At 43.4% G+C, this 142879-nt stretch overlaps 3 protein-coding genes across 7 annotated transcripts; 2 read left to right on the top strand and 1 right to left on the bottom strand.

Moving 5' to 3' along the window:
* The first annotated feature begins 44780 nt into the window (after positions 1-44780).
* Positions 44781-70097, top strand: egfl7 (EGF-like-domain, multiple 7). 5 transcript variants are annotated; one of them, XM_029709908.1, is made up of 9 exons: positions 44784-44979; positions 56811-57050; positions 58004-58129; positions 64631-64743; positions 64822-64917; positions 65188-65391; positions 68083-68159; positions 69172-69334; positions 69481-70097. In XM_029709908.1, the coding sequence occupies exons 2-9, from the start codon at positions 56971-56973 to the stop codon at positions 69498-69500; spliced, it is 879 nt and encodes a 292-aa protein (XP_029565768.1). In that variant the 5' UTR covers positions 44784-44979; positions 56811-56970; the 3' UTR covers positions 69501-70097. The 5 variants fall into 5 exon arrangements, with proteins under 5 accessions (XP_029565765.1, XP_029565768.1, XP_029565767.1 ...); XM_029709905.1 differs by having other exon boundaries at positions 44781-44979; positions 64631-64917; XM_029709907.1 differs by lacking the exon at positions 44784-44979 and adding an exon at positions 45775-46143 and having other exon boundaries at positions 64631-64917.
* A 3039-nt stretch (positions 70098-73136) lies between these two features.
* Positions 73137-100757, bottom strand: agpat2 (1-acylglycerol-3-phosphate O-acyltransferase 2 (lysophosphatidic acid acyltransferase, beta)). The gene is made up of 6 exons (XM_029709904.1): positions 100257-100757; positions 89213-89346; positions 77020-77195; positions 76577-76672; positions 75503-75575; positions 73137-75329 (listed from the first exon to the last, which is right to left on the bottom strand). The coding sequence occupies exons 1-6, from the start codon at positions 100430-100432 to the stop codon at positions 75163-75165; spliced, it is 822 nt and encodes a 273-aa protein (XP_029565764.1). The 5' UTR covers positions 100433-100757; the 3' UTR covers positions 73137-75162.
* Positions 100758-115071: 14314 nt separating this feature from the next.
* Positions 115072-138650, top strand: LOC115159845 (divergent protein kinase domain 1B). The gene is made up of 7 exons (XM_029709902.1): positions 115072-115788; positions 116254-116388; positions 119810-119917; positions 120012-120188; positions 136750-136976; positions 137207-137348; positions 137782-138650. Exons 1-7 carry the CDS (start codon positions 115720-115722, stop codon positions 138223-138225), a joined length of 1302 nt encoding a protein of 433 aa, XP_029565762.1. The 5' UTR covers positions 115072-115719; the 3' UTR covers positions 138226-138650.
* Positions 138651-142879: the final 4229 nt, after the last annotated feature.

The raw sequence follows: 142879 nt of genomic DNA, 5'->3' as shown, positions 1-142879 counted from the left end.
TGTAAGGCTGTTTTTCGTAATGCGGTGGGACAGTCAGATGTAATGAGGGCCATGGCCCCTGACGAAACACAGGCCTTCTTGCAGACAAAGATAAGACAGGAGAGAAATTGAGGGATTTGGGATTCCTTTGATAGAGCGAGAAGCTGTGAGACATGGAAAGTCTGAAAACTGAGAGGGCTCATCCCAACACGCGCTCCTTTCCCCGTCCCGGACCAATCTACTCTTGGCAGCATCTGCCTCTGTTATCCAAAGGGATCTGCACAAACACTCCAGCCAGATTGGAAAAATAAACAGACATTTATTTTATCTCTCTTAAGGACATCATTGAGTGACAGATTTTCAACAGGAGGAAAATAAGGTGGAACGATATTTGCCATCATCAGGGGAATGTTTATTTAGTGTTTTCAGTGTTTTTCTTTTATTCCCTTGACAGGGCAGACCAAGATGTTGTATTGCAAGTGGTGGAAAAAGTACCCAATTGTCATTCTTGAGTAAAAGTAAAGATACCGTAATAGAAAATGACTCAAGTAAAAGTCGCCCAGTAAAACACTACTTGAGTAAAAGTCCAAAAGTATTTGGGTTTAAATATACTTAAGTATTAAAAGTAAATGTAATTGCTAAAATATACTTGTATCAATTCCTTATATTAAGCAAAACAGATGACAAGAATATATATATATATTTCTTTTTTAATTTACAGATTTACGGATTCAGACATAGTTTACAAATTTGTGCTTTGTGAGTCCACCAGATCAGAGGAAGTAGGGATGACCAGGGATGTTCTCTGTTTTGTGAGTCCACCAGATCAGAGGAAGTAGGGATGACCAGGGATGTTCTCTGTTTTGTGAGTCCACCAGATCAGAGGAAGTAGGGATGACCAGGGATGTTCTCTGTTTTGTGAGTCCACCAGGTCAGAGGAAGTAGGGATGACCAGGGATGTTCTCTGTTTTGTGAGTCCACCAGATCAGAGGAAGTAGGGATGACCAGGGATGTTCTCTGTTTTGTGAGTCCACCAGATCAGAGGAAGTAGGGATGACCAGGGATGTTCTCTGTTTAGTGAGTCCACCAGATCAGAGGAAGTAGGGATGACCAGGGATGTTCTCTGTTTTGTGAGTCCACCAGATCAGAGGAAGTAGGGATGACCAGGGATGTTCTCTGTTTTGTGAGTCCACCAGATCAGAGGAAGTAGGGATGACCAGGGATGTTCTCTGTTTTGTGAGTCCACCAGGTCAGAGGAAGTAGGGATGACCAGGGATGTTCTCTGTTTTGTGAGTCCACCAGGTCAGAGGAAGTAGGGATGACCAGGGATGTTCTCTGTTTTGTGAGTCCACCAGATCAGAGGAAGTAGGGATGACCAGGGATGTTCTCTGTTTTGTGAGTCCACCAGGTCAGAGGAAGTAGGGATGACCAGGGATGTTCTCTGTTTTGTGAGTCCACCAGGTCAGAGGAAGTAGGGATGACCAGGGATGTTCTCTGTTTTGTGAGTCCACCAGATCAGAGGCAGTAGGGATGACCAGGGATGTTCTCTGTTTTGTGAGTCCACCAGATCAGAGGAAGTAGGGATGACCAGGGATGTTCTCTGTTTTGTGAGTCCACCAGATCAGAGGAAGTAGGGATGACCAGGGATGTTCTCTGTTTTGTGAGTCCACCAGATCAGAGGAAGTAGGGATGACCAGGGATGTTCTCTGTTTTGTGAGTCCACCAGATCAGAGGCAGTAGGGATGACCAGGGATGTTCTCTGTTTTGTGAGTCCACCAGATCAGAGGAAGTAGGGATGACCAGGGATGTTCTCTGTTTTGTGAGTCCACCAGATCAGAGGAAGTAGGGATGACCAGGGATGTTCTCTGTTTTGTGAGTCCACCAGATCAGAGGAAGTAGGGATGACCAGGGATGTTCTCTGTTTTGTGAGTCCACCAGATCAGAGGAAGTAGGGATGACCAGGGATGTTCTCTTGATAAGTGCGTGAAGGGGACCATTTTCTTGACCTGCTAAGTAAAAGTAAAAGTAAAAGTTGGCAAAAATATAAATAGTAAAGTAAAGTACAGATACCCCAAAAAACTACTTAAGTAGAACTTTAAAGTATTTCTAATTAAGTACTTTACACCACTGTGTATTTCTCTTTTATAATAGCCATAATAATCATGACAAAAGGCATTTGGCAAGTTGATTTTCAGTAAGTCAGATTCAGTGTTTCGACTTGGTCTGAACACCACAACATGTTTTACATTACATATGCCCTTTCACAATCTTATATTTTAATCCTAGTTCTTACTCTCATTTCCACTCCCATTTCAGTCTTAGCTCATTTCAGGTTGGATTATTGGCAATGGAGAAATCCATTTGTGTCACCAAAGCATGTGCCAAAACAACATCAAATAAGTTTGTAACAAAATAGATATCAACAAAGTCCGGGAGTCATTACATGAGCGTGATGGTGAATTTCCTCAGTCCAATGACAACACCCTGGACCGCAGTAAAACCCAGTCATCTTAATCCAGCTATACTTTTCTAGTCTCCCTCTCTTCCTCTCAGTGTTTGTGTTTCCACCTGTCTGTACCCCTGGGACCTCATGAATCTCATTTTACTCTTCACCCCTTCACGGTCCTCAGCTCTCTCTTTTGATAAATGTGTGTGTATATGTGTGTGTCTGTGCGTGGTTGTGTGTGTGTGCGTGCGTGTGTTAGGATAGACATGGCAGTAGTGCCCTCTGCTCAATCAGCTCATTTTCAGATGTTTGGTAATCTGACACTACACAGTGATTACACAGGGTCACACTGCTCTCTCCTCGTCTGCCCACGTGTTCTCGCATACCCCTAGAGCATCGAGCCAGCGGGGTGGTGGCACTGGAATCCTCATCTCTCCCAAGTGGACATTCTCTCTTTCTCCCCTGACCCATCTGTCTATCTCCTCATTTGAATTCCATGCTGTCACAGTTACCAGCCCTTTCAAGCTTAACATCCTTATCATTTATCGCCCTCCAGGTTCCCTTGGAGAGTTCATCAATGAGCTTGACGCCTTGATAAGTTCCTTTCCTGAGGATGGCTCACCTCTCACAGTTCTGGGTGACTTTAACCTCCCCACGTCTACCTTTGACTCATTCCTCTCTGCCTCCTTCTTTCCACTCCTCTCCTCTTTTGACCTCACCCTCTCACCTTCCCCCCCTACTCACAAGGCAGGCAATACGCTTGACCTCATCTTTACTAGATGCTGTTCTTCCACTAATCTCATTGCAACTCCCCTCCAAGTCTCCGACCACTACCTTGTATCCTTTTCCCTCTCGCTCTCATCCAACACTTCTCACTCTGCCCCTACTCGGATGGTATTGCGCCGTGCCAACCTTCGCTCTCTCTCTCCCGCTACTCTCTCCTCTTCCATCCTATCATCTCTTCCCTCTGCTCAAACCTATCTCCTGATTCTGCCTCCTCAACCCTCCTCTCCTCCCTTTCTGCATCCTTTGATTTTCTCTGTCCCCTATCCTCCAGGCCGGCTCGGTCCTCCCCTCCTGCTCCGTGGCTCGACGACTCACTGCGAGCTCACAGAACAGGGCTCCGGGCAGCCGAGCGGAAATGGAGGAAAACTCGCCTCCCTGCGGACCTGGCATCCTTTCACTCCCTCCTCTCTACATTTTCCTCTTCTGTCTCTGCTGCTAAAGCCACTTTCTACCACTCTAAATTCCAAGCATCTGCCTCTAACCCTAGGAAGCTCTTTGCTACCTTCTCCTCCCTCCTGAATCCTCCTCCCCCCCCTCCTCCCTCTCTGCGGATGACTTCGTCAACCATTTTGAAAAGAAGGTTGACGACATCCGATCCTCGTTTGCTAAGTCAAATGACACCGCTGGTCCTGCTCACACTGCCCTACCCTGTGCTTTGACCTCTTTCTCCCCTCTCTCTCCAGATGAAATCTCGCGTCTTGTGACGGCCGGCCGCCCAACAACCTGCCCACTTGACCCTATCCCCTCCTCTCTTCTCCAGACCATTTCCGGAGACCTTCTCCCCTACCTCACCTCGCTCATCAACTCATCCTTGACCGCTGGCTACGTCCCTTCAGTCTTCAAGAGAGCGAGAGTTGCACCCCTTCTGAAAAAAACCTACACTCGATCCCTCCGATGTCAACAACTACAGACCAGTATCCCTTCTTTCTTTTCTCTCCAAAACTCTTGAACGTGCCGTCCTTGGCCAGCTCTCCTGCTATCTCTCTCAGAATGACCTTCTTGATCCTAATCAGTCAGGTTTCAAGACTGGGCATTCAACTGAGACGGCTCTTCTCTGTGTCACAGAGGCTCTCCGCACTGCTAAAGCTAACTCTCTCTCCTCTGCTCTCATCTTTCTAGACCTATCTGCTGCCTTTGATACTGTGAACCATCAGATCCTCCTCTCCACCCTCTCCGAGCTGGGCATCTCCGGCGCGGCCCACGCTTGGATTGCGTCCTACCTGACAGGTCGCTCCTACCAGGTGGCGTGGCGAGAATCTGTCTCCGCACCACGTGCTCTCACCACTGGTGTCCCCCAGGGCTCTGTTCTAGGCCCTCTCCTATTCTCACTATACACCAAGTCACTTGGCTCTGTCATATCCTCACATGGTCTCTCCTATCATTGCTATGCAGACGACACACAATTAATCTTCTCCTTTCCCCCTTCTGATAACCAGGTGGCGAATCGCATCTCTGCATGTCTGGCAGACATATCAGTGTGGATGACGGATCACCACCTCAAGCTGAACCTCGGCAAGACGGAGCTGCTCTTCCTCCTGGGGAAGGACTGCCCGTTCCATGATCTCACCATCACGGTTGACAACTCCCTTGTGTCCTCCTCCCAGAGTGCTAAGAACCTTGGCGTGACCCTGGACAACACCCTGTCGTTCTCCACTAACATCAAGGCGGTGACCCGATCTAACTTAGTTAAGTTCTCCCACACATTGATATGACACTCCAAATTGAGTTCAGGTGCATCCAATTTCCTTTGATCATCTAACATCAAGGCGGTGACCCGATCCTGTAGGTTCATGCTCTACAACATTCGCAGAGTACGACCCTGCCTCACACAGGAAGCGGCGCAGGTCCTAATCCAGGCACTTGTCATCTCCCGTCTGGATTACTGCAACTCGCTGTTGGCTGGGCTCCCTGCCTGTGCCATTAAACCCCTACAACTCATCCAGAACGCCACAGCCCGTCTGGTGTTCAACCTTCCCAAGTTCTCTCACGTCACCCCGCTCCTCCGCTCTCTCCACTGGCTTCCAGTTGAAGCTCGCATCCTCTACAAGTACATGGTGCTTGCCTACGGAGCTGTGAGGGGAACGGCACCTCCGTACCTTCAGGCTCTGATCAGGCCCTACACCCAAACAAGGGCACTGCGTTCATCCACCTCTGGCCTGCTCGCCTCCCTACCTCTGAGGAAGCACAGTTCCCGCTCAGCCCAGTCAAAACTGTTCGCTGCTCTGGCACCCCAATGGTGGAACAAGCTCCCTCACGACGCCAGGACAGCGGAGTCAATCACCACCTTCCGGAGACACCTGAAACCCCACCTCTTTAAGGAATACCTGGGATAGGATAAAGTAATCCTTCTAACCCCCCCCCCCCTAAAAGATTTAGATGCACTATTGTAGTGGTTGTTCCACTGGATATCATAAGGTGAATGCACCAATTTGTAAGTCGCTCTGGATAAGAGCGTCTGCTAAATGACTTAAATGTAAAATGTACTACACAGTGATTACACAGGGTCAGATGTTAGAGTCTATATTTTTATTTTTACATTTGTATTTAACTAGGCAAGTCAGTTAAGAACAAATTCTTATTTACAATGACGGCCTACCCCGGCCAATGCTGGGCCAATTGTGCTCCGCCCTATGGGACTCCCAATCACGGCCGCGTGTCATACAGCCTGGATTCGAACCAGGGACTGTAGGATTAGGAACGTCTGAGATAATCCCACAAATTACAAACTGTTCCTCAGCTAATTACCCAATAAAGACTATCTGATGAGAACGTATCTCTGTATGATTCTTTTCTTGGAATAGGACATCAACAACCACCTCCATTTCTAATTAAATGTACAGTAATGATAAAATAAATAGTTTCACTCAGTATCAGATATACTGTACTGTATATACATGCCAGCAAAGCCACTACACAGCACAACACTAAGCAATACATTAATTGCACTATAACGGTGACAAACTGTGCCCACAAACTGTTAGGGCCTACATAAAGCTGTCCCAACAGCAGAGCTTTCTTTCAGCACCATGAAGTGAATCCTTACCATCACTACACCTTGCTATCAGCGGAGCCTTGTCAGTGAAACAGTTCATTCAGCCTCATTTACTGCCTTTTTAAAAAACATAGCTAATATGGCTGACTTGCTTAAAAATTTTTTGCTTTTACTGACAATTGAGATGAACAAACTATGGCATGAGGGGACGATGAGCAGATGAGATGCAATATGTAATTTTTATTAAGATATTAATGAGCGAGCTAAGACGGAAGTAGTCAATATAACTATTTGTTCAGCACTTTTGAAATGTACAGCGACAGAATTCAGAACATGGGCCATTCTTACAGTATTCTCCCTGTACACCAAGTCAGAACTGTAGGATAAATAAAAGGGGCATATAAGCAGACAATGAAAGCTCTTACAATATTCAATGATGACATTTCTTAAAAAAGGTTATAGGCTACATGTGCACCACCAAGTCAGAACAGTAGGCTAAGTTATGAAGGGGAAAGGGACCAAATTATTAGGGTGAGGCACATGGGCTACTAATACACAACATACACTTAGTATTACTTTCTTAGCTACAGTATACATATCTCCCTGGCATATTACATAATTTATGCAGCAGCATACAATACATTTTTGGACTCACCTTGTTGTGCTGTGCTCACGTGAACAGGAAGGTGGCGCGGTTTGGAATACACACCCTCTCCACTGAATAGCAGGCTACTGATTGCTTTGCAATGCTTGCAGTTAGCTACTGATTCCTTCCAAACCATTCATTGTTGAATTTGCAATTTCCAACTTCTTGTTTAATGATAATGTCTAATGGCCGATGATCACCGATATGTTTTATCTATAATTTATCTTCATATGACAAGGATTGAAAAGGATTTGCCAGTAGATTGTCGACTTGACTCATGAAGATGACTGCTAGCTAGCTAAGATTTTGAAAGTATGATGTTGACATGGGCATCAGTCCAATCAAAGCTACTGTAGATATGTGATTTTATCTGTGGCTGATGACCTTGAGCCTTCTTGGATGGGCACTTCTAATGTAAATCTATGGCAGCACCAAAGGGGCTTGAATTGTTTAGCTCTACCTATAGATTTTGCGGTGACGTAGTGTCCTCATGAATGACAAAACACTGAGCCAATAACGGCGCAACTAGAGAACATTAACAACCTCTACCCTCTGTATTTTCTGCTGGCTCCCTCAGAGAAAGCACTGAGCTAGGCTGAAACACCTGCAATTTGGAGCTGCCTTACTCAAGAAAGCAAAAAAGATTTTTTTATGCGTCTTTATTAACTCAATTATTTATTTTTTACATTGTTTGCAAACTGATATGTGACACATATTAATGTCAAAATAACATGCAAAACGGGCCCACCTGCCTTGAATGACGCGTTGCCACACTGTATACACTGCTGTATAGTAAGCCTGTAATCAGTGAAGTATGTGTGTAGTTTTACACAAGAGGATTCTCTCACTGGCTGGGCTGCAGAGTATAGTAACAAAATCCCCTAGTCTGACAAGCCTGGGCATCCTCTCAATGGTCTTCTAAATAGGAAACACAAACCAGGAAAGCAAAGTAACAATGGCTATCCACTGTGGACCTTGGAGTAGACTTTGATGTCTTTGGCAGATTGGAAATATTATGTCTATGGCAGTGTTTAATTAAATCTTGTGTTACCAGACACATTTTCATATCGTAGTAATAGGTCTACTATTGACAGACTGAGTTTTGATAATAAATCCTATAATGGTGGACAAGCAGCATATCTAGTATGAACAGGTATGAACGTATACAAAAACTGACTGAACAGTTGGAAAAGAGATCTAAGTCACTTTAATAGATGAGATGCTTGTGGTGGGTCCCAAGGCAAAAGGTTTGAGAATAAGTGTTCTGGAGAACATTGGATGAGTTCTGAACAGTGGTGGTAAGGGCTGTGAAATGGAACAGGGCACCTCTGAGGACAGGTCAGCAACTAATCTCAGTTTTAACAGAGGCCCCTGCCACTACAAAAGCCCACCTTCCCTCCCGGCTGACCCCAACTCCCCCTCTCTTCTCCTGGGTTAACCCAGCCTCCCACTCCCCACCACCCCACCCTGGCAGCCCAGGACCTTGGAGAATACACACAGGGCCAAAGCACATTCCTGTGAAGTCAAGAAAGAGGGAATCTGCTAAAAGAAGATGGAGTGAGAGTGAAGAGGAGCAAATCAATGTAGAATAAATAGGTGTTTCACTCCTTCAATCACTTTTCGCTTGTTGTTCTTGTAGATCCTCTCCCCGTTCATATACAGTACTGCCTCCCCTCTTGGTTGAATGTAAACATGTTTCAGAGGGGTTGGTGTTTGGCTGTGAATCTGGTTCTTAACAGGACTTGAATATCTCAGTATTTCCTCATTTAACTGTAATGACAACTCCCAGAAGGGGTTTCTCTATAAGTGGTGGGAGTACTGGGGCTGTGGACTAGCATTCTTCCCCACTTCTGCTCTCCATAACTCTCTCTCTCTCTTAAACAGTATGTCAGAGAATATTTAATCATCATGCCATGTTACAAAGGCCACCGGCTGTGCTGCTCTCAACAGTGAAACCTAAACTGTCACCAACGGTATGACAAGCAGGAGCTCCTTCCCACACGTTCTCAGCAGCACCACACTTACAGGTGTCTTAGAAATGTGATCCACCATTAAGACTCAGACTCAGGCCTGTACTGAGAGCATACCTCAGCTTGTGAACTAAAATGGATCAAAAGAAAAAGGAGGAGAGGGGACAACAGGTGATACTAAGTCCAACACTTAGCTACAACCTCCACCAGGATTCTCATCCTACCCCTACAATGCAGTTTAAGCCCTTTTATCAAAGTGCTCTGAAATTGCAAAGTAGGCACCATATAATGAGTTTACTGTGGTAATAGTTTACAGTAGGTAGACAGCGCCATATCTCTAGTCCTTACCCTTCAACACCAGCAGAGGGAGTTCAGTGCTTTTTCACAATCATGTCCATGGATGGAATACGCCACAAAATATGCTTCTGTACACACACACACACACAAACACACACACTCCATATCATCGTCAGAGCTATGAGATCATCAGAGCCATCTAATTGGCTCAGAGCCCAAATAAGTAATTTAATCAAATTCTCTGTCTTTCAGGCTTGTTCTCCCTCTTCCTCTCATGCCCTCTCTCTAGATTTCCCTGGAGAACATAGACACATAGACAGAAATGTTGGGGAAGAACTAAAAGGCCAAAAAGTCACCCAGCCTGGCTTAGTATCTCTGTCTCTCTTACCTCTCCCAGTCTTTCTCTTTGATCTCAAAAGACTGCTTTAGATCTCAAAAGGCCCATAACACATAGAGAATGCTGATTCACCCCACCTCACCCTTTCCGTACATCCATCCTCCATCTGCATGTTCAAGGGAAAAGATACACTGAACTCAGCTCAATAATAATATCTATAGCCATTGTACAATACTGTAAAAAAAATAATTCTTTCTTTATTTAACCAGGTAGGCTAGTTGAGAACAAGTTCTCATTTGCCACTGCCCTGGCCAAGATAAAGCATAGCAATTCGACACATACAACAACACAGAGTTACACATGGAAAAAAACAAAACATACAGTCAATAATACAGTAGAACAAAAGAAAACAAAAAGTCTATATACAGTGAGTTCAAATGAGGTAAGTTAAGGCAATAAATAGGCCATGGTGGCGAAGTAATTACAATATAGCAATTAAACACTGGAATGGTAGATGTGCAGAAGATATGGGCCTACTAGACTAAACAAAAACATAAAACGCAACATGCAACAATTTCAAATATTTTACTGAGTTACAGTTCATATAAGGAAATGATTCAACTGAAATACATTCATTTGGCCCTAATCTATGGATTTGACATGACTGGGAATACAGATATGTATCTGTACCTTAAAGAAAATAGTAGGGATTTGGATGAGGAAACCAGTCAGTATCTGGTGTGACCACCATTTGCCTCATGCAGTGCAACAGATCTCCTTGGCATAGAGTTGATCAGCTTGTTGATTGCGGCCTGTGGAATGCTGTCCCACTCCTCTTCAATGGCTGTGCGACGCTGCTGGATATTGGCGGGAACGGGAACACGCTGTCTAGGGTTGAATGGCGGGAACCCGGTTACCGAGATTTACCACCCAAAATCACTCCCTTTTCCGGGGATAAATAAGGTACTAGGGGGTAACTAGCCCACTGGAGTAACTGCTCCCCTCCCTGTAATTCCCATTAAGACCACAAGATGTCACTAAATTATTTTCCCAACACTTTCCCTGGCTGCCACTGCTCTTGCTTAACAAAAAATGTCCTCTGTGTCATCACAACTTTGGAGATATTTCAACAAAATAATTTTGTGGTAAATTGATCAAATGTTTTGAAATTTTGAAAACGTTGTAGATATATTTCAATGAAGTTAGATATATATATATATATATATATCTATATCGAGAGAGAGAGATTTTAAATATACAAGTAGACAAGTGGATTATTTATCTTAAGGCTTTCCTACTTGTATATTTAAAATATATAGAGAGATTTTAAATATACAAGTAGGAAAGCCTTAAAATAAATAATCCACTTGTCTAGACAGAAACATTTAGAACATTTTTGAGTAAAGTAGTAATATGTTACCCCTTTGCAGTTATGAATGTTTCTGTCATTTAGACAATGACTTGCCCAATTAGCACTAGTTTATGCTAACTTGCTAGCTAGCAACTTCACTAGCAGTAAATGCTTGCCAGCTAGCTAGTTAGCATAAGATGCTAGGAGTGCAAGCTAGCAACCTTCCTACGAGATCGTCTGAGGGAAAATACATTAGTAACTTAATTGCGGTGACTGATAGCTTTATAGTTAATGTTACATTTGTACTTTTAGTCAAAAGTTTGGACACACCTACTCATCCAAGGGTTTTTCTTTATTTTTACTATTTTCTACATAGTATAATAATTGTGAAGACATCAAAACTATAAAAAAAACACATATTGTATCATGTAGTATCCAAAAAAAAGTGTTAAACAGATCAAAATATATTTTATATTTGAGATTCTTCAAAGTAGCCACCCTTTGCCTTGATGACAGCTTTGCACACGCTTGACATTCTCTCAACCAGCTTCACCTGGAATGCTTTTCCAACAGTCTTGAAGGAGTTCCCACATATGCTGAGCACTTGTTCAATGCTTTTCCTTCAGTCTGCGGTCCAACGCATCCCAAACAATTTAAATTGGGTTACGGTTGGGTGATTGTGGAGGCCAGGTAATCTGATGCAGCACCATCACTCTCCTTCTTGTTCAAAAAGTCCTTACACAGCCTGGAGGTGTGTTGGAGAATGCCAAGAGTGTGCAAAGCTGTCATCAAGGCAAAGGGTGGCTACTTTGAAGAATCTCATATATAAAATATATTTTGATTTGTTTAATACTTATGGTTACTACATGAGTCCATGTGTTATTTCATAATTTTGATGTCTTCACTATTATTCTACAATATAGAAAATAGTAAAAATAAGAAAAACCCTGGAATGAGTAGGTGTGTCCAAACTTTTGACTGGTAATGTAGCTTTATTTGTGACTTATTTACAAATTAGAATGGTACAATAGCAGAGCACAAGAGAGATTCCACATCAGTGTTAAACTGAATTAATTAGTTAAATTATGAGTTATTGTTATTAAATGTTATGTTCCAGTGTTATTTAATGTTATTAGTTATATTCCATTCAAATATTATATGAATATGGGGGGGGGGGGGGGCAATTACCCCAGTACTTTAAAAAAAAAGCCCTTTTCTAAAAACCACATTTCATGAAATACTTAAACTGTAACCATTTATTTCCCTTTATAGTTTATTCATCTCAGCATGACCATTGTTCTTCGGGGGAGCTAGTCAACCCCGTTTACCCTAACTGTGAGAAACTGGTGAATTATAATAAATCATTTATATGAACAGCATGGTGTGAAATGGAACTGTTAAATGATATGCGATGTCTAAATCTGGCTTCTCTATGGCCTCTGCATGATGATTCATCAACGCTCAAGCTGGGGACAGACAGCCCCTCTTAGTATGGAGCATAGTTCACAGTGCATTATATTCCAATCATCTCATCATGGTAACTTTTTTTCTTGTTTGGTGCACCATAGCCTATGCTACAGTAATATAAAGACCGAATGCACGTCTAATTTACCGATCTCAATGTGGCTTCGGGGGTCACCTTATTTTTTCATTGTAAAGATTTATATATTTTGAATTACATCTAGAGTTGTAAAACAGCATATCACTGGAATATCGTTGCTTTATATCAGTGTACGTGCAAGCACTCCCTCGCAATCTCTCTCTCTCCATCAATTCTATTCAAATTGCATCCAAAATAGATAGATATACAGTGGTGGAAAAAGTACCCAATTTTCATACTTGAGTAAAAGTAAAGATACCTCAATAGAAAATGACTCAGGTAAAAGTGAAAGTCACCCAGTAAAATACTACTTGAGTAAATGTCAAAGTATTTGGTTTTCAATATACTTAAGTATCAAAAGTAAAACGGTACAACTATAAATCTTTTCAAATTCCTTATATTAAGCAAACCAGACGGCACCATTGTCTTAGATTTTTATATTTACCAATAGCCAGGGGCATGCTCCAACACCAGGCATCATTTACAAACAAAGCATGTGTTTAGTGAGTCCGCCAGACCAGAGGCAGTAGGGATGACCAGGGATGTTCTCTTGATAAGTGTGTGAATTAGAAAACATTTCTCTCCTGCTAACCATTCAAAATGTAACGAGTACCTTTGAGTGTCAGAGAAAATGTAGAAATGTAGTGAAGCAAAAGTTGTAAAAAATATAAATAGTAAAGTACAGAGACCCCAAAAAACTACTTAAGTGGTACTTTCAAGTATTTTTACTTCAGTACTTTACCCACTGTTGATATTTAGCCCTATATATATATATATATATATATATATATATATATATATATATATATATATATATATATATATATATATATATATATATATATATATATACACACACACACGTACGTACATACATACATACATACATACATACATACATACATACATACATACATACATACATACATACATACATACATACATACATACATACATACATACATACATACATACATATATAGATAGATAGATAGATGTCCTAGCCTACCTCTTTCATGTAATACATTCAATGGAATATTAACCTTATATTCAGCTAATTAATGATGGGTTATGCATAATAAGCTTCTAACTTATAGCCTCTGTCTCTTCTGCAATACGCACGCACCTGTGCTCCACTGGCCTCTCTCCTTAAAAAAGGCTCCTTAGCTCTTGGAGTCCCATGCAGGAAAAGCTAGACTAGAATAGCTTGCTGGACATTTTTTTGTTGTTGTTGCATTTTTTATACCAATAGACTATTTGAAGAGGGACGCAAGCTCTTGTTTGCTGAATGTTAAATACAACAGCCAATAGAACTCACGGGTAGTTTGAAAGAAGAGTGAACGCGCGATGGCGATAAGCTATAGCAGTTATTTATTCAGACCAGTTACCATTCAATGTTCGTGATCAGAAGTGAAAGCCTTCCTGCATCTAATTTTAGTCCTATATTATTCAAGGATGTCATTAGAATGATGAAGATGAGGACAATAAAACTTATTTCATTTAACTGTTGAAAGCGGACCGCACATCCACTCCACTGAATAGCAGGCTAGTGATTGCTTTGCAATGCTTGCAGTTAGCCACTGATTCATTCCAAACCACTCATAGTTGAATTTGTGATTTCCAATTTGTTGTGTAATGTTTATGTCCAATGGCCGATGAGCACCGAGTTCTCTTCATAAATTCTCTTCATATGACAATGATTGAAAAGGATTTGCCAGTAGATTGTTGACTTGATTCAACATCATGTCTGCTAGCTTGCTAGCTAAGATTTTGAAAGTATGATGTTGACATGATCAGTCCAATCAAACCTACTGTAGATATAAAGTGACTTGATGTCATTTTGTCTGTGGCTAATGACCTTGCCCCTTCTTGAATAGGCACTTATAATGTAACTCTATTGCAGCACCCAAGGGGCTTGAATTTTCTAGCTCTCCCCGTAAATGTTGCAGTGACATAGTGTCCCCATGAGTGACTGAACACTGAGCCAATCACGGCGCAACTAGAGAACATTACCAACCCCTACGCTCCGTATTTTTCACTGGCTGTCTCATTGTTTTTTTTTGCTAAACAGGTGGGGCTCTGCCCACTGGTATTGATAATGACCTATTGTTATTTTGCTTCTCTCCACAGGGGCTTTAGTCATTGGATTCCCAATCGGTCGGGTCCTCTCTCTCCACGCGGCTTACCGTGACACCCCATGTGGTCCGTTCACACACACAATGGGAACACAGACGTCCTAGAATTCAACAGGAAAGGGACAGAGTAGTGTGGGGGCGAGGCTTTGGCAGGACGTTGACAGAACCTTCACGGGGAGGAACAGGAAACTACCCCAGACGAGAGAGTGTAGAGGGGTTAGAGAGAGGGGGGGAGAGAGAGAGAGAAAGAGGGAGTGAGAGAAAAGAAAGAGATGGATAGACAGACAGACTAGACAATACATTACTTTATTTAGGGTGATGAGACAGCATGTCACAATATGGAAACGTTCTCCAAGCTGTCCCATTGTATCATAATTATTTACTGTATGTTAAAATGTAAAAATCCACCAATACACAAAGTGTATATTTACACCTCTAGTTAGAAAGTGACATATATACACATATACATATACACATATCCAACATCCTCCTCTTCCTTTCTCCTCTTCATCCCCAGTCTTCCTCTCTCAGGGGGTGAGAGCTACCCATGAAGAGAATTAAGATCACGAACAGGGGGTCAAGAGAAAATGGGGGTACCATTCTATTTTTTCAAATGAAGCTCAATGTGGTCGATGGAATTTGTCTACTACCAGCATTTCGATCGATTAAGAGGATTTTCCTTGTGTTATTCTTAGAAATCAAGTTGGTGCAAGCAAAAGTCACGTTTGACAGTAATAGCATGAGAAACTGACCTGAACCTGAACTTTGTGACAGGGGTCTTGCGTCCTGGGTTGTGGTTAAAAACATGGTTTATCTATTTGGCATGACAACCTTGAAATGCTTTAGGTTGGTCACAAAGCAAACAAGTTTTGAAACCACTACAATATTATTCTATAGCACTATACAGTTGTGGTTTTGGAGCCGCTACGAAAGCCTATATTTTAGCGCTCCAAAGAAAATGGATTCTGGCGATATCATTAAAAGCACTCTATTTTCCAGGAGAGCCCACCCCGGGGAGCAGAGAGTACAGTATATAGTGAGAGGGATCTATATGGCTGGTCTGACTGCTATAAAGCTCCGTTAGGGAGCTATAATGTTCAGGTTGGGTGGCAGCCAATCTTTTTTTAACATATCCCAGGTCTGGTTACAAGTTACACCACTGGAGAGAGAGAGAAGAGAGAGAGAGACACACACAAGGAGAGAGAGAGAGAAAGAGTGAGAGAGACAGAGAGAGAGAATGATAGAGTGAATGGGAAGGAGGCCAACATCAGACCAGTTTCAGGGTCCATTGGCTGGTATAGTTATTTTTATAAAAATAAATGTGTAAGAACACCCAGAGGTGTTTCTGTTTTACTGTATTACAGTAATGGCCATAAAACCATGTTCATGTGTTTCTGGAAGACAATAAATCAATTTTCAATCATAGAGGCCCGAAGTCAGGGTTTATAAGCCAATATCAGTTAATCATTCTTGCCATTAGTCAATCGGGCAGGATCTGAATAACGACCGTTATAAATTATCCTGCTAAAATGTGAGAAATTTATACTTAAACTTTTGACTGTAGAGTAAAGCAAAGCAAAAGGCAATGGGAAGGCTGTAAAACACATGGGATAAATCACTGATTTTATGGTGGCATGGACATAATGGAATAGCGGTTTAAATGTGGTTGATTTCCCTCTCTGACTGTGGTCATACATTTTGACCTGAAAACATCCCAGTGAACTAACAAGGAAGCACCATGTTGACTGTTGTCCATCTGAAGGTGACAGATGAGGCAAATAAAGGATGTTTTCTGTAGTTAAACACAGAGCACACACACACACGCACGCACGCACGCACGCACACACACACACACACACACACACACACCTGTTTGAACACTCAAAAGGACATTTCCTTTTCAAAGAGTATGTGCCCTTCACAGATAAAACAAACGTAACTAATGTATGTACCAGCCAGGTACCTTAAATGTCCTATTCCTGCCAATGACGTATTCTGGGACACAGAACAAAGTATACTGTGAAAACAGAGAAAGAAGATTGTACAGTAGCTTAAAGGATCATTTAACTGAAACAGCTAGTGTGAGACTATCTTTGTAGTGCTGAGCGATTAACCAACATTTAAGTTATTTGAACCAATGTCGGTTCAATTATTTGAATTCGGATTAGGTTTGTTTCTGTAGAGATAAATCAGATCGAGCCCAAACTGTGCAATGTAGTAGGGAGCTGTAGTTTCCAACAGGCCAATATTGTACATAGTTTAGCACAGAAAATGTAGTAATATACTACAATGACCATAATCCATTGCCCGCCTACTTGTCCGGTTTCTTTTACACTTGCTACATAAAAGAGACAGAAGAATGTATGTTCGAGAGGCATTGAGCAGTTGTTTCGCAAGGTATCGCAACCTGAAAATACATTATCTAAGTGATTGATAGTTGGTTTTCAGCAGTCATAAAAGTATGCCTTATTTACTTTGAAGAACAAAATTGTGATTTTGTCAGACAGCATAGGCTGAAGCTTTATAGAGTAGATTATGACTTGGAATGAAATAATAACGCCATCAAATAAAACAAATGTAATATACACAACTGAAATATTTTCTTAAAAGTAAAGTGAATAAATTATAGTTAATAAGTGATAAAGAGTAACGGGCAGTCACTAACATCATGGGACTTTTATTAATTATTATTCTGTGTCGTTACAGCATTCGACCCAAAAAAATGCAGTTAATGTAAAAAAAATAATCAAAACCGAAAAACTTTTCATTAATCAAACCCAAATGACCTCAAAAAGCACTCATTTCTCAGCTACTACTATGTTGGCAAGCATGACCGAATAAGATCCCCTGTGTTACCATGTAAGTGTGAGATCACCTCTGAGTAGAGGGGGTCTGTTATGGAGTCCTTACCATCTGGGAACCCCCACTGTGACAGGGGTCTTGGGAACAACCTGCCTGGGTTGAGAGGAGGAAGGATGAGGAGAGGACACACAAAATGAATGAATGAGCAGAAACAACAGGAGGAGAAGAGAAACAAACAAACACAGGGCTAGTCTTACAGCCACCTGCTCCACAGACCACTGACCCTACTCAGCCCCAGTAAACCTATAGCTATTAGTTGTAACTGCCAACTAACCCTAATCACCAAACCAGATCTTAAACCATTACAATCCACCAGTGCATAAAAGCCCCTTAGATATTCATTTAGAATCCTAAAAATGTAATTAGATCTACAAGGACATTTTATTGATCCGCCAGTATTTTCATTTAGAGATTCTGGTAAATTCTTTGATGTTTCCTACCAATTATTATTGGATTATTTACCATGGCAACCACTTGTTAGTATAAAAACAAAACTTATTTGTCAGTTCGGTTGGCTTTTGTGGAGATCAGACCGTTTTCATTTGCAGGGATATTTGTGAGTTTTGACCAAGTACTGGGCTTCTGTGTCTGTCATCACTCTTTGACCAGAGTGCAGTCCGGCATCCATTTACTCCAAGTAGCCTATCCACACAGAGAGCACCAGACTCCGTTTTATGGTCCTTTGAGCAGGATGATGGACATCGAGACTGAGGACAACCAGATCTCCCAAGGGTCCCATCCCAGAGGAGAAGACCGTCCACTATGGCAGATACAGCAGCCAAAAAGAATGGAGGACTACATAGTCAACCACCCACGCACTCTAACAACCGCTCCAAGTGGGCATGCCCACCGAGGTGAGGGCATTCTAACTGGTGAGCCCTCCCCCACAGGTCAGCTTCAGGCAAGCCACGCCCCCAAAGAAGAAGACCTTGAGGAGGATTTTGATGAAGAGGATCATCATCAACCTCAACAAAGCGAACTGTTGAGCCCAGGCCAGCCAGAACAAAAGGCGTTAAAAGCCCAGTCCCTCCAAGGAAGGGGGTGGCCAGCCCCCAGTCAACAAAGCAGTAATGGCGACAACAGTGATCACTCATATATTCAAGTTCATCTTAAGAAGATAGAACTGGAACACCAGTTAGCTAAAGAGATAGAGGCAGCACGGTTCAAGTCTGAAATAGAGAGACTCCAACTCACCATGGAGAGAAGATACCAGAAGATGCAGCTGGAGAGTAGAGAAAGATAATGGTGAGAGCAGCAACGCCTTCGCCAGGCCCAGAACGAGCTGAAGAAGGCGGAGCTGCGCCACTCCCTCCTAGGAATGGGTGAAGATTACTCCCCTCCCAGCTGCATCTTGCACAGTCACCGGACAAAGTGTGGCACCAAGCAGGAGCCAAAAACTCAAGACGCAATCGACCACCAGGCAGGATCACATGAAGGAAACTCCGGCTGGCAACAGACCAGCCACCCACTCCTACTAGAGCAACCTCCAGCAACGTCCCATGTATCCTGACATGACACCAACCAAGGACTTTCCTCAAGTCCAGGTGTCCACAACCATGGTCAAGTAAACCAGAGTTGCTGCTAGTCCCACGCCATTGGACTGATCCACCTCCATTGCTTAATCAGTCAACCCAGTTCTCAGCATCAATTGCTGGGCCACCATTGAGCATGCCAGCACCACGCCTGCTCTTATCCTACAAAGGTCACGGGGCGGCGCCACCACACAGGCCCAATCCACCCCGGCAGCCAACATCTGGGGTGCCTCTAGCACCTGTGACTTCAGGCCCAAACCTAATGGACCTAGTTGTAGCCTCCTCCTTTTGGGATCCTAAAGCCAAAACTCCCACACTTCAGCAGCGGTCGTGAGTGTGACTTTGTCCTACTGAGGAAGGCCCTGGACAGCCTGCTTGGCCCGCATCCTCATCTGACAAACATACCCTCGTAAAACTGATTATCCTACTGATCCTTGACTTCGGTGATGTCATTTACAAAATAGCCTCCAACACTCTACTCATCAAATTGGATGCAGTCTATCACAGTGCCATCTGTTTTGTCACCAAAGCCCCATATACTACCCACCACTGCGACCTGTATGCTCTCGCTGGCTGGCCCTCGCTACATATTTGTCACCAAACACACTGGCTCCAGGTCATCTATAAGTCTTTGGTAGGTAAAGCCCCGCCTTATCTCAGCTCACTGGTCACCATAGCAGCACCCACCCATAGCATGCGCTCCAGCAGGTATATTCCTCCTTTGGCCGCCTTTCCTTCCAGTTCTCTGCTGCCAATGACTGGAACGAATTGCAAAAATCACTGAAGCTGGAGACGCATATCTCCCTCACTAACTTTAAGCATCAGCTGTCAGAGCAGCTTACAGATTATTGCACCTGTACATAGCCCATCTGTAAATAGCCCATCGAACTACCTCATCCCCATATTGTATGTGTAATATATATATATATATATATTTTTTTTTTGCTCCTTTGCACCCCAGTATCTCTACTTGCACAATCATCTTCTGCACATCTATCACTCCAGTGTTTAATTGCTATACTGTAATTATTTTGCCACTATGGCCTATTTATTGCCTTACCTCCCTAATCTTACCTCATTTGCACACACTGTATATAGACTTTTCTATTGTGTTATTGACTGTACGTTTGTTTATTCCATATGTTGTTGTTTGTGTCGCACTGCTTTGCTTTATCTTGGCCAGCTCGCAGTTGTAAATGAGAACTTGTTCTCAACTGGCCTACCTGGTTAAATAAAGGTGAAATAAAATAAAAATGTAATTATTCAAAACAATACAATAGATATTTCATAAGGCCTTATTTTGAGGGCCTAGTTTTACCCTGATACGACGATGAGACAGCCTATTGAGAGGATGTCAGAGACTTGGCAGTGTGTTACCAGGACAACAACCTCTCTCCCTAAACGTGGGGAAGGGGCTTATTGTGGACTACAGGAAACGGAGGCCCGAACACGCCCCCAGTGACATTGATGGGTCCGTAGTGGAGCGGGTCGAGTGCTTCAAGTTCCTCGGTGTTCACATCACTAAAGACCTATCATGGTCCAAACACACCAACAGAGTAGTGAAAAGAGGGCACGACAATGTCTCTTCCCCCTCAGGAGGCTGAAAAGATTTGGCATGGGCCCTCAGATCCTTAAAAAGGTCTACAGCTGCACCATTGAGAGCATCTTGACTCGCTCTATCTTCGTTTGGTATGGTAATTGCTCGTTATCCGACCGCAAGGAGCTACAGAGGGTAGTGCATATGGCCCAGTACATCACTGGGGCTGAACTCCCAGCCATCCAGGACCTCTATACCAGGCAATGTCAGACGAAGGCCAAAAACTCCTGCCACCTAAGTCACAGACTGTTCTCTTTGCTACCACACGACAAGCAGTACCGGAGTGCCATGTCTGGGACCAAAAGGCACCTGAACAACTTCTACCCCCAAGCCATAAGACTGACATTTTATGTTGACCCCCTTTATTATTTATTTATCTTAATGTTATGTTATTTATATTTGAGTACCATAAGATGAATTAATCAATCAATCATTGCACATGCAAAAACACAGATATTGAAACAAACAACTTGAAAAATCAACCTGCAATAGAGCATGCTGGGAAATTATAATGATGGGCGTGGCTTTGGTTCAACTCTGGTTATTAACACAAACACCATGGTTCTTTTACACCACTTAGTGTTAATTTAACCATCACAAATGTTACACTGAAAAATCAACACTAGTAAACACTGGCCAATTTGCTGTGTACTATGAAAGGGACACATCTGGAGGCTACCATACATTTCAATAACCTTTTCAAATTCTGAATAACGGTAGATGCCCCGTCAATAACCCCCCACTTAACTCAAAGGTTCTTTATTGGGCAAGAGTTCTCCAAGGAACCTTAAGAGCTGAGAAAGAACAATTTAAGAACCTTGGAGTTAAGTGCATTTAAACTCCATGGTAACTCCATGGCAACACTGATTGTTATTCTTCTTGAAGCAGAGAAGACTGAAAAGAGTTATCACCTTCATGGCTTTGAGTTTTCACATCACACTCACTGAGACAGAAACTATGAGATAAGATTTCATTACTCAAACTTTAATGAAGATGGACTGACACCATAAGTTATCAGGGCGCCACCCTGCTACAAAGAGCACATTAGGAGTCTCGTCTGAGTTTGCATTGGGGGGGGCACACACACACTCATTCACACAAGTCATTGATTAGGCTGTTATCCGAACACTAGACTACAATGTCAGCAGGGATAACACAGACACACACACACTGCATTGATTTAGCTGTAAAAGAGACCCAGTGCAGCGCAATCTTCTTTGACAGTGTCACCCCAGACACACTAATGTTAAACCCCCCCTTCCTCCAACCCCTCCCCGCTCTGAATAGTTACCGTATGTTTACTACACCTGGACATCGTCGAGTTCCCACACACTCTGTGCCACCCAGTGGACTACACTAAACAGGGGCAGAGAGGGAAAGACCTGACACAGACAGACAGCTGGAGAATGGCTCCTCGCTGGGCACATACGTACGTCAATTCAATGTCTATTCCACATTGGTTCAATGTAATTTAATTGAAATGACGTAGAAAAAAAAACATTGATTCAACTAGGGTGGACCCCATTGCACTACTTACTGCGATGTGCCATGACAGCAGCATGGGGGAGGGGGGGCTGAGGTCGCTGACCTCCCACATCAGCAGTCTTTAAATCTTTACCCCCTCCATCAGTGAAGGAGTGGAACATACCTTTACATAGATTCTGCTGACTGAGGAATCTGAGTCGGGCTCTGGGGAAACACACTGCTCCAGCGCACATGCTGTATGTGGAAAAAAAGAGGGAACAGAAAGAAAGAAATAGGGGGTCAGTACTTCAGGACTCTCGTTCACTATGTGAGATGTGTTTTGGCCGTATACATTACAGCCTCCCAAACACTACAGATGGCCCCAATGACAGACGAGGAGAGGAGGCGTGAGGGAGAGGAGTGAGAGAGAGGAGTGAGGAAGAGGAGCAGTGAGGGGGAGAGGAGGAGTAGTGAGGGGGAGAGGAGTAGTGAGGGAAAAGAGGAGTGAAGGAGTGAGGGAGAGGAGGAGAGGTGACAAGAGTGGAGGAGCAGGTGGAGGCATGGTGGAGAGACGGAAACATTGCTGACAAACAACATGCAGCCTGCAGTCTGTGGAGTTAAGAAAGGAAACCCAAATCAGCAGGCTTGTTCTGCACCCCAATCCAGGCCCAGGGTGGTCAAGAATGAGGAATGGCTTTTGATTTACTTAAGTCCTTCTAGAAAATAAATGTCTTTGTACGGCTCCTGCAGTCTGTATAGTTTGTCCCCACTCTCTCTCTTTCTGTCTTGTTTCTCTCTCTCTTATCCCTCTATTATTTTCCTCAGTGCTCTACAGTATGCTTGTAGAGCGTTTGCCCCCCTACAGAAACCTCAGCACAAACTGGACACTATAAGTATATTATTTTCCAACATAACATTGTCATACCAGCAAAAATAGTTGACCATCCTGTTGTTCTCTCTCTCTCCCTCTCCTTGCCACCTTTCTTTCTATTCCACATCCCCAGTCTCAATCTACCCTTCATTCTCTCTCTCTCCATCTGTCCCTCTCTCTGCCTATCAGTGTTAGTGTGACTCATATATTATTGCAGTGTTAACGTAGGAAAGCACCTAAGCCCTGGGCCGGAAGGTCTGCTTCTGGAGATTGAGTCACTGCAGGCAAAATAGTCTTTCCTGTCTCCCACCCTATATATCTCCCGCTCTAATATAGACCTATAATTCATTACATCAACACCAGAGGCTTATAGTGCAGTTCACAATATACAACTCCCGCAAAAACAAGCCTCTGCATGTTGTTTGTGTCAACATTTCGGGTTGGAGACTTTTATCAAGACAGATATAGTTTATAGTCCCCAAAAACACTTAAATTACTAACTCATAAAGTGTAGATTAAAGCTCGTTGGCAACATTTATATTAGCTATACCGATATGCAGCTTTCCTGCCATTGAGCATCCACGCCTAATGAGGAACTGTAGCTTCCATGATGCTGAATGACAGCTCCTTCTGTCCAAGAACTTTCATTCTCGGGTGGAAGAAATAACACTAACTGTTCCACAAGAGAATATCACTGATGTGCATATTTTATTGGGTTGTTTGCAGATGATTTTGAATATTCTTCACATTTAAGTGAGTGTGACAAATTCAACAGTCAAGTGGAACAGCAGGTCTTTTTTTTAACCTTTATTTAACTAGGCAAATCAGTTAAGAATTTGTTCTTACTCTCAATGACAGCCTAAGGAACAGTGGGTTAAGTGCCTTGTTCTGGGGCAGAACGACAGATTTTTACCTTGTCAGCTCAGGGATTTGATCTTGCAACCTTTCGGTTACTAGACCAACACTCTAACCACTAGGCTACCTGCCTTATTTAAGGGTTAGGTGAGTGTCTGGCCCTTGACTGGCAGGGGGTTGGGAGGGGGGTGTAGGGGCATTTTAATGGGGTAGAGTCTGGCGTTTGAGAGTGTGTGTGTGTGTGCCTGTATGTTCGCTTTGGTTGCTGGGTGGGTGTGGTGGCCGGCTGCAGGGAGTCCAGTCTGCAGGGTCAAGATAAATGCAGAGAGAGGAGGGTGAGGAGGTGAGACAGGAAGTCCTCTAACATCACTTCCTGTCTTTGTTTCAACCACTCTATTTTCAAGGCTTGGAATGCAAATCCTGTTTAGAGGTGAATGAATTCAAAACAAGTTTATTAACCCCTACGTCGGGGGTGGAACAGGCTTCTGAGTGTCTCTGTGTGTGCGTGTGCATGCGAATGGTTTGGTACCACACCCTGTCTACATCCTGTACCAGCCCTTCTGTCCTTGTATCTCAGGCCAGGGCACTGAGGAATGCCAAGCCCCACAGTCCCACAGCACGCTAGTAGAAACACTCATTGACCCTAAAAGGAAGTGTGTGTTTGTGTGTGTGAACATCAAACATAAACAGTGATTTACAAAGTGACCATCGCCAGCCCAGGGCTAACGGACAGACAAACACTGCCATACTCTTTACTACGTTATGGAAGCCTACAAAGACAGTGTTTTCCTAAGACAACAACCACATCTCACTTTTAAACTACAGTGTGTTTTAACCCGTCTTACATTTTCATGGTGTTGGGCTGGTACTGCTGAGGAGAGAGGACCTCTCACACACACACTCACTTCTATCCTACGTGGTTAGGGGGTTTTAAGTGGAAGGGTTTGTCTCCTATGGGACGTCAGGGAGATACATGTCTCAGGCTGAGGCTCAACATCGACAGAGGACAGATTTAGGGTAATCCTCTGTTCCTTTCCAGAAAGACTCAATCACCCAAATGAGTCTAGGAAACTGCTGTCTGTCAGCAGTACAGGGATTTGGGATTTGAGGCAAACAAACCTTTTCCAACTTCTGTTCACACTGTGGGAAAATTTGTTTTTGTGTGAATACAATGTGAATTTGTGCAAGTTGCAGTGATGTTGTTCTATTTTAAGTGCATTGTACTATTTGAGCGTATTTGACAGCGCTTGGATGAATTATTTTCTATGTGCGTGTGTGTTTGAATGTGTGTGTTTGACTGATATAATAGGTGTTATGACCCATGACTTCTATAGGATTAATAGTCCCTTGGGTGAACAACCTCACATGGAAAACAGTGTGGATTTAACAATCGCTTGGCTGATGAGTTGTTGTTCTTACCTGTGGGGGTCAATCAGCCTTCCCTTGTTTAAACACCCTCCCACCCTCTGTTAACTACCCTCTCTCCTTCCCTCGCTTACCAACAGTGGTGGAAAAAGTACACAATTGTCATACATTACCAGTGCCAGGTTGTTGAAGTGTGTTTGTTGACAGCATGTCACTCACATATTATGGGCACATTAGGGCCAGGCTGCATGTCCTTGACATGTTTAAGAGAGCACCTCGCCCCATAATTGGACTGAGGATCACCAGGCTGGTCAGGGACACGGCCATGACAAAGAAGGCCATTTGTCAGGCTTGTTTTTCAAATCTTTTTGCTACTGTGTACATCTACTTTATCAATCCTCCTCACTGACTGACTCAAGGTCTTTTAGACTCTATGTGCTACATATGTAGGATCTTAATTTGCAGCAAAATAATCCTGCATAAAACAGGATTTTAACATTTAGTCCATAATGTTGCTTGATCTGTGGTTAGGCTATCAGCTGGCCAAAATTAGACTACATGAAAAGTGCAATACTGTTAATATAACTGTGTGTAAGTGTGGGTTTTCAGTGAATTTATGTAAATCACAAAGCTCATCTGCATTTTCTGCAAAGAAGGAAAATTCTCAGCAACAAAAAGTGATCAAATTAAGATCCTACATCTGTACTGTGTCAGATGGGCCTTTTCTTCTCATCCAGGGAAAGAAGCCATAGGGTACGTCTGAAATGGCACCCAATTTACTATATAGAGCACTACTTTTGACCAGGGCCTGCATTGGGCTCTGGTCAAATGCAGTGCACTATGGACCTTGGTCAAAAGTAGTACACTATATAGGGAACACAGTGTCATGTAAGATGCAGACGTGATCTGCCTCAGCATTAACCCTCTGTCTTTGGGATGATTGGCATTGGGGAAAGGTGTTTCAATTTATTATACAGTAAGACACATTTATGTTAATCGTTCCATATTTCAGAGATATGAGGTATCTGAGAGGCTCATCGCATGTCGTCTGTCAAAATCCAGGTGGACGAGAAAAAGAGAGGCTGGGAAAAGACGAGAGACTGGGAAAAGACAAGCGCTGACAGGACAACCGCTCGTAAGCTTGACAAACAAGACAAACTGGCATAGACAGACAGAGGATAAGTGTGGAAGATGGGCAACATCTGGAGGGGGTGTAGAAAAGCACAAGGACAGGACAGGTGAAACACATGTTGAATTTCTTACATGAGCTTTTTCTGAAGACAACTTTATTTTCAAGAATCAAATTTCTACTTAACTTTTTGCTTAAGGAGAAACATAAGAAATAGCTCAAGAAAATGTCCAAGAACCTTTTTGAGGAATATCAACTTGCTTAACTTTCTTCTTAAGTCTATAGCTAAGGAAAAAATGGCAGTTAAGTAGACATTTCTTCTTAAGAATGTTTTGTGAATCTGGGCCTGGAAGCTCCATTATATACACTTTAGTTTAGGCTCTGGCTTCAACGCTACACAAAGGTGCTATCTAGAACCTAAAAGGATTTGTCAGCTGCCCCTACAGGATGCCTTTGAAAAACCCTGTTTGGTTCCATGTAGAACCCTTTCCACAGAGGGTTCTAAAGGAATCCAAAAGGGTTCTATCTGGAAACAAAAAGGATTCTATGGGGACAGCCAAATAACCCGTTTGGCACGCTTTTTTCTAAGTGTGTAGCTGCTAACATTACAGTCTGAGTGAATTGTAAAGTTCTTACTCTCTAGTGGTGGAAACTACTGGACACCTCTATCTCCTTACATTAGTCCTGGTTTACCTACTGCCCAGCCTCTCCATTTAGCTGCCGCCAAACCTCCATCTATAAAACACAAAGTGATCTTATCAACTACCTATGTGGATTTGATCTCTAGCCTACACAGATACAGAACCCTTCTTGGCACCACCTGCCATTGATTCACAGCAGCTTTCTCTATTCTTACTGCCCCACCACACACAACAGTCTCTTATGAGTGGGTTAGGAAACCATGGGATACTCTTTCTAGAAATAGCATAACACAGCAGCAGAGTGGCATATATTATGGATGGCAAAACGCTACAAAAGTTGGCAGACCATGGGATATTAAATAGCCAACAAATACTGTACGTCTCTATATATCTTAATTCCTTGCTGGAATGCATCAGTGTTCCGTAAGAAATATTTATGCAAAAACTGTACATTAAATCACAGTTGATCTGAACTACAAGAGATCCTTTAGGACTATTTTGGTGTGAATGTCCACAGTTCACACTCACCAGCCTCCTGAAACAACTCTAGGGAATGTTTTGGATCAAATACAAGATGTTCCAAATGCTAGCCTGGAGAGAGAATTTGATTACTATGGTAAATAAGCCAATTACTGTCACGTGTTTGAGGGAGCAGAGTTTGGGTGGAATGTGTATAAACCGTTGACAGTTTCTGACGAGGATTGTTGGCAACAGCAACAAGGGGAAGAAATCTGAGCGGGACGGGAGGGAGGCCATAAAAAGGCATGTTTAAAAAATGTGCTCACATTGATATGCAGGACAAAATTAGTCAAGGCTATTCTCATTTATTTTTGTGAAGTCTATGCATTTTTACTGTAGGGGCCCAAGGCATGGATGGTAAAACCAATTGCGCAACATTGATACACTAGTGACAAACTTACCCACCCTACTACTCAACTAGATTACTAGTTTCCCTTACTTCCTCTCTCTGGTCTTCAGGAGAGGGTGAGATTAATAAAGGTTGGTACCTCTAAAAAGGCTATTCACACATCCAAAACTGGGAAATATATCAAAGCATGACTTTGCTTTAAAAAAAATGGTCAAATCCCCTAGGATTTGTTCACATTTTGTTGTATTACAAAGTGGAATTGAAATAGATTTAATTGTGATTTTATTTGTAATTGATCTACACAAAATACTCCATAATGTCAAAGTAAAACATTTGACACATTTTTACAAAATAAAACAAATTAAATAACATATATAATATAGTCATTGCATAATTATTTACCCACTTTGTTAAGGCAAGCCTAAATTAGTTAATGAGTCAAATTTGGCTTAACAAATCACATAAGTTACATGGACTTTATGTGAAATAATAGGGGTTAACATGATTTTTGAATGACTACCCCTTCCTCTGTACCCCATATGAGTGGCAGGTAGCCTCAAGTTTAGAGCGTTGGGCCAGTAATATAAAGGTCGTTGCTTTGAATACTGGAGTCGACAAGGTGAAAAATCTGTCGCTGTGCCCTTGAGCAAGGCACTTAACCCTAATTGCTCCAGAGGAGTTATACAATGATGACCATTGCCGTCACACATATAAGCACCTACTCCCATACATACATCTGTAAGGTCCCTCATTAAAGGTTTGAATTTCAAGTACAAAGAATAGGGAGGTTTTCAAAAGCCTCTTAAAGAAGGGCAGTGATGGGTAACAATAACACAGACATTGAATATCTCTATAAGTTAATTATTATGCTGTGGATGCTGTATTAAAATCACAGACATATCAAAGATACAGTCAGGCTTCTAAACTGCAGGACAGGAAGGAAACTGCTCAGGCATGTTACCATGAGGCCATTGATGATTTTAATACAGCTTTGGAGTTCAATGGCTGTGATGGGGAAAAACTGAGGATGGATCAACAACATTGCAGTGACTCCACAATAATGACCTAAATGACAGAGTGAAAAAACACGGCAAAGGAATACACTTTTTGGCTTAAATGCAAAGCCTTATGTTTGGGGAAAATTCAACACAACACATCACTGAGTAATTGCCTCCATATTGTCAAGCATAATGGTGGCTGCATCATGTTATGGACAATGTTGCCTTAGGCAGTGTGCGAATTTAGGTCTGCTGAACGCAAACTTGTGAAAACTTCCAGTGCGCATTTACTGTGAACACTGAGGCTGTACCCGCTTTAAGTTACAGCTTTAACCGTGGCTATGTAGGTTACTGTGGCTATTTGATCATAATTTAGCCCTACCAGAGTGGCCTACCATAAAAAAACAATGGAGAAAATGCATCCTATAACATTAACAAGCGCATCTACTCACGACCGCTCATGCTGTAAACATAGTCCAGTTCAAAGTAAATGGCACAGACCGATATATGGTAATGGTCTATTTGCATATAGACCTACTGCAGCTCTGATTGTTTATGTCGCACAGGTCTGCGTAGAGTACGGGCTGAGTAGTGCGTGTCAATGCAATGGAATCCTAATCCGATGCGTTCTACCTACAACAAAATATCTTGCATAGTTCGTGTTATTTCGGTATGTTGAATTGAATGTGGCTAATATTGCATTGATTTGATCAGTTGCCACAATAAACTGAAACGTTGATGGGGGAAACTCTTGAACAGTGGTTACCAAACTTTCCTGATTCAAGATCACTTTCTGAGTCCAAATGAAAGCTGAGATCTATTGCTCACCCAATTTTTTTTTACATGACTTAAAAACCGTAAGCATATGCAATATTAACCAATTAAAAACAGTACTGTAGAAATGAGGTTTGTGCAGTAAGCTATAGGCCCAATACATTATGACCGCATATTGGTTTTGCTTGAAATGCCCTGCCTATGCATTGTTGTTCGGGACATTTTTTTAAATTATATTTCAACATTTGAGGTTGGCTATATGATCACACCGGTAATAGAGCCGTTGTTATATTACTTGTGAGGCACAGCTGAGTGAGCATACATTTAAATAATCTTCTGTTAATTTCTTTTTTTTTACTGGGCTGATGGTGCCTGCAGACTGAGGTTCTGCCTCTCAACATCCATCCGCTCTCCCTTTCCTCCACTGACACTGATCAAAAAGGGACACAGTCTTCCAGCTGATGGGGAAACTCGAGTCGCACTGCATTATTGCTGCCTCATGCACAAATTCATGTTGTTATTCCTATGAACAGAGAAAGTTAAATATTCCTCGATATTAAAAAAGACCCAAGCCACTAATAATAACAACAATATAGATACACTTTCCTATTCATTCATTACTGCTGCATTGTTTGTTGTAGCGCTGAGTGGAAATAGGAAGAACGAGGCATTTTATGGTTTATAAAAGTGTTGACTACAAAGTGTTGACAGTGCTGAGTAAGAACTTTAGCTCTGCTGTATCCGTTGACAGTCTCTCTCTAGTGATGGTTTTAAACGTTGTGAAATATCACAGTATTAACTTCGCTGTAAGCTTTATTTTATGCCTGCTTCGTCACTTTAGACATGGTAGTCTGAGACATCCGATTGGTCAGCAGTAGGCCTATAGTGCACTTGATTTGCTCTCTGAGCCTGCCGGGAAGGCAGAGTTTTTACTTTCAGACACATGAAATGGTTCAAAATGGCAACAGTTTGCCTACCCGGCACGCAGGGCAGCTGAATTGGGTGCACCCACCACCAACAGCCCGAGACGAATACAAAAAAATTAGAACACAAGGCTTTATCTTGTTTGTTTTTTTACAGAAATGGTTGGCGTTCGACAAGGAATGCCTTGGTGACCACTACTCTAGAAAGTTGAGTGAAGTTCACATTTTTTTTATTTTATTTAACCTTTATTTAACTAGGCAAGTCAGTTCTTATCGTTATTTACAATGACGGCCTACCAAAAGTTAAAAGGCCTCCTGCGGGGACAGGGGCTGGGATTAAAAATATAATAAAAATAAAGGACAAAACACACATCACGACAAGAGAGACAACACAACACTACATAAAGAGAGACCTAAGACAACAACATAGCATGGAAGCAACACATGACAACACAGCATGGTAGCAACGCAACATGGCAGCAGCACAACATGGTAGCAGAACAACATGGTGGCAGAACAACATGGTGGCAGAACAACATGGTGGCAGAACAACTTGGTAGCAGCACAAAACATGGTACAAATATTATTGGGCACAGACAACAGCACAAAGAGCAAGAAGGTAAAGACAACAATACATCACGCGAAACAGCCACAACTGTCAGTAAGAGTGTCCATGATTGAGTCCTTGAATGAGAGATCAATATAAAACTGTCATGTTTGAGAGTTTTTTGCAGCTCATTCCAGTCGCTAGCTTCAGCGAACTGAAAAGAGGAGCGACCCAGGGATGTGTGTGCTTTGGGGACCTTTAACAGAATGTGACTGGCAGAACGGGTGTTGTATGTGGAGGATGAGGTCTAAGAGGGTTTTTATAAATAAGCATCAACCAGTGGGTCTTGCGACGGGTATACAGAGATGACCAGTTTACAGAGGAGTATATAGTGCAGTGATGTGTCACATAAGGAGCATTGGTGGCAAATCTGATGGCCAAATGGTAAAGAACATCTAGCCGCTCGAGAGCACCCGTACCTGCCGATCTATAAATTATATCTCCGTAATCTAACATGGGTAGGATGGTCATCTGAATCGGGGTTAGTTTGTCAGCTGGGGTGAAAGAGGAACGATTACGATAGAGGAAACCAAGTCTAGATTTAACCATAGCCTGCAGCTTTGATATATGCTGAGAGAAGGACAGTGTATCATCTAGCCATACTCCCAAGTACTTGTATGAGGTGACTACCTCAAGCTCTAAACCCTCAGAGGTAGTAATCACACAGTTGGGGAGAAGGGCATTCTTCTTACCAAACCACGTTACCTTTGATTTGGAGGTGTTCAGAACAAGGTTAAGGGCACTAAGAAAGCTTTGTTGTAGAGCATTTAACACAAACTCCAGGGAGGGGCAAGCTGAGTATAAGACTGTATCATCTGCATATAAATGGATGAGAGAGCTTCCTACTGCCTAATCTATGTTGTTGATGTAAATTGATTAGAGTGTGGGGCCTAGGATCGAGCCTTGGGGTACTCCCTTGGTGACAGGCAGTGGCTGAGACAGCCAGAGCGGTAGTTAGCAAACCAGGCCAAAGACCCCTCAGAAACAACAATACTCCTTAGCCTGCCCACAAGAACGGAATGGTCTACCGTACCAAAAGCTTGGCCAAGTCAATAAAAATAGCAGCACAACATTGGTTAGAATCAAGGGCAATGGTGACATCATTGAGGACCTTTAAGTTTGCAGTGACACATCCATAACCTGAGCGCAAACCAGATTCCATACCAGGGAGAATACTAGACATTAAAAAAGCCAGTCAGTTGATTATTGACAAGTTTTTCCAACACTTTTGATAAACAGGGCAAAATAGAAATTGTCATATAACAGTTAGGATGGGCTTGATCTCCCCCTTTAAATAAAAGGACACACCGTGGCTGCGTCTCCTCAGAGAGTTTAGACAGGTTAAAAAGGTCAGAAATAGGCTTGGCGATGATAGCGGCAACAACCTTAAAGAAGAAAGGGTCTAAATCCAGATGGTTTTTGGGGGTCAAGTTTAAGGAGCTCCTTTAGCACCTCGGACTCAGTGACCGCCTGCAGGGAGAAACTTTGTAGCGGGACAGGGGAAAAAGAGGGAGGACCATCGGGGCTCGTCGCATTAGAAGGGGTGGGAGATGAGGAAATGTTGGATGGGCAAGGAGGCATGGCTGAGTCAAATGAAGTGGTGATTAAAGAGCTCAGCCATGTGCTCCATGTCAGTAACAACCACATCATCAACATTAAGGAACATGGGCAGCTGTGAGGAGGAGGGTTTATTCTCTAGGTCTTAACCATTTTCCAGAACTTCTTGGGGTTAGACCCACAGAGAGAGAACTGCTCCTTAAAGTAACTAACTTTGGCCTTCCGGATAGATCACGGTCGAACCAGGGGCTGAACCTGTTTCTAATTCTCAGATCGGTGTGGAAGAACTTGACTGGCCTGCACAGAGCCCTGACCTTAACCCCATCGAACCCCTTTGGGATGAATTGGAATGCCGATTGCGAGCCAGGCCTAATCACTGCCCGGCCTCACTAATGCTCGTGGCTGAATGGAAACAAGTCCCCGCAGCAATGTTCCAACGTCTAGTGGAAAGCCTTCTCAGAAGAGTGGAGGCTTTTATAGCAGTAAAGGGGCGACAAACTCCATATTAATGCCCATGATTTTGGAATGAGATGTTTGACAAGCAGGTGTCCACATACTTTTGGTCATGTAGTAGCTGAGGGTAGAGTTTAAAACTGTTGTGTTGTGGTGAACAGTTGTGCTGATTGGATAGAAATGAGAAAAGATGGCACGAGACAAAGCAACCAGACGTAGTAGTGCCTGACTAATGTGATTCGCTTGGTGTATGACATGCTGACACTAGGCCTATGATTTGAGCCCCACTAAGGAGTAACCAATTACCTGTCATGTAAATCTGATGAACTGCCAACTTTGAGTGTGAAAATCCCCCCAAAAGTACACGGATAGGAAGCATCCGTAGTAGTACCCGTACTAAGAGCCAACTGTGTAACCCATAATGAGATCTGAGATCAGGCGCTATTGCGACGTTACCATAGGACCAACCATGAAAAGGCACTTGAGTAAAAGTGTTATTAAAACTGAGCACTACCCAAACCCTTGCAGGTGCCAGATGAACCTTGTACACTAGCAGTAAAGGAACCAGCGTGGTAAACCCATTCCTGGATATGATGTAGTCTGGGATCAGTTGTAAAGATGGCTGGATAGCCACCAGTGCTGGGTCGTTGGTCATAGGAGCCGTGAAAGGGGCCCGGGTGGAAGTGGTGGAGGAGCCACGGAGGCTTCATGGGAGCAAAGGAAGCAGGAAAAGCCTGGTCAGAGGAGCCCATAGCCTTGTATCTTGGAATTTCCCTTTCGCTGGTGAAGCCGAATCTAGAGCCTTTTCTTCCCTCTGGGGGAAACCTCTTCTCCCGCAAAGGGGATACCGTTGTCTAGGAGTTGCAGAGATAAGCCGAGTACATCCGTAGCCAGAAGAGAGGAGCTCGTGGCTACTAGATGAATTAAAAGTGACATGCCATTCAGACCAGCCTTCCTGATTGAACTTTTGTAAACTACATTTCTAACATGTATTGACTCAGGGGGTTGAATACCTAACTAATCAAGGGATATTAGTGCCTTCTTTTCATTAATCTCAAAAAAATTATTAGAATTGTTCTTCCACTTTAACATTACAGAGCATTTTGTGTAGATCATTGACAAAAAATTGCAATGAAATCCATTTTATCCCACTTTATAACACAAAATGGGAAGAAATCCAATGGGGGTGAATACTTATGATACCCACTGCATGGTTCATAAAGATTTCATCATTATTGCTTGTATGAAGTGAGATGGGATGATGACAGTAAAATGAAGAAAAAAGGGGTGTTGGTGAAAAGAGGGGTTTGAGGCCTTGGATGCAGGACGTCCTCTTTGGCTTGAATGAATGGAAATCATGTCATCACTGTGGTAGTGGTGGGGAGAGGTCTAGAGCACAGGGAGAGGGGGGTGAAGAGTATTTGTGTGTATTGGGGGGAGGGGGGGGGCCTCAGAGACTTTTCTTCTCTTCTTACTCATCCTCTCCTCTGTCTTATCTAAGCAACACGCAGTGTCATGACAAGGATTAGTATGCAGGATGTGTGGTTTTATAGCAGTGTGTATGCATCATTGTGTAGGGACAATAGGTGTGCATTTGCACATATCTGTACACACATACATATCTCAGTGTCTCCCTCACACATGCTCAGAAGCCTTACAGTACAAATCTCCACAGCATCCAGTCTCTCCATTCTAGTCTCCAGCATGTAGACAGACAGACCGAGACCAAGCAGCACATCATCATCTAGAAGTACTGTATCAAGTATCTGGAAGCGTCAGTAATGTTAAACTGAGCCCATTCTGCTGACTATGTTTGTGTCCTCAAATTCTTACATTACTGGTGAGGACAGCCCAACCGTCTTAGAGTTGGCCAGAGACTTTAAACACAGCACTGATCCACAACTAAGATAGAGAAGGGGAGAGAGAGCAAGAGGGGGGGTAGAGAGGGATTTTTTTTCTGTCAATGCTGTTTATCCATTCATGTTTTAAAGAGCAGGTAGATATCAATGGTGGATCTTAGTGCCTGCAGCCACAGAAGAGACAGGAACAGACCAGGGCCAAACTCTGTAAACACACTGGTGATGTCATTAATACTCAGACAGGGAGGGAGGTGTTCACTATAGTTCAGTAGCCAGGGAGAAATACCTGACGTCTCCCGTTGGAGAAAACACACACTGGTCACACACACACACACAGGCACAACCGGCGATTTCTACATAAACACACCCCAATCCTATTGTGAAGCCAGATAATAAACCAGTACCGGCATGTGGTGGGAACGCTCCAGACTTATTTGTTTGTCAGCAACAATAATATTTACTGTATTGTATGCCCTTCTTTACCCCACCACTCACACTCTCTCTCAGCCCTCATCAGGAAAGTTTGTTCATGTTTCTAACCCTCTTCAGACCATAGCATGGGCACAGTGACCCTTCTCTCGACTCTCTCCAGGGTCAGTGCCTTTTAGCCAAATCTGTCAGGTCCCCTTTGACGCACGTCCGCTTCCTGTACAAGTGAGATTTTTATTGTTCCAAGGGACCAGACTCCAGAATCTCACTACCACAGCCATTTCCTGCTTCCTCTTCGGCAGGAAGTGCTGCTTCGCTTCAGTTGTTTTTGTTGGTCTCAGCAATCGGCATACAAAACTTTGCTTGCGTCAGGCCAAGCCTTGATTTCAAAGAAAGAAAATAGTTCCTTGAAAAGAAACACACTCGCTTACACACTCGCATATTTTGTGTCTCACGGTCCTTGAACCTTTCCTGCCACTCACCCTTGGCAGAATGTCCTGAGTGTGTGTTGGTGTGTGTGGTCAACCGGGACCCCCAGCCATGGTGCTACAGCACATAAACTTCTTCGTTGTCGCAGTAAAAACAGTATGTGTGCAGGTACAATAGAGTCACATCGCTAGGCTACAACCCAAATCACTGGGCCCTTAACTAACCTCAGGAATAAAAAGATACCTCACTTTAGCAAGTTTGGTATTTTCGTTTAAAACGCATATGTTATTATATTTCTCTGGTAGTTTTGTAACGTATCTGTAGACCAATATCAAAATTTTACCAGCGAAAAGTTTAACCAAATGTTAACCTCTGAACAAATTTCATAACATCTTTAAAAGAAGCTTTGATGGAAAAATTTTGAATAAATTCAGCATACAGTGCCTTCAGAAAGTATTCATACCCCTTAACTTATTCTACATGTTGTTGTGCTACAGCCTGAATTCAAGTATATTTTTTTCTGTCACCCATTTTATTCTGTCACCCTAGGATGAAATACTTTCAGGGTAATTTTCAAATGTTGCATCCCAAGAATAAATCTCTTTTCTCCTGGATAACCCGGTATTTCTCTCCAAATCCGGAAGTGTTATTCAAAAGCATTATAAAGCATTTAATAGGCCTGTCTGGATTTGATTAGAGCTTTGATTGAAGATTCAAGTCTGATGCTACCTGAGCCTGATTAACCATATATTTAATAGATTTTATGAGCCCAAGAGCAAAAAAGCCCAAATGATTGTGCTGTTATGCAATACATATTTCATATAGGCTACTGCACATTACACATGACAGAAAAACATAAAAGCCCATAGATGTAGCTATATGCTCTCTTGGGTAAATACATGAAACTAGCTCCAGTAGGCTAATCCGTTTGACTATGGACTCTATTAATGTACTGTATTGTATTACACTGGATTATATGACTGGAATTACACACATCATTCAATCCATGATAAAGCAGGGAGAGAACATGCCATTCCGGTGCAGCACATACGGCCTATAAAGTTACAAGTATAGGTTAGCGATTTTGATTTGAATTTTGAAATATAATAGGGCCTATTTGAATAATTGGTAGGCTGATGCATATACAGTGCATTCGGAAAGTATTCTGGCATTTTGTTACATTACAGCCTTATTCTAAAATGTATTAAATTGTCATTTTTTTCTCATCAATCTACACACAAAAACCCATAGTGATGAAGCAAAAACAGATTTTTCTTTTTGCAAATTTACTACAAATAAAAAATATCATTTACATAAGTATTCAGACCCTTTACTCAGTACTTTGTTAAAGCGCCTTCGGCAGCGATTACAGCCTCGAGTCTTTTGGGTATGACGCTACAAGCTTGGTACAGGTGCATTGTCTTGGCTGTGTGCTTAGGGTCATTGTTCTGTTGGAAGGTGAACCTTCGCTCAAGTCTGAGGTCCTGAGCGCTATGGAGCAGGTTTTCAAGAATCTCGCAGTACTTTGCTCCGTTCATCTTTCCCTCGAGCCTGACTGGTCTCCCAGTCCCTGCGGCTGAATAACATCCCCACAGCATGATGCTGCCACCACCATGCTTCACTGTAGTGATGGTGCCAGGTTTCCTCCAGACATGACACTTGGCATTTAGGCCAAAGAGTTCCATCTCGGTTTTATCAGACCAGAGAATCCTGTTTCTCATAGTCAGTCCTTTAGGTGCCTTTTGGCAAACTCCAAGTGGGCTGTCATGTGCTTTACTGAGGAGTGGCTTCCGTCTGGCTGTTCCACCATAAAGGCCTGATTGGTAGAGTGTTGTCCTTCTCGAAGGTTCTCCCATCTCCACAGAAGAACTCTGGAGCTCTGCCAGAGTGACCATTGGTCACCTCCCTGACCAAGGCCCTTCTCACCCAATTGCTCAGTTTGGCCGTGGTTTTTAAGAATTATGGAGGCCACTGTGTTCTTGGGGACCTTCAATGCTGCAGAAATGTTTGGGTATTAATAATGATATATTTAATATAAGTAGACATGCACTCATTGACTGTAGCCCATATAAAGCACGCACAAGCCACCGGTGGCTGAAAACACAATCATCGCGGGATGAACTAGTGACAAATTTACGGCCAAGGCTGGTCCATTTAAAAATAATTCCTTCCTCCCTCCCTCGCCCCTCGCCCTGCAAGTGTATACTCGTCAGACTTCATGATACGTCATCAGAAGTGTCCACTTAATTTGAGGGCTGAGGGGATAGGGTGCGTCTTTTAAGTGTTTGGACTGCAGCCTCTGTCTTTATATAACTGTAGCATAAGCTATGCTGCAGCAAATGTAGGCCTATTTGTCACAATAAAACAAAAGGTTACCATGATGAGATGATAGGTCTACATGAATTCACACCATGCTGTTCATATAAATAATTTGTTATAATTTACCAGTTATTTATCCTGGGAAAAGGGAGTGGTTTTGGTTGGTAATTCCCAGTAAATCTTGGGAACCGTGTTCCCGCCTTTCAACCCTAATGTACACACAATATCCCATAATGACAAAGTGAAAACATGTTTCTAGAAATGTTTGTAAATGTATAGAAAATTAAATACAAAAATATAATTTACTCATTTACAAAAGTATTCACACCCTTGAGTCAACACTTTGTAGAAGCACCTTTGGCAGCGATTACAGCTGTGAGTCTTTCTGGTTAAGTCTCTAAAAGCTTTCCACACCTGGATATTGCAACACTTGCAAAACATTTCAAAAATCTTCAAGCTCTGTAAAATTGGTTGATCATTGTTAGATAACCATTTAAAGGGCTTGCCATAGATTTTCAAGTAGATTTAAGTCAAAACTATAACTTGGCCACTCAGGAACATTCAGCAACTCCAGTGTAGATTTGGCCTTGTGTTTTAGGTTATTTTCCTGCTGAAAAGATGAATTCATCTCCCAGTGTCTGGTGGAAACTCCCCAGTCCTTAACGATTACATGCATACACTTAACATGACGCAGCCACCACAATGCTTGAAATTATGGAGAGTGGTACTCAGTATGGTGTTGTATTGGATTTGCCCTAAACATAGCACTTGTATTCAGAACCAAAAGTGAATTGCTTTGCCACATTTTTTTCAGTATTACTTTAGTGCCATGTTGCAAACAGAATGCATGTTTTGGAATATTTGTATTCTGTACAGGCTTCCTTCTTTTCAATCTGTCATTTAGGTTAGGATTGTGGAGTAACTACAATGTTGTTGATCCATCCTCACTTTTCTCATATCACAGCCATTAAACTCTAAGTGTTTGAAAGTAACTATTGGCCTCATGGTGAAATCCCTGAGCGGTTTCCTTTCTCTCCGGCAACTGAGTTAGGAAGGATGCCTGTATCTTTGTAGTGACTGGGTGTATTGATACATCATCCAAAGTGTAATTAATAACTGCACCATGCTCAAATTGATATTCAATATCTGCTTTTTAGGTGCCATTTTTAGGTGCCCTTCTTTGCGAGGCATTGGATAGCCTCCATGGTCTTTGTGGTTGAATCTGTGTTTGAAATTCACTGCTCGATTGAGGGACCTTACAGATAATTGTAGGTATGGGGTACAGAGATGAGGCAGTCATTCAAAAAACATGTTAAACACTATTATTGCACACAGAGAGTCCAGCAAATGTTTACTTTTTAACTTATTTAGGATTGCCATAACAAATGGGTTGAATATTTAATTACTCAAGACCTTTCAGCTTTTCATTTTTAATACATTTGTCAACTTCTAAAAACATGTTTCCACTTTGACAAAATGGGTTATTGTATGTAGGCCAGTGACACAAAACCTCAATTTGATCCACTTTTAATTCAGGCTGTAAGACAATTATTTATTTTTTTTAAGTCAAGGAGTGTGAATACTTTCTGAAGGGACTGTAGATAGAGTAATTTTAATGCATGGGTTTTACAGTCCCGTCCATAGAGAGCAGTGGCAGTCGGTGCCGTTTAAGATTATGAGCACGGCCTTACTTTTATTACAGCATATTGGATGACTGTCATTCAAATTCCATTCACCCAGCTCAATGTAGCATCGATAGGTTTAGGCTACTACATGACACTAAAATTTTCCCTGAACCCATCATGTAGTTGCTACAACCTAGCCACAAATGAAAGTTTATAATGTAGGTGCACAGGACGAGAGACAAATTGAAGTAATCAAGGTGACAGACAGTGACACATTCAATAAGGCCTTTAGGGTGAAATCATTCATCCAGTTGCAAACGAGTTCCTATTGGAAAGATTCTGGTAGGTTTATCCCCGTTTTGTTCCATTTGCTTCCGTTTAAGAAACTATTCCAAGAGAATCAGCATAATGAATACACACCTGATTACCCGTACACACAGTTCACTTTCTTAGCAGCCACATACAAACAGCAATATTATTTTGCTCGTTGTATAATTCTCACATTTACACACTCTCCTCCTCTCACCTTTTCCCTTCGCTTGTGGACCTTTCCAAGCCAAACCTTTGTACCATATCCGCTACACACTGCTTACATCGTTGTCACCATATTAGCAAACGTCATAGTCAACATAGCTACTAGAACTAAAGTGTTAGTAAACCTGCCACAATCAAGCAGTAGTGTACAGCAAGCAGCTTAGCAGTTATACCGGCGGGTCCCAGTGGCAATAAATGAATACAACCGAAAGCTTACCTTGACTTGGAGGAGTTCCAGTGTTGGGTTAGCCTTAGCTAGCTAGCTAACATAAATAGCAATCCACTGTTTGAGCCGGGTGTTTGAGGAGGCCTAATTAGCTTGCTAAGTGAAAAGTGGAAAAAGTGGAAAAAAATTACAACCAAATATATCTAGCTCTTTCTGCTGGTGCTGCTGCTTCTCCTTAATTTTTGAAGAAATTAATTTGTACAACTATTGTCTTTCTCTCTCTTGGAGTCAACTACTCACCACATTTTATGCACTACAGTGCTAGCTATCTGTAATTTATGCTATCAGTACTAGATTACTTATCTTATACTTTGATTGGGTGGAGAACATGTAAGTTCATGCTGCAAGAGCTCTGATAGGTTGGAGGACGTCCTCCGGAAGTTGTCATAATTACTGTGTGAGGGGTTGAGAACCATGAGCGTCCTAGGTTTTGAATTGAAGTCAATGTACCCAGAGGAGGACAGAAGCTAGCTACCCCTGAGAGTGCTGTCGAGGCTATTGTAGACCTTCATTGCAAAACAGTGTGAATACACTGCATTTATATACTGCTTGCTCTCAAAGTGCAGGAAGTTTACAATCTGTGGCTTAGATTGAATTCAAAGTTGACACAAATGATAAACTAAGCAATGCATTGCAACAAACTACTACACATATGGAAGACTAACCCACAGGCAAGTACAATAGCGTACACATGGAGAGGAACCTAAAGGCACATACAGTACCAACCAATACTACTCGCAGTGCTGCCTTGGCTGCAGTCTTCTGGTCCGCAGTTGCTCCCTTCTTCTTAGCAGCCACCGCCTTGGCATCAGTCAACAAGTTCAACTTCAACTTGAGAGTGGAGCATGCTTTATAAACTTAGCAAAAAAAGAAACGTCCTCTCACTGTCAACTGCATTTATTTTCAGCAAACTTAACATGAGTAAATATGTGTATGAACATAACAAGATTCAACAACTGAGACATAAACTGAACAAGTTCCACAGACGTGACTAACAGAAATTGAATAATGTGTCCCTGAACAACGGGGTGTGGGGGGCAAAATCAAAAGTAACAGTCAGTATCTGGTGTGGCCACCAGCTGCATTAAGTACTGCAGTGCATCTCCTCCTCATGGACTGCACCAGATTTGCCACTTCTTGCTGTGAGATGTTACCCCACTCTTCCACCAAGGCACCTGCAAGTTCCCAGACATTTCTGGGAGAAATGGCCCTAGCCCTCACCATCTGATCCAACAGGTCCCAGACGTGCTCAATGGGATTGAGATAAGGGCTCTTCGCTGGCCATGACAGAACACTGACATTCCTGCCTTGCAGGAAATAACACACAGAACCAGCAGTATGGCTGGTGGCATGGTCATGCTGGAGGGTCATGTCAGGATGAGCCTGCAGGAAGGGTACCACATGAGGGAGGAGGATGTCTTCCCTGTAACGCACAGCGTTGAGATTGCCTGTAATGACAACAAGCTCAGTCCGATGATGCTGTGACACACCGCCCCAGACCATGACGGACCCTCCACCTCCAAATCGATCCCGCTCCAGAGTACATGCCTCGGTGTAATACTCATTCCTTCGACGATAAACGCGAATCCGACCACCACCCTTGGTGAGACAAAACCGCGACTCGTCAGTGAAGAGCACTTTTTGCCAGTCCTGTCTGGTCCAGCGACAATGGGTTTGCGCCCATAGGCGACGTTATTGCCGGTGATGTCTGGTGAGGACCTGCCTTACAACAGGCCTACAAGCCCTCAGTCCAGCCTCTCTCAGCCTATTGTGGACAATCTGAGCACTGATGGAGGGTGTTCCTGGTGTAACTCGGGCAGTTGTTTTTGCCATCCTGTACCTGTCCCACAGGTGTGATGTTCAGATGTACCGATCCTGTGCAGTCGTTGTTACACGTGGTCTGCCACTGCGAGGACAATCAGCTGTCCGTCCTGTCTCCCTGTAGCGCTATCTTAGGCGTCTCACAGTACGGACATTGCAATTTATTGCCCTGGCCACATCTGTAGTCCTCATGCCTCCTTGCAGCATGCCTAAGGCACGTTTACGCAGATGAGCAGGGACCCTGGGCATCTTTCTTTTGGTGTTTTTCAGAGTCAGTAGAAAGGCCTCTTTAGTGTCCTAAGTTTTCATAACTGTGACCTTAATTGCCTACCGTCTGTAAGCTGTTAGTGTCTTAACGACCGTTCCACAGGTGCATGTTTATTAATTGTTTATGGTTCATTGAACAAGCATGGGAAACAGTGTTTAAACCCTTTACAATAAAGATCTGTGAAGTTATTTGGATTTTACAAATTATCTTTGAAAGACAGGGTCCTGAAAAAGGGACGTTTCTTTTTTTGCTGAATTTATATTAATACCATCTAAATGAACCCCGTACACAATAGTGATGGTGGACAGCTCTAGATCTGAATGGTAGGAGTATGTATAAGCTTTGTTCCAGCCCAGCTCATACCTGATTACATATCATAGCCTATCGCTGTGATTTGTTATTTTTATTTAAGTCAGGTGTTAGAGCTGGACTGGAACAAGACCCTTCACACACTCCTGCTCCTCAGGACTTCCTGCAATGGCTGAAACAGACGAGAGCAGGAGAATAGTGTTCCAGGTTGAAACAGCTTACCTAGTTGAGAGGTGATAAGACTCAGACACACCCATTGGTTCTGGAATAGACAAGGTGCAAATAAGATTTGCAATTTGGCAACAATAACATGACAGTAAATCTACCTAAAAAACAAACGTGTGAATACCAATTAATGTAAAACTAACCATACCAGGTAGGACTAAATAAGGTTACATAACCTTGCTTACTAGCTATACTAATGATCTGCTGTTCTGAGGGTAACAACAAACAAATCAAAGTCTTCAAGCAGTAAAGTAAGCACACTGTTGACTCAAGAGAGGATGCTAATCAGTCAATCTCTGAAACCTCACAAAAAGCCAGACCAAAATAATACAGCTAGCTAGGGTAGCTAGAAGTCAAGTAGTTACTTGAAGTAGGCTAACCCACACCTCAGCCACAGACACAAACATTATAAAGAACGATACATTCACCTTCTTTAAGTTAGCTAGCTAGACTGTTGGTTTATAAAAGCCAAAGAAAGCTAAACCTGTTTTTATGAATTCCTCATTCATTTAAATGGCTGGACAAATAGATGGCTAATGTAACCATCTAGCCAGACTAATGTTGCTAACTAGCTAACCATAAGCTAACTAGCTAGATAACAGGTATTGTGTCAATTTAAAACTAGTCCAAGTCAGTTCACAGAATTGTCCCCATTTTTTTGGGGGGGGGGGGGGGGGTCAATTTATGAATTACTGAATGTAGCTAACATTAAATAGTTAATCCAGAGATTCTTACCTTTGCATCGATTCGGCAGTCTCGTCCAAATCATCTGGTCCTGGTGAGTGACGTGAATCTTGAGACAGGCATATGTAGTTCAGTATGATAGTCACATTAGCAGTTAATTAGCATTTCATTTTTGGGGAGGTTAAATACAGGCGAATATATTGATGAAAGTCACCTTGACCGAGAGAGATGTACACAGTTATCAAAACGTCACACCAGTGTAAGTCTACACAAAACACAGCCCTAATATGAAATGTTTCTAAAATCCCATATGGGAAAAATGTATGGTGGAAAAACGATTGGAAACATTTCTGTGTTTGACCACTGCGTTTTATGGGTATTATGACTCATACTGTGGTACTCTATTGTTGTTGGTTGCATTGGGCCTAGGCCTATGTTTTCACTCCATGTTCTCTGCAACCCTGAACAGGAAGTGTCTCTATTTACAGTAATAATGTATGCTGATTAAGCTTGCGCTGTAACGGTGTAATGTAATTCAATCTTTTGTGGGTTAAAATCTGAAGGCCTACAGTACAGTCCAGGGTTGGGATCAATTCAAATTGAAGGCAGTCAATTCAGGAAGTACTGAAATGCCAATGACTTCTCAATAAATTGAAAAGTATAAGCTATTTATTTGATTAGTTTTTCAATGTCTTTTTTTAATGTCAGTCACTTCCTAAGTGACTGCCTTTAATTCGAATTAACCCTGTCTCTGACACTAGTCAGAGCAAGACGCTTGTTCTTGTCCCCTTCAAACTCTGACCGTAGACTATAGGCCTAATAGGGGCAGAGAATGCTTTAAAAAGTAATTGACAAAGCGGTTTAAGCAGGATGGAGTGTTTGTGCAGTAGAACGCTTTTATCAGCGTGAAACACTCACAGGAATTCCGGTTTGGGATTGTCCATCCAATTCCTGCGTTCCACAGGAAGCTCTGGATAAAAAGCAACTGAAAAACGCCCAAAGGCATTTCATTTCTCTCCAGTCGGTTCACGGGGAGCATCTAAACATTAACCGTTGAGGTTTTATTCTAAGAAAAAACCGTGGGGACGAGCTAAAAATAAATTGCAACGATGGAAGAGTCCACTAAACTGGCTGTCAAGTGGTTGGAGTTGGTTCCCATGGCAGCATCTGCTCAGCGTGCGCGAGACGCAGCACCACATGACCCCATACTGAGGGGGTAAGAAGAGTTTTTTTCGTTTATCTTATCTCATCATTTGATTAACTTTTGGAGAGAAAAAAAACGTATTTACTATACTTATGTAAGATGTTTTAATTGTGTTGACTAAACAAAGGTGGCTATTAAGCCCTCTTTTTAAAAAGGACACTCAGTTTTATATTAGACATGCATAGCCTAACCTTACAACTCAAATATGACAAATCATTGCCACATCATTGGGACCCGTTTCGACCAAGCCACAGCCGACCACGACCAAGGGCGCGAAACGGAATAGCTTTATGATATGCTATGAGCATTTATGGGCCTGTCTAAATGGAAATGACCTTTTTGTCGTGGGTGTGGCACAATGGCGGGGTTGGAGGGCATTGTGCTAGTCAACTCATTGCAAAAATCTATATTTATTAATGTATGAGAATGTGGTATGCTACAACAACAATTAGCCTACATTTAACAATCTATTTAGAAAGGTGGCATATTTCAACAAAATGTATCACATTCGATGAGAAAATTCCCACCGGGCACTGGTTGAATCAACGTGATTCCACCAAATGAAATTATGTTGAACCAACCTGAATTAGACGTTGAATTGAGGTCTCTGCCCAGTTGGTTGTCATTTTCCCTGGTAGGCCTAGGCTATCAATAGCTCTGCTAGAAATGGACAACAAAAGTATGAATGTGGATGATGCTATTTTTAGGACCTGTTACAGGCTACAGCAGCCAAGTATTTTCAAAAGACGCCCAAACCATATTATCTTTCTCCAATGCAACTCCAGCTTCTTTCGCTCTTGGCCACGGTAGCGCTTGTAATAAATAGCCTACAAATAAATTCAAGTGAAATCTCTGTGTAGTAACGCGGGGAGTCCCCCGTCGCGGTTGCGAGATACCCAGCTGGCTCGAGCCGGAGGGGTGCTGCCGCGGGTACCCCCCACGCGCACTCTGACAGTTAGTAGGTTTGTAGGCTACTCACGGAGACGGAACCTGCATCTGGACTGACAGAGAGATATTACTACAAGGCTATAACACAAGACGACTCACAGGGAAACGCTCACTAGGCTTCTAACTAGCATAGCGAGTGGATTAGACCGAGGTTTTCCGTTTTGCTAGACATTTCACATTTTGGACAAGGGAACAGTGCGTTGCTACTTAGCTGCACATGGAACAGTTGTAAGTTCAAAAGTGAAAACCAATATCATTTAATTTCACTAAATTACAAGGAGCACATTGGAATTACTATATCAGACTTGTAAGTTGCACGTTTTCATTCAATTTCAGCCCATTACGCACATTAATTATATAGCCAATGCGTACGATCCGTTCACTTTTACTTTTGATATGACCATATCAATGATATAATTTCTATAGGCTAAGCTTGTTATACTTTGTGACTATTATTAATATCGGTAACTTTTGCATTATGTTGTAGGCTACTGAGAAGAAGTGTGTGTGTGTGCGTGTATGCGAGAGTGAGATAGAAAGAAGAGCAAGAGCATCTCTGGCTCAGAGGCAAGTTTGCGGTGTGTGATCTAATGATGAAAGTATTGTAAAACACTGCCGTCTGTTGGCCACTGTAAGAAATGTGTCGCATGTGCCAACTGATTAGTTAAATAATGATGCATTGACTGGACCAGTGTTGCCCTAGCACTTAACAGCTGATTCAAATAACCAACTTTGCTAGGGCAAAAAACAAAACGTGCACCCAGGGTAGACCGACTTTGGGAAACCCTGGACTAGACCAGGGCAATGAGGGCATGTTCCATCCATTGAGTGTTGGGATAGCTGTTGTTTACTTTGAATACCAAGCTCGTTAGCAGCAATAACAATATTTGAATATCTCAACTAGATCAATATTTACCTGAGTTCACAGCCTGGTCTCATAGACTAGATGTAACATAGTAAACGTATATCCTGGACACTGAAATTAGTAAAATATGTTAGATTGGTAAGGTTACATAAGACAGATGGTTACTTAAGGCAAAAACGAAAGTAGGGTGGTTGGTCACGGTGGATGGGTGGGCGTATAACACAAATGTCTAACCACCTAGAGGTTGCGAGTTCGAGTCTCATCACGGACAACTTTAGCATTTTAGCTAATTAGCACCTTTCCCTCTACTTAGCATGTTAGCTAACCATTCCCCAGTGGTGGAAAAAGTACCTAATTGTCATACTTGAGTAGAAGTAAAGATACCTTAACAGACAATGACTCAAGTGAAAGTCACCCAGTAAAATACTACTTGAGTAAAAGTCTAAAAGTATTTGATTTTAAATATACTTAAGTATCAAATGTAAAAGTATAAATCATTTCAAATTCCTTGTATTAGGCAAACCAGATGGCACAATTATTTTTTTATTGGATAGTCAGGGGCACACTCCAACACCAATGAGTCCGCCAAATCATCAGCAGTAGGGATGTTCTCTTGATAAGTACGTGAATTGCACCATTTTCCTGTCCTGTCATGCATTCCAAATCAAACTAGTACTTTTGGGTGTCAGGGTAAATGTATGGAGTAAAAAGTACATTATTTTCTTCAGGAATGTAGTGAAGTAAAAGTTGTCAAAAATGTCAATAGTAAAGTACAGATACCTCAAAAAACAACTTAAGTAGTACTTCAAAGTATTTTCACAACACTGCACTTCCCCTAACCCTAACTTTAACCCTTTTTAGCAAAGCCTACCCCTAACCTTATCCTTCTTAGCTAACCCTTCCCCTAACCTTAACCCTTTAACCTAACTCCTAAATCTAACCCTAACCCCTAGCCTAGATTACATTAGCCAACTAGCTAATGTTAGCTACCTAGCTAGATTCGTAACATATCAAACGTTTTGCAAATTCGTAACATATAATAGAAATTGTAATTCGGAACATTTCATACGAAATGGCCGATGGACAGCCACAAATTAATACAGACCACATGAAACGTAATATATCACATTAAATGGAGTGTCTTGAATTTACGTACAGAATAATACGAAATACTCTGAGTCCAGGTTGGAGTTCAGAGGATTTGAGCAATTAACCCATTTATCGGTCCAGGTGAAGCTGTTCAGTTTGTTTGGTTTGACCAGGTCTGATTTGAGTACCGTAATTTCCGGACTATTAAGCGCACCTGAATATAAGCCGCACCCACTGAATTTAAAAAATATATATTATTTTGAACATAAATAAGTCGCACATGTCTATAAGCCGCAGGTGCCTACCGGTACATTGAAACAAATGAACTTTACACAGGCTTTAACGAAACACGGCTTGTAACAAAAAATAAAAAAATAGCAGTAAGCTTTAGTTGTCTTTTTGCACTGAGTCAATTCCTCACGCTGCTGTTTCCAACGTCTTATCATCGACTCATTAAGACCAAGCTCCCGTGCAGCAGCTCTATTTCCTTTTCCAACAGCCAGATCAATCGCCTTCAACTTGAAAGCTGTATCATATGCATTTCTCCGTGTCTGACATGATGAGGGTGACAAAATGACTACCGTAATCAGAAAGATGGGAAGTTTGAGAGCGCTCGATTTAATCTAAACAGTAAACAAAAAAGTTGTTTGACCTTAACCCGTTCGGCAATTTCATTGGTCTAATGAAAGCTTCATGCCGCCAAAAAACTGAGCATGTCACAGAATGTGTTTTTTTGGAGAGAAAAAAATTGAAAGCGGGTAAAATCCATATATTAGCCGCGTCATTGTTTAAGCAGCGAGGTTCAAAGCCTGGGAAAAAAGTTGCGGCTTATAGTCCGGCATTTACGGTACTGTGTTCTCGGCTGGGGAGAGTTCTGGTTAGATCGTGCTACGTGTGAACTGAAGATGAACTCAGTGTGAACTGTGTGTGTTTTAGGGCTCCATGCGGTCAGGGAAGATGCACAGCATGTCTCAGGCAGAGTCAATGGCATTGGTTTATGATTCTGCCAGTGTCAAATCCCCACCTCATGCACTCTCACACATCCCCAGGGGTATGACATAATTCTCTTAGGTAATCCATTCAGGAAGATAGAGGTGTGTGCTCTTCATCTTACAACCCACACACTTTATCTGAACATGGAAATGGCAGTGACGTTTGACCTACCCTTATCCTGCCCACCCTTCCCATTTTTATATTTGAGTAATTTAGCAAACACTCTTATCCAGAGCAACTTACAGTAGTGAGTGCATACATTTTTCATTTATTTTCCCCTGTACTGAGAATTGAACCCACAACCCTGGTGTTTTTTGCATATCCCAACTCCGAGTGGGGTCATGGCCAGGGTCTGCCAATATCAACAGCAACCCTGGAGCAATTAGGGTTTAGAGCCTTGCTCAAGGGTACATGGACAGATTTTTCACCATGTCGGCTCGGTGATTCGAACTTGCAACCTTTCGGTTACTGGCCTAATGCTCTTAACCAGGGGTGGGCAACTCCAGTCCTCGAGGGCCTGATTGGTGTCACACTTTTTTTCCATCCCTAGCAAACACAGCTGATTAATCAAATTGCATTCTAAACTGAGGATCATGATTAGGTGATTATTGGAGTCAGGTGTGTTAGCTGGGGCTGGGGAAAAACTGTGACACAATCAGGCCCTCAAGGACTGGAACTGCCCACCCCTGCTCTAAACGCTAGGCTACCTGCCTTCCCCTACCATCCCCTCTCTCTTTCCACAGGGGAGGAACCCTCAGACACAGATGTGGTAGTCTCTTCCCCCACCCAACCCACCGTCCATAACCCCTCCTTGGGCCCGACCTTGGTAACCCCCGACAGGCACGTTGTGTTGTAAGCTGATCCTGTCTGAAGCCATTAGGGAGATATTCTCCATACAGGGATTCACAGAGCCTCACTCCTCAGACTTACACTTAGACAGATAGACAGCCCCCAGCCATCGTCTGTCTGTCTGTCTGTCTGTCTGTCTGTCTGTCTGTCTGTCTGTCTGTCTGTCTGTCTGTCTGTCTGTCTGTCTGTCTGTCTGTCTGTCTGTCTGTCTGTCTGTCTGTCTGTCTGTCTGTGTCAGTCAGCATGGACCTCTGCCTAGGTGGGGTCACCTGGGACACCGCAGAGAGAAGGGGGGGGGCACTGAGATATTGGAGTATGGGGTAAAGGGAAAAATGTTTTTATGGGTCTTTATTGCCTAAAAGTCTTTCCTATATGGTGCTTTATCACCTGTGGAGGTGAGTGTCATGTTGTCTGTTGTGCAGGGAGAGTGAACCCAGGCATTGGCTGCTTGGTTTAACATGTTTCTATTAGAGAGGATAATGTCTGTAGAAATAGATTGTATGAAACCAACAAGGTTGTGGATTCAATTACGTGTTGATATCATCCACCTATCAGCCAGAGGTTGTTACATGTACTATATTCCCTGTGGGAGTATGACTCCGACTATTGGCAGCAGTAGCCAGTCTCACAACCTTATATTTAACTACAATCTAATCATCGGCAACACAACTGCTGACTGTGATGTTCTCAAACCACACCAGGCACTTTGTCAAGCAGCATGGCTGTGATAGCTGCACACCTTAAGGTCTTCTTTGATACTTAAAATTTACACTTGATCTACTCTAAAGATAAGAGCAGACTGGAGCTATGCTGTACTGTACTATTGCTGTGGCGATTTGTGAATGAACCCAAGCTGAGTAAGGTTTGCGTGTTTGCTCTCTGGGCGTGGAGCCAATAGAGGATCAGAGAGACATGCTCGCTGTCAGCCAGGGCTTAGCGGCACCTCCAGCCTAACTCTGTCTAAGTCCCAAATGGCACCCTGTTACCTATATAGTGCACTACTTTTGACCAGGGCTCATAGGGCTCTGGTCAAAACTAAAGTATGGGTGACATTTGCAACGCAGACTAACTCTTTGTTCCCTGTCAGGCTAGCCCAAGGCTAAGAGCAACCCCCCAGGGTAACATTAGTGTTATGCTATTGGCTAGAACAAGAACCAAAGCCCTGGCCTATATAGGATCAACTCCAGGTCTGCTGATGAATCCCAAATGGCACCCTATTCCCTATATAGTGCACTACATTTGACTTGAGTCCTATGAGCCCTGGTCAAAAGTAGTGCACTATATAGGGAATAGGGTGCCATTTGGGATGTAGCCCAGGTTAACTGTAGTGCCATCTTGGAGGCTAAATCAAAATTCAGAGTCAGAGTACCCCCAGCTCTTCTGAAGGTTAACCAAACTCATGCTATAGTTCAATCTAACAGAGTGGAAAGGGAGCTAGGAAGAGATTATGGGACAGAGCTGGAGGTAGACCTATCTTCACTTTATGTTCTGAGAGACGGGCCAGTTCACCCTGGCCTCACACAGGATCTGTCTCTGTGTGTGTGTACATACATGCGCGTTATGTATATGCATGTGTGTGTGTGTCGCCTTGGTATGGGTATCTGTGTGTGTGTGTGGGTCAATAGACAATATAACAGAGCTATAATAATATCCAGGGTTTTAGGGCAGATCAGGGGTTCAGATAACACCACTAAACCAGCTGTACGGTCTCTCAGGGCCTCATCATCCAGACCACCCTGTTGGCGCCATGTCTGTCCCAAATGGCACCCTATTCTCTGCATAGTACACTACTATTGACCAGAACCCTATCTGCCCTGGTCAAAAGTAATGCACTATATAGGAAATAGGGTGGCATTTGGGGGACACCACATGATGCCACCTTTCTCCCTGGGGCCTGGCTGTGGTGGGGAGTGACGGGTTAACAGCCCTCTAGTGACAGGTCATCATCCAGGGACCGTAGGGGTGCAGTGTCGGAGGAGTCCACAGGATGTTGGTTAGCAGGGAACATTAACCCAGCAGAGAGAGCATGGTCAATGTTTACACCCGCACACACACACACACACACACACACACACACACACACAACCTACCGCTCCGAGCGCCCGACAAACAATCTAGCTCAGACACTCAGCATGAAGCACAAACATGGCTCAAAACATCTTTACAGTCGGTAGCAAACAGTGTTCTGAGCGGAGGGGGTATAGTAACCGCCAAAGTGCTAAATCTGGTTACTGCACCCCCTTACTGCTACCTGTTGTCTGAACTCATTCACTTTTACGACAGCCATGTTTAAAATCACCCACCAGGGAAGCACAATCAAATCTATTTTAAACAAAACTCATAAAATCGGGGGATCATTATATAAATAAATGGGTTGATTACATGAAGCTTTTCAAGATGAGGGGCTCTGCCGTTCATACAAAGAGCTGTGGTAGGGGAACTGGAGTCATGTAACAAATAAAACAGTACATAGCTATATATTATGAATATAGTGAAAATATGACCTGTGTGAATTAAGGTTAAATATTTTCCCGGTATTTTACAAATGTTTCGTCCCGAGAATAAATAACTTTTCTCCTGGGTAACCCGGTATTTCTCGCCAAAACCGGAAGTGTCATTCAAAAGCATTCTAAAGCATATAAATAAACCTATGTCTGGATTTGATTAGAGCTTTGATCGAAGATTCAGGCCTGATGCTACCTGAGCCTGATGAACCATATATTAAATACATTTTATGAGCATTTTATGACCCAAAAAAGCCCAAATGATTGTGCTGTTATCCAAAACATATGCTACTGCACATTACACATGACAGGAAAAACATAAAAGCCTATAGATGTAGTTAGCTATATGCGCTCTTGGGTAAATAAATTAAACTAGCTCCAGTAGCCTTATTTATTTGAGTGTGGACTATATTACTGTGTGGTGCAAATAAATTAATAAATAATAAGTACTGTATTGTATTTTTCTGGATTATATGACTGGAATTACACACATTGTTCAATCCATGATAAAGCAGGGAGAGAACATGCGATTCTGGTGCAGCACATACGGCCTAAAAAGTGTAGGCTAGCGAATTGGATTTTAGTTTTGAAATATAATGAGGCCTATTTGCATAATAAGTTTTGTTGTCCTTATCTTCATCATTTTAATGACATCCTTGAATAATATAGGACTAAAATTAGATGCAGGAAGGCTTTCACTTCTGATCACGAACATTGAATGGTTATGGGCCTGAATAAATAACTGCTACAGCCTACTGCCATCGCGCGTTCACTCTTCTTTCAAACTACCCATGAGTTCTATTGGTTGTTGTATTTAACATTCAACAAACAAGAGCTTGCGTCCCTCTTCGAATAGTCTATTGGTATAAAAAAATCACAAAAAAATTATGTCCAGCAAGCTATTCTAGTCTAGCTTTTCCTGCATGGGACTCCAAGAGCTAAGGAGCCTTTTTTAAGGAGAGAGATGAGATGATAGGTCTACATTAGAGGTCGACCGATTAATCGGAATGGCCGATTTAATTAGGGCCGATTTCAATTTTTCATAACCGTCGGTATTTCTGGACACCGATTTCCACCATTATTTAACTAGGCAAGTCAGTTAAGAATACATTCTTATTTTCAATGATGGCCTAGGAACGGTGGGTTAACTGCCTTGTTCAGGGGCAGAACGACAGATTTTTACCTTGTCAGCTCGGGGATTCAATCTTGCAACCTTACGGTTAACTAGTCCAACGCTCTAACCACCTGCTTTACTTTGCACTCCATGAGGAGCCTGCCTGTTACGCAAATGCAGTAAGAAGCCAAGGTAAGTTGCTAGCTAGCATTAAACTTATCTTATAAAAAACAATCAATCAATCATAATCACTAGTTAACTACACATGGTTGATGATATTACTAGTTTATCTAGCCTGTCCTGCGTTGCATATAATCGATGCGGTGCGCATTCGCGAAAAAGGACTGTCGTTGCTCCAACGTGTACCTAACCATAAACATCAATGTCTTTCTTAAAATCAATACACAAGTATATATTTTTAAACCTGCATATTTAGTTAATATTGCCTGCTAACATGAATTTCTTTTAACTAGGGAAAATGTGTCACCTCTTGAAACAGAGTCAGGGTATATGCAGCAGTTTGGGCCGCCTGGCTCGTTGCGAACTGTGTGAAGACTATTTCTTCCTAACAAAGACAGCCAACTTTGCCAAACGGGGGATGATTTAACAAAAGTGCATTTGCGAAAAAGCACAATCGTTGCACGACTGTACCTAACCATAAACATCAATGCCTTTCTTAAAATCAATACACAGAAGTATATATTTTTAAACCTGCATGTTTAGCTAAAAGAAATCCAGGTTAGCAGGCAATATTAACCAGGTGAAATTGTGTCACTTCTCTTGCGTTCATTGCACGCAGAGTCAGGGTATATGCAACAGTTTGGGCCGCCTGGCTCATTGCGAACTAATTCGCCAGAATTGTACGTAATTATGACATAACATTGAAGGTTGTGCAATGTAACAGGAATATTTAGACTTAGGGTTGCCACCCGTTAGATAAAATACGGAACGTTCCGTATTTCACTGAAAGAATAAAAGTTTTTTTTCGAGATGATAGTTTCCGGATTCGACCATATTAATGACCTAAGGCTCGTATTTCTGTGTGTTTATTATAATTAAGTCTATGATTTGATAGAGCAGGCTCGCACGCATTCATTCAAACAGCACTTTCGTGCGTTTTGCCAGCAGCTCTTCGCAATGCTTCAAGTATTGCGCTGTTTATGACTTCAAACCTATCGACTCCCGAGATTAGGCTGGTGTAACCAATGTGCGCGCTAATAGCGTTTCAAACGTCACTCGCTCTAAGACTTGGAGTAGTTGTTCCCCTTTCTCTGCATGGGTAACGCTGCTTCGAGGGTGGCTGTTGTCGATGTGTTCCTGGTTCGAGCCCAGGTAGGAGCGAGGAGAGGGACGGAAGCTATACTGTTACACTGGCAATACTAAAGTGCCTATAAGAACATCCAATAGTCAAAGGTATATGAAATACAAATCGTATCATGAGAAATAGTCCTATAATAACTACAACCTAAAACTTCTTACCTGGGAATATTGAAGACTCATGTTAAAAGGAACCACCAGCTTTCATATGTTCTCAAATTCTGAGCGAGGAACTTAAACGTTAGCTTTCTTACATGGCACATATTGCACTTTTACTTTCTTCTCCAACACTTTGTTTTTGCATTATTTAAACCAAATTGAACATGTTTCATTATTTATTTGAGGCTAAATTGATTTTGATGTATTATATTAAGTTAAAATAAGTGTTCATTCAGTATTGTTGTAATTGTCATTATTACAAATAATAAAAGAAAATCGGCCGATTTAATCGGTATCGGCTTTGTTTGGCCCTCCAATAATCGGTACCAGTATCGGCGTTGAAAAATCAGAATCGGTCGACCTCTAGTCTACATGCATTGTGAACTATGCTCCATACTGAGATGGGCTGTATATCCCCACCCTGAGCGTTGATGATTCATCATACAGAGGCCATAGAATAAGGCTGTAACCTAACAAAATGTGGAAAAAGTTAAGGAGTCTGAATACTTTCTGAAGGCACTGTATAATTTAACAATTCACTTTTCACGCCATGCTGTTCATATAAATAATTTATTATAATTTGCTGGTTTGTCATCGTTATTTATTCCGGGAAAAGGGAGTGGTTTTGGGTGGTAAATCTCAGTAACCGGTTTCCCGCCATTCAACCCTAGTGTAAATGTTGAACTAGTCATTTGCTGTCAAGTGAAATGAATGTCAGTGCTGGTAGGTTAATAACTGGCACATTTCTTATTATACAGAGCGAGTGGTACTGTTTCTCTGAGTCTCTGACTTTAACTCTCTCTCTCTTTCTGTGTGTCCACCTCTACCCCATTCCATTACAACATTTTAGGCCAGGATTCAATCCGATCGTCCCTTTTTGGCTATGCACCATTTAAAGGTGATGTTACTGCAGTCGCAGAGATGGCATTCAAATTAAATGCTGCAGATGTTGGCTCAATCAGAAATGTCAACCGCGCTACAACGTGGATCTTCCGGATTGAATCCTGGCCTTATTTTAGTAACAGAGCTACACTCTCCACTGCAGAGTCAACCTCGTCATAGTATTAAAACAGTATGTACATCATCTGTTTTAACTTAAAGTATTACATAACCCATTGCTCAAAGTCAATCAGTAAGTATGTAATTTGTCAGCGTGCTCAAGCCTACCTGCCCTTTAAAGCGAATTGATTATGACCAAGGTGTGGTAGATGGGGGTTGGAGACTGGGCTCTGACACTATTTAATGTCCTCTATTAGGACCATTCACAACAGCTCTTCGTCTAATGCTGTCAGGGTAGCTCTGGGTGAAGCTCTAGTGGAGAGTAGGCGTGTTAACCCCAGTGTCTTGGCTAAATTCACAATCTGGCCCTCATACCATCATGGCCACCTAATCATCCCCAGCTTCCAATTGGCTCATTCATCCCCCCTCCTCTCCTCTGTAACTATTCCCTAGGCCGTTCCTGTAAATAAGAATGTGTTCTCAGTCAATTTACCTGGTAAAATGAGGATTAAAAAAATGAAGAGGGGGAGGAGGAAGAGGGAAAGGGAGAGGAGGAGGGGGACGAGGAGGGTGGTTTGAGTGTTCTCACTGACACGACACAGCTGACAGTAAGACTAACTCTGACCAATGAATGCTGTCAATCTCAAGTGGCCCATATTCTGCTACAGAGATGTTTTCTGAAATGGTGTGGGAACTGCTATTTGGAGTGTTGTTAGGAGATGGATTCTGTTTGACTGTTTATAATTGGGGGTAACACTTAAGCTATGAGAGTGACGAAGTAAGCTAGTACTGTCTCTGATGTTAGAACTCAGTGATCTTCTTTCTATCACGGTTTCTCTAACAGGTTAGATGTTGATATGACTGACTGGGATTCAAACCCGGATCGTCTGCATCACAAGTGGAGTGGAAACGTCAAGTGGAAATGCATGAAAAGAGTGAACAGAAGTTACTCTTCACTTTCTGAAGCCTAACCTCTGTGTTTGTCCCTCTCTGTGTGTACCTACAGGTAGTTGACATCCTCCTCCTAGAAGTCTAAAACAAGGGGCTCTAACATCAGAGAGAGAGACACAGCCCTTCTCCCCTTCCCCTCATCCTCCTTTCTTCTCCCATTGGACAGAGAGAGAGCGAGGGAAAGAGCGAGTGAAAGTGAGAAAGAAGAGGGAGACATGTATCAAACACTCCTCCTCTCCTCCTCGCTCTTCATCCTCCATGTGACGGCCACTCCACAGTTCCACGGTCACCACGGGTAACAGCTCCCTCATTCCATTTCCTGTGTATGTTATTGGCCGTCACCCATTATTGGTCCCTGGGATGGCTCGGTTACATGGGCCTCTAGCTTCAGTTACACACCAACAATTTACGGAGTTAATTGGGGGCTATATATTTAGAATGGTTATTTGCTTCACTTGGCATTCTCACCCTGAGTAAATGTATACTGATTGTCCAGATAACATTTACGACGGTGACATGTTGTATTAGACATATGTCAACTCTAAGGAGATGCAGGTTCCTTGAGATCTCAGTTGATTTGGCCAGAGAAGAAAACAAACTACAACCCTTACAAAAGATCAAAGGGTGATGAAAGGTTAGAGGTGACTCTCAACTCAAGACAGCTTCAGTGGCGATAACATTGGCCAGTCAGCGTCAATTACATGTCAGTTAACTGCCACTGACAGAGACCTCGAGGTCACGTCATCAACTGAGGGTTAAAATACTTGACGGACTGATTAGTTCTCAGACTGGTTAATTAGACCACCACAGCAGGTTTTAAACCCAGTCTCAAACTGTCCCATGACACAGCACATTCTATATGTGAATGCTTCAGAGGTAATCGAGAGTAAGTGGTGTAATTTCACATTTTAAACCATTACAATTCCTGTCAGTAATTTCACTTCCAACATTAAGTAAATTGTTCATTTGACATCAAAGAATTATGATTATGTTAAATTTCATGACTTGGAGTGTAGCTAGCTGTTGTTAAACCTAACACAGTGACAGACTGATGGCAGCAGAGACAGTCCTAATTTAATATAATATATGCCATTTAGCAGATGCTTTTAACAGTCAAACATGCATTACTTTTTTATGTATGGGTGGTCCCAGGAATCGGACCCACAGTTCTCATATGTTCCAAAGAATACCTCACTAGCCTCTACCTGTGTGAGTGATCTCACCTGTGTGTTCCTACGTGTGTTGCAGGAGGAGGGTGTGTGGCAGAGATATTCATCACAGCAGTGTCATCACGACGACAGAGTCGTTCGTCCAGCCCGTTCACAAACCCTACATCACCCTGTGTCAGGGGCACCGCCTCTGTAGCACCTACAAGTAAGTGACACAGCCATGACTCTCCTGACCACTACTGTTGCTATCACTGTCAATATCTCTAATGCTATCAATGTCAATATCGCTATCGCTGCCAATATCTCTTGATATCTCTATCGTTGTCAATATCTCTATTGCTATCCCTGTCAATATCGCTGTCGATATCGCTATCACTGTCAATATCACTTTCACTATCGCTGTCAATATTTCTATCGCTGTCAATATCTCTATTGTTATCAATATCACTATCATTGTCTCTATCACTGTCAATATCACTATCATTGTCAATTTCTTTGTCGCAATCACCATCAATATCTCTATCACTGTCAATGTCGCGATCGCTGTCAATATCTCTATCGTTATCAATAACGCTATTCGTAGTCAATATCTCTCGCTATCACTGTTGATATTGCTGTCAATATTGCGATCACTGTCAATATCGCGATCACTGTCAATATCTCTATAACTGTCAATATTTATATCGCTGTCAATATCTCTATCACTGTCAATATTTATATCGCTGTCAATATCTCTATCGCTATCACTGTCAATATCGCTATCACTACCAATATCGCTATCAATATCTCTATCGCTATCACTGTCAATATTGCTATCACTGTAAATAATGCTATCGCTGTCAATATCTCTATCGCTATTACTGTCAATATCTCTATCGCTATCAGCATTGCTATCACTGTCCATATCGCAATCACTGTCAATATTGCTATCACTGTCAGTATCTGTCACTGTCAATATCTCTATCGCTATCACTGTCAAGATCGCTATCACAGTCAACATCTATATCGCTATCACAGTCAATATCTCTATCGCTGTCAATATCTATCGCTATAGCTGTCAGTATCTCTATCGCTGTCAGTATCTCTATCGCTGTCAATATCTCTATCGCTGTCGCTTTCAATATCTCTATCAATTTCACTGTCACTGTCAATATCGCTATCAATATTGCTACCACTGCAAACCCACTGGGCGCACACTGGTTGAATCAACGTTGTTTCTACATGAGCCTGAACCAACGTGAAATAGACATTAAACTGATGTCTGTGCCCAGTGGGAACATCCCACCTAATCTTATCATAATACCATGTACAGTAGAGGTGTGCCGAGTAGTCGGACAAAACGAGTATCGTAAAGGAATATGGGCAATTTTCTGGATACGATTATGATCCGAGTATTTCTTTAAATGATCCGTGATCGGGGGAAAAAAAGTTATTTTCAGGTGCCAGAAGGCATCTTTCTCATGTCAGTCAGTCACACCCCTAATAACAACTTGTTCTCAACTTGCCTACCTGGTTAAATAAAGGTGAAATAAAAAAATAAATAAAAGATGAGGTGCTACATAGGCAAACTAGCCAGTTGAATTATTTAGACTGTCTGTAAAGAGAAGGGCAGGCTATACGTTGATTCTGCTGCTCTAATTGGATAGAATGAAGCTCTATTTCTCAGTCCACTTGCTTCATAATTTCACCCAATCACTTTCACTTCTCTGTTTCGGTCTAATCAGTCATATTCCTGCTGCCCAATGTTCCCTCTAAGCTGCACACGTGCACGGCTGTGCACCTCCTCCAGGACTGCCGCCCAGAAGAAATTAGAGGTCGACCGATTATAATTTTTCAACACCGATGCCGATTATTGGAGGACCAAAAAAAGCCGATACGGATTAATCGGCCGATATTTATTTATTTATTTATTTATTTATTTATTTATTATTATTTTATATATTTGTAATAATGACAATTACAACAATACTGAATGAACAATGAACACTTATTTTAACTTAATATAATACATCAATAAAATCAATTTTGTCTCAAATAAATAATAAAACATGTTCAATTTGGTTTAAATAATGTAAAAACAAAGTGTTGGAGAAGAAAGTAAAAGTGCAATATGTGCCATGTAAGAAAGCTAACGTTTAAGTTCCTTGCTCAGAACATGAGAACATATGAAAGCTGGTGGTTCCTTTTAACATGAGTCTTCAATATTCCCAGGTAAGAAGTTTTAGGTTGTAGTTATTATAGGACTATTTCTCTCTATGCCATTTGTATTTCATATACCTTTGACTATTGGATGTTCTAATAGGTACTTTAGTATTGCCAGCCTAATCTCGGGAGTTGATAGGCTTGAAGTCATAAACAGCGCAATGCTTGAAGCATTGCGAAGAGCTGCTGGCAAACACAGGAAAGTGCTGTTTGAATGAATGCTTACGAGCCTGCCGCTGCCTACCACCGCTCAGTCAGACTGCTGTATCAAATCATAGACTTAATTATAATATAATAACACAGAAATACGAGCCTTAGGTCATTAATATGGTCAAATCCGGAAACTATCATTTCGAAAACAAAACGTTTATTCTTTCAATGAAATTCGGGAACCGTTCCGTATTTGATCTAACGGGTGGCATCCATAAGTCTAAATATTGCTGTAACATTGCACAACCTTCAATGTTATGTCATAATTATGTCAAATTAGTTCGCAACGAGCCAGGCTGCATATACCCTGACTCTGTTGCACAGAACGCAAGAGAAGTGACACAATTTCCCTAGTTAAAAGAAATTCATGTTAGCAGGCAATATTAACTAAATATGCAGGTTTAAAAATATATACTTATGTATTGAGTTCAAGAAAGGTGTTGATGTTTATGGTTAGGTACACATTGGTACAACGACAGAGCTTTTTTTTCGCAAATGCGCTTGTTAAATCACCCGTTTGGCGAAGTAGGCTGTGATTCAATGATAAATTAACAGGCACCGCATCGATTATATGCAACGCAGGACAAGTTAGATAAACTAGTAATATCATCAACCATGTGTAGTTAACTAGTGATTATGTTAAGATTGATTGTTTTTTTATAAGATCAATTTAATGCTAGCTAGCACCTTACCTTGGCTCCTTGCTGCACTTGCATAACAGGTAGTCAGCCTGCCACCCAGTCTCCTCGTGGAGTGCAATGTAATCGGCCATAATCGGTGACCAAAAATGCAGATTACCGATTGTTATGAAAACTTGAAATCGGACCTAATTAATCGGCCATTCCGATTAATCAGTCGACCTCTAGAAGAAATACCAGGCTGCGCAGAGATGCAAGAGATTGAACTTCATTGAGTTAGCCCAATTAGTTTGCACTATATAGATTGTTTTTTCTGTGATCGAATCAACGTTACATCATCCCCTTTTCAATGCAACAATCCAAACCAAATGTAACGTTGCAAGATTGAGTCTGTGATTTTTTTTTCGAAGGCAGAGCCAGAGCGCAACGAAGTAGAATTCTATTGGCTGGGTAGCCCACGAGCAGTCTTTCAATCACCTGAAAGTGAATGTGCTTTTCAGATCAGTTCAGATCAGAGTACAGAGCCGCGCGTGCGCACATTTGTTGATATTCTTTGCTAGTTAGCGAGTTATTAGCCGGGTTATAGATGCGTATAGGTCAGCAATGGGGAGTTACTGCTTCCCACAAGAGCACAATCTGTAGGCTACATTTCAAACTGTCTTTAAAAAGTCAGTCAGGTAAAAAGCTTATGTCTTAATTAAAGGGGCAGTGTTGTATTTTGAGACAGGCTTGAATATGCTAATAGGCAGAGGGGTTGCCTACATTGTCTAATTATCTGTATAGTAATAATAATAAATTGTATATCGTAAAGTGGTTTCTTGCATTATAGACAATACAATGCAATTTACAGTCACCTATTTGGCCCATGGTGTTACAGACCAAGTAAAAAATCATTAACTAATGTCAAGCCCTGCATAATATAAAAACGTTTTTAAAAGTCTCATGCAATGTAGGCCTGCATTGAACACCACAGGCTACTGTAAACTATATCATAGAAATCCAAAGCTATTTCCACGTGAAAATAGCTTATTGGCTACTGTCTAAAACTGTAAGGGTACAGCCTCACTGTTCACCTTAAACTCGCATTCAAGTTTCCGCTCACAAGAACAAAAATTTGCTCAGTGCCCCAAAAGAATTGAGGGAACATTGCTGCTGCCTCTTGTTAGCCTGCAACTATGATGAATCAAATGGCAAGGATGTTTGCTATCAATGTGCATAATATCTAAAAAGAAGGGAAAGTTTGGGAACAAAGATTCTGATTGATAGCAAACTGCCCGCTACAATTTGAGGACACAGAGCCCTCCACGGCTCCTCATCTGCAGCTTGTTTGGTCTGGAAACGTGCAGGGAGGGAGCTTATTTGCCAATATCTACTTAGGCATATTAAAACATTTCATTTTTTTCCCGATCACAAGTAACATCCGATCCGACTATCAACTGTCTATTTACAGATACGATTATGGCCATGTCAGCACAACCCCTAATACCACCACAAGGTCCATATATCACTGCCTAAACAGGACATCATTTATTAACAACACAAGCAGGGACCTTCATCCAGTCTGTTTCCAGCTGTACCATATTTAATATATGCCATTTAGCAGACTTAGTCATGCGACTAAGTCATGCGTGCATTTTTTTTTTTTTTTATGTATGTATGGGAATCGAACCCACCATCCTGGCATTGCAAGAGCCATGCTCTACCAACTGAGCTACAGAGGACCACATATTTAGCATTGTCTATACAGTCTGACCTCAGCCAACCTCATGCAATACATTCATCTCTGACACAGAAGATGTTAAGGTGAGTTTATACAATGTTCTACAATGTTTATTTGTTAGCAGGGCTACACTCTAAAGAAGTTAGACAGCTCCTGATAAGTTTTGACAGAGGAGTCTTATCCCTCCAGCACAAGACCGACCGCTGTCCTCACGACCGCTGTCCTCTCTGTTGTCTCACTTTCTCTGTTCATCTCTCTCTCTACCCCCCTGCCTCCATGTCTCTCTCGTGCTTTCCCTCTTTCTCTCCTCCTTTGTCTCTCTGGCTCACTCCCTCTTTCTCCCCCCCTCTCTCTTTGTCTCTCTGGCTCACTCCCTCTTTCTCCCCACTCTCTCTCTATGTCTCTCTGGCTCACTCCCTCTTTCTCCCCCCCCCTCTCTCTGTCTCTCTGGCTCACTCCCTCTTTCTCCCCCCCTCTCTCTTTGTCTCTCTGGCTCACTCCCTCTTTCTACTCCCTCTCTCTCTATGTCTCTCTGGCTCACTCCCTCTTTCTCCCCCCCCTCTCTCTTTGTCTCTCTGGCTCACTCCCTCTTTCTCCCCCCCCTCTCTCTTTGTCTCTCTGGCTCACTCCCTCTTTCTCCCCCCCCCTCTCTATGTCTCTCTGGCTCACTCCCTCTTTCTCCCCCCCCTCTCTCTTTGTCTCTCTGGCTCACTCCCTCTTTCCCCCCCCCTCTCTCTTTGTCTCTCTGGCTCACTCCCTCTTTCTCCCCACCTCTCTCTCTTTGTCTCTCTGGCTCACTCCCTCTTTCTCCCCCCCCCTCTCTCTCTTTGTCTCTCTGGCTCACTCCCTCTTTCTCCCCCCCCCCTCTCTCTCTTTGTCTCTCTGGCTCACTCCCTCTTTCTCCCCCCCCTCTGTCTCTATGTCTCTCTGGCTCACTCCCTCTTTCTCCCCACCCTCTGTCTCTATGTCTCTCTGGCTCACTCCCTCTTTCTCCCCCGCCTCTCTCTATGTCTCTCTGGCTCACTCCCTCTTTCTCCCCCGCCTCTCTCTATGTCTCTCTGGCTCACTCCCTCTTTCTCCCCCCTCTCTCTATGTCTCTCTGGCTCACTCCCTCTTTCTCCCCCCTCTCTCTATGTCTCTCTGGCTCACTCCCTCTTTCTCCCCCCTCTCTCTCTATGTCTCTCTGGCTCACTCCCTCTTTCCCCCCCTCTCTCTCTTTGTCTCTCTGGCTCACTCCCTCTTTCTCCCCCCTCTCTCTCTATGTCTCTCTTTCATATCATACTCATACACAGAAGTGGGTCATGGCGGTACATATTTTGGTGGAATATAAATATCAAGAAATTTGTGTAACTACGGGAAATGAACAGCCAGCCCACAGAGACCACTGCTGTGTTTATCTTGGACAACCTCTCCCTCTGTGCTTACGCACTCTTTCATTCTTTCCCTCCTTCATCTCTCTCTCTCTCTCTCTCCGCAGCAGACTGCTCCCAGCCGACAACTATAATTATAAACTTTTTTTCCCACCATGAGACTGATGTTATTGATTAATTTGTGAGACATCTTTCGTGAGGCTATTTTTCTCTTTCCTGCTCTCTTTCCCTCTTTCTCTCTCTCTCTCACTGAGGACAATGCCAGGAAACATTTCAGCAGATTTCAGTGAAACAGCAGAACCCAGAACTGGCTTGGTGTCAACCTCACCCCCTGCCATCCTTTCCACATCCTCACCCTCTTGTCACACACACTTGGTAACCATTGGTCCATGGTCCAGCCTAATATACCTGTGCATCCATGTCTGCTGACATGGAGAAAACTCTAGGAGCTCTGCACGCACACACTATTTCTCAGAATCATTACTGAAACCTATTTAAGTGTCTCTGTGTGGGCAGTAAAGACCTTGTCTGACCTAGCTGTAACGTTCTGTTGTGTGTTTCTCCAGGACAGTGTACAGGGTGGCGTACCGTCAGGTGACCAGAGCAGTGCCAGTCTCACACTCTTACCCAGAATGCTGCCCAGGTTGGCGACGACTCCACTCACACAACTGTAACCAAGGTAATAGGGGTTTACACTCTCCTAGCATCCCGTACCTGTGCATGTTCATTTTTTATTCTATTTCTCTCTGTCCTCCAGCGGTGTGTGGCCAGTCCTGTGTGAACGGAGGAACATGTTTAATACCCAACCACTGCGCCTGTCCTCTGGGATGGATGGGTCGCCACTGCCAAACAGGTACACACACACACACACAGTCTTGTACAGCTAACCTTGTGGATAGCTGTACAATTCAGTCCCATTCAAAATCCAATTTCCCCTAACCTGTACTCTTACCTTTATGTTAACCCAAAAACCTAACCTTAAACCTAACCCCAGCTCTAAACCCTAAATCTAACCCTAGCTCTTAACCCTAAAACTAACCCTAGCTCCTAACCCGAACCGTTAACGTAATTCTAACCCTAACAGTATCAGTGACACCCAGTCTCTCCTCCCTCTCTCTGTCAGATGTGGATGAGTGCCGTGAGCAGCAGCCCTGTTCTCATCAGTGTGTGAACATGGCAGGTAGCTACCACTGTGTGTGTAGAGAGGGCTACAGGCTGGCAGGAGACACACACTCCTGTGAGAACCTTCCTCCTCCTCCTCCTGCCTCTTCCACCCATCCCAGTCAAGAAGCAGCAAACGATCACATACCCCCCTCCAGTGATACAGGTACACCTCCACCATTTTCTTTATCTGCAGACATGATAATCAATCATGTGCGTGTGCTATGTATGTGTGTGTGTGCACGTACATGTGTGCTGTATGGGTGTGTGTGCTGTGTGTGTGTACGTACGTGTGTTTCAGCAAAGCCTCCAATGGGAGTGAAGAAGAGGACAGACAGGACCACAGCCAGGCTCTTGGTCCATTATTACTTTTGGTACGCGCTATGCCAAACTCTACTCGTACCGTGAGTAATAATGCACTGAGACTGGTACAGACTGCAAAGTGGACCGCATGCAGTCAGCAAGGTGTGGTGGTGTATGTTATGACCAGATGGACCACACTGATAACCAGTATAAACAAAGATTGATAGACCAACTGCAGTCAGCAACCAACAGTTTGTGGTCATGTACGGTATGACCCGGTGAACCATGCTGATAACCACTGTTTGAACATCAGCTAGCTGTTTGATGTAGACCAGGGATGGCCAGCTTTGATGGGGGTGGGGGCCACAAAAAAATCAGAACTCATCATGAGGGGCCGCAGTGGCTCGTGGGTCACATTCCATACCCACACATGCAGTCAGAGCCAGCCCTAGGCTTTTGGGGCCAGGGGCCCTAAGCTAAATGTTGTTGTACTATTCTAACTATCCACGGGTGGGGGGCAGTTGCCCATCCCTGATGTAGACCTTTCTTCCCCATCTTTAACATAGGAAAACTTCCTACCATTCCAAAACGTTCCTTTAGTATCCAGTGAAACATCCTCCTCTCCCACACTTTCACACACTCAAGCTATTCTCTAAACTGCTGCATATCACTGAAGAAAAGGGAAAAAACAGCTCCCATAGATGCGCTGTGTTTGGCGTAACTTAGCAACAGGCTAAAATAACCTCCCCTGTCTAGAAGTGGCTGGATGGAACCCAAAGAAATTCCCATTTCTCTCAGACTGTAGTACGATGAGCATACAGTACTGTACACACATAAAAAAGACTAATAATTTCCTCTACCTTATGTCTAGATAGAGATGAGATATACATGATAGATTGTCTTACACACTAAAATACACAGAGAGAGAAAAACAGCAGTAAAAAAACAGATATGATAGATTGTACTTGGTGTAGGTGACGCAGGGGGAATATGTGCAGGCTCAGTACAGTTCTGTTCTCGTGGCCAACAAAGTGCAAGGCCAGCAGGCTGCTGCAGCATTAACATCAGCAGCAGGATTTGTCTTGGTTAATGGCACTATTATATCTATGAACTGTTCATATCCAGGCTGAGGTATGATGTTGATGAAGATCACCAAGATAAACAAGGGAATAAATGCCCTGCTCAGACCTTAACAGCTCTCGTCTGAATCCCTCCATATTTTTTTCTTCCTTCTCAGTCTCTCTTTTCTTGCGCTCTCATTCCAGCTTCGTCAACTTTATCTGCTGGGGGTCGCCCCCCCACCTCCCTCCCACCCCCCTCCCTTTCGACTCTTGTCCCAATAGTCCACATCTGGGAGAGATTGAGCTGTTCTCAGCCTTAGCTCCGTGGCTGACCGGGGGGAGACGTGGGGTTTGTACCCAGCTCTGAGCCCATAGCTCTGGGGACCTGTCATGGTGAGCAGGGGGACACTCGGTGGCTGGTTGGACTCAGGCCAACTTAGCTCACCCCTCCTTGTCTTGTAACTGATACAGGACAACATGTTTAGCCATGATGGACTGTGTGTCTTATTAATAGTGCCCTCTCTTCCAGTTACATGGTGTGTGTGTCATTTCCCCATATCCTCGGCCCCTTTTGCAGTCTTAAGTTATAGATTTGTTACCGGCTTCACCCCTAGCACTGAATTCCCCAGCCAGCTTGTGGTTCTGTGGTTCTCTTCCCATTTGTTTCATAGCTGTGAGACTGAGGCCCCCTGTCTGCTTATGAATCACTCTGGAGCAGGATCGGAGTAAGATGCTGAAGTCATTATCTATCTCAAAGACATGTCACAAGTCTAAGCTTTAGATAGAATAGGAAGGATTAACCATCGCACTCTAAAAATTGTCAGACTCCAGCCACCGTGGTCATGGACTGTTCTCTCTGCTACCGCACGGCAAGAGGTACCGGAATGCCAAGTCTACGTCCAAAAGGCTTCTTAACAGCTTCTACCCCCAAGCCATAAGACTCCTGAACAGCTAATCAAAGGGCTACCCAGACCCCTCTTTTACGCTGCTGCTACTCTTTGTTTATAATCTATGCATAGTCACTTCAACTCTACCTACATGGACATATTACCTCGACAAACTGGTGCCCCCGCACACTGACTCTGTACTGGTACCCCCTGTATATAGCCTGGCTTGTTATTTACTGCTGCTGTTTAATTATTTGTTACTTTTATTTTTTTACCTAACCCTTTTTTTTCTTAAAACTTCTTAAAGCATTGTTGGTTAAGGGCTTGTAAGTAAGCATTTCACTGTAAGGTCTGTTGTATTCGGTGCATACAATTTGATTTGTCCCCAAATCTTTGTAAACTAACCCTACTGGGTCATATTCAGTAGGGTTCACTGTAGCAAAACGTTTTGCAGCAGAAAATTAAAATCTGTGTTCTTATTGAAGCAGGTCAGGTAGTACCTCGTAGTTTTCAAAAAGTTTTCTCCCAATACACAACACCATTGTGCAGATAGAGGGTGTCTTAAATACTGGTGATCCACAGTGTGATTGTGTGTGTTGTCTACAGGTGGAGGGTTTGGGCTGACTGAGAACGTCACAGAGGAGGTCCAGAGCCTGAAGAACAGAGTAGAGCTGCTGGAGCAGGTACGACTGCACCCCTGTTCTCTACCATCACAGCTTTGTTTTGGGGAATTTTCAGGACTTTCTGGGGAGTAAAAATGTATTCCCATTCAAAATTCTACTTTCCCTAACTCTAAACCTAACCTTAACCTCAAACCCTAAACCTAACCTTTCAGCCAAAAATAGCATTTTAACAAATTCAGGACATTTAAAAAAATATATATATTATTTTCCTACCTTGTCAGAACATTCTGGTGACTTGTCAGGAGATTGTGGTCCTGATAAAGTAGGAAAATGTGTACACACACATTCACACGGTCTCACAAACAGGTGTACATACCCTCTCCCTCCCTATCCTTGTAAAGTCCCCCTTAAACCCTTGCCAGTACCCCTCTAGCATCTCCCACCCACTCTGAGCCAGCACCAGGCACATACACGTTAGACTGTTACGCTGGTGTATTATCAAATACCACTCAAGATGTAATCATGAACTTTGTTAACCAACAGAGAACACACGCACTCACAAAACCCAGCATCCTTTGAAATGCCAGACTGTCCTAGTGACCTTTTAAACGTCTTTTTAGTTTTTCATTAGAAGTCATGTCGTTAATGCTCCGTGGATTACAGTAAAAGTAAATGAGGGGATGCAGGCAGCTGAAATGGGAGGATCCGTATAATATAGCAGTACTTTCACATTACAGCGACCGCTGTGATGGCAAGACGGATTGTGTAGGGATTTGTTGCCAATAAGGAAATAAATTAGTTTATTTCTCTGTATTGCTGTCATCCTCTCTGTTGTTGTGTTAGTCACATACACTAAACCCCCTCATCTTTTCTCCCTGCCACTGCCCTTCTTCTCTCCCTCTTTTATTTCTCTCCCTCTCCCCTCACTCTTCTCTCTCCTACCTCCCTCTTCCAAACCTCTCTCCCTCTTCCAAACCTCTCTCCTCTCTCTCTTGCCTCCCTCTTCCAAACCTCTCCTCTCTCCCCCATCTCTTTCCTTATCTCCTCTCTCCCTCCCTTTTCACCTCTCCAGAAGCTCCAGTTGGTCCTGGCCCCTTTCACCAGTCTGTTCCCCATGTCGCTGGACGAGGGCGTGTCTGAGAAAACCAGCTTCCTGTCCCACTCCTTCCAGCAGCTGGATCGCATCGACTCGCTCAGCGAACAGGTCGGCTTCCTCGAGGAACGCCTCGGAACCTGTGAGTGGATAAAGTCAAAGTTTAAAATATTTTTTTATTGTACTCTTGTTGGACAGGACAAAGTGGCCATATAAAGGCTTGAAGTGGATGTGAAGTGATTTGGTTGACTATGGATAGTAACATTGATTTGTCCTTTGTTGCTAAAGGTTCCTGCCAAGAGAATTAGAAACAACAGGACTGGGTCACCCTCACCAACCAGATATCTCCACACAAGTCTGAGTCCACAACACAATAGGAATGGAATGAATGCCCCAGCCCAGCGATATGGAGGAGGAATATTAGTAGAACATAGGCCTACTCAGTGTTTTGTGTATTCCTGTTCCTATACCAGCCCAAAGGCTAACTTGAACACTAGCTCTATGATGGGCAACCCTGTCATGTGCTATATGTCAGTGACACATACAACCCATTTAAGTGTCCCTTTCCTTCTCCCAACAGCATCATTTCATGTCATTGCTGTATTACGGAGACATAGAAGAGCATATAGCATCACCACCTGTGACGGTTATAGGGGCCTCATTCTCCCATTAGCACATTACCTGAGAGTCAAACTGCCAATTTCACTCTGAAGGATCTGGTTTCCATGTTTTAGGTTCACATCAGTCCACTGTCAGAGCCCCCATGGTGGGGTTCGCATGGACATCTGTATTTATGTATTTAAGTTAGAATTCCTTGTGCTTATTTCATAGAGCTACAATAGACAGTTTACTTTTTTTTTACCTTGTTTTGTAACTTTTTGTAATAAAATGTATTAAATCAAAAATGTCTGGTAGAGGATTTGTGTGTGCTCCACGTGGAAGAACAAGAGATCTCATTTGAACACATTACTAGTTGCCGATTTCAATTCTATGGAGAGTTAAGAAACAGTCATGCGGGGTCCAAATCCCATCTGCAAAGCCTGGGTCTCCACTGCTAGGAAACACACAGCAATAAAGCACTACAACAGCTCCTTAAGAAACAAAATGACATTTATTATTTTCCAAACAATTCATCAAACATGTTTAATCAATATTTCTGTGAAATCAAGAAACACATCATCGATATTAACCAGATACTACAATGGGCTTCTATGTTGTCGTGTGTGTACGTCTAGGCCACACAGACAGCTCAGCAGGATGTCGTAAGACAGACGCCTTGGCCAGCTCAATGGTTCATAGTCATCTAAAGCCAACAGATTACACTTTAATTGCTTTGGTGAAATTCATAGAATATTTTGATAAGATTTGTTCTTTTAAATATAACCACACAAACTCAACATGAAAAGTGCTTTATTCATATTTAGAATACTTTAAATCTTTCTCCAATATCTTAAATATCATTTTGTAAACAACAGCCAGATCAACCAACCAGGCTCCCAAAGTAGTGCTGCAGAGCCTGTTGAGTTAACATATGACGTTTTTAGCTGACACACTAGAAAGTTAAGCTACAAAACATCATGAAAATAATCAATAGGCTAACTATTGTCCATGGTCTAAAAATCAATGACAGTATACATTTGGTTGAAACCAATTTGGTAGCATCTTTGATGAAAATTCAAACCTCTAAGATTTTAAAAAAGACATTTTAAGATAACAAAAACCATGAAGGGCTTACTATTGTTAATATATACTTCTATTAACAAAAATGAATGTCAGATTTATTTGATGTATTCAGACCGACTGGCGTATGTATATTCCGTACAAGGTGGTACTGGCCTTCAAGAACATAAAGATGAGGAAAGCCCAAGCCTTGAGCTGATTTACTCCTCGGAACCAAGTAAGCCAAAAGCCCCAGCAGGTGCCGGTAAAGCTACTGTAGATAATCGACTATGAAGAGGCCTCGTATACAGGGTTATTACCAGACAAAGCATAGATGTTTTCACTTCTACAGCATGAGCGCCTCAACAGGGTTGGAGTTAATCAATTCCATTTTTCAATTCAGTCAATTCAGGAAGTAAACTGAAATTCTAATTTCCGGTAAAAAAAATTCTGAGAAGCACTGAGGATAATTGAAGTAGATGTTTTTTGGATTGACTGAATTTAAATTGATTGATCCTCAACACTGTTCCTCAGGAAGTTTGGGTGCACAACAAAGAAAAATGCTGGAGATAAAATTAAGTGTTCAATTACTTTACCTTAATTTTAAATAAAAACAATTAATCATTGACATTTCTTTGTGTCAGAAACAGACTGTATGCAAAACATAATTCCATTGAAATAAGTTATACTTAAAATTAAAAAGATTGAAAAATAAAGAGTTAAATGCAATAAGTAGTACACAAATAATCCTGAAATACATTCTCAGACCGGTGTTTTTGACAGGCAAAAAAGCGGCAAGCGACGTCATTTTAGCCAACTGTAATGTAAAGGCAGTGAATATTAAAAATGTCAAGATCTGGATACAATATAATAACAAGCTGCGTTGCCATACATTAAAAGTATTTGTCATTCCAGTTATGTCTATTAATTACAAAATATAAAACCTCTCACAAGTTTACAAACTTCACAATCCCAACTTTGATTATTACTACCTTGAATACAAGGCCAAAAACGTTCAGCCAATTCCTCGCTTCCTTTAAAAATAGACCACGCCTTTTCCCCACAGTCAGTTCTACATATCATACACCATCCATCGATAAAATCATCAAATTTAATATTCTCAGTTTTGGGTATCATAATTGGTCAGAAAACCACAGTATGTATTGATAGGAGATGTCTATGCGTGTATCCCTCCTCTTCCCCATTCCCCTATAATAGGAAAAGCACCGGTTCATCAAGTATAAAGCTAAGGTAACCACTGACAGCAGCCCTTCTATACTGAATATAAATGTAACATGCAAAGTGTTGGTCCAATGTGTCATGAACTGAAATAAAATATCCCAGAAATGTTCCATTGGCACAAAAAGCTTACGTCTTTCAAATTTTGAGCACAAATTTGTTTACATCCCTATTAGTGAGCATTTCTAAATTGTCAAGGTAATTTATCCACGTGACAGGTGTGGCATATCAAGAAGCTAATTAAACAGCATGATCATTACACAGGCACACCTTGTGCTGGGGACAATAAAAGGCCACTTTAAAATGTGCAGTTGTCACACAACACGATACCACAGATGTGTCAAGTTGAGGAAACGTGCAATTAGCATGCTGACTGCAGGAACGTCCAACAGAGCTCTTGCCAGAGAATTGAATGTTAATTTCTCTACCATAAGCCACCTCCAATGTCAATTTAGAGAATTTGGCAGTGCGTACAACTGGCTCACAACTGCAGACTATGTGTAACCACAACAGCTCAGGCCCTCCACATCCGGCTTCCTCACCTGTGGGATCGCAGGGGTGCTGAGGAGTATTTCTGTCTGTAATAAAGCCCTTTTGTGGGGAAAAACTGATTCTGACTGACTGGGCCTTGCGCCCAAGTGGGTGGGCCTATACCCTCCCAGGCCCAACCATGGCCGTGCCCCTGCCCAGTCATGTGAATGCCATAAATTAATTTCCTGATTTCCTTCTATGAACTGTAATTCAATAAAATCTTTAAAATAGTTGCATGTTGCACTTATATTTTAGTTCAGTATAGTTTCCATGTAACAATAAGGAACATTTGGCAAAGCAATGAATGCACAAGACGTAGCTAATAAATGTTACTGTGCTGTTAAGATGCAGCAATTGTTTTAGCATTTGATAATTTACTGGGAAAAATTATTGTACAACATATTAGGGTATATGTTACTTAACTATGGGGACTGCTATCATGATGGTTACCAAAATACAGGTTGGTGTTCAGTTTGAAGAGAATTTGATTCACATTTCACCTCTTCTGAGATGTGTTTTTGGGGTGTAGGTTGGGACAAGCAGGGTTTATTAGTGGTTAGTAAAAACTCAACATTAAAACAAAACTTAACCACATCAAACGAGATCAGATTTCAGATGTTAAGCCTCCTGATATCATCACGATACCGTCGTCTCCGCAGTGCAGCAAGGACTCCAGACTTTTCATTGGAAACCGTAAAACCGATCAATCACTAACAGATCACGGTGTTACATTTAAAACACTCCCCTCATTAGAACACTTTGTACTGTACCCGTGTTACATCTAGATCACTTCCCAATGTGTTACTTTTAAAGCACTAGCACACTTTTTCCAACAAAAAACAGAGTTCCTGTTGGACAAATTCAAGTAGGTCCCTCCCTGTTTCATTCAGTTTGCTCCATTTGCTTTGTTTGGCTCTTAAAACGGTTTCCGTTGCAGGATGTAATGAATACATCCTAGAACTCTTGCACTTTGGAGCAGTTTAGATTGAACAGTTGGACATTGCACTTCATAAAATCACCTTTTATACATCTTAAATAGGTTCTCCATGCACAAAGAACAGAACTTTAAGACATAAAAGTCACACAAAAAAATAAGACCATATGATGTAGATATAAATAAAGAGAAATATAGAACACAGCTGAAAAAAAACAACACTTTGCTCAATGTTACATGCATGTTATTTCTTAGGTGGATAGAAAATAAAAATGAAGAAAATCTGTGTAGTACACCAAAAAAGCACAACATTTGGAAACTGTTAAGTCCAGTAAAGTCCATGAAGTCACTGAGGATGGTTCTTGTCTTCGTTGTATCCCTTGTTGTTTGGCGTGGTACATTATATCATGGTACAGTATATCATTGAGCTATTGTGATAAGGTGGTTGAGAAGTCAGTGTGGTTGGTATGTATGTAAGCAAGTAACAATATAGAGTGGATTCCACTGAGACACATAAGGAACAAGTCCCTAAGTCAACTACTGTTGATCTCGTCTCGTTCCTGTTGCCCTCCACCTCCCCTCCAGACCTCCTGGTCCTCCAGAGCCCCTGTTCCCCCTCTTCTTCAGAGACAATAGACTGGAATGCAGAACAGGGGAGGATTCACTGGGATTGGGTGGGATGTGGTGTTGGGCAGGGGGAACTGTTGTGTGTGCATGTTAAAGCAGGGTGGTTGTGTGTTGTGTGTGTCTGAGAGCACATTAAGAAAAAAGATTAGGCAGCACCAGAAGAAGGTATAAATATCCACTGGTGACATTTACGAAAATCTAAAGTCAAGCCGGAGGAAGGGAGAGGGAAACAAGCGAAAGCACAACTACTGCCATAAAATCAGACAACCATAAAGCCACTTAAAAACAGATAAACAAAACAACAAATGGTGGACAACAGAGCTATCCAAAAGGAATGCATGATGAACCCACAACACATCCATACCGTTCTAACCTGCAGATCAAACAGAGCTGCTGCAGTGAGAGGTCAGGGCTGGAATGTACTGGCTGGGTCAGACCAGGAACCAAACTGGACCAGGCCAACATCAGAAAACAGAGAAGACTTCATGACGTAGACCCGGTGTGTGCGTTCTGTCCTGGTAGAGATGCACTCAAACATATTGGCACCCTTCCCTATGTCTTTTAAGATAAGTTGACATTTAAAAAACATTTGGTGTACACACATGTATTTGTTTGATTTACAACTGCACAGGACCAATACAATTTTTTTTCTTCTAAAATCGAGATTTTTCACTTCAAAGTTAAAAAAATTGCCTGGACTAAATTATTAAAAATTAAAATTTGGTTGGTTGGAAGCAATTATCTTGTTTACGGTGTCATTTCTCTCACCCGTGGTAAGTTGCAGGTGCCTTAAGGGTAAGACAGCCATTCAACCAGTTTTGAAAAGAGAAAACAGAACATTCTGCACCATTGTAAAGTGCGAGGGTGCCAATATATTTGACTTAATTTGTAAGTAGGTAGGTAGGGAGCTGGGACGATGTGGAGGGGAGAGAAGAGTTTGGTGTCTTGGACAGGAAAATGAGGAGGGAGGTTGTTCATCTTTAGTGGTGCAAGGAGGGCCCGTTGCTCTGGGTTACGGGGGCAGAGCCAGAGATGTCCAGGAAGACGGAGCGCATAAGGTCGTAGGACTTGTCGGAGAGGTCGGCCACGTCGTCTGACGTCATGCCCTTCGTCTCAATCTTCGGAAGGATCTTCAGTGTGATGGTCCCTTGTTAGAGCATAGCGTAAACATCAATATCATCATAAACATCACAACAACCCTCATCATCTTGTCTGCATGGACGCAAAAGACAACTTCTTTCTATAAATAATATCATGAGCCATTAATGTCAAGAGTAGCTGTGGATAACCCCTTTCAATATGAACTACAAACATCTGTACCCGAGTTGAACTGCTTTTCTTTCCGTAGGTAGAAGTTACTGTAGGAGGAGAACACGATGGGAATGATAGGAGCCTGGAACAGAGACAGAAGCAAGAAAGAAAGAGAGAGAAGCAAGAAATAGAATTACCGTGACAGTTCGTTCGACATTCAATTTAAGCCCAGGGTACCAAAATACCATTCTTTTTTCCAAGATCACAAACCAACAAGTATAATCTACTTTTTAAGGATGCTTCCCTCCCTCAGGCAAGACAAAGACAAACATGAACACACAAAGACATGCATGGCTGACTGGCCTACACAGACTGTCTGTACACATATCTATGGGCACGCACGCACATGCACCATCTCCTCCAGCCCTGCAGCGGCAGACCTAGAGATATCGTTAGCTCTGCATTGGAGCACAACAGTCATGTGTTAATGATATGGGAAACACAAATATACACCATTCTGCAGAGATCTACTATACGGATGAGTGTTTTGAGTTGACCCTTCTGTTGACCAGAGATTCCTCAGATATTTCTGTGTTAGTTAATATGGACCAGCAGGTCTTGGTTACTGTGTTCCATCTGTTTCTCAGATCTATCCACTGATACACATCTACACACAACCTTTGAGCATGCAGGCGCACAAGGCCTACTACATTGAATACAGGCTACACAGACAAACTACAATAAACACACACACACACTTCGACACCTCATAACCTGGAGTGAACCTGCGGTGTCTGTCTGGCTCTGTTTCATGTAACGTTCTTTACATTTATTCCATCCGTCTCCCTCCGTCTTTCACTCTCCCCAACACTCATCCTATATCGCCCTCCATCTATAAACTTTAGAAACCCTTTCCATTAGGCTCTCTCTCTCCCACTGTATTGCTCCCTCGGTCTTTGCTTCTCTCAGTCTCTCTTACTCTAGCTCTCTTTGTCTTCCATCTATGCCAAAAGGTAGTGAAAATGTCCTCTGCAATTCATGATGTTCAGTCAGTATCCATGCTCGGCTGTTAGGTCCCCCTTGTGAACACCGGAATAGAGGCATGCACGCACACACTCAAACACACACGGCCCTGTGGCTCACTTGCGCTTGCACTGCCAGGTGGAAGGCTCCCTTCTTGAAGGGCAGCAGGTCGCCCCTCTGGTTCCGCGTACCCTCCGGGAACACCCACAGACGGATCTACAGGGGGCAAAGGTTAGAGGTCAAAGGTGAGGCCTATGTGGAAGCATGGAAACAGTATTTAAATATCAGTGGTGGAGATGGGTCTAGACACTAAAGCAGAAATAAACAGAGAAAAACATCAAGTATTCAAACTTGGGTTAAGTTTCAGGATATACTGGCTTGGGAATAAAATGAATTTGTTGTTCAAAGTCTTATGATCTAACAGTATGTCACTCCCTGACATCATTACCAATCATACATTATTGGGCTTTCAGAATGGAGTTAGTCATTAGATTGGAAGGCTCCAGAGGACAGCACGAGTTTCCGAATGAATCCGGTCCAATAGGTTAGTCCTGTTGAATTACCTGGTCATCCAGCATGGTCTTGGCAGCGTCGGCCATGACACTTTTGGCGTCTCTTGTCTTCTTGCGGTTGATGAAGACGATGCCACCCAGCCAGCACACAATGCCCACAGTGCCAGCGTACACCAGCTCCTTCTTGGCAACCATGGTGCAGCGATCTGGGAGGACCTCCATTAGACCTGGGGAATGGAAAGGATCTGTTACAGGATCTGGTAGGATCTCCATTAGACCTGAGGGAGAACATGATCTTTGAAAGGATCTGTTAAATGGATAGGATCTAGCCTATTAGATCTGTCAGGCAGCCCAATATTTTTTCACTAATTAGTCTTCGGAACACTCAGATCAGCATTGAAAAAGAGCTGATGTGAAAATATATTTTTTCACTAATTGGTCTTTTGACCAATCAAAACACATCAAAATTGGGCTGCCTGTGTAAATGAAGCATTCAAGGACCTTTTAGATCTGATTGCTGGGATATTTCATCTGTATGAAATCTTCATGTGGGGTTGAATCTAAAACTTAAGAACCAACCATGCATGTAACTGAATTAACAGTTTTGCACAACGATTTAATTGACACCACTGAATGATTTGTAATGTGACTAATACCCTGACTACACGCGAGCGGTGCAAAATAAATGTAGAAATCTGTGTTATTCAATTATTGCACCCACACTGCTCGCAAGCATCTGCGTTGCCAAGGGCTAAAATATAAGTCCTTTCTATTTCTGACGCAGAACGCACTGCAAGTCCTGCCTCTCCCATCTCATTGGTTTATTGAAGCAGGTACCCACGTGCCATCTCATTGGTTATACCCACGTGGGTGATTGAAAGACGAACTGTGTTGCCGGTCGTCGTGGCAATACTATGAAAGTTTAGATGCCAATCACCATATAAGTTCAAAGAAGAAAAAGCCTGGAAGGAGGAGAGATGACTAGAAACGATTCGGTTGAACGTTTTATGTGTGGATTAATTGTTGGAGTCGAGGACCTTGTGCATTTCAGGTAAAATAACAACTCAATGTTTATATCCCAGGACAAATTAGCTGGCAACAGCAAGCTAGCTAAATAGGACAAATTAGCTAGCAAGTGCAAGCTAACTAGCTAAATTGCCATACATGTTTAATGCTTTTCGTCCTGTCCCCAAATTAAATGTAACTGGTTCAGAGTTTGTTTTGATATTTTAACCTGCGTGTCGTGATTGCGTTGTGTAGGGGGACAAAATAAATGTATGCACGATTGCGCACGTGCGCAGCCGGTTTGGGTTCCATGTTAGGCCTTTAATGCACAGTGGTCTGACTTAATCCACATTGACTTAATCCACATTGTTGTTTTACAGCCTGAATTAAAAATGTATAAAATATGTTTTAAATCTCACCCATCTACACACAATACCACATAATGAAAATGACAAAATACTTTTTTTCACATTTTTTGAAAATGAAATATAGAAATCTAACTTAGTTAAGTTCTCCCACACATTGATATGACACTCCAAATTGAGTTCAGGTGCATCCAATTTCCTTTGATCATCTAACATCAAGGCGGTGAGCCGATCCTGTAGGTTCATGCTCTACAACATTCGCAGAGTACGACCCTGCCTCACACAGGAAGCGGCGCAGGTCCTAATCCAGGCACTTGTCATCTCCCGTCTGGATTACTGCAACTCGCTGTTGGCTGGGCTCCCTGCCTGTGCCATTAAACCCCTACAACTCATCCAGAACGCCACAGCCCGTCTGGTGTTCAACCTTCCCAAGTTCTCTCACGTCACCCCGCTCCTCCGCTCTCTCCACTGGCTTCCAGTTGAAGCTCGCATCTGCTACAAGACCAAGGTGCTTGCCTACGGAGCTGTGAGGGGAACGGCACCTCCGTACCTTCAGGCTCTGATCAGGCCCTACACCCAAACAAGGGCACTGCGTTCATCCACCTCTGGCCTGCTCGCCGCCCAGTCAAAACTGTTCGCTGCTCTGGCACCCCAATGGTGGAACAAGCTCCCTCACGACACCAGGACAGCGGAGTCAATCACCACCTTCCGGAGACACCTGAAACCCCACCTCTTTAAGGAATACCTAGGATAGGATAAAGTAATCATTCTAACCCCCCCCCCCTTAAAAGATTTAGATGCACTATTGTAAAGTGGTTGTTCCACTGGATATCATAAGGTGAATGCACCAATTTGTAAGTCGCTCTGGATAAGAGCGTCTGCTAAATGACTTTAATGTAAATGTAATCCTTGAGAACCACTTGTGGCCAATTCAATTGCTTGGACATGAATTAGAAAGAAACATACCCATCTATATAAGGTCCCACAGTTGATTGTTTCTGCTCTGACATGCACTATACCATGAAGTGCAGGGAACTGTCCGCAGATCTACGAGATAGAATTGTAATGATGCATATCTGGAGAAGGGTATACACATTTCTAGAGCATTTTCAAAATGCAGATCTTAAAATCTGCATTTTAAACCATTTCACGTGCGTTTTATGTTAGAATTCAAGTGTTTTTTTGCTTCAGTGATCAGGGGCGCACAGCGAACGTTCTCCACCAAAAAAATGGTGAACTTTGATGTGTGAGTGCTGTCTGCCTGTTTGTGAATTCTCATCGGAGTGCAAAAGTGCAACTGAAGCACAAAATGTGTCTAATGCCAAGCAGCATTTTAGATCTGCGTTTACAAAATGCAGCAATATTTCTTATGCGTGAAAAAAAACTGAATTCTGCGTTAACGCGACCCCGGTAGAGTGTGCCTAGAGCTGGCCTTCAGACCAAACTGAGTAACCGGGCAAGAAGGACCTTGGTCAGGGAGGTGACCAAGAACCCAATGACAGAACTACAGAGCTGCTTGGCTGAGATGGGAGAACCTGCCAGAAGGACAACAGTCTCTACAGCACTTCACAAATCTGGACTTTATGGGAGAGTGGCCAGACAGAAGCCACTCCTGAGAAAAAGACACGACAGCACAAAAGATAAGGCAAAAAAGCCTGTGGTCTTATGAGACAAAAATGTAACTCTTTGGCCTGAATGCAAAGCACAATGTCTGGAGAAAACCATGAAGCGTGGTAGTGGCAGCATCATGCTATGTGGATGCTTTTCAGCAGCAGGGACTGGGAGACTGGTAAGGCCAGAGGCAATAATGAAGATCCAGCCAAATCATAGATGAGAACCTGTTCCATAGTGCAAACGACCTTAGACTGGGGCCAAGATTTGCATTCCAACAGGACAATGACCCCAAGCAACACAGCCAAAGCAATGCTGGAATGACTTCAGAACAAGAATGTGAAAGTCCTTGAGTTGCCCAGCCAAAGCCCAGACTTGAATCCCATTAAAAATCTGTGGAAAGACTTCAAGATTGCTAATCACCCCATATAACATAACAGAGCTTGACAAAATCTGCAAGGAAAAATGCGAGAAAATCCAGATGTGCAAAGATGATAGACATACCCAAGACGACTCAAAGCTGTAGTCGCTGCCGAAGGTGCTTCTGCAAAGCATTGACTCCGGGGTGTCGATACTTATGCAAATGAGATATTTCTGTATTCACTTTGTCATTATGGGATAGTGTGCAGATGGCTTAAATTATTTTTTTAATCCATTTGGAATTCAGGCTGTAATACAAAATGTGGAATCAAGGGGTATGAATACTTTCTGAAGTGGGTAAAACAGTATGTTAACATTAAAGTTACCAGTGTTCAATGACTATGGACATAGGGGCAGCAGTCTAAGGTGCAGAGTAGAGTACCGGTGGTAGCCAGCTAGTAACAGTGACTAAGTTCAGGGCAGGGTACTGGGCGGAGGCCGGCTAGTGGTGACTATTTAACAGTCTGATGGCCTGGAGATAGAAGCTGTTTTTCAGTCTCTCGGTCCCAGCTTTGATGCACCTGTACTGTCCACCTTCTGAATGGTAGCTGGTGAACAGGACGTGGTTCGAGTGGCTGAGGTCCTTGAGCTTCTTTGCCTTCCTGTGGCTGTAGATGTCCTGGAGGGCAGGCAGTGTGCCCCTGGTGATGTGTTAGGCTGACTGCACCACCCTCTGGAGAGCCCTGCTGTTGTTGGTAATCAGGCCTACCACTGTTGAGTCAGTGGTCTGATCATTCGACGTCAACCTTTAATGCACAGTGGTCTGATATTATTGTGAGGAAATTTCTGACCTTGAATGGTGTTCTCTCACCTATCTGGGATGAGCTTTGGCCTTTCGGCCATCTTAACTCACACTGGCCTTACGAAGGCACAGTTAATATGTCATCTATTTGCAGGGCTCTACAGTCGTGGCCAAAAGTTGAGAATGACACAAATATTATTTTTCACCAAGTCTGCTGCTTCAGTGTCTTTAGATATGTTTGTTAGATGTTACTATGGAATACTGAAGTATAATTACAAGCATTTCATAAGTGTCAAAGGCTTTTATTGACAATTACATGAAGTTGATGCAAAGAGTCAATATTTGCAGTGTTGACCCTTCTTTTTCAAGACCTCTGCAATCCACCCTGGCATGCTGTCAATTAACTTCTGGGCCACATCCTGACTGATGGCAGTCCATTCTTGCATAATCAATGCTTGGAGTTTGTCAGAATTTGTGGGGTTTTGTTTGTCCACCCACCTCTTGAGGATTGACCACAAGTTCTCAATGGGATTAAGGTCTGGGGAGTTTCCTGGCCATGGATCCAAAATATCGGATGTTTTGTTCCCCGAGCCACTTAGTTATCCCTTTTGCATTATGGCAAGGTGCTTCATCATGCTGGAAAAGGCATTGTTCATCACCACACTGTTCCTGGATGGTTGGGAGAAGTTGCTCTCAGAGGATGTGTTGGTACCATTCTTTATTCATGGCTGTGTTCTTAGGCAAAATTGTGAGTGAGCCCACTCCCCTGGCTGAGAAGCAACCCCACACATGAATGGTCTCAGGATGCTTTACTGTTGGCATGACACAGGACTGATGGTAGCACTCACCTTGTCTTCTCCGGACAAGCTTTTTTCCGGATGCACCAAACAATCGTAAAGGGGATTCAGAGGAAATTACTTTACCCCAGTCCTCAGCAGTCTAATCCCTGTACCTTTTGCAGAATATCAGTCTGTCCCTGATGTTTTTCCTGGAGAAAAAAAGTGGCTTCTTTGCTGCCCTTGACACCAGGCCGTCCTCCAAAAGTCTTCGCCTCACTATGCATGCAGATGCACCCACACCTGCCTGCTGCCATTCCTGAGCAAGCTCTGTACTGGTGGTGTCCCGATCCCGCAGCTGAAGCAACTTTAGGAGACGGTCCTGGCACTTGCTGGACTTTCTTGGGCGCCCTGAAGCCTTCTTCACAACAATTGAACCGCTCTCCTTGAAGTTCTTGATGATCCGATAAATGGTTGATTTAGGTGCAATCTTTCTGGCAGCAATATCCTTTCTTGTGAAGCCCTTTTTGTGCAAAGCAATGATGACGGCACATCTTTCCTTGCAGGTAACCATGGTTGGCAGAGGAAGAACAATGATTCCAAGCACCACCCTCCTTTTGAAGCTTGCAGTCTGTTATTTGAACTCAATCAGCATGACAGAGTGATTTCCAGCCTTGTCGTCAACACTCACACCTGTGTTAACGAGAGAAATCAGTGACATGTCAGCTGGTCCTTTTGTGGCAGGGCTGAAATGCAGTGGAAATGTTTCTTTTGGGGGGGGGATTCAGATCATTTGCATGGCAATTAATTGCAATTCATCTGCTCACTCTTCATAACATTCTGGAGTATATGCAAATTGACATCATACAAACTGAGGCAGCAGACTGAAAATTTAGATTGTCATTCAAAACTTTTGGCCACGACTGTACACTGACTTTTTTTTTTTAACAAGGAGCACGTGTGAGCTTAAGTTGAAAAATGTAGACAAAGAAATTAGGAGCACAATGAAACATTTGAAATATTAAAGGGTAGGTAGTAGGGCTGGGCAACATGAACAAAATGTTTGACATGTGACAGTATTTTATGTTTCTGAATAATAAAAGTTCTAAATATGCTTTACGAGTTGTTCATGACCCTAGGGTGGCAACACAAATGATCAATGGGGCTTTCTCCATTTATACTTTTCAATCTAACTCCAAACAAAAATAATATTCAGCATTTTCAATCAATTTCCACACATGATGTTGGCAAAAAAATATAAATTCCTAGTTAATTGGTGATCTGTTGTAAATATGATTATTCTAATTATATAGTTGGAATATCGTGGGCAGGACCAATGATTAAAGCAGGGAGGAATTATTGACAGGGTAGGAACCAAAGTGTTGGTCAGTGTTTCCAGGTGACCCTTACTTCATGTAGCTAGCTAGCCAGACAACATATTATTGCTTCGCCTATTTCTCTCTGATAAGATACCGTTGCACAAACATGCTGTAATGGGAATTTTAATGTTTGTGCTTTTCTTATAACTAAATTTCAGTGTTTTATTTATTCAGTGCGCTAGCACCAAGCCAAGGTAGAAAAATGTACACAACTCCCATAGCCTACTTCACAGAGAACATGTCGAAAAGTTAAAACAAAAAGGAAAACATACGAGGTACTACACAAAGAGAAAGCAGGCATAATTCTCTTACATTTTGAGCTCACGGCAAGAAAGCACCAGAGCCTGCCATACTAACGGGTTCCCACTAGATAACAGCTACAAAGTCATGAATAGCATGAGGTGTGGCTAACGTAAGCCAGCTGAGCTAGCTACCAAGCTAGCCTACGAACTATGTAGCCACAATAGATCCTCCATACGACTTTGAGAAATAGTGCATTGTGGGTAGTTTAGAAGTGATCCGGAAAAAAAGTTTACAAATATGTAATAACCCCAAAACATAACTATGTTTGTACTTATAGGTAACCAGATCGTGACTATAACTAAGTTACTACGTCTTTGACCACACCGTGTTACATTGGTGAGTAAAAACTCATGCTACCTACCCTTTAAAGCTAGAATGGTGCTCCTAAATCACAATTTCAGGTCGCACAGCAAAAATATTTAGGCACATAGTCGAGTAAAATGGTCACACTAGAGCCCTGTATTTGTTTGAGGTGGCTGATATAATCAGTAACGTTTTGCATTTGATTGGTCTGGAGTTTGGTACTGGGTCAAGTCGCCATGCCTTGTAGTGAGAGTTATAGGGCTGTCCCCGAAAAGAAAAAAAAAAAATCTTGGTCGACAGAGTCGTATGTTCCTTCGACTGGTCCAAAATTTTACTTGTATTTTTCGATATGTAGACACACCCTATGCATTTTAATTAAATCAACTATACTACTGAGCTTGTCTGATGCTTTAAGCAGACTTAATTATTTAAAATCAGACACAAAGGACTCAAGAGGGAGCCGTGTGGCTCAGTTGGTAGAGCATGGTGTTTGCAACGCTAGGGTTGTGGGTTCGATTCCCACAGGGGACCAGTACGGGGAAAAAAATGTATGAAATGTATGCATTCACTACTGTAAGTCGCTCTGGATAAAAGAGTCTGCTAAATAACTAAAATGTAAATGTAAATCAAGATAGCCTAACCAGAAGTAAAAAACCTGTTCCTGATCCACCTCCTCCAGCTGCTGCTGGCCTTCGCAGATTCTGTCATTAGGCTACTGAAGTGGCCGCTAATAGGCTACACCAGGGGTTGGCAACCTTTTCCATTTGGAATGGCAATTTTTCTTACCCAGGGATGCAAACTGGTGAGGGCCCAAAGGTGACACTTTTTTTGGCACTGAAACATTCAAACAAATCACAGGTTTTAACTAATTAAACAAATAATATGATCTAGATGATCAGTCTCTGTGTGTAACATAAAAAGTGGTTAATGTGAACCTAACTCACAGCAAAAAAATAAATAAAATGTAACGAAAGCAAATGTTATTTGTTGCCTACATTTTACGAACAATGACACTCAAGTCTTGACAACAACAAAAAAAACAATACACTAATATTGCAGTTAGCCATGACAGCCTTTATAATAGAATGTTTGTGACACCACACACACACATCTAAATATCACACTTGGGAAGAAAAAAAATCTTAAAAGCAGAAATAGAATGAAACAAACAGGCATTCCACTTTTGCTCTATTATAGTGGCCACTATAGACATCGATCAAGTGCACAAGGCTACATGTATGCAAAAATAACGTTCAGAGTACAAATGTAATAATCCCCCTGAAATCACAAAAAAGTGTTACTTTCAAGTTCAACACAACAAAAGCAATATCTTTGAGCTACACTGCAGGTTATTACATTGTACACTTTCTGCCTGTGGACATCTGCTCTACAATGTGCCAGCAGAGCATGATACCCTTTGTTGGCATAATTGATATCTTTTAGGCAGAGTACACACCTGGCATACCCCTTTTTATCCACTATATTGAAAGAAGGAAAGTGTGTGGTGTTTCTTTCACCTCTATTGGCATCCAGCATAAGCCAGGCCCAGGTCCACTTTATCCCTGAATCCACTTGTTTAACAAGCAACGCCTCATTTCACCTAATGTTCTCATTCTGAAAATTAACCACACACTGTAGAGGGAAAACATTAGTTCGTTAGCTAGTTAACATTTTAAGCAACTAACGCGTTAGCTAGTTAACAAGTAAGCAACTAACGCGTTAAAACTTGAGGAACGGCAAGTTGTATACCAGTTAACGTTAATACTATAGCAAATTGGTTAGGTTACTAACGTTAGCTCATCTGATATTGTAACGTTAGCTAGCTAGCTAGCTAGCTAGCTGTCGGACTTTATTAGCCAGCTAATTTTCACACAAACTGAATTACTTGATGTTGCTCAACATTTCTCTGGCTAGCTAACGGAGATTTCGGTCCAGCTTCTATAGCAAGATACTTAATGCTAACAATAGTTGTTCCACCACACTTTCTCCCTCACCTCAAACTTTCCAAATACCAGTTGTTTTTTCGGTTAAAGCTCATGAAGTACGCTTCATCACCCCGTCTCCTTGGTCAGACTTCTCGCCTACCTCTTCGTTATCGTTCGGCAAACTGCCTTTACACCCGACTGCTGTCTTTCCAGAGCGCTCGCTGATTCTGTAATTAGCAAAGTGGTTGTCTCTTCTCTTCAGTCGCGCGCTGCATTCTGTTATGTGAACGATTGGCTGAGCCTTGGATACAGACAGTATCGCTTACAAACGCGCAGCACTCGTTCGCTTACAAACGCGCAGCACTCGTTCGCTTACAAACGCGCAGCACTCGTTCGCTTACAAACGCGCAGCACTCGTTCGCTTACAAACGCGCAGCACTCGTTCGCTTACAGCCAGCAGTGATCCAAAGCCCCCCTCCCAAACGTTTCTCATCGGATCTACACAATGCACGTAGGTCACCAAATTTGGATTCAAAAACGGCAAATTTCACCGAAAAGATGATTAGTTTGCATCCCTGCTTACCATTTCTATCGATCTGTGTGCCAGTTATGATTTTCATGTGAACATTTGTGGAACAGTTTCATTTATTTTATAATAAAGTCTTTGTATCTCAAAATCATTGTCATGTGATTAATACAAATTCTATCTAAAAGTAACTTATTGCCTATATAAAGCCAACAAATAAAAACAATGCAGCCTACAGGTAGAAAATATCCTGATAAAAATAAATCACATTGGCTAGGCATGGCCTGTCTGCAAGGAACATGAAACATTGTATTAACTATCAAATTGGTCCAGCCACAAGCTTGCACTAACAAACGTGCACAGAATATTCTGGACCCTCAGAGTTTCCAGAGCCAGTGAGATCCATACAAACACAGCTGTAGGCTATTAGCGCAAGGGATAAGAAGTAAACAGGTACGCCTCTTATGACTTTCAACCAGATCAGGACTTTCTTTTCCCCTTTCACCCCGAGTGGTTATCGAAAGGGAGAGAGCTGGAAAGGTTAAAATTGGCTACATTGAGGAACAATTGTCATTCTCAATGGATGTAAAAACAGACTTTGTTTACTTGCCGTTTGATGTGAAGATGAAATTACTTTGAGAAGCGCTACAGCTCATTAGTGGTGGTGAGTCAAGACACTCAGAAATACTATCAGATCCCCAAATGGGCAGATATATAAACATACATTTGCACGCAGGCTAGGTAGCCTAGGCCTACTTCTGCGCATAATCAGGTGTGAGTCCTTACTCAACATTGAGAGGAGCGCTCTAAAACGAAACAACTCATAAATTGACAACTCGTAAATGGAATGAAATAAAACTTGTGTAGCCTAGGTTGTGTGCTCTGCAAACAACGTGTCCACTCCGAAAATGACAACTGTAAAAGACTAATAATAATAATAAATGTAATGCATTAACAGAAGTTCCGGTAACCAAACAAACATTGTAATTAGAAATTATGGGAATTAACGGTAACTGTACTACTGGTGAGCCAACCCTGTGGCCTACACAATGGATTAGTCCACTGAGACAGGTGTCAATCAAAAAAATTATTTGAACAACTGCCAGACTAAAACAATTCTCGGTCCAACAGCCTATCCACCAAACAGTGGAACCAGTGGACTAAATGGGGTGAGCCCTTGAGAGTTATCTGTAGCCAATATAATCAGTAGTCTATTGATCATTTGAGCGAGTCTGATCTGCATCATTGGCATGTGTCTGGCTGGTTGGTTGTTTTGGTGTCCTGTCAACCCAGTTGGCCCAACAAAGTGCTCTTTGAGGCCAGGAGCAGAGAGAGAAGCTAGATGCAAAAGGCCAGGATTGTTCATGAGGAGGGAAGCTAGGGACAGAAGGTCGGGGTTGTTCATGAGGAGGGAAGCTAGGGGCAGAAGGTCGGGGTTGTTCATGAGGAGGGAAGCTAGGGGCAGAAGGTCGGGGTTGTTCATGAGGAGGGAAGCTAGGGGCAGAAGGTCGGGGTTGTTCATGAGGAGGGAAGCTAGGAGAAGAAGGTCGGGGTTGTTCATGAGGAGGGAAGCTAGTCACAGAAGGCCGGGGTTGTTCATGGGGTGCGAAGCTAGGGTCAGAAGGTCGGGGTTGTTCATGAGGAGGGAAGCTAGGGACAGAAGGTCGGGGTTGTTCATGAGGAGGGAAGCTAGGGACAGAAGGTCGGGGTTGTTCATGAGGAGGGAAGCTAGGAACAGAAGGTCGGGGTTGTTCATGAGGATTGGGATCAGCAGGTGGAGCAGTAGGTCAGTATATGATCTATTATGGAAGGTTGGTATGGTAACTCCGACCCTAGATCAGCCTCCTGCGGTGTGTTCTCAGCTCTAATGAAGGACCTCTCTCCTTCACTGTCACACTCCTCTCCCTCCCCCTGTCAGACACAATCACCTCCTCTCTTTCTCCCTCCCACACACTCCCCCTCCCTTACATTCCTGCTGTCAGTCTCCTGGCTTGCAGCCAGCTCATATCACTCAGTCACCACCAAGATAGATACACACAGACTACAGCCAGTTGTTAAAGTGAACACCCCCCCCCACACGGAACACAACCTAGGCCCTATGAGAATCCAAGTGGGAGACATACTAAGAATTCCTCTCCTCTGCTCACTGACCAGCATAGTGGGAAAGAATGACTGACCAACTCTCTGAATAGACATTTCATTCAAAGACCTTTACAATGTAAACAAAATCTCCCATGAGGGGATACCAAAGATGATCAATTTTGATGTGAAAATGCATAACACATTCTGCATTCAATAACTAAATACAGCCAGTCAGCCTCAAGGCACTAATTAAAGCTAGTGCTGCACAATCCTCTGGTGCCAAGCATAATGCAGTTTATATTGATCCATGCCTTTCTCTAATGTTAAACATTTGTAACCACATTATTTACAAAATACACCATCTTAAAATAGTGCTGTTGATTGATTACATGCACCAGTCTAGCCCTAGAGTTAAGCTACACAGTCGCTGTTGGGTTTAGAATTAGACAGCCATGTCAGTGATCGGAGCTTGTGTGATGGTATACCAAATGACAGTTGTCAGTCTTCGCCCACTGAAACCATGCATATCAATCCCCACTAGCCTCCTCCCTCAGAATAGAGTGCTCTGTGACTGGCAGCACTCAAACCATTACTAGAAGATTCCCTTAGGAAGTGAGCTATGGAGGGTAAAGTTGAGTTAGTGAGAAGGGAGAAACCCAGTGTTTGCATTCAATACAAGAGGGAAGAGACTCAGAGAGATCAGGGAAATGCCTCGATCCTATTCAAAAGTGTGTGTGTGTGCACACGTAAGCTTGCATCTGTGTGTGTGTGTGTCGGTCCGTTCATTCGTCCGTGTGGGTCTCCTACCCAGTACGTCCAGTGAGCTCTGGTGGTTGGAGATGATGACGTAGGGTCCCTCTGTCTGCAGGTGTTCCAAGCCGCTCACGTCAAACCTCAGACCCAGGAAGTATTTCACGTGATGAACCAGAGCACGGATCACCCTGGAAATCAAGGAAGGAACAATAATCAATTCAATCTTTATTTGAAAACCATTTCAGTGTCAAACGGTGTGACTAGAAACAAAACATTAAAACGGCAGTGTTTCAGAGCATCAGTTCTGCTCAGTCCATGATCACCAGGTGAGCAGACTGACTACCTCCTAATCATAATGAGTAGGCTAGTTACACTACATATACACATTTTGTGTATGTATTTGAACACCCCTTGAAATTAGTGGATTTGACTATTTCAGCCACAACCGTTGCTGAATCGAGCACACAGCCAAGCAGTCTCCATAGGGAAACATTGGCAGTAGAATGGCCCGTTCTGAAGAGTTCAGTGACTTTCAACGTGGCACCGTCATAGGATGCCACCTATCGAACAAGTCAGTTTGTAAAAATGCCTGCATTGCTAGAGCTGCCCCGGTCAACTGTAAATGCTGTTATTGTGAAGTGGAAACATCTAGGAGCAACAACGGCTCAGCCGCAAAGTGGTAGGCCACACAAGCTCACAGAACAGGACCGCCGAGTGCACTCACTACAGACTGCCTCTGGAAGCATCGTCAGCACAAGAACGGTTCATTGGGAGCTTCATAATATGGATTTCCATGGCCAAACAGCCGTGGGCTGGAGTGGTGTAAAGCTCGCCGCCATTAGACTCTGGAGCAGTGGAAATGCGTTCTCTGGAGTAATGAATCACGCTTCACCATCTGCCAGTCCGGTGGACAAATCTGGGTTTGGCGAATGCCAGGAGAACGCCATCTGCCCAAATGCATAGTGCCAACTGTAGTTTGGTGGAGGAGGAATAATGGTCTGGGGCTGTTTTTCATGGTTTGGGCCCCTTTGTTCCAGTGAAGGGAAATCTTAATGCTACAGCATACGATGACATTCTAGACGATTCTGTGCTTCCAACTTTGTGGCAACAATTTGGGGAAGGCCCTTTCCTGTTTCAGCATGACAATGTCCCCATGCACAAAGCGAGGTCATTACAGAAACGGTTTGTTGAGATCGGTGTGGAAGAACTTGACTGGCCTGCACAGAGCCTTGACTTTAACCCCATCGAAAACCATTAGGATGAAGTGGAACGCCAACTGCAAGCCAGGCCTAATCGCCCAACATCAGTGCCCGACCTCACTAACACTCGTGGCTGAATGGAAGCAAGTCCCTGCAGCAATGTTCCAACATCTAGTGGAAAGCCTTCCCAGAAGAGTGGGGGCTGTTACAGCAGCAAAGGGGGGAGGGACAAACTCCATATTAATGCCAAAGATTTCAGAATGAGATGTTCGATGAGTAAGTGTTCACATACTTGTGCCATTTAGTGTATATTAAAAGTATAGTTCCTCACATTATGCTATTTGAAAAAACTATCCAACAATCTCCACATCGATAATCACCAATCCTCAGTGTGAAAGAGCAGTGGAAGTTATAGGTCTACTGCTGCATTGGCCTATGGACAATGAGTTCCATGTGCTCATTTCTTTAGCCGCCAATGGATCACGGTTATCAATGTGTCCATATGGCCGAACCTGGTGATCTCGCATTAGTTGACTTAAAAATCTGAATTAAATTGATATGATTAACCACGTGAAAATGATTTTGAGAAACGAAAACGTTATTATTGAAATGACACTGTTCGACGTAAATGCACATATGAAAATCATAACCGGCACACAGAACGGTAGAAAATGGTAGGATAAATTGTAAGCTTCCCCAAACTTGAAACTCACTCACTGCCCATGAAGTCTTTATGAAATCATTGCCTCCATAGTCAGAATCTGCCTATAGGCTACTTTGAAGCAAGGCATGCCTCATAATATGAAATAAAACATTCAGGTTTTAAACAATTAAGTATGCTTTTCGAAAAGCATACTTCCTCCAGCTCACATTGTAAAGTGGTGGGTGACGTACTGATAAAAGCACATGCTTTACTCCAGTAGCACCCAGCTGAGGAGTTGCAGGAGAAATCTCCCTCAAAATAGGCTCTGATTTGTATGCTGTGCGCATGTGATAGTTGTGATGGAGAAATAAGATACATGATGAGTAACGAAAATACACACAGGCCAATTTAATTCCACTAAATTAACCTTTAGACCAATAAGCATGATGATCAAATGTATTTATATTGAGTGGTATTTCCATCAATTAATAAAAAACATTATTTTGCAATGGTATTTTTTTCCCCCTAGTCATTTTGGCCAGCAACATTTTTATTTCAAATCGCTTTCTCATTTTATTACATTTTTCAGCCAAAAGCCGGTGATTGCCAGCTAATGGAAACCCTGACCATCACATACAACAGCATGGTTAGACTCCCCATCACATACAACAGCATGGTTAGACTCCCCATCACATACAACAAATCAAATCAAATTTATTTATATAGCCCTTCGTACATCAGCTGAAATCTCAAAGTGCTGTACAGAAACCCAGCCTAAAACCCCAAACAGCAAGCAATGCATGTGAAAGAAGCACGGTGGCTGGGAAAAACTCCCTAGGAAAAACTCCTGAGAAAGGCCAAAAACCTAGGAAGAAACCTAGAGAGGAACCAGGCTATGAGGGGTGGCCAGTCCTCTTCTGGCTGTGCCGGGTGGATATTATAACAGAACATGGTCAAGATGTTAAAATGTTCGTAAATGACCAGCATGGTCAAATAATAATAATCATAGTAATTGTCGAGGGTGCAACAAGCACGTCCGGTGAACAGGTCAGGGTTCCGTAGCCGCAGACAGAACAGTTGAAACTGGAGCAGCAGCATGGCCAGGTGGACTGGGGACAGCAAGGAGTCATCATGCCAGGTAGTCCTAGGGCTCAGGTCCTCCGAGAGAAAGAAAGAAAGAAAGAAAGAAAGAGAGAATTAGAGAGAGCATATTTACATTCACACAGGACACTGGATAAGACAAGAGAATACTCCAGATGTAACAGACTGACCCTAGCCCCCCGACACATAAACTACTGCAGCATAAATACTGGAGGCTGAGACAGGAGGGATCAGAAGACACTGTGGCCCCATCCGATGATACCCCCGGACATGGCCAAACAGGCAGGATATAACCCCACCCACTTTGCCAAAGCACAGCCCCCACACCACTAGAGGGATATCTACAACCACCAACTTACCGTCCGAAGACAAGGCCGAGTATAGCCCACAAAGATGTCCGCCACGGCACAACCCAAGGGGGGGGCGCCAACCCAGACAGGAAGACCACGTCAGTGGCTCAACCTACTCAAGTGACGCACCCCTCCCATGGACGGCATGGAAGAACACCAGTAAGTCAGTGACTCAGCCCCTGTAAAAGGGTTAGAGGCAGAGAATCCCAGTGGGAAGAGGGGAACCGACAAGGCAGAGACAGCAAGGGCGGTTCGTTGCTCCAGCCTTTCCGTTCACCTTCACACTCCTGGGCCAGACTATACTTAATCATAGGACCTACTGAAGAGATAAGTCTTCAGTAAAGACTTAAAGGTTGAGACTGAGTCTGCGTCTCTCACATGGGTAGGCAGACCATTCCATAAAAATGGAGCTCTATAGGAGAAAGCCCTACCTCCAGCCGTTTGCTTAGAAATTCTAGGGACAATTAGGAGGCCTGCGTCTTGTGACCGTAGCGTACGTGTAGGTATGTACGGCAGGACCAAATCGGAAAGATGGGTAGGAGCAAGCCCATGTAATGCTTTGTAGGTTAGCAGTAAAACCTTGAAATCAGCCCTTGCCTTAACAGGAAGTCAGTGTAGGGAAGCTAGCACTGGAGTAATATGATCAAATTTTTTGGTTCTAGTCAGGATTCTAGCAGCCGTATTTAGCACTAACTGAAGTTTGTTTAGTGCTTTATCCGGGTAGCCGGAAAGTAGAGCATTGCAGTAGTCGAGCCTAGAAGTAACAAAAGCATGGATTAATTTTTCTGCGTCATTTTTGGACAGAAAGTTTCTGATTTTTGCAATGTTACGTAGATGGAAAAAAGCTGTCCTTGAAGCAGTCTTGATATGTTCTTCAAAAGAGAGATCAGGGTCCAGAGTAACGCCGAGGTCCTTCACAGTTTTATTTGAGACGACTGTACAACCATCCAGATTAATTGTCAGATTCAACAGAAGATCTCTTTGTTTCTTGGGACCTAGGACAAGCATCTCTGTTTTGTCCGAGTTTAAAACTAGAAAATTTGCAGCCATCCACTTCCTTATGTCTGAAACACAGGCTTCTAGCGAGGGCAATTTTGGGGCTTCACCATGTTTCATTGAAATGTACAGCTGTGTGTCGTCCGCATAGCAGTGAAATTTAACATTATGTTTTCGAATGACATCCCCAAGAGGTAAAATATATAGTGAAAACAATAGTGGTCCTAGAACGGAACCTTGAGGAACACCGAAATTTACAATTGATTTGTCAGAGGACGAACCATTCACAGAGACAAACTGATATCTTTCCGACAGATAAGATCTAAACCAGGCCAGAACTTGTCCATGTAGACCAATTTGGGTTTCCAATCTCTCCAAAAGAATGTGGTGATCGATGGTATCAAAAGCGGCACTAAGATCTAGGAGCACGAGGACAGATGCAGAGCCTCGGTCTGAAGTCATTAAAAGGTCATTTACCACCTTCACAAGTGCAGTCTCAGTGCTATGATGGGGTCTAAAACCAGACTGAAGCGTTTCGTATACATTGTTTGTCTTCAGGAAGGCAGTGAGTTGCTGCGCAACAACTTTTTCTAAAATTTTTGAGAGGAATGGAAGATTCGATATAGGCCGATAGTTTTTTTATAATTTCTGGGTCAAGATTCGGCTTTTCAAGAGAGGCTTTATTACTGCCACTTTTAGTGAGCTTGGTACACATCCGGTGGATAGAGAGCCGTTTATTATGTTCAACATAGGAGGGCCAAGCACAGGAAGCAGCTCTTTCAGTAGTTTAGTTGGAATAGGGTCCAGTATGCAGCTTGAGGGTTTGGAGGCCATGATTATTTTCATCATTGTGTCAAGAGATATAGTACTAAAACACTTTAGTATCTCCCTTGAGCCAAGGTCCTGGCAGAGTTGTGCAGACTCTGGACAATGAAGCCCTGGAGGAATACCCAGATTTAAAGATGAGTCCGTAACTTGCTTTCTAATGATCATGATCTTTTCCTCAAAAAAGTTCATACATTTATTACTGCTGAAGTGAAAGCCATCCTCCATTTGCGAATGCTGCTTTTTAGTTAGCTTTGCGACAGTGTCAAAAAGAAATTTCGGATTGTTCTTATTTTCCTCAATTAAGTTGGAAAAATAGGATGATCGTGCAGCAGTGAGGGCTCTTCGATACTGCACGGTACTGTCTTTCCAAGCTAGTCGGAAGACTTCCAGTTTAGTGTGGCGCCATTTCCGTTCCAATTTTCTGGAAGCTTGCTTCAGAGCTCGTGTATTTTCTGTATACCAGGGAGCTAGTTTCTTATGACAGATGTTTTTAATTTTTAGGGGTGCAACTGCATCTAGGGTATTGCGCAAGGTTGAATTGAGTTCCTCGGTTAGGTGGTTAACTGATTCTTGTCCTCTGACGTCCTTGGGTAGGCAGAGGGAGTCTGGAAGGGCATCAAGGAATCTTTGGGTTGTCTGAGAATTTATAGCACGACTTTTAATCTTCCTTGGTTGGGGTCTGAGCAGATTATTTGTTGCAATTGTAAACGCAATAAAATGGTGGTCCGATAATCCAGGATTATGAGGAAAAACATTAAGATCCACAACATTTATTCCATGGGACAAAACTAGGTCCAGAGTATGACTGTGGCAGTGAGTAGGTCCAGAGACATGTTGGACAAAACCCACTGAGTCGATGATGGCTCCGAAAGCCTTTTGGAGTGGGTCTGTGGACTTTTCCATGTGAATGTTAAAGTCACCAAAAATTAGAATATTATCTGCTATGACTACAAGATCCGATAGGAATTCAGGGAACTCAGTAAGGAACACTGCATATGGCCCAGGAGGCCTGTAAACAGTAGCTATAAAAAGTGATTGAGTAGGCTGCATAGATTTCATGACTAGAAGCTCAAAAGACGAAAACGTCATTGTACAGCATGGTTAGACTCCCCATCACATACAACAGCATGGTTAGACTCCCCATCACATACAACAGAGCATGGTTAGACTCCCCATCACATACAACAGCATGGTTAGACTCCCCATCACATACAACAGCATGGTTAGACTCCCCATCACATACAACAGCATGGTTAGACTCCCCATCACATACAACAGCATGGTTAGACTCCCCATCACATACAACAGCATGGTTAGACTCGTCTGCTGTTCTTGTTCTTACAACCATAATAAGTGGAAAGAAATGGTTCTCTTAGAGTTGGGGTCAGTTATAAAATTATCCTTCCCTACATAACATATGAATAATGATAGCCTGTACTACACCATAGGCAATGGTATTTAATCATAAACACAATGTCTACTTTTACCCTAATACAATTTAGTTTCACACAAAGTAGACTGGCCTGAGATGTCTGTTTTTCTCATTACTGACTATGTATCTTAGTTTAAGGTAGGCTGAGGCTCTCTGTCAGGAAAGCAATAACAATCATGCTGAAGAGAGGAGGGCAAGGCAGCCATAGCATAAACTCCCAGATCTGTCCGGGACACAAGGCTAGCAGCGCATGCTCTAACAGATGGCCTTCATTACTGGAAGACTACAGCCTCTGTCCCTAAAGGATGAAGAAGTGTGTGGTTCTGTTTACTCCAGTCTAGCGTTCAACATACTGTCCACTTTACTCTCCACTGGCCCCTCCCTGTGTGGGTTTAGAATACGACCAACACCGCTCAAGACACAAGAATGAATGTGTAGAGTAGAGTGCAATGAGTGCATACTAGAGACTAGATCTGCATGTCAAAATATGATCTTTAAACCCGAATAAAAACACTATTTCCTCACTATCACAACGATAAAACCGTCCAATCTTGTGCAAAAGCATGCGTGATTGTGCAAGGCCTCTATCGACAGGCAAGCTGCTACTCTTATTAGACTACAGCAGTCGTAAAGAGGAAGAAAATTGCCTTAAATTCAGTTGCAGTCGCAATGTCAACAACTGACATATCACAACGGTGATCCTCTAATGATCGCGTTTAGGTTGTCAGCTTCCTCCTGAATGTCATTGCATGACTGCTCTCTAAAAGACTAATTTTAACCCTTGTTTTGAACAATTTCAAAACGAGCAAAGCCAACAGTATCTTCGACAAAAGTCTTTACTGTTTAAGTGTTTCACAAAGTGTTTTAATTAAATATTAATTGAGCAAGGTCAGGGTGACCTCAAATCTATCCCAATGTATTGTTCCAGTTTCAACAGATAAACGTGCCAAAGTTCCATTCTAAGCAGTCCGAGAGACAGTTGACATAACCCAGAGAAAAGAGTTGACAACACACTGCAATACACTACATAGCACATCCTGGTTCACTAGCACACTGACAGGTCTGTAGTACCGTTGACATCTATAAGCCATTCCCCTTGAGCAGTGTCTAAATCTCATCTGTTTCCATCCCAAAACTCTGTGACGATTCAGGTTGGAATCTTGCAGCAACATTCCTACAGGGATGTAGACAGTGCAATCCCTGTCCTGGCTGAGAATAAAATGACTCTACAAAAACAGTCTCTCATTCTAGACTAATTGCTAGAAATGCCTTTTGCCATGTGATAATGCTCAACACACCGGCACTAGTTTGGCAGGAAAACATGGCCAACCTATAGGCTTTCAAAGACACTAAGCATTGAGTGGGTGTTCGACCTGGGGCTGTAAACCAGGGTCATTCACACAGAGTGAACCCGGTTCAGGAGTCCCAGTTCCCACTAGCAATTTGAGGGTAGATGACCGTGACAGGCTGTGCCATCCTTCGTGTTGAATCAGTCAACTCTTTCTAATACGGCCTGCCCCCTCTCAGTCTGTGTCACTGTGTGTCTGGATCTCCATCTTCCACTTCTTCCCACACGCTCCCTCACACACTCAATCTCTCTGTCTCTCACACGCATGCAAACACACACACACACTTGTTGGCGACTGTGAAAAGGGTCCAGCTGCAAAAAAAACTTTGGGTTAAGAGAGAATACTGCCAGGTGCAACATGACACCACAGCCAATACTTCTGGTCTGCACACCTGGCTGTGAAACAGTTCTGTTATTCCAAGACCACTGAACCAAGTCAGTCTGCCAGTTGTGTGATCACTAACATAAAGGACAACAGGCAGCACAAGGCTGGGGAAGACATACATTGATTTCTAGGGGACCTTTCGGAAGAGAGAAGTTACAACCAGTCGGTTACATGACTCTGAATGGGAGGGACAATCTGACCCCTACTCCTCTCTTATTGTGTCCAACCGGCCATGTCCACTAGCCACAGTAAAATATGTCCCAATCCTCCTGGCCTGCAGACCAGTTGACTGACACAGTCCCTGTGCCCAAGAATGCAAAGGTAACCTGTCTAAATGACTATGGCCCCTTAACACTCACATCTGTAGCCATGAAATGTTTTGAAAAGCTGCTCATGGCTCACATCAACACCATCATTCTAGACCCACTCCAATTCACATACTGCCCCAACGGATCCACAGATTACGCAATCTCTATTGCACGCCACACTGCCCTTTCCCACTTAGATAAAAATAACACCTATGTGAGAATGCTGTTAATTTACTACAGCTCAGCGTTCAACACCGTAGTCCCCTCCAAGCTCATCACTAAGCTAAGGACCGTGGAACAGAACACCTCCCTCTACAACTGGATCCTGGTCTTCCTGACAGGACACCCCCAGGTGGTAAGGGTAGGCAACAACACATCCACCACGCTGACCCTCAACACGGGGGCTCCTCAGGGGTGCGTGCTTAATCCCCTCTTGTACTCCCTGTTCACCCACAACGGTGGTAGGCCTGATCACTGACAACGATGAGAGTCTATAGGGAGGAGGTCAGAGACCTGGCAGTGTGGTGCCAGGACAACAACCTCTCCCTCAATGTCAGCAAGACAAAGGAGCCGATCGTGGACTACATGAAATGGAGGGCCGAGTACGCCCTCATTCACATCGACGGGGCTGTAGTAGAGCGGTTTGAGAGCTTCACATTCCTCGTTGTCCACATCACTAAGGATCTATCATGGTCCAAACACACCAACGCATTCATGAAGAGGGCACGACAACGCCTCTTCACCCTTATGAGGCTGAAAAGATTTTGCATGGTCCCTCATATCGTCAAAAAGTTCTACAGCTACTTCAATGACAGCATGTTGACTGGCTGCATCTCCGCTTAGTATCACAACTGCATGGCATCCGACCACAAGGCTCTACAGAGGGTAGTGCGGACGAGCCAGGACATCCCTGAGCCAAGCTCCCTGCCATCCTGGACCTCTATACCAGGCAGTGTCAGAGAAAGGCCCTAGAAATTGACAGACTCCAGCCACCCTAGTCATACATTGCTGTCTCTGCTACTGTATGGCAAGCGGTACCAATGCTCCAAGTCTGGAGCCAACAGGATCCTAAACAGCTTCTACCCCCAAGCTATTAGACTGCTAAATAGTTAGTTAAGTAGTTAACCAAATAGCTACCCGACTATCTGCATAGACCCTTGTTCCACTTACACTGCTGCTACTGGTTACTGTCACTCTATTCCTAGTTATATGTACATACAGTATCTACCTCAAATACCTCGTACCACTGCACATCGATATAACACCTGGTACCCCTTGTAAGTTAACGTAACTCATTGAGTACTTTTACATGCACAGTAATAATTCGATATTAATAACCCCTTGAAATCTACGTGCACGCCCCGCGAAAATCTAATCTGCATAATAATAATAAAAATCCATCAGTTTAAGCTAGATAGGGCCGGACGATATGGCCAAAATATATCACGGTATTTAAAAGACACTTTTTGACAGTAACTGTATTTTAGGTTTTAGAATACAAATTCTCTTTAGGAGTAGTGCGTGACCCTTTGGTGGCAAAACATACATTCAAAGTGATTTCAATGGGTATTTCTCCATTCTGACTGCTATTCAATTCAACTTCATACATTTTTATTTGCATTTCCACACTGGCACGTAGGGCTGGACGATATTGAACCAAATGTTGCAATTGCGATTTACACCTTACAGATATGTAAAACTCAACAATTTCAAAGATTTTACTGAGTTACTTCATATAAGGATATAAGTCAATTGAAGACATTTGAGGAACTGATTTGACGAACTGAAATAAATGTGTAAAGATGTCTAAATGTCTGTTTTTGCTTTGTCATTATGGGGTATTGTTTGTAGATTTATGAGGGGGGGGAAAAACGATTTCATCTATTTTTGAATAAGGCTGTAATGTAAAAACATTTTGAAAAAGTCAAGGGGTCTGAATACATTCCGAATGCACTGTGTCCAATGACATTAAACCAACTGATAAAATAAAACATCATCTTGCCTTGGTCCTGTTTAGACTTGAGACACAAAAACGATGACAATGCATGGATTAAAGTGCCATTTTTTTGCAGTTGTTGGTTTACATCTGTGCAAAGAAAAAAAACACGCCTGTTGGATACATGTTTCGACCTGGCTTCCAGCCACGAAAATGTCGGGCCCTGAGGCCATGTCTGAATGCCATATGTAACGACAACGTTAGCAAGCTACCTAGCATTAGCCGCATGATACCGTACAGAAAGTCCACATCTGGCAATGCATTGGAGCTAGCTCGCTAGCCTTCTTACCAACCGCTGGATAGCCATCTCGCAGTCCGTTACAAAATGCAACAACGAATAGGTGAAAATATCTGCAAATAGCTTTTCTGAAAGTAGAAACAAATAGTGATGTTATGGTTGCATTATTTCAGTCTTTGGCAAGCTATCTAGCTACTGTAGCCATCTTCCATTCCCATGAGCAAACGTTAGCTAGCAATGCACGGCTCGCGTTGATGTACAACCTGGAACTTACCTCATGTTTTCGATGTCTCTGCCGCCGCTTTTCAGAATACTAAGCGGAATCGCAATCGCAGCCAAAATCATCATATAGGCCACGTAGAAACACTTTTTAAAATAAAAAACAAAAGTGCTGCTGGTCCATAGCAGGAGTGGGACCAGCAGCAGTAGGAACACCAAGAGCGCATCCATACTGATTCCTCCACTGATACTGCCAGCAAGAGTCTCTGATGGTGCTAGCTAGTGTTGTGCAAGCATTAGCAGCACTGTGTGGCACCGACTGACATTACAACTGCCAAAAGGCAACACACAACTTGTGCAACTTCGGTGGTGCACGACTCGTTCTCTAGATGAATATAACTCGTGGACCACACTGTTCAGTCAACGATTGTGAAAAGCAGCCTCATGTAGAGGTTCCGAAGGTAAATTGACATGGAATTCGATGTTTATTCTGTTTCCGGTTGCACCTTATATGGTTCCTCGGTCACCGCTCTCAGATCACATTCAGTGATGACAGCCCAGCCCAAAGCAAATACTGTAGTAACGGTTTCCAGAAGTAGGGAATGTAGAAGAGCAAGCTTTGTACTGTGACTAATCTTTTCTAGTAAATAAGTTGTAAAATATTTTTTTTAAATAACATTACGGTTTCAACAGAGGTAGCCTGCAGGCTGCAGTTATGCATCCAGCTAATGACTTAGGCTGCTGATCTCATTGAAAAATGCATTATGTTGCTGTTGATGCCTGGGGCCAAACTCAGGTCAAAAGTTGTGTTATTTGTCATCCTCTTAAAATCTTCATAAAATATGTGTTGGGCTGTGCAGCATCTTATTCTCTCTCTCTTTCTCTCTCGCTCTCTGCATGTGTGTGTAACTATTTAAAGGAAGAAATACAGTGCCAGTTTGGACATACCTACTCATTCCAGGGTTTTTCTTTATTTTTACTATTTTCTACATTGTAGAATAATTGCAAAGACATCAATGCTATGAAATAACACATATGGAATCATGTGGTAACCAAAAAAGTGTTAAACAAATCAAATAATATTTTATATTTGAGATTCTTCGAAGTTGCCACCCTTTGCCTTGATGACAGCTGTGCTGGTGTGCCTTGTTAAAAGTTAATTTGTGGAATTTCTTTCCTTCATAATGCGTTTGAGCCCATCAGTTGTGTTGTGACAAGGTAGGGGTGGTATACAAGTCCATATTATGGCAAGAACAGCTTAAATATGCAAAGAGAAACGACAGTCCATCATTTCTGTAAGACATGAAGGTCAGTCAATCCGGAAAATTTCAAGAACTGAAAGTTTCTTCAAGTGCAGTCGCAAAAAACATCAAGTGCTATGATGAAACTGGCTCTCATGAGGACCGCCACAGGAAAGGAAGACCCAGAGTTACCTCTGCTGCAGAGGATAAGATCATTAGAGTTATCAGCCTCAGAAATTGCAGCCCAAATAAAATGCTTCACAGAGTTCAAGTAACAGACACATCTCAACATCAAATGTTCAGAGGAGACTGTGTGAATCAGGCCTTCATGGTTGAATTGCTGCAAAGAAACCACTACTATAGGACACCAATAAGAAGAATGATCTGGCCTCCACAATCACCAGACCTCAACCCAATTGAGATGGTTTGGGATGAGTTGGACCGCAGAGTGAAAGAAAAAAGCAGCCAACAAGTGCTCACCATATGTGGAAACTCCTTCAAGACTGATGGAAAAGCATTCCAGGTGAAGCTGGTTCAGAGAATGTCAAGATTGTGCAAAGCTGTCATCAAGGCAAAGGGTGGATAAATACATTTTGATTTGTCTAGCACTTTTTTGGTTACTACATGATTCCGTATGTGTTATTTCATAGCATTGATGTCTTCACTATTATTCTACAATGTAGAAAATAGTAAAACATTAAGAAAAACGCTTGAATGAGTAGGTGTTTCCAAACTTTTGACTGGTACTGTATATACAATATCTTTGTTGTTCTGTCCTTTTAAACATGTCTGAAGTAGGATAATGTATTAAACATATGACACAGAAAACACAGACTTTGATTGGCATCTGAACCAGGATGACTCATGTTTGACTCACACACACCGTGGGACTGAGGATGCTCTGAAATACATGTTGGTGGACTCCCTGCCAGAAGTACTCAATACACTCAACGAGATGGATCTCATGGTTTGAGGTCTTCAAAAGAAAAAGCAGGAAGATGAGCGGAAAAGCCAAACATGTGTGTATGCAACAAAACCCTTTTCAGCTATGGTCCAAGTGTAACCAGATTTCAGCATTTCTGACAGTGAAGAGACATTTACACGTTTATCCCTCTTATAGATCAAGATGTTAAGGTGTCAATATGCCAGATTAAGACTCCAGATAAAACAGGATTAGTTGTGATAATCCAGGAGCGTAATCAGGCCCTGCCTGGTGCCTCAGGCTTTAGACCGTGTATCTTCTGTTTGTTAACTAGAGACGCTTTGGACCATGGCCAGATAATTAATCACTTAGTGACTGCAGTGATTCTTTCTATACAACTATTACTGTTCTAGTCAGTCAAAAGCTGTAACCCTGCAGCTTCAGGAGTAGACAAAACAGCATTGAAAAACACCATTGAATCATTATGATTGTCATTCACTGTCATTATTTACAAAGTCAACATTGTTTTATGTTTTTTATCAAATCAGTAGTTGCTGTAATCTGATTGTAAATAGTTGCAGTAATCTGATTGGAAGAAGCCTCAGAAAGTTATTGGATGATTTATATTTAGGGCTACTCCATCATAGAAAATAGTTTATATGTTTTGGACAAGAGCCCAAAGATTTCTGTAGAAAATTCGTGTTTTTTATTGCTTATGTATCAATACATGTTTTATTGTTCATGTTGAACTGAGTTGTTTTTTTCCCCAGCTTCTTCTCCTCATGTAAGATCATCAACCCGGTACCTAGCAGATAATTCTTATTGTGGAGTTGAGAATTCTCAGCCTTTACCCTATTTTTGTCAATCATTTAAGGTGCTCTGTCTCCACCTACTGGAGATCAGATGAACTGCAACCCATTTAAGTCCAGCTCAGTTACAAGAACGAAGTGTGACTCATTACACTGGTGTGACTCGAATAGCGTAAATCCTTTTTTGTCCCACTATGGATGTCTGTTTATTACAGTAATGTCTGTTTCCCTGAATAATCTACAGTTATCATTGGATCTTATTTTGTTTTTGTTTTACCTTTATTTAACTAGGCAAATCTGTTAAGAACACATTTTTATTTACAATGATGGCCTACCCCAGCCAAACTCCCCTAACCCGGACAACGCTGGGCCAATTGTGCGCCGCACTTATCACCCTCTCACTTCACAATAATCAAACCAGAGAGCAACTGTAGCCTACATGTATAGGAGTGTCACCTAATGCTGTCAGTATGCTCAAGGAAGCAGGAGGGTTGAAGTCAGGCGCAGGAGACACAAGTCCGTGAACACACGTTTAATAAATAATCCACACTTGCCAAAAACAGGTAGGGCAGGGCAAAGTAAAACAAATACCCATAAACCGCCCGAACACAGCGTAGGGACGCAGCCCAAAACCCACAGGCAGAGGGAAGAAACACCTGTTCCCCAGACGTACAGCCTGACGAAAATAATCACGCACAAAAACAAACCTACACAGAAAGACTAAATAACCCCCCCCCCCCCCCCCCCCCCACTAATGAACTAATACTAAACAGGTGCAAACCTAAACTAGACTTGACCAACAGAAAATAAACAGAGGATCGATGGCAGCTAGTAGGCCAGCGACGACGACCGCCGAACGCCGCCCGGGCGAGGAGGGGCGCCACCTTCCGTCGATGTTGTGACAAATGCCTGACATTTACATGACAGAGACTGTAGTGAAAGAGAAGGAAAGGGGATACCTAGCCAGTTGTAGAACTGAATGCATTCAACTAAAATGTGTCTTCCGCATTTAACCCAAACCCTCTGAATCAGAGAGATGTGGGGGCTGCCTTAATCAACATTCACGTGCAGGGGTCTGCCTTAATCAACGTCTTCGTCAGCTCAGGGATTTGATCAAATAACCTTTCGGTTACTGTACCAACGCACCTACCCGCCAGGCTACCTGAGAAATGGGCAGTATCTAGTAGCCTCTCAGGTATTACCATGTGTCACCCTAGAGATCCTTAGTCATACAACTATAGTAGCTAAGGGAACAATGTAACTACACTGCATTGTCACTTAAAATGTACTGTATCTGTGATCTAAATTGATAGTTGGGTCATTTTTTATTTAGCCTTTATTTAACTAGGCAAGTCAGTTAAGAACAAATTCTTATTTACAACGTACATAACTAAAACCAGTGAGTGAGTGAGTGGTGTTGTATTGTGCTTCTGTGTGTTTGACTTACAGGAGCCCTCGGACTGACAAGCCATCCTTCACCGATGTGACTCAGGTGTTTGGGCCTGTCAGAAAGAATGATGACTCGACCCTAGTTTGAAAATGATTTATTCACCAACCCTGCATCCTCTAGAATAGTAGTAGAAGTTAATTTACTTGCTTACATGCCTTCAGAATGAGGTTCTTATTCTCAACACCCCACTTTGCCTTCTTATTATCAAAACAGATAAATAGCTAAAATTTGAAAAAAGTCTGATTGAATTTTATGATTTTATAATTGAATTTTAAATATTTTTACTTTCAGTTTTGTTTAACTCAGTCCTTTTCATTGAGGGAGCAAAGTAAAAAAATATGATACATTTATTTGTTCATTACTTTTTGGGAAATTGTGGTAAAATGCATAATATCTGATCAAAAAACATAAAAATAATGATGAAACAGATAATTGAAGATCCTAATCTCAGTGATCCAAGAGGATATTTTGTGAAAAATGACAGTTAAAAAATGTTTGGTTAAATGAGAATGACCCATATCTTCTTTCACTGCCAGCCGTCATAGGGTATAAAAGCCCACAGCTGTCTGGCCCTAGTGTTTATTTACAGCGAGTGCATCAGGCTGTGGTGGTGCATGCAGTTAGACCCACAATGGAGCATTAGGACATATCTCAATTTTACATGAAGACAGTGGACCATGGGTCATTAGGACACATCTCAATTATACATGAAGACAGTGGGCCATTAGGACACATCTCAATTATTCATTAAGACAGTGGGCCATTAGGACACATCTCAATTATACATGAAGACAGTGGGCCATTAGGACACATCTCAATTATACATGAAGACAGTGTGCCATTATCACATCTCAATTATACATGAAGACAGTGGGCCATTAACCATTTGGACACATTTCAATTATAAATGAAGACAGTGGGGCATTGGCCATTTGGACACATCTCAATTTTACATGAAGACAGTCGGCCATGGGTTATTAGGACACATCTCAATTAACCTGTCTGGGCTAGGGGGCAGTATTTTCACGGACGGATGAAAAACGTACCCAATTTAAACAGGTTACTACTCTGGCCCAGAAACTAGAATATGCATATTATTAGTAGATTTGGATATAAAACACTCTGAAGTTTCTAAAACTGTTTGAATGGTGTCTGTGAGTATAACAGAACTCATATGGCAGGCAAAAACCTAAGAAAAATCCAAGCAGGAAGTGAAAAGTCTGAGAATTGTAGTTCTTCTTTCGATTCTCTATCGAAGCTACAGTGTCTGTGGGGTGACGTTGCACTTCCTAAGGCTTCCATTGGCTGTCTAAAGCCTTCAGAAATACCATGCTAATACACTACCAAGCAATGCAAAAAGATGTGGAATTAACCCCATAACAGGTGTGTGTCTTTTTGGATCAAGAATTGATCAAGAATAACAATAGGCTTGATCAAATCCTCTTCCCTATTACGGCATCATATAATACACAGTCATATGCAAATCCATAAATCTCCGTCAATAAAAACATTGAAAACCTTAACATGACTTCTTGCAATGTCATTATTTTCCTCACCATCCATCAATAGTTGAATTGTGTTCTTTTTCTTTGTACATGCACCGAGCTTCCAATTGGCTGGAGCCAAGCAACAGGCTAAATTAAAAAAATTAAAAACAACATTATTCTTAATGAGAAATATAATCTAATAAACAAATATTTGCATAATGAAAGACAAGAAAACTGTCTCCAACAATGTATTTAGCTATGTATAAAACTTTGATATTGTCAGTAAGGTCATTGAGACTAACAATAGACAATAGTTATTGTGGGAGGTTTAGGGATAAATATAGTGAAGGATCATGAATGTTAAAGATTTGTTCACAGTGGGTATTGTCTGTGTTGTGCAAAGTATTTTTATTCTCAGTCCACAGAATGGAAAACCTATCATTGAACCATGATAAGGGGAGTTACCAATGATATACACTATTCGTTTCTGGGAAATACATCCTGGTTTCTATCGCTACTTGCATATTTATTTTGACCCCATTCCTGAAAGCTCACCCTTCCAGGAACACATATGTTTGTTCCCCCACAATATACTGTATGTATCCATATTGCCCATGAGTTTCTAGGGGATAGACCATATGTTCTCAAGAGAAAATAGGCAAAATAATGAAAAAGAATCGAATCCACAATTACATAATATGCAATGAACTACTGACATTTTCATTTGTAAATCATTATTATAACCCAAATGAAACCTTTGATTTATAGAGCCCTGGGGTGAATGAAAAAAGTTGTATATGTATTAGGTTGTTAAAATCTTAGATGACATGTAAAAAACAACTTATCGCTGAACTAAATCAAAATATGTATTTGTATTATAACCTCTGAAGAACGTGTCTAGAACTCACAAGTATCATTAAAAATGTGTAAGAAATGACCCTCAACAATATGGAAATACTCTTGAACTACACCCCTATTCATAAACGTGTACAAATCTCAGGGGATGCTGATGGGGGTATAAAGACCAGCAGTAATTTAGCCTACATGTTGGGGATGAGTTCCAATAAATGGACGTATGTAAATGATAAATGATTCCCATTCCCTGCGGATATACATGCAGGGTTTTACAACATATTTGTGTATACCGACATCATATCCTATCAAAGGGTAGGAGACAGTTATGTGCCCCTCCTGAGAACAGTTCATATAGAGGGAAGGACTATGTACCTGTAAGCAAGAAATATATTGAAAACATTCTGGTTGAGCTTAAAACGGATCAGAACAAAAATATCGAATTTACTTATGGTAAAACGATTGTAAAACTGCACTTTAGACCCACCAAAACCTCTCTACATATCTAATATATTATTAGTATTATATATATTTTTTTTATAAACATAATACAAATAAATTACAATGGTTATGGAACACAACCAACATCTCGACCCTAACCGCTATGTCTCATACTATGTTGATCAAGTGGGTAATGGGTTACCCGGATATCACGGATCCCCGACCATGTACGGTTCGGGGATAGGAGGCATATTTCGTAACCTCTTTAGGAGGGTTTTACCGTTTATGAAGAGAGGCCTCAGCATAGCCAAACCACATTTAAAATCCGCGGCTAAAAATATTGTAAGTGAGGTTGTAGCAAATGCTCTGACCAGAAGGACTTCATCAGATGCCGAGCATCAAGAAGGGTCGGGGCTTATGCTGTTGTCTCGAAGGACTATATGTGTAAAAGCTCGGGCAATTTCAGGATGTTCGCTACCGGCAAATAGCATATCGTCCAAAACCAGCAGATTGTTTTTATGAGGAGTTAAAAGTTCATCATCAGACAGGGATGCGGGTATTCCTTCAACAAACTTGATTTCTATTTTCTTCAACAGCTCATCTGTCACAATCTTCTTCGTCAGATGATAAAGAAAAATCATTGTCGGAACCAAAACGCAGCGGGGTTATGTGCACTCATCTTCTTTTATTAAATTGGCAAAGAAGGAAAACCAAAATAAACACGTCCACAAAACACAATGACGAATAACAGGCCGGTAAGGCATTAAGGCTATACCTAGCACAATCTCCCACAAACTACCAACACAAACACATACCTATATATAGGACTCTCAATCAGAGGCAACTAGGAAACACCTGCCTCCAATTGAGAGTCCAACACCCAATGACCTAAACAAAGAAATACTAATACTAGAATGAACATAGAAATACAAAACATAACATAGCCCAAAAACCCGGAAATAATAAATCAAACACCCTTCTAAACAACCAACCACCCCGAACCACATAAAACAAATACCCCCTGCCAAGTCCTGACCAAACAATACAAATAACCCAAGATGTTACAACATCTTGGTGCCATGATGGATCGCGTTGTCCAGACCATGGACCGCTGGGAGAGACAGGAAGTCTCTCCAGTGCCTCGACCAGCACAACCGGGGTTACCTCCATCCGTTCCATCCGGAGAGAGTTCCAGTGGGATGCGCCTCTCCCTTCCCAGGGAGTATAATGGAAGGGCAGCACAGTGCCAAGGATTTTTGTTACAACTGGAGCTCTACCTGGCCACTGTGCTCCCAGCTCCCTCAGGAGGGGAGAGAGTGGCCACCCTCGTCTCCTGTCTCACAGGAAGAGCGCTGGAGTGGGCAAACGCCGTGTGGAGAGAAGAAGACACGGCCCCAGACCACTTCGAGGAGTTCACCCGTCGCTTCAGGGCCGTCTTCGACCATCCACCTGAGGGCAGAGCGGCGGGGGAGAGGCTCTTTCATTTGAGACAGGGGACGAGGAGCGGCCAGGACTTCGCCCTAGAATTCCGGACCTTGGCCGCCGGAGCAGGCTGGAACGACAGGGCTCTCATCGACCACTATCGATGCAGCCTACGAGAGGACGTCCGGCGTGAGCTGGCCTGCAGGGATGCCACCATTTCCTTCGACCAACTGGTGGATTTGTCCATCCGGTTGGATAACCTGCTGGTCACCCGTGGACGTCCAGAGGGGGCTCTGTCGGTTCCATCGTCCAGCACCCCGCTCCGGTGCCCATGGAGTTAGGAGGGGCTGCTCATAGGGAGACTGGAGGAGGAGCCATCACGTGCACTATCTGTGGCCACAGAGGACACACTGCCGGTAGGTGCCGTGTTGGTTCCTCTGGGAGTCGAGGCAACAGGCAGGGCACTCTGGTGTCACCCCAGGTGAGTTTGCACCACACTCATCCAGAGTCCTCTGTTGATCAACTGTTTGTTTCCCTGAGTTTTCCCCACATTCCCAGCATAAGGCGCTCGTCGATTCAGGTGCAGCTGTGAATTTTATCGACAGAGTATTAGCCATTAGGTTAGGGATCCCTATTTTTCCTATAGTTAGACCCTTCCCGGTACACGCTCTAGATAGTCAACCATTAGGGCCGGGCTAATCAAGGAGGCCACCATCTCCTTGGCCATGGTTATGCATAGGAATCATGAGGAGAGAATCAGTCCCTTTCTCATTGACTCTCCTACGTTTCCTGTGATACTAGGCCTTCCTTGGTTGGCTCTGCATAACCCCACTATTTCCTGGCAACAGAGGGCTCTCACAGGGTAGTCGCAAGAGTGCTCAGGGAGGTGTGAAGGGGTTTCCGTTGGTGCTACCACGGTGGAAAGTCCAGACCAGGTCTCCACCATGCACATCCCCCCAGAATATGCCGATTTGGCTCTCGCCTTCTGTAAAAAGAAGGCGACTACATTACCACCTCATCGACGGGGGGATTGTGCGATAAATCTCCTGGCAGACGCTGCGCTTCCCAGGAGTCACGTGTATCCCCTGTCGCAAGCGGAGACGGTGGCTATGGATACATATGTCTCTGAATCCCTACGTCAGGGGTACATTTGGCCCTCTACTTCACCCGCCTCCTCGAGTTTATTTTTTGTAAAGAAGAAGGATGGAGGTTTACACCCGTGCATTGACTATAGAGGTCTCAATCAAATCACGATGAGGTACAGTTACCCGCTACCTCTTATCGCCATGGTGATTGAGTCAATGCATGGGGCGCGCTTCTTCACGAAACTGGATCTCAGGAGTGCGTATAACCTGGTGCGTATCTGGGAGGGAGACGAGTGGAAGACAGCGTTCAGTACCATCACAGGGCATTATGAGTACCTCGTCATGCCGTACGGGTTGATGAATGCTCCATCAATTTTCCAATCCTTTGTAGACGAGATTTTCAGGGACCTGCACGGGCAGGGTGTAGTGGTGTATATCGATGACATTCTGATTTACTCCGCTACATGCGCCGAGCATGTGTCAATGGTGCGTAAGGTGCTTGGATGACTGTTGGACCATGACCTGTACGTTAAGGCTGAGAAATGCCTGTTCTTTCAGCAGGCTGTCTCCTTCCTAGGGAATTGCATTTCCACATCAGGGGTGGAGATGGAGAGTGACCACATTGCAGCCGTGCGCAATTGGCCGACTCCCACCACGGTAAAGGAGGTGCAGCGATTTTTAGGGTTTGCCAATTACTACCGGAGATTTATCCGGGGTTTTGGCCAGGTTGCTGCGCCCATTACCTCGCTGCTGAAGGGGGGTCCTGTAAGGTTGCGGTGGCCGGCTGAGGCGGACAGGGCTTTTGGGCAACTAAGAGCTCTCTTTACTTCGGCTCCCGTGCTGGCCCACCCGGATCCCTCTTTGGCATTCATAGTGGAGGTGGACGCGTCCGAGCCTGGGATAGGAGCCGTGCTCTCACAGCGCTCGGGCACGCCACCGAAACTCCGCCCCTGTGCTTTCTTCTCAAAGCCCGATTCCCACGGGGGGCCAGCACAGAAAAAAAAAAAAAAAAAATGTATGAAATTGTATGAAATGTATGCATTCACTACTGTAAGTCACTCTGGATAAGAGTGTCTGCTAAATGACTAAAAATGTAAATGTAAATGTAAATGAGACATTGGCTTGAGGGGGCTAAACAAACTTTTCTCATCTGGACTGACCACCGCAACCTGGAGTACATCCGGGAAGCGAGGAGACTGAATCCTCGTCAGGCAAGGTGGGCCATGTCCTTTACCCATTTTGTGTTTACCCTATCCTACAGACCAGGTTCCCAGAATAAGAAGGCAGACGCACTGTCCCGGCTGTATGACACAGAGGAGCGGCTCATGGATCAGACTCCCACACTCCGGGCCTCCTGCCTGGTAGCGCCGGTTGTGTGGGATCTGGATGCGGACATTGAGTAGGCGTTGCGTACAGAACCTGCTCCCCTCCAGTGTCCCGTTGGGCGTGTGTACGTTCCGTCTGCTGTCCATGACCAGTTGATCTCTTCGGCCCACACGTCTCCCTCCTCTGGTCATCCGGGGATCGGTTGGACGGTGCGCTGTCTGACTGGGAAGTACCGGTGGCCCACTTTGGCTAAGGACGTGAGGGTTTATGTCTCCTCCTGCTCGGTGTGTGGCCAGTGTAAGGCTCTGAGACACCTGCCCAGAGGGAAGTTACATCCCTTACCTGTTCCACAACGACCTTGGTCACATCTGTCAGTGGATTTCCTAACGGATCTTCCTCCCTCACAGGGAAATACTACGATCCTGGTCATTGTGGATTGTTTTTCTAAGTCCTGTCTTCTCCTCCCTCTGCCTGGTCTCCCTACGGCCCTACAGACTGCGGAGGCCCTGTTTACACACCTCTTCCAGCACTACGGGGTGCCTGAGGATATTGTGTCAGATCGGGGTCCCCAGTTCACATCAAGAGTTTGGAAGGCGTTCATGGAACGTCTGGGGGTCTCGATTAGCCTTACCTCAGGTTTTCACCCCGAGATTAACGGGCAGGTAGAGAGAGTTAACCAGGATGTGGGCAGGTTTCTGTGGTCCTATTGCCAGGACCGGCTGGGGGAGTGGGCAGCGTTTGTGCCCTGGGCCGAAATGGGACAGAACTCGCTTCGCCACTCCTCCACTAACCTCTCCCCCTTTCAGTACGTATTGGGGTACCAGCCGGTTCTGGCACCATGGCATCAGGCTCAGACCGAGACTCCTGTGGTGGACGACTGGTTTAGGAGCGCGGAGGAGACATGGGAGGCCACCCGTGTCCATCTCCAGCGAGGACCGTCACCGCAGTGAGACCCCAGTGTTCACACCGGGGGACCGGGTCTGGCTCTCGACCCATAACCTGCCCCTCCGCCTGCCCTGCCGGAAGCTGGGTCCGCGGTTTGTGGGGCCATTAAAGTCCTGAGGAGGGTGAACGAGGTATGTTATAGATTACAGCTTCCCTCTGATTATCGTATTAACCCCTCGTTCCATGTGTCTCTCCTTAGGCAGGTGGTGGCTGGTCCGCTCCAGGAATCTGAGGTGCGGGAGGTCACTCCGCCCCCTTTGGACGTCGAGGGGGCCCCGGCATACATTGTTTGGTGCCTCGTCCTCCGGGTCGTCCTCGAGGCCGGTGTCGGCGCGCTGCTGCACCAGAACAAGCAGTATGGCTGGTGGCATTGTCATACTGGAGGGTCATGTCAGGATGAGCCTGCAGGAAGGGTACATCGTTCATTCCATCCTGGATTTGAGGCGTCGGGTGGGGGACCTTCAGTACCTCGTGGAGTGGGAGGGGTACGGGCTGGAGGAGAGGTGCTGGGTTCCATTGCAGATGTTTTGGATCCTGAACTGCTGCAGGAGTTTCACCATCGCCGTCCGGATCGCCCAGCCTATTTTGGTGGTTCACAATATCGGCGGCACGGATGTGGAACATGAGTGTAGGAAGCCTGCCATGCCCAACCAGGTGCAGTCAGTGGAGGACCTGTACCCGGCCGAAGACTACAACCTTCTGTCCCGAGAGCCCACAGAGGAGGATCTTCAGTGGCTAAGGGCCAGCGATTATGGAGCAGGGGTTAGGGCCAAGCGTTTTACTATGTCACTGCTAAAAAGGGTCCTCAGATCACAGGGGTTGTTGTCTGTAAATTGGGGCACAGATAGCAAAGCGAAGGGCATCAAGGCATTCAAAATGGCGACAAGGATGGATGTGCAGGAGTCAGGGCTTTGAGTCACGGGGTCTGGGATCCTTGGTGCCTCACCAGATGGTTTTGTGGGCACCACAGCAGTGGTGGAGGTTAAGTGTCCTTATGGGGCAAGGGACCTTACCATTGAAGAGGCAATGAAGTCAAAGGATTTCTATATCAAGGAGGGAGGGTCTTACCGCCTCGTGAAGACCATCCTTACTAGCATCAGGTCCAAGGCCAGCTCCACATCATTGGAAGGGACACCTGCTTCTTTGTTGTGTGGACCACCAAAGCCTCCATCACCATCCCCAGACAGCGTGACGACCTCTGAGGCTCGACCTCTGAGGCTCCTCCTATCAGTACATGTTTTCAGGGAAGCCAATGGTCCAAAGATATTCCACATAGTTCATACACACACTAGGCTCCCAGAATAGGTTATATTACATACAAGTTTTGCTCATATCAGACAACTAAAGTAATGTAGTTAAATTTATCATGGGCACAGTGGCAATTTATATCTGTGATGTTCAAATTATTTCTTAGCCCCTGTCTTTTACTTGCTGAAGGTCCCAGTCATCCCGGCCTGTACCTGACATTGTTAAAAAACAAGTGAGCAATGAATAAAGATAATACACAAACAATAGGCTCGTAGAATAGGTTATGACATTCACGTTTTGGTCAAAGCAGCCAACTAAAGTAATGTAATTAATGTAAGTTCAATCACAAAGGCTGGTCTGAGTGCATATCTTCACAGTTTCATTCAGCAGTACAACACAAATCAAAGCAAATTGTATTTGTCACATGCTCCAAATACAACCTTACAGTGAAATGCTGGCTTACAAGCCCTTAACCAACAATGCTTTAAGAAGTTAAGACCTTTTTTTTTTAAAGTGTTCGGTAATTTAAAAAAAATAAAAGTAACAAATAATTAAACAGCAGCAGTAAATAACAAGCCAGGCTATATACAGGGGGTACCAGTACAGAGTCAGTGTGCGGGGGCACCAGTTTGTCGAGGTAATATGTCCATGTAGGTAGAGTTGAAGTGACTATGCATAGATTATAAACAAAGAGTAGCAGCAGCGTAAAAGAGGGGTCTGGGTAGCCCTTTGATTAGCTGTTCAGGAGTCTTATGGCTTGGGGGTAGAAGCTGTTAAGAAGCCTTTTGGACGTAGACTTGGCATTCCGGTACCTCTTGCCGTGCGGTAGCAGAGAGAACAGTCTATGACCACGGTGGCTGGAGTCTGACAATTTTTAGGGCCTTCCTCTGAAACCGCCTGATATAGAGGTCCTGGATGGCAGGAAGCTTGGCCCAAGTGATGTATCAGTGATGTTTCCAATGTATAGTCTATTACAGTGTATTGCATTGGGGGCTATGGAGGGTGGAGAATGAAGGGGGTGGAGTTTTGGAGGGGGTGGAGAATGAAGTGCTGCTGGATATGTACTACACAGTCCACCTCCAAAACTACAAATATTAGTAGAGACCCTACTGAGTATTTTCCACACCACTTTAGCTGAGACAGGTAGAACAAGTTTCTAAAAACATATATATTTTTTTCTCTTAAATTACTTATGGCCTTTTCTTGTTGGCACAATACAAGTGGCAATTGATAAAAATGCAATATCTTTTGAATGAGTTATCCACATTGCAATGTTTTGAAATACGGGCTTTTTTTTGAAAGGTTTCGTCATTTGTCCTGCTGGCAGAATACTGGTGGCTTGAGACCTGCAACTTGCCCTTTTAAAATAGCACTCTCACGAGTCACTGCAAAACTGGCTGTTAAAGGCGCTACATGGTCAATCTGGAGTCTGCATTGGCCGTGAAGCATTTATGGTGATATGGCCTCCGCAGAGGTCAGGTCAGGGCAGCGCTGAGCAGCGCTGTTGTGAAGGAAGTTGTCAAGGAAGTGAGTTTCTGTTTATACAGGACCTCCCGCCCTCACCTACCGTCAACCAATCATGTCAATGCGGAGCAATACGGAGTCCTCCCCATTGTTACAACATTTGAGAGGCGTACGGCGATGTGGTACAGAGCTCAATCTGGCCTCTGCGTTCCTCCTCCGGAAGCTCCGCGATTGCGTCACTCCATCCATTTAGTTGCTCCGACAAAAAAATTTGGTCAGGCATAAATTGGCTCTTGCTGTTACGAGAGTTCGTTCGTAGAGTTAGAAGGGGTAGAATAGTAGCGTAATCAATAATGTATTTTTTGAAACGGAGGAGTCGGACAGGATTTTTCAGTCAACATTAATAGCCTAACCGATGGCGCCTAGGCAACTGAAAACGTGCTCAGAATGTCAGTGTGCATGTTGTAAAGGGATTATAGCTACACTTTGTATTTTTCCCCAAGGACGGCTGAAAGCTTAGGATAGGCTATGATTCTCTGCAAAACGAATGCCGTTGTTTGTGTGTAAAATTGGATTATGAAACGATGCCCACTTTCTCGCTGACCTGGACTGTTTAGATTTTGTCTTTTATTTTCATAAAGGATCTTTGCTCCACATGCAAATCTCGAACGATAAATGCGCACAATACTGAATGCCATAGGGGTGAACAGGTGACGTCAGTTTAGTGTGCTCAGACTGGAGATGCTGGTCCCATGGATGTGACTCGACGGGAATACGGTTCAGTGATTTGCCGTTCCAGCCCGAGCGCGTACTAACGGAATCGCTTATGATGCCCAGAGGTTTACGGAGGCTCGTGCACCTGGTGCTGTTTTGCCCTATGTCGAAGGGGCTGCAGGTGGGACCACTAGCTGATATTTGGCTGCGTTTTTGTGCCCTATATGCCTTTCAGATCGTTACAAATAACAGTATTCTCTCTCTCTATTTGTCAATAAATTGCTAAACCATAGACTTCTAATTAGGTAATTACACAATAAACCATTGTATTGATTTTATTTTGTCTGCACAAAGTTGACACCAGGCTATTTGCCTTGTGGACACTGGGGTGCTATTGAATATCAATGTTAGAAAGATTTAAGTGATATACATCCGTGGGCCATGCTGATAGTTCTGTATTTCGCCTTGGATAAAAATGTCTTCCACAAGACCATATTATAATGATTGCTTAGATTTCTCAGTGTCTTTCTGGTCTAAAACCCCTCTCTTCCTCAGTATGTGTGTCTTGTTTGGGATAAAGCAGAAGACACATTTCTGTAGGACTGTGGACTTTGGTCAATGTGTAATCTTCTCCTGTCCTGTGTAGAGTCGTCTCCCGGCGTTAAAGGTGAAGTACCTGCTGCTGGCCTGGCTGGGGATCCTGGTAGCCAGCTGGGTCCTCTACATGCAGTATGCCTCCTACTCAGAGCTCTGCCGAGGGCACGTCTGCCACATGGTCATCGTAAGTATGAAACAGTGTGAACACCCTGACACCTCCTACGAAGGAAGGAGAAAGAGAGAGCGTGGGAGTAAGCGATTGGAAGAAAATATAAAGGGACTGGCAGGGAGGGAGCAGGTGTGCTTTAGCCCACAACACCTTGTGGTCAAGCTGTGGGTGGAAGATAGAACACTAAGGTCTGGAAATGGACAGATGGAAAGAGTGAATGAGAAAAAGGGTAATCTGTATTTTGTGTCAGTGACTGCTGAGTGCAGGATGGTTTCTCTTATAATACAGTAGCACATTTGGACCAGGAAAAAGTAATTAACAGAATACCTGATAAGAGTAACACTGGATGAGAAATCAGTGATGTAACATAGTTTCTGCATCCAAAATGGCATCTTATTTCCTCAGGCTCTGTCCAAAATTTGTGCACTAAATAGGGAATAGGGTACCATTTAATGATAACCAGGCCACATGAGAAGTGACTCTACTCTAGTTTCCTTAAGCATTGTTATAAACAGTGATGAGAAGTACAGTGGGGGAAAAAAGTATTTGATCCCCTGCTGATTTTGTACGTTTGCCCACTGATAAAGAAAGGATCAGTCTATAATTTTAATGGTAGGTTTATTTGAACAGTGAGAGACAGAATAACAACAAAAATATCCAGAAAAACGCATGTCAAAAATCTTATAAATTGATTTGCATTTTAATGAGGGAAATAAGTATTTGACCCCCTCTCAATCAGAAAGATTTCTGGCTCCCAGGTGTCTTTTATACAGGTAACAAGCTGAGATTAGGAGCACACTCTTAAAGGGAGTGCTCCTAACCGCAGCTTGTTACCTGTAAAAAAGACACCTGTCCACAGAAGCAATCAATCAATCAGATTCCAAACTCTCCACCATGGCCAAGACCAAAGAGCTCTCCAAGGATGTCAGGGACAAGATTGTAGACCTACACAAGGCTGGAATGGGCTACAAGACCATCGCCAAGCAGCTTGGTGAGAAGGTGACAACATTTGGTGCGATTATTCGCAAATGGAAGAAACACAAATAACTGTCAATATCCCTCGGCCTGGGGCTCCATGCAAGAGCTCACCTCGTGGGGTTGCAATGATCATGAGAACGGTGAGGAATCAGCCCAGAACTACACGGGAGGATCTTGTCAATGATCTCAAGGCAGCTGGGACCATAGTCACAATTGGTAACACAATACGCCGTGAAGGACTGAAATCCTGCAGCGCCCGCAAGGTCCCCCTGCTCAAGAATACATATACATGCCCGTCTGAAGTTTGCCAATGAACATCTGAATGATTCAGAGGACAACTGGTGAAAGTGTTGTGGTCAGATGAGACCAAAATGGAGCTCTTTGGCATCAACTCAACTCGCCATGTTTGTAGGAGGAGGAATGCTGCCTATGACCCCAAGAACACCATCTCCACCGTCAAACATGGAGGTGGAAACATGCTTTGGGGGTGTTTTTCTGCTAAGGGTACAGGACAACTTCACCGCATCAAAGGGACGATGGACGGGGCCATGTACCGTCAAATCTTGGGTGAGAACATCCTTCCCTCAGCCAGGGCATTGAAAATGGGTCGTGGATGGGTATTCCAGCATGACAATGACCCAAAACACATGGCCAAGGCAAAAAAGGAGTGGCTCAAGAAGAAGCACATTAAGGTCCTGGAGTGGCCTAGCCAGTCTCCAGACCTTAATCCCATAGAAAATCTGTGGAGGGAGCTGAAGGTTTGAGTTGCCAAACGTCAGCCTCGAAACCTTAATGACTTGGAGAAGATCTGCAATGAGGAGTGGGACAAAATCCCTCCTGAGATGTGTGCAAACCTGGTGGCCAACTACAAGAAACGTCTGACCTCTGTGATTGCCAACAAGGGTTTTGCCACTAAGTACTAAGTCATGTTTTGCAGAGGGGTCAAATACTTATTTCCCTCATTAAAATGCAAATCATTTTATAACATTTTTGACATGCGTTTTTCTGGATTTGTTTGTTGTTATTCTGTTTCTCACTGTTCAAATAAACCTACCATTAAAATTATAGACTGATCCTTTCTTTATCAGTGGGCAAACGTACAAAATCAGCAGGGGATCAAATACTTTTTTCCCCCACTGTAACCAATCATTCCCAGATCAACAACGTCAGCACAGTCATTTCCCTCGTCACATATTTTACATTTCAGGTTGAATATAAGCAGCAAGGGCGAGATCCCTGTGAAATATTACATCTATACTCTGAAGTGGGAGTGTTTGTTGTTCAGCAGTCAGCACATATTCAGGAGTAAAGGATCAAGAGAGAGAGGGGAAGGGTAAAGACGAATGGCCAGACTGAGGTGGTCCTGTTTTGGTGTCTTTATCTATGTATAGTGAAATTGTGATGAATAAGGCAGTACTATCGTGCCCTACTCTTCCTTGTGCTGTGAGAGGGAGAGGCAGGCTGTCTGTCTCAGGACATACAAGACAGGGAAAACAGTGTCTGGAAAGGGGGAACATGGAGAGAGGAGATAGATGGACGGCGAGTGTGTGTGTGTGAGAGGGAGTGAGTGTAAAAGAGAGAAGGAAGGAATGAGCGAAGAGTGTTGTCATTGTTGTGTGTGTGTGTCCCCCTAGGCTAATTTGCACATTAGTACGACATTAAGGACGACTGGGCCTTTAATTGGTTGGCTCGCAACCAAAGTGGCCAAAATGAAGTCATATTACCATAGCAACTGTTATACTGTGGAGAAGGAGGTCACAGCCTATAGTCTTTATTTGTCAATTTTGTTTTGGAAGAGCGAAACTGTTTGGGTGGATCTCATCTTACTGTGGCACTAGCTACTGGAGCAGTGGATTTAGCTACAGGCTGGCGTGTTGCCTGGATGTTTTGCCTGGATGTTTTGCCTGGATGTTTCCTAAGCAAGATAATCTCACACCCACACATGCTAATTTATGAAATGACTTTACTTCTCCTTTCTGCTTCTGCAAACAGTCTTTTCCAGATATTTTTTTGGGGTTGGGGTATATCGCTACACAGTGCCAACAATGGTGCCCAGCTCTGGGTGGACTAAATATAACCGATACATGTGTATGAACACGTAAGCCATCTCACAGGGGGTGAAAATAAGTTGACATCTGTGTGGAAACTGGAAAATCCTCACCGTTGTTATCTACAGTATAAAAAAAGCTATGGTTTGCATGCAGGTCGGTATCTCCACCTGGGATTTAGACCATAGTACATATGAAGGAGAGATGGTAATGGCTAGAAGAGATACAATTATTCACCTTTGACAATTTTACAAAAACTGTATTTTTTTTTAGCTAACCCGTTTCCTAACCTTTACCTATTTCACCTAATCTGCTTAGTAAGTTCTCCTAACCTGCTATATTGTAGGATCCTTAGATCCTCTTCCTGTTGATAATGTGATGATGTATTTCCTGTTTCCTGTCTGTCTCAGTGTGACCACTACAGGAGAGGCATTATCTCAGGGTCGTCCTGCAAGGCCCTGTGTGAGGAGAGGAGCCTGACCCTGCAGCGATGCATGTCCACCTCCTCCACACACCAAGTAGGTAACACATACACACACATCAGGTAATACCCACGCACACACACTCTATTTACTCTGTCTCTATGTAATGTGTATTTACCTGTGGTTCTAGGTGTACAGTGGTCTGTGGAAGGACAGGCCTGTGGTGATAAAGTGTGGTCTGGAGGAGCCTCTGAAGGGGGACGGTGCTCCTGACTCTGTACTGAGACAGGAAATGACCCTGTTCGACAAGCCCACCCGCGGGACCTCCATGGATGAGTTCAGAGAGATGTTACTCAGCTTTCTCAAGGTCTGGTTGCCCATTTCACTTCCTGTCAGTCCTCACAGTTAGATTAGATAGAAGAGCTTTCCACAATAGACATGTTGGTTGTTTAGCAACAAAACCGAGGCGTGCGTTACTATGGGGAAAAACAGACAGGGTTGGCTAAGATAGAAGCTATATTTAGTCTCCAATGTTTATTGAAAACTTAAATACATTTGTACAATGAGCACTTGTCTTTCAATTAAATCGTTACAGTTGTTGGTTAGCTAGCTAGTGAATTTGAACCATATTAGCATTGACATGAAATCAGTCAAAACATAGTATCAATAACGAGCCACTTATGATTCCCCACATGGCAGTTTCTTGTCATTCTTGCTAGCAATCTGGCCATCCAGAATCACAACAGGATGACATCTGCCCCATGGAAGCGCACATCGTTTTCGTGATGTTGTCAGCTAACTATCTATAGGGAACTGGTGTTTTTTTGGTGATGTCAGGCAGTACAGGCACATTTGAAATGCAATTTAACTCAACCCCTCAATCAGAGAGGAGGGAGATAGAGATAGAGGATAGAGTGTGTGATGGAAGGAGGCGGTAGGGGGAGGGAGGGAGAGGCAGAGAGAGGTTAGGGGTTGAAGCCCCGTGCCAAATATAACCCTACACGTCATTGTCAGTACAATGGCTCCACTCTCAGCCGTATAGAGATGGGCTTAGAGTGGGGAAGGGAATAAGTTATATGGAAGAAATCTAGCACATTTCAATCATTCCACACAGTCTTGTTTTTATTATGGTGTGTACGACTAACTGAACTGAAAAGTGAACTGTTTCTGTTTGTCTATTTTTTTCTTCTTTAAATAGCATTATATACACTCAGAGGCCAGTTTATTAGGTACACCACCCCATTCATGAAAATGGTTTGCTCCTCCAGACAGTAACTATGTTTCCATTAACTTGTCCAGTGATTTTTCTTTTCTCGACCTGTAGAACATTTGAATAGAAAATAGATGTGACAGTTGCCTGTTAGGTTGCATTTCCATTAAACTATCTTGAGTCGATTTAAAACAGCTGGATGTAATGAATTCACACCTAAACACTTTTTCAGAAAACCCAGTGTCTAATAAAAATGTAGTGGTTGAAGTGTTACCATTGTCCATTCAGGCAAATTGCGCATTAATAAATTGCTGACATTTGTATGCCCTCCCACCTATCTGTTTCATGTCTCAGGTATTCTGCGAAAGCCAGCATGCAATAATTGACTAATATTTGCCACATTCTAATAATTCCTATGTTCCTAACATATCGGCTGCCTAGGCTAGTCTGTGCCATGGTGAAATTTGCACTCCTGTAGAGCTGAAATAATTGGATGGTGAAACTTGCCAGCCAGCCATTAAAGCAAGGTGAGCAGTGGAAACGCGTTCTCTGGAGTGATGAATCACCCTTCACCATCTGGCAGTCTGACGGACAAATCTTGATCTGGTGGATGCCAGGTAGAACGCTAACTGCCCCAATGCATAGTGCCAACGGTAAAGTTTGGTGGAGGTGGAATAATTTTCTGGGGCTGTTTTTCATGGTTCGGCCTAGGCCCCTTAGTTCCAGTGAAGGGAAATCTTAACACAACACCATACAATGGCATTCTAGAGGATTCTGTGCTTCCATCTTTGTGGCAAAAGTTTGGGGAAGGCCCTTTCCTGTTTCAGCATGACAATGCACTCATGCACAAAGTGAGGCCCATACAGAAATAGTTTGTCGAGATCGGTGTGGAAGAACTTGACTAGCCTGCACAGAGCCCTGACCTCAACCCCATTGAACACCTTTGGGATGAATTGGAACGGCGACTGCGAGCCAGGCCTAATCGCCCAACATCAGTGCCCGACCTCACTAATTCTCATGTGGCTGAATGGAAGCAAGCCCCCGTATCAATGTTCCAACATCTAGTGGAAAGCCTTCCCAGAAGAGTGGAGGCTGTTATAGCAGCAAATGGGGGACAAACTCCATATTAATGCCCATGATTTTGGAATTAGATGTTCGACAAGCAGGTGTCCATATATTTTTGATCATGCAGCCATATCTAGAAAAAATAATTCCAAAGACTGGACCTAAAATTGTGTATGAACAATAATTCCTATGTCGAAGATGTGAAAAATATTTGTTGGTCTAATGTGTCTAATGAGGAACATTCGGATGCTGCATTTATGAAACTGCTTCTTCCGGTTACTGATAGGCATGCGCCCGTCAAGAAACTGACTGTTAGAACTGCGAAATCCCCATGGATAGATGATGAATTGAAAACCGTATGGCTGAGAGGGATGAGGCAAAGGGAAAAGTCTGACTAACAAAGCAGACTGGTAAACATACAGTAAATTGAGAAATCACGTAACTAAACTAAACAAAAAGAAGAAACTATACTATGGAACAAAGATAGATAATAAAGTACTTTGAATGAAATTTTTTCCAAAAAAGCAAACCTATCCTTCATTGAGGCAGATGGCTTGTTCATGACAAAATCCTTTATTGCCAACCACTTTAATAACTTTTTTGTTGACAAGATTAGCAAACTTAGGTATGACATGCAAACAACAAGTATTTAATGCTGAGCCTTCATATTCATGCAAAATGGACCAAATAATGAAAGACAAGCACTGTAGTTTTGAGTTACACCAAGGTAAATTGCTGAGGTTGGTAGCAGAGTACATTGTGACTCCTGTTTGCCACATCTTCAATTTAAGCCTGGACGAAGGTGTGTGCCCTCAAACATGGAGGGAGGAAAAAGTCATTCCGCTACCCAAGAATAGCAGAGCACCCTTTAATGGTTCAAACAGCTGACCAATCAGCCTGTTACAAGTGCTTAGAAAACTTTGAGGAGAAATTGTGTTTTATCAAATACAAAGTTTATTTTACAGAAAACAAATTAAAAAGCATGAGCTGGCACACACCCAGAGAATATTAATTAGTGTAGAGGTGCTGATTAACGGTTAATAAACTGTAAGCTATAAAAACAAAGTGTCACACAATCTATATACTGTACAGTTGAAGTTGGAAGTTTACATGCACCTTAGCCAAATACATTTAAACTCAGTTTTTCACAATTCCTGACTTTTATTCCTAGTAAAAATTCCCTGTCTTAGGTCAGTTAGGATCACCACTTTATTTTAAGTATGTGAAATGTCAGAATAATAGTAGATTGATTTATTTCAGCTTTTATTTATTTCATCACATTCCCAGTGGGTCAGAAGTTTACATACACTCATTAGTATTTGCTAGCATTGCCTTTAAATTGTTTAACTTGGGTCAAATGTTTCGGGTAGCCTCCCACAAGCTTCCCACAATAAGTTAGGTGAATTTTGGCCCATTCCTCCTGACAGAGCTGGTGTAACTGAGTCAGGTTTGTAGGCCTCCTTGATCGCACATGCTTTTTCAGTTCTGCTCACAAATTTTCTATAGGATTGAGGTCAGGGCTTTGTGATGGCCACTCCAATACCTTGACTTTGTTGTCCTTAAGCCATTTTGCCACAACTTTGGAAGTATGCTTGGGGTCATTGTCCATTTGGAAGACCCATTTGCGACCAAGCTTTAACTTCCTGACTGATGTCTTGAGATGTTACTTCAATATATCCACATAATTTTCCTCCCTCATGATGTCATCTATTTTGTGAAGAGCACCAGTCCCTCCTGCAGCAAAGCACCCCCACAACATGATGCTGCCACTCCCGTGCTTCACGGTTGAGATGGTGTTCTTTGGCTCCCCTTTTTCCTCCAAACATAACAATGGTCATTATGGCCAAACAGTTCTATTTTTATTTCATCAGGCCAGAGGACATTTCTCCAAAAAGTACGATCTTTGTCCCCATGTGCAGTTGCAAACCGTAGTCTGGGTTTTTTATGGCGGTTTTGGAGCAGTGGCTTCTTCCTTGCAGAGAGCCCATTCAGGTTATGTCGATATAGGACTCGTTTTACTGTGGATATAGATACTTTTGTACCTGTTTCCTCCAGCATCATCACGAGGTCCTTTGCTGTTGTTCTGGGATTGATTTGCACATTTCGCACCAAAATACATTCATTTCTAGGACACAGAACACGTCTCCTTCCTGAGCGGTATGATGGCTGCGTGGTCCCATGGTGTTTATACTTGCGTACTATTGTTTATACAGATGGACGTGGTACCTTCAGGTGTTTGGAAATTGCTCCCAAGGATGAACCAGACTTGTGGAAGTCTACAATTTTTTTTCTGAGGTCTTGGCTGATTTCTTTTGATTTTCCCATGATGTCAAGCAAAGAGGCACTGAGAAGGTAGTCCTTGAAATACATCCACAGATACACCTCCAATTGACTCAAATTATGTCAATTAGCCTATCAGAAGCTTCTGTAGCCATGACATAATTTTCTGGAATTTTCCAAACTGTTTAAAGGCACAGTCAACTTAGTGTATGTAAACTTCTGACCCACTGGAATTGTGATACAGTGAATTATAAGTGAAATAATCTGTCTGTAAATAATTGTGTCATGCACAAAGCAGATGTCCTAACCGACTTGCCAAAACTATAGTTTGTTAACAAGAAATTTGTGGAGTGGTTGAAAAATAAGTTTTAATGACTCCTACCTAAGTGTATGTAAACTACTGACTTCAACTACATATATATATATATACACACACACACACACACACACACGAGTGTGCGACTCTGTTTTTATAGCTTATAGACAAATTCACAACAGACTTTCAGTGTGCTTATAGGGACGCTACAGTAGGGCAGCCGGCTAGGGTCATTATTGTTTTCTGTTTTTACAAATGACCTTCCACTGACCTTGAATAAAGCCTGTGTGTCAATGTACGCTGATGACTCAACAGTATACATGTCGGCTGCAGCAGTAAAATAAATAACTCAGACGCTTCAGTTTTAGAATGGGTGACTAGCAATAGGCCTGTGCTAAATATCTCAAACTAAAAGCATAGTTTTTGTACAAATCACGCACGCAACTCTAAACCTTGTTTAGATCTATTATTGAATACTGTGGCTATTGAGCAAGTTAAGGGAGACAAAACTGCTAGGTGTAACCCTAGATAGTAAGCTGTCATGATCAAAACATATACACTGTAGTGAGGCGCGTACTGGTGGCAGAGAAGTCAGGCGCAGGAGAGCGAAAACTGATTTACAACGGTGTCGTTTAATAAACATAAATCACCGTCAACAGAACAATACAATAAATGGGTTAAACAAAACCCGGTAATAACCAGCATACCGTGCACAAGCACTACAAGAAACAATTACGGACAAGGACATGGGGGGGAACAGAGGGTTAAATACACAACATGTAATTGATGGAATTGGAACCACGTGTAATGGAAGACAAGACAAAACCAATGGAAAATGAAAAGTGGATCGGCGATGGCTAGAAGGTCGGTGACGTCGACCGCCGAACGCCTCCCGAACAAGGAGAAGGACCAACTTCGGCGGAAGTCGTGACATACACTCAATGGTTGCTAAAATGAGAAGAGGTCTGTCCATGATAGGTTGTTGCTCTGCCTTCTTGACATCTCAGACAACCAGACAGATCCTACAGGCCCTATTTTATTTTGCAGCTGGACTACTGCCCAGCTGTGTGGTAATGTGCGGCAAATAAATGTTTTTTATATATCTTGTAGTTTAATTTGCACTATACTATGTATGATATCTAGATATTGTGTGTATGTACTGATATGTAGGCTGTGTGTGACGTTTTAAATGTACAGTGCATTCGGAAAGTTCAGACCCCTTCCCTTTTTCCACATTTTGTTGCGTTACAGCATTATTCTAAAGTGGATCAAATTACCCCATAATGATAAAGCAAAAACAGGTTTTAAATTATTTTTGCAAATGTATTAAAAATAAAAACATAAATAGCTTATTTACATATGTATTCAGACCCTTTGCTATAAGACTCAAAATTGAGCTCAGGTGCATCCTGTTTCCATTGATCATCCTTGAGATGCTTCTACAACTTGATTGGAGTCCACCTGTGGTAAATTCAATTGATTGGACATGATTTGGAAAGGCACACACCTGTCTATATAAGGTCCCACAGTTGACAGTTGTCGTGTCTTTGGGTACCATTAAACTGAAGATAGGTTTATCAATTAACTCCCTGTAATTATTATCACGCGATTAAACTGATTAATCGTTTAATTGTAATTAACTAGGAGATCGGGGCACCAAGAAAAATATTCAGATTACAAAGTTATAATTTTCCTAATATAACTTTCCTATATTATAATATAGGCCGATTATCTTCTGGTTTGAATGGTGTATTTTACCTCGCGTCCAGTCTCATTCCCAAACGTCGTAAATTGTTGTATCTGCACGAACCCAGTCTTTACTAAAATCATCCATACAGCCATTGTCTTAAAATCATTTATTTACTACACTAAGTAATTAACAGAAAACATACAAACAGTAATTATCGTCACAAAGGATTGGTATAGTAATGTGCCCTAATGGCTAACAAGCATGGCTGGTCTGTTAGACAATGGGTCATAAACGGTAAGCTGAGAAGTTACACAGAGTTCATTAATATTAACAATTGACAATTGAAGGCTCACTCATTCGGGAACAATTGCAATCAATATATATTTACGCTCATGTGTCGTCGGGATCCCTTTGGAAGAGTTATGTTCTGATGGAGAGTTTGTCCGCGTTCTCTCTCTCTCTCTCGGTTAGAATGGATCTTTCAGAGCGACATTCATTAATGTCGTCATAGAATGGATGTGGTTGGTCTTCGCGTTCGATGATATAATTTACTTAGCTGCAGACTAATACTTAATATCAAAGACTTGTTCTTATTCTGTCGGTCTCGATAGTAAAAGTTAACCACGTGGTATAGTTCACTTTCAGTAGAGTACTTGGATGGTCAAACCTATGAGCCAACTCGCAATGGAGTGTAGGCCTGGTCTGTAGAAATGTAAATCAGGGGGTGTTTTATAGTGCCCATAGAACAGGCTTGTCAAATGACGCCTGGTCCTGTATGTGTCCCTGGGGGCGTGCCTATGACTGAGTTAGACTTGGTTACAGAAATACAATTCTATCACATTAACATCAGTACATAGCATCTCAATGTATTACAAATAGCTTTATCCTTATTAATACATTTTATACAACCATTATGATGCCAGTCTCATCGCTGAGGCTATTATATAAACAGTTTTAAGTTAATATGGCTATATTGTCTCTTCTGAGTATCACAAAATGGTACCAAGCGGACCAGTTCGTAGCTGGAGTCCTCATCAATCTTCCATATCCTCTCCAGAACACACATGTCGCTCGGTTCTCCAATTCTATGAGTTGGAAGAATTTCCTTTGTCTCTCTATGAAACATGTTGTAGTAGATTCTCCTCTTGGAATTTTTACAACCCTGTGTTGGGGGGAAGGTAGGTTGGGTGATGGTACAAAGGGGAGGGGGTCAACTGTCCTTCCTGTACCCAAAGAGGCCAACGTCATGACATACCCCCCCTGGTGGTTTGGATCTTGTTTATCCTGCAAGTTACAAATCAACATAAAATCATGACCACGTGATGTCCCATTGGTAGATCATCGTTGCAGTCCTCTCTGGTGGTTGAACTTGGTAGGCTCTCTGAAAGCGGAGCCGTCCACCACAAGGATGGGCAGTTGATGTCCGGTTGGTGGTCGCCGTTGCGGTCTCCTCTAGTGGTGTACCTTGGTAGGTTCCCTGGAAGCTGCAAAGTACCCCAGGAAGGGCCAGGGGATGTCCTGGTTGTTGATCGCCGTTGCGGTCCCCTCCTCTGGTGGTTTACCTTGGTAGTCTCTCTGACAGCGGGCATGCCGCCACAAGGATAGATTGTGGGTGTCCGGATTTGGGGTCGCCGTTCCGGACCCGTCGTCCAGACTGGAAGATCTGGGCAGTAACTTAGGCAGATGTTAACAACGCACACACACTCATGAAATATATATGATTACATTCATTCCCCAATGAGCGGCGTTGTGGCACTAAGTGATGGTTGTATGGGGACTTTGTTTATGGCTCTATCACTTCCTATGTGTCAAAGGAACTGAACCGAAAAGGAATGAAAGCATAAACAAAACAAAAAAAAATACAAAATATAGTTATCACACAAAAAAAAAAAATCATCTAATTGGACTGTATTCTATATAGGTCCAATGTTCTGGCAAAATGATTATCATGGCATTGTCTCTAATGCCATATCTAGGGTTTTTCCTACTTGGTGTGTTGCTTAGGCGCTATCCTAAGTTGATAACTATATGATAAGTCTACAGCTGTAATGCACTAGTTTTGGGCAGTCTACAGGTATGACCTACGGACTTCTGGGAAGTCACTGTTTCTTCCACTTTTGTAGTGGCGATAGGTATGAAGTCTATTTCATAGCTATGTTATCCACGGAGGAGCTAACCTCACGACGGAAGTACTCTTTAAGTATTGGACCAGTCATACGTGGTGTGATCATGGTTCATGACTTCTAATAATTTTCCTCCTGAATGGAGGGTCCTATTTATTAGTGGCATGTGTGTTAACCATTGGAAGAGTGCACTGGAGATTCCCCTCCACGTTTTGCACTCTGAGTGACTCCTATGTCGCTGTTGTCAATGGTAATTTGATTGGTTAGGTCTCTAACCTTCTTACTGATTGTAGCTGGACTGACTGTTGCTAGTATTGGTACTGGTACTCAAGGGGACCAGTTATCCTACCGATTTATTCTGAAATATTATCTACCGGAACACATGATTGGAGCATTTTACTAGTTGTATTGTAGTTGAACCTACACATGGCAAAGAAAGATTACTGATGCCATTTGTTTTGGAGGTGGACAAGTCCATTGGACTTCCTTTACGACCAGTGTGGTACACCTCAGTACTATCTTAGATGTCTTCTAAGATAATCCCCGTTTAGGGGCCTGTCTGCTCCTCACTGTTCTCATAGGAGAGTTTACAACTAGATTTGATTTATGCTCTGGCGGCCTCGTACGGTGTTGTCCGTAGTCTTGACCCCCCCACCGGCCTCGATGAGGCTCATCATGGGTCTGGGCTACTATTCCCCCCCTTTGTGCCTCGGGACCCCCCCACCAGCGGGTGGTGTTGGTGTCCGATGCGCAAACAAGAAGATCGGACCCTACGTACAAGTTTTCAGCGGCCGCGTTGTTATGAGAATGGCTGTAACCTTTCAACCAAATCTCCTGGTGTTTGTGCTTCAAAACGCTCAGTGGCTGTCGAGGCATGTCAGTCCCCACCGCGTCCGCGTGTGGCAACCTCTTCATTACCTGCGAACTGAGACGAGGATATCGGTCTGTGATATCGCAAAGTGTTTCACCAGTGGGAGTCATCGGGTCAGTTGCTGGACTGACGCCATTAGTGTCATTGTAAGGGGTGACAGTCCCCAACAAAGCGGAAGGTGTATCATCGGAAGCAGAGTATACTCTGTGCATCAATGTTTTACTTGCTGAGACGGCCGCAGTGCTTGCGGAAGTGTCCGAAGGGCAAGAGAAGTTCATCTCAACTACCGTATTGCACGACTGCAAGGAGGAGGGAAGTTGCTCATTCACAGAGACAGCTGGCTCGAAATCATGAAAAGAATGGTCAATCAGGTTGGCTGATGGAATGTGTCGAGATATCGTAATATCTCCATGGATCGGATTTTGTACCAAGAGGTTTCTAAACGTCTTTTTCCCAAGGGGTGCTTTCGACAGATACCCCTCGTGAAGGACTGCGTTGCAGCTAGCGTTAGGGGAAGACAGTGTGGTCAGTGGAGAAGGCACTGTGGCCTGTGACCATACCTGGTTGGTTTTCCAATCCATCAATGGGAGTAACCGATCCATCAAGTCTGCTCCAAGTAGCAGGGTTACAGTTTCGAGGCTGGTAACATACACAGGGTGAACGAGCGATACGTCCTGGAAGTGTAGTTTCAGCGTGACTCTCAATGTGAGAGGCGAGGTAGTCTGAGTGACCCCTCGAAGTTTAGTGTCGCATCGTTCCACTTTTAACCAACGTTTAGTTGGCTTCAAAGCCCTTTTGAGATCATCAAACAATGTTTGAGAGATGAGTGATATTGTTGCACCCGAATCAATTAGCGCATGACAAGCTAAGCAGTCCTCCAGGACTGTTTCCAGGTATGGCCGTTTAGATTCGTGGTTAGTGGACATATTCCCCACAAAGTGGAGTGGTCGTTCGCAACGACGTGATGTGCCATGTCTGTTCAAGGTGGAAGCAGATTGACTTTTCCGATTTTGAGTGGGCTTGGCTTTAACGAAGCGTTTGACCTTTTTCTTCGCAACTTTTGTATCAGAGTCTATAGACAAAGCCCGGGGGCTTGTTTCTTGATCAAGCGGGCCCTGGATAGGGTCTTGAATGAGAGCGGGAGAAATTTGAACTTTAACGTCCTTGCTATGGGTGTTAATTCCTGCGGACCTGGTGTCCGGTAATTCCCCGTCTAGTCCTTGTGACTTATCTTTTACCCTTTTCTCAAATTGTTCTCGCTTAAGTTCTTCCCGTAGTGGGACTTCTGGAGAACATTGGTCTATGTTTTGATCGTCCTTCAACCCTTTTGTTACCCTTGTGCTCTGACACTTTTTGTGGGTTGGGTGCAGGAACGTAGCGAACGGGTCGATTGTAGCGGTAGTCATGTTGATGGCTACGTACTTTACAGTTATTTTGACCGCGGAGGTTATTGGAACCATGGTTTTGTGGTAGAAACTGTTGTTGTGCGTCATCTCTCGACGCTCCAATACCTGATAATGCACCCTTTACTGGAGTGAGTGCTCCTGGTTAAACTTCAAAACTGAGTGGTCAGGGCTCTTAGCGTTGTGAACTTTTGATGCCTCTGTGCTTGCAAGCTCTCTGAGTTGTAAGATAGGCAAGCCAACGTGGGCGGCAGGGCCCAAGTAGGTAATGAAGGTGGGATACATGTTCGACAGAAACATTTGTTTGAATGGTAAAAGCTCTTCCATTCCTGTTTCTGTGAGTAGGCCAAAGTAAGCTGAACGAAGCCTATGATAGTAAGCTTGTGGGTGTTCGTTCCGAGCTTGTTTGACGGTGTTAGCCAGTGAGCTATCGTGTTTGCGAGTCGCAGAACCACTGAATTCTAATTTCAAAGCTGTGGCAAGTTTAGCGTAGTCATTTAGCACGTGTTGCTGTTGTAGGCGAATGAACCTCGTCACGTGTCTATTCGACGTTCGCTTCAACAGGTAAACCCTGTCAGAACCCGTAGCGTTCGGGTAGCCATCCAACGCGTCCTCTATGTCAGCTAGGAACGTCTCAGTATCGTTTGGCTGACCTGGAATGGGGTCAAAGGTGGGGAAATTCTTGACGAGTTTGTCAAGGTATTCCGCGCCAAGCGGGCGGAGAGGGTTGGCTTCATCCTGTGGAGAGATTGGGGCCGAAAGGCCAAGAGAGGAAGCCAAGCCTTGTTGTTGTTGGCCAAGAGGCGCCATATTACTCAGTGCCGAAGGGCAAAGAGGAGAAGACTGAGGGACACATGAGGGAGGCAAGGTCTGAAACCTATTGTCTTCACTCCTGTGAGTACAGGGCTCCGGTTGCTTGGATGGGAAGTCGCGCTGTAGAGCGTGACCATTCTGGATTTCCTCCAGATGGTACCTAAGGGTGGAATTCTGCTGCATTGCAGAGTCCACTTGAGCGCTTAGAGTACTGATTTTGGACACGTGAGTGTCACACCTGCTCCTTTCGGTCTCAAACTTATCTGTCATGGTTTGCAGATAGAGGTCTTGAGTACGGAGCGAGAGATTCAGTGATGAGATTTCCTCTGCTTGCTTAGAAATCAATATTTCCAACCTCATCACCTGAGTTCTCTCATCATTCATTTGGTCAGCGACTTCAATAAGTTCTGCTGATTTATCATCCAACTTTGTCATTGTGTTCATTAACTGATCGTCTTTGGTCTGCAGCGCTTTGAGGAGCACCGTGTTATTTTGAGTAACATTCAACAAAACAGCATGCATGTTGTCAAGTTGAGCGCTCCTGTTTGTAGATAACTCTTCAGATTTATCTAGTTTGGCGTGGACATCATCGTATTTAGTTTTGGCTAAATCGAGTTGTTCCTGTAGCATATGATTTTGTTCCTGTAGAAAACGATTTTGTTGAAGAGCTTGTGCTTGTTCATCGTCATACGTTTTTGCAATTAGATTTAATTGTTCAGTTTTCAAGCGCAGTTCCATAGCTAGCAGAATTTTTCCCTTGTCTGCCTTGGTCATTGGTTTCCCGGTTCTCTCCACCTGTCCCTTTATGTCTACCATTACCTGCTCGTGCTTCAGCTGTGCACTGCGGTATTGGACAGATGGCAATCTCGGATGGCAAGACATCAGAGCTAGACTGGAGAGAACCTTTACGAGGCCTGCGCCCGATGGTTGATTTTGGAAAACATTGTTGTCTGCTTTTCCACTAATGGCATAATTAGGGTTGTTATCGCTGCTGAGGTCAGAGATCAATCCATTTACGGGTGGAGGTTCACTAATTAGCGGGCGAGTGGGGACCACCCCCTCTGATAGCCTGCACATTATTAGAACATTTGAAAGGAAAAAGGTTTTTCCTAATTTTCCAAAATTTGGTTTTGGAATGTGGGGAGCTGCAAAGACGATTTTAATCTATTTATAGACGTTAATGAACCATCAGTACTGTACAGTACTGTGGAAGTTGGGCGTGAATGAATTTGCAAAAGCAAATTGAATTAATCAATGCCAATGATTAGTCCTACCTGGGTAGGCTGTCTGGGTATTAAACTTGAATTACCTGAGAGTTTGCTTCATCCAGGTTAATATGCAAAGTTTAAGTTGTCTCATTTAATTGGAAGAACCTAGAAAGGTATGTTCGACAATTTAACTTATTAAATTGAATGAGACGATAATCCATACAATCTCCATTGATTGGATATCATAAGTGTAAACCGTAGGTCAAATGTTGGGACCCTTCACCACTAGGGTACGCTCCTACCTGGGCTGAGCGTCAGTAAAGGGGTTTTACTGACTGTGCCTTGCTAAAGCAGATTTTACTGATTAATCTATTTATGATATATCAAACCTGTATAGGCTATCTGGGAATTAACTTTGAATTACCTGAGAGGTTGCTTCATCCAGGTTAATATGCAAAGTTTAAGTTGTCTCATTTAGTTGGAAGAACCTAGAAAGGTATGTTCGACAATTTAACTAAATAAATTGAATGAGGCAATGATACCCAAGCAATTCAGATTGTGGAGTTATCATAACAGTAATGTAGTTTAAATGTTTAGGGTACATTCACCACTATACTTTCCCTTAAGGCCGAAGCCACATGGGATTCACTCCCGTCAGTGATGGGTTTTACTGAATGTGCCTTGCTAAAGCAGATTTTACTGATTCATCTATTTATGATATATCAAACCTGTATAGGCTATCTGGGAATTAACTTTGAATTACCTGAGAGGTTGCTTCATCCAGGTTAATATGCAAAGTTTAAGTTGTCTCATTTAGTTGGAAGAACCTAGAAAGGTATGTTCGACAATTTAACTAAATAAATTGAATGAGGCAATGATACCCAAGCAATTCAGATTGTGGAGTTATCATAACAGTAATGTAGTTTAAATGTTTAGGGTACATTCACCACTATACTTTCCCTTAAGGCCGAAGCCACATGGGATTCACTCCCGTCAGCAATGGGTTTTACTGAATGTGCCTTGCTAAAGCAGATTTTACTGATTAATCTATTTATGATATATCAAACCTGTATAGGCTATCTGGGAATTAACTTTCAATTAACCTGAGAGCCTTGCTTCATCTAAGTTAAGTTTGGAAAAAGTTAATCATGTCTCATTATGGACGCCCAATCAATTTTGGATATTTTTTAAAAAGATCCACTTGAAAAGGTAAATCTGGCAATTTCACTTGTTAGTTAAATTGAATGAGACGTCATATCCCGTCAATTGCGATTGTCTGAATATGTTACCGTGCTCCACGTTTGAATTTCCCCTAGAGATGTACTGGCAATTCTTCACCACCAGGGTGCAGAATGATGAAATTTAAACGGAAGTACAAAGGTCGGACTTCCGTCGCGCTACGGAGGAATTTTAAACGTGGTACGGAGAGAGGAAATGTTCCCTCTCTGTTAGCTTGCCCGTAATGCTAAGCTATTGCTACTTGGTTCAGGAGTATCCTTCCAAGCACCAAAATAGGATCCTTTCACTATGGAAAGGGTGGGTTTTCTAGTGACGTCTCACCTTAACCCCATTCAGCATATTCTGCTAGCGTTTATGCTGACCGGAGCGACACGGTACTTAAATACAGATACGCATACGGTCTGCCCACACTGTCTTAGTGCGGTAGGCAAATCATTCGGCTCGGTTACCGGACAGTTAACTTCTAAATTCTAACCTTACTCTAGAAGTTAATATTTACCGACAGAAATAGTACCGTTTGGCCTAACGGACTAAAACTGGAATTTATTCCTCACTGCTATCGATATAAGACCGGAGCTATTTTAAATAGCTTCTCTCAATGGAAAATGCACACTTTGTTTAGATAGCAGGCTGTTTGTACAATTCTGTTTGTACAATTGATATATAGAATTTCACAGCAAAGTCCAATTCTATCTTAGATTCCTCGCACGGGGCTCCATATATGTCGTGTCTTTGGGTACCATTAAACTGAAGATAGGTTTATCAATTAACTCCCTGTAATTATTATCACGCGATTAAACTGATTAATCGTTTAATTGTAATTAACTAGGAGATCGGGGCACCAAGAAAAATATTCAGATTACAAAGTTATAATTTTCCTAATATAACTTTCCTATATTATAATATAGGCTGATTATCTTCTGGTTTGAATGGTGTATTTTACCTCGCGTCCAGTCTCATTCCCAAACGTCGTAAATTGTTGTATCTGCACGAACCCAGTCTTTACTAAAATCATCCATACATCCATTGTCTTAAAATCATTTATTTACTACACTAAGTAATTAACAGAAAACATACAAACAGTAATTATCGTCACAAAGGATTGGTATAGTAATGTGCCCTAATGGCTAACAAGCATGGCTGGTCTGTTAGACAATGGGTCATAAACGGTAAGCTGAGAAGTTACACAGAGTTCATTAACATTAACAGATCTGGGAAGGGTACCAAAACAATTCTGCAGCATTAATGGTCCCCAAGAACACAGTGGCCTCCATCATTCTTAAATGAAAGAAGTTTGGAACCACCAAGAACCCAAATAGTCACTCTAACAGAGCAACAGAGTTCCTCTGTGGAGATGGGAGAACCTTCCAGAAGGACAACCACCTCTGCAGCACTCCACCAATCAGGCCTTTATGATAGAGTGGCCAGACGGAAGCCAGTCTTTAGTAAAAAGCACAACAGTCTGCTTGGAGTTTGCCAAAAGACTCTCTCAGACCATGAGAAACTAGATTCTCTGGTCTGATGAAATCAAGACTGAATTATTTTGCCTGAATGCCAAGCATCACATCTGGAGGAAACTTGGCACCATCCCTACGATGAAGTATGGGGGTGGTAGTACCATGCTGTGGGGATGTTTTGCAGCGGCAGGGTCTGGGAGACCAGGGAAATATGAACGGAACAAAGTACAGTGAGATCCTTGATGAAACATTTCTCTAGAGCACTCAGAGCCTCAGACGGGGGACAGGACAACGACCCTAAGCACACAGCCAAGACAATGCAGGAGTGGCTTCGGGACACGTCGCTGAATGTCCTTGAGTGGCCCAGCCAAAGCCCGGACTTGAACCTAACCAAACATCTCTGGAGAGACCTGAAAATAGCTGTGCAGCAACGCTCCCCATCAAACCGGACAGAGCTTGAGAAGATCTGCAGAGAAGAATGGGAGAAACTCCACAAATACAGATGTGCCAAGTTTGTAGCGTCATACCCAAGAAGAATCAAGGCTATAATCGCTGCCAAAGGTGCTTCAACAAAATACTGAGTAAAGGGTCTGAATACTTGTGAATAAATGTGATATCAGTTTTTCATTTTATATAAATTTGCAAAAATTCCTAAAAACCTGTTTTTGCTTTGTCATTATGGGGTATTTTGTGTAGGTTGATGAGATAAAAAAACACATTTTTTTAAATGTTAAAATAAGGCTGTAACAAAATGTGGAAAAGGTCAAGGGGTCTAAATACTTTCCGAATGCACAGCATTTCAGTCCTTGACTAATAATGTTCTGTATTATGTCATGTTTTATGTGGAACCCAGGAAGAGTAGCTGATACTTTTTCCATGGCTAATGGGGATCCTAATACCAAATCCCAACGGACCTGTGACCAACAGATACATATCTGTATTTCCAGTCATGTGAAATCGATAGATTAGGGCCGAATATTTTTTTTTCAATTGACTTATTTCCGTATATGAACTGTAACTCAGTAAATCTTTGAAATGGTTGCATGTTGCATTTATATTTCAGTGTAGATGGGTGTACCTAATAAACTGTCCACGAAGTGTATATTTAAACAGTTCTTCTAGTCTTAGCTGGCTGATATTTACGCCGTTGCTTAAGTGTACAATAACTGTAACATTCGCTTGCAAGGTTTGAACATCGCGGTCACCTGTACATATCAGTTCCTCACTTCGTCTTCTTTCTGTCCTCCCTGCAGTCTAACCTGGGAGAGCAGCCGTCTCTCACCACCTTGGTGGGTCGTGTCATCACCCTGGCCGATGTCAACAAGGACCGCAAGGTGTCCCTGGCGGAAGCCAAGTCTGTGTGGGCTCTCCTCCAGATCAACGAGTTCCTTCTGATGGTAGCCCTGCAGGAGAAGGAGCATACCCTCAAACTGCTGGGCTTTTGCGGGGACCTGTATGTGACTGAGCGCGTGGGCCACAGGTGATGATCACTTTGGAAATAAGGGTTTTAATTAAAGAATGACTGTACTGGCTGATTTTAATTGGTTTTGTCCTAATTTTCAAGAAATGCCACTGCAAACATTTGTGTATTGGATGTGTGGTTTGATTTGGTGTTCATTGGTTTCAAATTATATACTCTGGGATTAAATGCACATCTTGTCCGTGTATGTATTTTTTTTACCCAGAAATAATATTATATTCAATCGACAGCTCCCTCTATAGGTTGGAGGTCCCCAGCTACCTGCAGGCATTAGTCCCGGAGGCCCTGAGCTCCAGCCTGAACCAGTGGCTGGCCCCGGCGTGGCCCCGGAGGGCCCGCATCACCATCGGCCTGCTGGAGTTCATAGAGGAGGTAAAGATAAGATTATGGGAGGAGCCATAGAGATAGAGTACTCATCTTTGTATCTGTGCCATTATAGCGTCTGTGACAGCATGGGCAGCGCCATTGAGGCCATCTCCATTTTAAAGTAGTCAATTTTCTTCACGATTGGCTGATCTCTCCCGATGACCTGGTTGAACATGACTCCAAAAGGGTCACCAGGAGGGATCAGCCAATGAAATTGGAAGTTTCCCCCTAGTTGGCTACATTAAAATGGTGGAAGCCCAATGGTACTGCCCATGCTAATATGACCTTTTGGCCACAGGTTGCGGCTCTGTGAATACATAAAACATATCAAGCTTAGACAGAGGACAGACAATTTTATAATCATTGGGAATAGAAAGTGTAGATGTCAGATTTATAATGATCTATACACTACACATCTGTATCCCATCAATTACAACAGGTGTTCCACGGGGCCTACGGCAGCTTCCTGATGTGTGACGCCAGCCCACGCCACGTGGGGTACAACTTCCGGTATGACTGCAAGATGGCAGACCTGCGCAGCGTGGTGTCCGAGATGGCGGTCCGCAGTTTCCTGCGGGGACGTCGCTGCGAGACCAATGCTGACTGCACCTTCGGGCGTGACTGCACTGCCACCTGCGATCGGCTGGTGAAGCAATGTAACACAGAGGTGGTCCAGCCCAACCTGGCCAAGGTGTGTGTGATGCTACAGGACTATCTGGTGTCCGGGGCACCCCAGGACCTCCGCATAGACCTGGAGAAGCAGCTCCGTACCTGTGTGACGCTCAGCGGCCTGGCTAGCCAGATGGAGGTGCACCACTCGCTGGTCCTCAACAACCTCAAGACGCTGCTGTGGAAGACCATCTCCAACACACAGTACTCCTGAGGACCACAGAAGAGCTGCTGGGAGCCATATGTAGGCCTGGGTCGTATTCATTTGACACCAAATAAAGGAAAATGGATTGAAACAAATGGACAACTCGAAGTTGTCCAGTAAGAACTGCAAATGTATTAACTGTTAAAATAATTTGCTACGGTATGCCCTAATGACTACAACTGTCATTTTTTCTTAGACCGACCTTAACCAGGAAAAAGAAACAACACCAGGACCTACCCATAGGAGTGAGGCAGGTCCAAACTCTACCCTATTATTTACCCTAGAGGTACTTCCCCTCCTACCCTACTTTTTTGGGGCCGTTACAAGACATGCCAAAAGCTTGAGTAAAACAGACAAGTAAATCACTGACTGAAAGTGAAAATGAATGAAAATCAAATGGATTATGATTTAAAAGTAAAGGCAGTTTATTTTTATGGAAGGATTCTTTATTTTGTGAAGGAGGAAACTGTCTGGTGTATTCTCAGGGCCTTGCCTATGTAATGATAATTAACTGTACAGTATTCTACTTTAAAGAGTAGTTATTAAGTGTATAACTTCTATCAGGGAACATCAATGTAGAGGTGTAATGCCATGAAAATATGGGAGTGATGTAACAGTATGTGGAAAAACTACTATTTTATCTGTGTGTGAATGGTCCATCAGACCAGGTCAAATGAGATGGAAATATGGATGGATCACTTGAGCTGTTGTGATAGATCATAACCAATTGTTAAGGTCTGGGTGTAGCTGGTGCAGAGCAGTCAGGCGCAGGACAGCAGAGATGAGTAATAAAAGTAACTTTACTCAAAATTACCAAATACATGTAGTAATACCAAGCCCACACGAAAGGACCGAAATACATAAAACAAACACACAAAAAACCATGGGGAAAACAGAGGGTTAAATAATGAACATGTAATTGGGGAATTGAAACCAGGTGTGTAAAACAAAGACAAAACAAATGGAAAATGAAAAGTGGATTGGCGATGGCTAGAAGGCCGGTGACGTCGACCGCCGAACGTCGCCCGAACAAGGAGAGGGACCGACTTCGGCGGAAGTCGTGACAGTCCCCCCCCCCACCCAGGCGTCGACACCGACCTCGGGAATGACCCGGAGGACGAGGTGCAGGGCGATCCGGATGGAGACGGTGGAACTCCCGTAGCAACGAAGGGTCCAAAACCTCCTCCACCGGCACCCAGCATCTCTCCTCCGGACTGTACCCTTCCCACTAAACGAGGTACTGAAGGCCCCTCGCCCGACGCCTCGAGTCCAGGATGGCTCGAACAGCATACGCCGGGGCCCCCTCGATGTCCAGAGGGGGTGGAGGAACCTCCCGCACCTCAGACTCCTGGAGTGGACCAGCCACCACCGGCCTGAGGAGAGACACATGGAACGAGGGGTTAATACGGTAATCTGGGGGAAGCTGTAACCTGTAGCAAACCTCGTTCAGTCTCCTCAGGACTTTGAATGGCCCCACAAACCGCGGGTCCAGCTTCCGGCAGGGCAGGCAGAGGGAGCAGGTTTCGGGTCGAGAGCCAGACCCGGTCCCCCGGTGCGAACACCGGGGCCTCACTGCGGTGGCGATCGGCACTCGCCTTCTGACGCCTCACGGCCCGTTGCAGGTGCACATGAGTGGCGTCCCAGGTCTCCTCCGAGCGCTTAAGTCATTCGTCCACCGCAGGAGCCTCGATCTGGCTCTGATGCCAAGGTGCCAGAACCGGCTGATACCCCAGTACGCACTGGAAGGGAGAGAGGTTAGTGGAGGAGTGGCGGAGTGGCGGAGCGAGTTTTGGGCCATCTCTGCCCAGGGGATGAACACCGCCCACTCCCCCGGCCGGTCCTGGCAATAAGACCGCAGAAACCTACCCACATCCTGGTTTACTCTTTCCACCTGCTCGTTACTCTCGGGGTGAAAGCCCGAGGTAAGGCTGACCTAGACCCCCAGACGCTCCATGAACACCCTCCAAACCCTTGACGTGAACTGGGGACCTCGATCAGACACTATATCCTCAGGCACCCCGTAGTGCCGGAAGACGTGTGTAAACAGGGCCTCCGCAGTCTGTAGGGCCGTAGGGAGATTGGGCAAAGGAAGGAGACGGCAGGACTTACAGAACCGATCCACAACGACCAGGATCGTGGTGTTACCCTGTGAGGGAGGAAGATCCGTGAGGAAATCCACCGATAGGTGCGACCACGGCCGTTGTGGAACGGGTAAGGGCTGTAACTTCCCTCTGGGCAAGTGCCTAGGGGCCTTGCACTGGGCGCACACCGAGCAGGGGAAACATAAACCCTCACGTCCTTGGCCAAGGTGGACCACCAGTACTTCCCACTAAGACAACGCACCCTCCGACTGATGCCAGGATGACCAGAGGAGGGTGACGTGTGGGCCCAATAGATCAAACAGTCACGGACAGCAGACGGAATGTACAGATGCCCAGCTGGACACTGGGGGAGGAGGGGGCTCTGTACGTAACGCCCGCTCAATGTCCGCATCCAGCTCGCACACCACCGGTGCCACCAGGCAAGAGGCCGGAAGTATGGGAGTGTGATCCATGGACCGCTCCTCTGTGTCATACATCCGGGACAGTGCGTCTGCCTTAGCGTTCTGGGAACCTGGTCTGTAGGACAGGGTGAAAACAAAACGGGTAAAGAACATGGCCCACCTTGCCTGGCGAGGGTTCAGTCTCCTCGCCGCCTGGATGTACTCCAGATTGCGGTGGTCAGTCCAGATGAGAAAAGGGTGTTTAGCCCCCTCAAGCCAATGTCTCCACGCCTTCAGTGCCTTGACAACAGCCAACAGCTCCCGGTCCCCCACATCATAGTTTCGCTCCGCCGGGCTGAGCTTCTTCGAAAAGAAAGCACAGGGGCGGTGCTTTGGTGGCGTACCCGAGCGCTGAGAGAGCACGGCTCCTATCCCAGCCTCGAATGCGTCCACCTCCACTATGAACGCCAAAGAGGGATCCGGATGAGCCAGCACGGGAGCCGAGGTAAACAGAGCCTTGAGGTGACCAAAAGCCCTGTCCGCTTCAGCCGACCACTGTAGTCGCACCGGGCCCCCTTCAGCAGTGAGGTAATGGGAGCAGCTACCTTACCAAAGTCCCGGATAGACCTCCGGTAGTAGTTGGCAAACCCTAGAAACCGCTCCACTTCCTTTACCGTAGTGGGAGTCGGCCAATTACGCACGGCTGAAATGCGGTCACTCTCCATCTCCACCCCTGAAGTGGAAATGTGGTACCCTAGGAAGGAGACGGACTGTTGGAAGAACAGACATTTCTCAGCCTTGACATACAGGTCATGCTCCAACCGTCGACCAAGCACTCTGCGCACCAGGGACACATGCTCGACGCGTGTAGCGGAGTATATCAGAATGTTGTCGATATACACCACTACACCCTGCTCATGCAGGTCCCGGAAAATCTTGTCTACGAATTTCTGGAAGACTGATGGAGCATTCATCAACCCGTACGGCATGACGAGGTATTCATAGTGCCCTGAGGTGGTACTAAATGCCGTCTTCCACTCGTTCCCCTCTCGGATACGCACCAGGTTGTAAGCGCTCCTGAGATCCAATTTTGTGAAGATGCGCGCCCCGTGCATTGACTCTATCGCACTGGCAATGAGAGGCAGCGGGTAGCTGTACCTCACGGGGATTTGGTTGATACCTCGATAGTCAATGCATGGGCGCAGACCTCCATCCTTCTTCACAAAAAAGAAACTCGAAGAGGCAGGTGAAGTGGAGGGCCGAATGTACCCCAGCCCCAGGGATTCGGAGACATATGTTTCCATAGCCACCGTCTCCTCCTGTGACAGGGGATACACGTGACTCCTGGGAAGTGCTGCGTCTACCAGGAGATTTATCGCACAATCCCCCCGTCGATTGGGTGGTAATTGAGTCGCCTTCTTCTTACAGAAGGCGAGAGCCAAATCGGCATATTCAGGGGGATGCGCACGGTGGAGACCTGGTCTGGACTTTCCACCGTAGTAGCACCGACGGAAACCCCTAAACACCTCCCCGAGCACTTTCATAACCACCCCTTGAGAGCCCTCTGTTGCCACGAAATAGTGGAGTCATGACAGGCCAACCAGGGTATGCCCAGCACCACGGGAAACGCAGGAGAATCAATAAGGAAAAAACGAATTCTCTCCCTGTGACCAGCGTAACTATGCCCAGTGAAGCGGTGGCCTCCCTAATTAGCCCTGACCCTAATGGTCGACTATCTAGGGCGTGCACAGGGAAGGGCATATCCACAGGAACAATGGGGATCCCTTAACTATGGGCAAATGCTCTGTCAATAAAATTCCCAGCTGCACCTGAATCTACGTGCGCCTTATGCTGTGAATATGGGGAAAACTCAGGAAAATGTATAAACAAAAACATGTGAGCAACAGGGGGCTCTGAGTGAGCTTGGTGCCGACTCACCTGGGGTGACACGAGAGTGCCCTGCCTGCTGTCTCGACTTCGAGAGGAATCTCCCCAGCACCAACCAGCAAGGTGCCCTCTGCAGCCACAGGGATCGGCCCCTCCTCCGGTCGCCCTAAGCGTAGCACCTCCCAGCTCCATGGGTGTCGGAGTGGTGGTGCTGGGGGATGGAACTGACAGGCCCTGATCCAGACGTCCGCGGGTAGCCAGCAGGTTATCCAGCCGGATGGACAGGTCCACCAG

This window comes from Salmo trutta, chromosome 23 (genome assembly GCF_901001165.1).
Source record: "Salmo trutta chromosome 23, fSalTru1.1, whole genome shotgun sequence".
Lineage (NCBI taxonomy): Eukaryota > Metazoa > Chordata > Actinopteri > Salmoniformes > Salmonidae > Salmo > Salmo trutta.
The sequence above is the reverse complement of the archived record's forward strand: the minus strand, read 5'-3'. Positions and strand labels throughout refer to the sequence as shown.

What these genes read in the sequence shown, in the direction of transcription:
- egfl7 (XM_029709905.1), top strand. Translation starts at nt 56,971, where the DNA reads ATGTATCAAACACTCCTCCTCTCCTCCTCGCTCTTCATCCTCCATGTG. An exon ending in CAGTTCCACGGTCACCACGG is followed by an intron (nt 57,051 to 58,003) that starts GTAACAGCTCCC and finishes CGTGTGTTGCAG; the next exon opens with GAGGAGGGTGTGTGGCAGAG. An exon ending in GGGTCGCCACTGCCAAACAG is followed by an intron (nt 64,918 to 65,187) that starts GTACACACACAC and finishes TCTCTCTGTCAG; the next exon opens with ATGTGGATGAGTGCCGTGAG.
- agpat2 (XM_029709904.1), bottom strand. Translation starts at nt 100,432, where the DNA reads ATGGATGCGCTCTTGGTGTTCCTACTGCTGCTGGTCCCACTCCTGCTA. An exon ending in AGACCATGCTGGATGACCAG is followed by an intron (nt 76,673 to 77,019) that starts GTAATTCAACAG and finishes TGCCCCCTGTAG; the next exon opens with ATCCGTCTGTGGGTGTTCCC. An exon ending in ACCTGGCAGTGCAAGCGCAA is followed by an intron (nt 75,576 to 76,576) that starts GTGAGCCACAGG and finishes TCTCTGTTCCAG; the next exon opens with GCTCCTATCATTCCCATCGT.
- LOC115159845 (XM_029709902.1), top strand. Translation starts at nt 115,720, where the DNA reads ATGATGCCCAGAGGTTTACGGAGGCTCGTGCACCTGGTGCTGTTTTGC. An exon ending in CCACCTCCTCCACACACCAA is followed by an intron (nt 119,918 to 120,011) that starts GTAGGTAACACA and finishes CTGTGGTTCTAG; the next exon opens with GTGTACAGTGGTCTGTGGAA. An exon ending in ACTGAGCGCGTGGGCCACAG is followed by an intron (nt 136,977 to 137,206) that starts GTGATGATCACT and finishes TTCAATCGACAG; the next exon opens with CTCCCTCTATAGGTTGGAGG.